At 33.4% G+C, this 144179-nt stretch overlaps 16 protein-coding genes, 1 long non-coding RNA gene and 1 pseudogene across 18 annotated transcripts; 13 read left to right on the forward strand and 5 right to left on the reverse strand.

The window, feature by feature from the left end:
• Window positions 1-16982: 16982 nt before the first annotated feature.
• On the forward strand, window positions 16983-20618 carry LOC112803252 (uncharacterized). Its single transcript, XM_025846762.1, has 4 exons — window positions 16983-17511; window positions 17690-18216; window positions 18576-19292; window positions 20559-20618. Exons 1-4 carry the CDS (start codon window positions 16983-16985, stop codon window positions 20616-20618), a joined length of 1833 nt encoding a protein of 610 aa, XP_025702547.1.
• Window positions 20619-30204: 9586 nt separating this feature from the next.
• LOC112800728 (uncharacterized) lies at window positions 30205-32072 on the reverse strand. The gene is made up of 2 exons (XR_003201495.3): window positions 31548-32072; window positions 30205-30391 (listed from the first exon to the last, which is right to left on the reverse strand). It is a non-coding gene; the product is annotated as an uncharacterized lncRNA (long non-coding RNA).
• LOC112800727 (putative glucose-6-phosphate 1-epimerase) lies at window positions 31581-35149 on the forward strand. 2 transcript variants are annotated; one of them, XM_025843107.3, is made up of 10 exons: window positions 31581-32499; window positions 32587-32712; window positions 32801-32914; window positions 32999-33050; window positions 33338-33475; window positions 33602-33700; window positions 33910-34007; window positions 34404-34511; window positions 34599-34680; window positions 34856-35149. In XM_025843107.3, exons 1-10 carry the CDS (start codon window positions 32447-32449, stop codon window positions 34919-34921), a joined length of 936 nt encoding a protein of 311 aa, XP_025698892.1. In that variant the 5' UTR covers window positions 31581-32446; the 3' UTR covers window positions 34922-35149. The 2 variants fall into 2 exon arrangements, with proteins under 2 accessions (XP_025698892.1, XP_025698891.1); XM_025843106.3 differs by having other exon boundaries at window positions 31998-32499; window positions 32581-32712.
• Window positions 35058-36769, reverse strand: LOC112800726 (pentatricopeptide repeat-containing protein At5g66520). Its single transcript, XM_025843105.3, has one exon. It carries the CDS (start codon window positions 36767-36769, stop codon window positions 35207-35209), a length of 1563 nt encoding a protein of 520 aa, XP_025698890.1. The 3' UTR covers window positions 35058-35206.
• Window positions 36770-37269: 500 nt separating this feature from the next.
• Window positions 37270-42278, reverse strand: LOC112800731 (syntaxin-112). The gene is made up of 8 exons (XM_025843110.3): window positions 42053-42278; window positions 41834-41961; window positions 41665-41736; window positions 40662-40721; window positions 40128-40222; window positions 39855-39924; window positions 39637-39750; window positions 37270-38425 (listed from the first exon to the last, which is right to left on the reverse strand). Exons 1-8 carry the CDS (start codon window positions 42087-42089, stop codon window positions 37502-37504), a joined length of 1500 nt encoding a protein of 499 aa, XP_025698895.2. The 5' UTR covers window positions 42090-42278; the 3' UTR covers window positions 37270-37501.
• Window positions 42279-42668: 390 nt separating this feature from the next.
• LOC112800729 (uncharacterized) lies at window positions 42669-44484 on the reverse strand. The gene is made up of 4 exons (XM_025843108.3): window positions 43645-44484; window positions 43440-43542; window positions 43173-43354; window positions 42669-43083 (listed from the first exon to the last, which is right to left on the reverse strand). The coding sequence occupies exons 1-4, from the start codon at window positions 44295-44297 to the stop codon at window positions 42810-42812; spliced, it is 1212 nt and encodes a 403-aa protein (XP_025698893.1). The 5' UTR covers window positions 44298-44484; the 3' UTR covers window positions 42669-42809.
• Window positions 44485-47821: 3337 nt separating this feature from the next.
• On the forward strand, window positions 47822-48505 carry LOC114927745 (uncharacterized). Its single transcript, XM_029298676.1, has one exon. It carries the CDS (start codon window positions 47822-47824, stop codon window positions 48503-48505), a length of 684 nt encoding a protein of 227 aa, XP_029154509.1.
• Window positions 48506-51164: 2659 nt separating this feature from the next.
• Window positions 51165-55795, forward strand: LOC112803253 (uncharacterized; annotated as a pseudogene).
• Window positions 55796-76295: 20500 nt separating this feature from the next.
• LOC112800732 (phenylcoumaran benzylic ether reductase Pyrc5) lies at window positions 76296-78184 on the forward strand. The gene is made up of 5 exons (XM_025843112.3): window positions 76296-76592; window positions 76712-76846; window positions 77192-77429; window positions 77523-77726; window positions 77832-78184. The coding sequence occupies exons 1-5, from the start codon at window positions 76410-76412 to the stop codon at window positions 77996-77998; spliced, it is 927 nt and encodes a 308-aa protein (XP_025698897.1). The 5' UTR covers window positions 76296-76409; the 3' UTR covers window positions 77999-78184.
• A 394-nt stretch (window positions 78185-78578) lies between these two features.
• Window positions 78579-80360, forward strand: LOC112800733 (phenylcoumaran benzylic ether reductase Pyrc5). The gene is made up of 6 exons (XM_029298245.2): window positions 78579-78627; window positions 78703-78896; window positions 78981-79115; window positions 79238-79475; window positions 79701-79904; window positions 79980-80360. The coding sequence occupies exons 1-6, from the start codon at window positions 78594-78596 to the stop codon at window positions 80144-80146; spliced, it is 972 nt and encodes a 323-aa protein (XP_029154078.1). The 5' UTR covers window positions 78579-78593; the 3' UTR covers window positions 80147-80360.
• Window positions 80361-87332: 6972 nt separating this feature from the next.
• Window positions 87333-88625, reverse strand: LOC140184808 (serine/threonine-protein phosphatase 7 long form homolog). Its single transcript, XM_072237987.1, has 2 exons — window positions 87919-88625; window positions 87333-87654 (listed from the first exon to the last, which is right to left on the reverse strand). The coding sequence occupies exons 1-2, from the start codon at window positions 88623-88625 to the stop codon at window positions 87333-87335; spliced, it is 1029 nt and encodes a 342-aa protein (XP_072094088.1).
• Window positions 88626-101660: 13035 nt separating this feature from the next.
• On the forward strand, window positions 101661-103235 carry LOC112800734 (isoflavone reductase). The gene is made up of 5 exons (XM_025843114.2): window positions 101661-101956; window positions 102033-102167; window positions 102258-102495; window positions 102582-102785; window positions 102870-103235. Exons 1-5 carry the CDS (start codon window positions 101741-101743, stop codon window positions 103031-103033), a joined length of 957 nt encoding a protein of 318 aa, XP_025698899.1. The 5' UTR covers window positions 101661-101740; the 3' UTR covers window positions 103034-103235.
• Window positions 103236-104900: 1665 nt separating this feature from the next.
• LOC112800735 (phenylcoumaran benzylic ether reductase Pyrc5-like) lies at window positions 104901-107836 on the forward strand. The gene is made up of 5 exons (XM_025843115.3): window positions 104901-105401; window positions 105483-105617; window positions 106852-107089; window positions 107217-107420; window positions 107523-107836. The coding sequence occupies exons 1-5, from the start codon at window positions 105219-105221 to the stop codon at window positions 107687-107689; spliced, it is 927 nt and encodes a 308-aa protein (XP_025698900.1). The 5' UTR covers window positions 104901-105218; the 3' UTR covers window positions 107690-107836.
• Window positions 107837-109186: 1350 nt separating this feature from the next.
• Window positions 109187-111576, forward strand: LOC114927746 (uncharacterized). Its single transcript, XM_072236516.1, has 2 exons — window positions 109187-110889; window positions 110965-111576. Exon 1 carries the CDS (start codon window positions 110024-110026, stop codon window positions 110843-110845), a length of 822 nt encoding a protein of 273 aa, XP_072092617.1. The 5' UTR covers window positions 109187-110023; the 3' UTR covers window positions 110846-110889; window positions 110965-111576.
• On the forward strand, window positions 110848-111600 carry LOC140184809 (uncharacterized). The gene is made up of 4 exons (XM_072237988.1): window positions 110848-110889; window positions 110965-110997; window positions 111129-111306; window positions 111401-111600. Exons 1-4 carry the CDS (start codon window positions 110848-110850, stop codon window positions 111598-111600), a joined length of 453 nt encoding a protein of 150 aa, XP_072094089.1.
• A 709-nt stretch (window positions 111601-112309) lies between these two features.
• On the forward strand, window positions 112310-113255 carry LOC112800736 (replication factor C subunit 3-like). Its single transcript, XM_029298640.2, has 4 exons — window positions 112310-112393; window positions 112489-112563; window positions 112662-112707; window positions 112799-113255. Exons 1-4 carry the CDS (start codon window positions 112352-112354, stop codon window positions 112858-112860), a joined length of 225 nt encoding a protein of 74 aa, XP_029154473.2. The 5' UTR covers window positions 112310-112351; the 3' UTR covers window positions 112861-113255.
• A 5375-nt stretch (window positions 113256-118630) lies between these two features.
• LOC140184810 (uncharacterized) lies at window positions 118631-119353 on the forward strand. The gene is made up of 2 exons (XM_072237989.1): window positions 118631-118930; window positions 119084-119353. The coding sequence occupies exons 1-2, from the start codon at window positions 118631-118633 to the stop codon at window positions 119351-119353; spliced, it is 570 nt and encodes a 189-aa protein (XP_072094090.1).
• Window positions 119354-133272: 13919 nt separating this feature from the next.
• Window positions 133273-135856, forward strand: LOC112803255 (protein FAR1-RELATED SEQUENCE 5-like). Its single transcript, XM_025846764.1, has 2 exons — window positions 133273-135687; window positions 135788-135856. The coding sequence occupies exons 1-2, from the start codon at window positions 133273-133275 to the stop codon at window positions 135854-135856; spliced, it is 2484 nt and encodes an 827-aa protein (XP_025702549.1).
• The last annotated feature ends 8323 nt before the right edge of the window (window positions 135857-144179 follow it).

Genomic DNA, 144179 nt, shown 5'->3' on the forward strand with positions numbered 1-144179 from the left:
ACAGGCCAGGCCAAGCCAGACTTTACTCTTAACAGGCCTGACCTGTCATACAGTTGATTGGCCTGAGCCTGGCCTGCAGCCTGTTATAGGCTCTTTATAAAATACTAGGCCTGACCTGTTATTCAGCCTGACTTGGCCTGAAACCTGTTAAAAGGCCTGATATTTTTTTTCAAAAATAAAAATATTATTTAAAAAAATTATTTTTTAATAAAAATAGTATTATGTAATATGTCATATATTTAATATTTATAAAAAATTTTAAACTTTTAACATATTTAAAATATACAAAAATATTTATAATAAAATATAATAAATTTAAAATATCTTATAACTTTATTAATAATAAATAATTATTTATATATTTAATTATATTTTAGCAGGCCTAGACAGGCCTGACAGACCTATAAGGCTAATTAGTAAACCTAAGCCTGGCTTATTAATGTATTAAGGCTTTTAAAAGAGCCTAAGTCTGTACCTATTTTATAACAGGTCAGGCCAAACACAGGCCAGGCTACAGGCCCCTGGCAGGCCGCCTGGCCTTTTTCCACCCCTAGCTGCAATTTTGTCGTCGGCGTAGAGATGAGGCACAAATTATGGCCCTGGTTTCACGCTCCTTGCAGCGTCTGCTGTCCTCCTCTTTCCGATTTACATGCTCATAATTCTAGCTCTTCGAAGCCGTGTTGTTTTGGGTGAAGTTGTGTTGTGATTTTTGTTAGGACTGATCAAAATCTATTTATTTGAAAATAAATAGATATAGCATTGTCATGTAATTGAGAAATTTAGATTCAGTGTATTAGTTTTCATGTGTAGTATTTATTAATAATGAGATAGATATTTATGATAGTGAGATTTTTGTTATTCAAATGGCTAATGAGTTAGAATTTTGTTGTGGAAATATGTTTTATCTATTTTGCTCAAATAGCAACTATATAAACTAATTAGGTAGTCACAAAAGACTTGGCAATCATAGTGTTAGTCTGGGTGGTATTATACCCTGAAAAATGTAGGCCATGTAATATTATCATTTAAAATTGGGGTTAATAGTCAAATTCGTCCCTAAAAGATCATTCATTCTTTAAATTAGTCCTCAAATAATTTTAGTCATATTAGTCCTTGAAAGATAAAACGTAAGTTAAATTGGTCCTTCTGTCAGTTGGATGATGACGTGTCACGTTAAATGCCATGTGGCATGATGACGTGGTAGGTTAATGCCATGTGTCACAAGATGATTGGATGACGTGTCAGGTCAGTAACACCTAGCACGCCATGTTCACTTGACATGTAAAAAAGTTATTTATAATCAAAATAGTTTTTAAAAGTCTAAACGTAAGTCATTTTAATCCTTAAAATTTTAAAAATTAATCAAATTAGTCCTTATATAATTTTTTTATTTTTTTTATAATATTAAATTTAAAATATTTTTTGATACTACTAATGTTAATAGAAATATAATTGACAAACAAAAATTAGTAATTGTATCTTTTCTTCTTAAAATTTTTTTCAATAGAACTATCTCTCTCATTTAATTCTTCTCAAAATTCCTCTTATTTTTTTCTATTCTAAAACATTTTTCTTACATTATTATATTTTGCTAGAATATATATATTTTGTTAACCTAAACAAAAGTATATGTTCAAAATCAAAATTTATATATGTTAACCTAAATAAAGTTATACTACTATTTTTTTTTGCTACATCTCTTTTTTCATTGCAGTATTACTTACATATAAGAGCCAATAGTAGTGATGAGTCAAAATTCAAGAAGATCCACAGATTTTGCTTTAATTCCAAATACAAAATATTAAAAATTTGTTGCTTAATTATTATTATTATTATTATTATTATTATTATTATTATTATTATTATTATTATTATTATTATTATTATGGTAAACAAATTGCTTCTTAAACGTAATATGCGTAGAGATCATAATAAAATTTTGTGTGTTTTATATGTTTGAGATAGATTATATAATTTTTTTATTTCACAAATCAATGAGATAAAATAAAATAGAAAACATTATACCTATGCATAGCACAGACTACTCTGCACTAGTACATTATATAAATAGATATGTTTCATATTAAAATAAAATTTCTTTTGTTTTAAATGAAATATTTAAAAAAACTATATTAGAATATTAAAATAAATATAGTAGCTATTTTAAATATTTTAGATTTTATTAAATAAATATAGTAGTTATTTTAAAAAAATTATATTAGAATATTAAGATTCCAAAAGTGATCGAACAAATCAATTTTTCAATTATTGAGTTTTATCGTATAAATTAAACAATAATAAAAATTATAATTTTAAAATATTTAAAAAATTTAAATTTTAAAATAATTACTATATTATTTAGTGAAATTTAAAATATTAAATTTTTAAATATATAATCAACAATAATTGATAAATTTATTTAAATAAAAAATCACTGTAAAAAGATTACAATTTAAAAATATAAAATTTTAAAATATAAATGACAAAATTTTATAAAAATTTAATTATTTTATGTAAAGAGAATTTTGTTTATTAAGATTTAAAAAATAATATTAAAATTAGTAGTATCAAAAAAATATTTTAAATTTAATATTATGAAAAAATAAAAAAATTATATAATGACTAATTTGATTAATTTTTAAAATTTTAAGATGAAAATGATTTACGTCTAGACTATTAGGAACTATTTTGATTATAAATAATTTTTTTACATATCAAGTGACATGTGGCGTGCTAGGTGTCACTGAACTGACATGTCATCCAATCATCTTGTGACATATGGCATTAACTTGTCACGTGGTACTTAACGTGACACATCATCATTCAACTGACAGAAGGACCAATTTGACTTATGTTTTATCTTTCAGGGACTAATATGACTAAAAAAATCATTTGAAAACTAATTTAAAGAATGAATGATCTTTTAGAAATGAATTTGACTATTAACCCTTTAAAATTGGTTGTAGTTGTTACAGTATATAGTGTGTACAATAATAGTAAATTTTTTTTCGCATTAGGATTTGATGGTATGTTCATGTTTATTGGTCGGGAGAGCTAAAGAAACAACGATTCATGCATTAATGAGTGTTTGAGTAATGATTTAAGACGATGGTATTAAGTATTAGCGACAGATTACGATCGATTAATTAGGTTAATGATTAAAGGTTTTGTTTATAAATTGATGTGAGTATGGTTAGTGATTAAGGATGTAGGATTTATTTTATTTTTCTTTTCTTAAAACTATTGAATTTTCTACTACTACTTTTTTCAAAAGTTATGCTTCTTCCATTACATGAGTATGTAGTTAGAATTATTTAAAAAAAAAAAACTCAAACATCTTATCAAGAGCCCGTTACACCAAAATCAAAATCTACACCATTCAAAAAAAAATAAAAAAACACACAAAAGACTATTATTAAATTAATTTTTTCACTGCATTAGCATTAGCATTAGAATGACTAAATTTTAATGATCTACATAAATAAAGTTCATTATTGTCACTCACTGCAAAACAAGTACTCTAAACTTTTGGATTTCGCTTTTGTATATACTGTCACCACATGCAATAAAATTTTAAAGAAAATGATGAAATCAAGACACACGTCCACTATAAGATGAAGACACAATTATTCAATAGGTGTTAAAAATTTTACCTTTAAGTACTATAGAATCTCCTTTTTAATTTTCTTTCTTAGCATGTGAGTTTTTATTTTTCATTTTTATTTCTAACAAAACCTTTATATTTTCTGTCATAATATTTTAATCTGACCGTCATTTTTAAAATTTCATTCACTTATAAATTTTGAAACCAATGATCTAAGTGTATAATGGACTATTGAGTTACAAAATGAACATCATAAATACTATCCAGAATAACCGTAGTAGAGATAATAAACATCTCAGATTATGAAACCATTCATCCCAAAAATTTAAATTGATTTTGAATTCACCAAGAATCAAACTCTTGATCTTTTGAATCTAAAGTTCTAATATTATGTCATGATACCACTTATCCCAAAAACTTCAACTGATGGGAAAAAATAACACTAATGATTATATCTCTAATACTCCCTAAACTTCTATTGTACACATTGTACAAATATTCCATTGATTTCCTATACTTTTTCTTAAGAATAACTCATTGGAAAACTATCAGATGTTCCGTTGTCCTTTATCGGAACACTGATGTTCTTTGTACGAATAGGTAACCCATATTTTTTTGTCTTCTAGTTAGTAAGCGAATGACCATATTAACCTTGATAAAGAAGTGTTTTTCCAAAAATGACAAGCTTAAAAAGAAAGATATTGGCTTGAGGTGAAAAATTTTCAGTGCTGAGTATTTAAGTTGGTGCCAGAGCTCAACTGTACTTGCAATCCCATTAAGGAGATGCTTATTTTCCGGTACATCTTTGGTGGTCCAGTGGTGCCAAATTGGAGAATATTGAGCCTGAAGCAAACGCTCTGTGTTTGGAAGGAGAGGAAAGGTGGTGGTGGTGGCGGTGTGGTGGTAGGAGAGAAAGGGATGGAGGAGTGCCACGTGGAACAGGTGTTGTGGAAGTGGAAGAGGTTGCGGTGGTAGTGAGGTGTTTCGATATGACGGACATTAGTTCCTTTGGAAAAGCTAATCATTTCATTGACTTGGTGCTGTTGTTTTTATCATCTTCTTCATTGATAGTGGCTATGTTTTTGGTGAATCAATGAAATTTTTAACAGGGGAACAGTGTCTTAGCTATGTTGTGCTAATAACCGTGCAATATTGACCATGATCTTACCTTACTAATTTTTTTTCTATACTTTCTATATCAATCACGTTCAACCTTCAATTTTAATATAACAAAAAATATATAATTTGACTTGCACAATTTAAATAGTAAATAAAGTTGAGTGTAAATTATTGTTTTTTAATATATATCTAACTTGATTTTATCCAACAATTAGTCAAGCTATGGTCATTTTTCATAATTTTCCACTTTTTCTTTGATTTAGGCATTGGTTTTAGTTTGAGAAGGAGGGTTTGATAAAGTTTGTTGGAGTTAAAAATAGCATTAAGCTTATTTAAAATTGTCGAGTGCCACCTATTTATTTTACAACTCTTTTGGTTTCTTTACAATTTTATGATAATACAAATTTAATTTCTAGGGTCACTATTTATTAGAGTTTTTTTTCCAAGCTTAATGCCCATTAATTATAATTATTAGGAGTTAGAACAAACCAGATTCTTTCCCCCTTGTAATTATTTTTTGCATGTTTTTTTTTAATTGTCTTATTAACATTTTCCAAGGAAAATAAAATTGGCAATGGGAGAAGGAATATATGCAGATGAACCGATGAACCGAGGCAGCCAATGTTAAAAGGGATGAATTGGTGGAGAGGGCAAGCCTTAGCCAGCTTTGTTTCTAGCTGGACAGAAAAAAAAATCTCCTAGGCATATGTACTGAGCAACTACTTAACCGGTTGCACATCCTTCATGAACTTTCTGTGTTTCAAGTCCACTGAAAGAAGCGTTCCATGTATCCGGACCGTTTAAATAATTTACATTATATCTTCATAGTTAAAATGGATGGAACATCAATGTTTCGCTAAAGTACAGCGGAACACCTGAACCGCTTCCTAACTCATTACTAGCAGTCCATCCTACACCTGACACTACTACAATTTTCCCCAATTCCATTACAACAAAATACTGGACAATGTGTATTTCTTGGGCTTCCAGCTCCTATTTCTCATAGATTTTTGTCAGCTTCCTCAATGGAACCATTTCTCACTTCCACATGGAACTTCTGAACCTTTTGAATTGGTAGCTTCAATTTTTCTATTATCTTGAGTAGTTAAGCCTTGTTAGTTGTAAGATAACTGTAGGCTCCATTTCTTTGGCTTCTATTTCCTTTAATACGGGCGCAAGGTCACCTTTGATCTCCTCCTCTTTCTCTTCGTCTCCCATAAAATTGATTTAGAAGTTTCGAAATTGACACGCATGTGCAGGTCCTCATTTCTCCTCGCAATGAAAACACAACCCCTTCCTTTGTCTCTCAGCTGATTATTCATTTGAAAGCTTTCTTACTCCGATAGGCTCATTACCCATTGACCTGTGATGGCTGGTTTCTGCAGTTTAGTGGGTTGTTATGGCTCCATTACTTGTTGTTTGAACATTATTGACTTAGAATTCAAAATTTAGTCTTGATCCACCTCCTTGAAAATTGAAATCCTCTCGAACTTTGCCTAACCTAGTTTGAGTCTCGATTGAATGACGATGACCTTCGAAAATTTAAATCTATCCTTCTTCCTCCCCCCACTATCACGCCAAGCCATGTTCCTATTCTCGATTGAGAGTGATCGAGTCATCATTTCTTGCAAGCATTCAAAAATAGAAACTAGCATTTTTGCCTCTTTCTTTAGCCCATTCATGAAGATACACATCAGTGTATCTATTCCCAAATTTCATTGGGTTCGTGCTGCTAACTTGAACTCCCGACGGTATTCAGACACAGTTCCATTTTGTCAAACCAAGTTAAGGCTTCTCCTTCTAGTGCTATTAGGACGATATTAAGCTTCTCCGCAATGGCAACTTGAATGACACGAAAACACCGCTCGATCTTTTATCAACTACCCCACTCACATCATTAGCTGAAAATTTTGGAACATCATATCCACGAGGTGTTGAAATCATGTTCTCTTTTATGCTCACTTGTCGTACACTCTAGGTTCATTCATTGTTGTATTTTGTTCCTGATTTTGATGCTCAATTGGCCCTTGGTTTAACGTTGAAAGGCAATTCTTATTATGTGTATCGGCAGCATGTGCTGGTGGAACATCTTTTGCATTTGTCTCATCATTTTCTGATTGGATTCAATTAGTTTTGCCTTGAATTCTGCTCTGAGTTCTGCAATATGTCTCTATCGCATCCATTCCGGTTTTCTTGGCTTTAAGGACAGATGTTATAGACACCATCCACAGAGCTCCCTAAATTAAGCTCTGATATACATTCAAGAAAAATGGGTTTCCATTTTTCAGCTAAGCAAGCAATTTCAAAATCCACAGAAGTCCCAACCATCTTGTAGTGTATGTCGGAGAGAATAAAAAAAATTTTGTGATCCCCATTTCATATTTGAACCAACATTTATTCCAAGAGTTGTTGAGTGAAGTTGAGAAAGAATTTGGACATGATCATCCCATAGGAGGTCTCATAATTCCTTGCAGTGAACATGTATTCCACCAACTCACATCTCCCTTGAGTTGAGATTGATGAAAATCTCATTACTCACATCTCCCTTGAGTTGAGATTGATGAAAATCTCATTCTCTGAGACTAATTAACATAGATTAGCATACATCATGTTATAATAGATTAGTATAGAGAATAGGAATGACAAATTCAAAGTGTGTGTACTATTTTTTTTAATTTTTTTTGTATAAACAAATGGACAATGAATTCAATCACTCAATTGTTTTTTGTTTATCTATCACGTCTTTCAATTCTCGAAACAATTAGCAGCCTATATATGCACATTTACTTGCATGAGAAAAACCAGATTTGGCTATTCTAATAAATTTCAAGCATGAGCAGAACACATCAAAGAAAAGAAAACTCTATTTTGGAAACAAGTGATCCTTCACCATTTCAACTTCATATAGCCAAATATACCATCAAACTTCAATATTTTAGAGGAAAAAATAGCAGATGACACCATTCACAACATAAGCGTCAAGCATACCATCTTATCCAATAAACATACCGGATTTTATCGAGTCATAGGGACTAAGATCTTTCATCACAATTCATCACAATTCAATTTCTTAAGGCCACATATATCATTACATTTCAAATTTGTTGGATAGAAAAATCCAGCTATATCATACATCACCACAATTTGATTTTGCAAAGTAATATAAGTCAAACATATTACTCTTCCACACATTTCATTCTTCTAGGCTCACAAGAATAATGAACATTATCCCACAATTCTACTATCAACCAATTATTACACAGCTTTTTTCAAAGGACAAAATTTTAATTTGATCCAATAGTAAGTGAACAAAAAAAAAAAATTTCATCACAAAAGAATTAAAATGAATCTGCAACTAAGTTGTCAAGCTATAAAAGTCCATCACAAATTGATAATGAACTCAATCACTTAATTATTTTCTGTTTATATATAACATCTTTCAATTCTTGAGCAGCAGCTTATATATGCAAAGTTATTTGTAGTGAGAAAAGCCAGATTTCACTTTTTAATGTTCTAATAAATCTCAAAACATGAACAATAACACATCAGAGAATGAAAACTCTATTTTGTAGCCAAGAGATCACTCACCACATTTCAACCACATTGGAGCCAAAAGATCCTTCATCATATTTCAGCGTCACAAGGTCAATTATACCATCAAACTTCAATATTCATGGGTCAAAAAAGCCAAATAACATCATTTTGCAACATAAGGGTCAAGCATATCATCATATCTGGTTTTTTGGGGTCATAGGGATCCTTATCACAATTTAATTTCACAGGGCCACACATCATTTTATCCGATTTTATTGGGTCACAGGGACTAAGATCCTTCATCACAATCCATAAGGCCACATATGCCATTACATTTCAATATGATTGGACAGAAAAAGCCAACTAAATAACCCTTCCACACTTTTCAGTTTCCTAGGATCATAAGCATCATGAACATTATCGAACAATTTTACCATCAACAAATCATTACACAACTTTTTCATGGGACAAAATCTTATTTGATCCACATAGCAAAAAAAATTCATCACAGAAGAATTGAAACAATTCTGCAACTGAGTTTGTCATGCTGTAAAAGCCAATCATATATCATTCTGCAACAAATTCTTTTCCCAAATGGCTCAAGCATACAAGGTGCAAGGTAGAATTGAAATAAATTCAAACTCTAGAGTCACGTCCAAATCATAAAGATGGAAGAGAAAATAGTGCATCCTAGAAATTTCAAATGGCAAAACTCAATTGCCCGTACTTTAGTAATGAAAATAGATGGGAAAATAAAGAAAAACTAACCTTTCCAAAACCAATTCATCCCCGAGATAATAAAAAAATAGCACCAATAATTAAAAGCAAATCTTTTTCATTTTGTGGACATGAATATATTCCATAAGAGCAACGAAAAATTTTGTAAAACACAAATTGACAATGAATTCAGTAGCTTAATTATTTTCTGCTTATCTATAATATTTTTCAACACAATAATTATCTAACATCTTTCAACTCTTGAGCAGCTTATATATGAAACGAAAAACCAGATTTAACTGTTAACTATTCTGATAAATTTCAAAGCATGAACAAGAACACATTTCAACCAAGATAAACACTATTTTGGAGCCAAGAAAGAAATCCTTCATCACATTTCAACCACATTGGAGCCAAGAAACCCTTCACCATATTTGAAGGTCATAGGGGTCAACTATACCATCAAGCTTCAAAATTCATGGGACAAAAAAAGCCAAATAACATCATTTTGCAACATATGGGTCAAGCATATCATATCCGATTTTCGGGTCATAGGGACTGAGATCCTTCACCACAATTCAATTTCATAAGGCCACACATCATTGTATCCGATTTTTTCATTCAATTTCATAGGACCACACATCATTGTATCCGATTTTCTAGAGTCATATCCGATTTTCGGGTCATAGGGACTATGATCCTTCATCACAATTCAATTTCATAGGACCACACATCATTGTATCTGATTTTTTAGAGTCATAGGGACTAAGATACTTTGCCACAATTCAATTTTGTAAGGCCACATATATATCATCTTATCCGATATTATCGGGTCATAGGGACTAAGATACTTTCCCACAATTCATAGGGTCGGATCATAGGGACTAAAACCCCTCATCAAAATTCATAGTTTCACAAATATTGTTACATATCAATAACATTGGACAGGAAAAGCCAAGTACATTACCCTTCCACACATTTCAGTTTTACCATAAAAATTATCGCACAATTTTACCATCAACAAATTATTACATAACTTTTCCAAGGGACAACATCTTATTTGATCCACTTAGTAAAAAAATTCATTGCAAAAGAATTGGAACAATTCTGTAACTAATTTGTCATGGTGTAAGTCAATCATATATCATACTGCAACAATTTTCTTTTTCCAAACGTCTCAAACATACATTGTGCAAGGTAGAATTGAAATAATTCAAATTCTAGAGTCACATCCAAATCATAAACATAGGAGAAAACAGAGCATCCCAGATCAAATGACAAAACTCAATTGTCCATAATTCAATAACAGAAAAATAGTTGAGAAAATAAAGAAAAAAACCAATTATTCCAAAACCAATTCATCCCCAAGATAATAAAAGAAGTAACATCATAATAAAAAAGCAAGCAAACCCTTTTTCTTTTCTTGGACTTGAATATATTCCATAACAGCAATAATTTGCAGAAAAAAAGCTTTCTTTATAATGAACTCCGACGTTAAGCATCAAAATGCAAAGATTTGAAAGAAAATAAAAAACTTCTCTATAAAGAGAACCAACAAAAGAAAAGAGGGGGATCCATCTCCATTACCGAAACGTTCAGATAATAAAATTTCTTCTTCCACCATTGTTGATCCATACATTCTTTAGAGCCCTAATCAAGCAGATTTTGCAAAAACCAATTCCCTCGTATTCATCCTTGAAATTTTGTTAAAATGAGCCTCCGAAATTCACTCACAGTGGTGCCTTGATCCCATTACTCCGTTTCCATTATTCAAAGAAATAACAGAGAAAGAAAGAACCCAGCAATTGAGAAAGAAGGGAAAATAAAAATAGTGCCACGCACAGAAAACTGAAGTTACGGAGAACAAAAACCGCTTATTGAGAAATCACAACCAACTTAGGAAGTGAAGTTGAGAAGAGAGATTCGCATTCTTATAGACCTTGTCAATGGCGGTGTTTTGCACTTTTTTTTTTCTTTTGTTGGTCAATTGGCTTATGCATTTAAGTTGGTCAATTGACTAATAACATTTAATTTTTGTTAGGTTTAATTATTTTGTCTTATAGTTTTATTAAATTTTTAATTAAATTTTTATATTTTTATTTTTTAATTATATTTTTATATTATTTTTAATTTAATAATTATATTTTTTTCATATTAAAAATATTAAAATTAACATAATATTTTTATTAAAATATATACGATTAAATATTTTATTAATTTTTTAATTATAAATATTTTTAAATTATAAAAAAATATTCAGTTAATTTTAATTTTTTTATATTAAAAAAATTTAATTACAAAATTAAAATATTATAAAAATCTAATTAATTAAAAAAAATATAAAGATCTAATTAAAAATTTAATAAAATTATAAAGATCAATAGAATAATTAAATTTTTTTATTATATTTTTTTATAATGATATGAAGTGGTGTTCTCTATGCTATTAATAAAGCATAGTTAAAAACTAATAAACAAAAATTATTAACATTTAATTTATTTAATTATTGCAAAAATAACAACCAATAACATATTAAAATAAATATATATTATAAAAATTTTAAAATATAATTATATATAAAGTATTATAAATAATAAAAAATATAAATAGTAAAAGTAATAACAGTATTTTTAATTTATTTTAAAAATAAAATAAATATTTTTATTTTATATTTAATCATCTAATAGAATTATTTTTTAAGTAGATAGATTTTTTTATTTATTGGTGTAAATATTTTTTATAGATGAACCATAAATTTATGAAATAAAATAATAGTGATAAGGATCTTATGTGTAATATATAAGTAGGTTGAATATTATGAAATTTAAATATTTTGTAACTTAAAATTTGTTATAATAATATTATTATTATGATACTATTAATATAGATATTTATGACATTTAATTGATATTTTATATTTTCATTGAATAATAATATGTAATAAATTAATTAATTATGAAAATTATGGTTTTAATTTTAATTTTTTAAAAAAAATTATTAAAAATTGATTGATTAATTTTTAAGTTTTGCTAAATAATCAAAATTGATGATATAATATTATGAGAAAAAAATATGACTTAAATTCAATATATTAAAAAGTTATATCAATTTTATATAATAAAAGTTGATAAATATATAGATTGTTGTGATTTGTTATGGTCAACATTAACACTTTATGATGAAAAGATAAATTTGCTGTTAGATAAATGTCTTATATAAAATTAAAATTTTAATTTTTTAAATTTTAAATTTTATTTTAAAAGATAAAATGTGATTTTTAGTATTTATTTTATGAATAAGATAAAAAAAATATGAAAAAAATTATTTAAAAATAAAATATCATACTTTATCTTTTAAGTGAAAATTCGAAATTTAAAAGATGTAAAAATTGCATACCACTGTGAAGGATAACAACAACCTCTTTCCTGTGAGCATTTTATAGTGGCATTAACATTCTTTTTCTCTACATTTGTCATTTGAATTTGATATTTTTCTGTTTCCTTTAAAAATTCATAAATAATAGATGTTTGTCTTTTTCTATTGCAGGTCAAAAGGCTTTTTTATATAAATAAATATGAAAAAATCTTTATTTATCAAAATGCGCACCAAACAAAATAGTTCCAAGAATATGCATAGCCATTTTTAAGGATGACGTCCGCAAGATGAGTTTGTACTCCATTTCAGCTTCAACTAACTACAAAATGAAGCAGACAGCAGCAAGAACCATTTCAGGTGTGGCGTTTACGAAATGGGGGTCCATCTAGTGGTTGGCGCCGGCTAATTGAGCTCATCAGGACAGCATCCACGAAATTATTGCCAATCCAGTGGTATTGGTGCCATTTGAACTTCAGCAGCTTTTATTATCAAATGTGTGTTTGGATTAGAGTTTACAAACGAGAATTTGTATAAAATTAATTTTACAAACTTGATTTTGATAAAAAAGTGAGTTGGTGTTAACGTGATTTATGTTTGATAATTTTGTATCAAAATGAATTATAATAAAATGAATGTTGTTTAAATTACATCATTCAAAATTAGGTTTAAACAAAAATTATTAAAATAAACATAAATTTATATCATTCTAAACTATATTATTTTAACATTCTTTGACTATAATTTCTTTTAAAAAGATTTTAATTTATGTGTTGAAATTTAATACGTTTTTGTTATAACAAGTATAATAACCCGTGCCATGCACGTGATAAGATTGAAATTATAATTTTAAGCTGTTGTGTTAAAATTAATTTCAATTATAATAATTCAATTAACAAAAAAAACTTGTATGCATTTATTTTCTTTTCTTAATATAATGTTAATTGTATTGACTATAAAATAGTTATTTAATCTACTTTTTTAATAAATCAGACATATATACTCAATATGACTATAAATAATCTAATAATACTTAAATTCACTAACAAAGTTTTATATGTTGGTTTACTGTGAAGTAAGAATATATCAAAATCAGCTCAAAATGAAGAACAAATTAGAAAGTTCTGCAATAAACAATAAATAATTTAAACCTATTAAACAACAATTCAACGTTATTCTTTGATGCCTGCAAAATATACCTGAAACAATACTGTATCAATATTAGTATATAAAATTATATGATTAATATAATTATAAAATTATTTATTAGGAGAATAAAATAATATGAATTCTTATGATAATTTTAATATTCTCAAGCTATTAATGTACAATAAGAATGCATTATCCATTAGCTCCTAAAATTGCTAAATTTTTTTAATTGATAGTAATAAATTTTAATAAATAAATAAATTCAAGTAAGACATTTTGTTATTACCATTTTATTATAGGCTCTCAAAAACTTCTCTATATACCACATTTATCGTGCAGTTATCTTCCAAGTGCCCATGATCTTGCAACAGCACTCGCACCCTTGATAACGCAACATACAAATGACTATGGGTGAAAATTGGCCTTGGAAGGTAAATTCCAACTTTCGATAGAGTTTGTCCCTAGGACTTATTTATTGTCATTACAAATGACATGATAATTGGGAATTGTCTTCTTTAAAACCTGACCAGATTTCATTATTTGGAATTAGATTCAGTCTTGGGATAAGAATAATACTTCCAGCTTTGTTACTGGTTATAATGTTCACAAATAGTATATAAATACGAATTTTTTTTAGTACCCTCATTATAAGTTTTGTCCTCAACTCTGCAGCAGAAATATTTAAATATTCACTACCAACAGTTTCATACACGATAAATGATGCATAGAATTCTTCATCAGCAACCTTCAAATTTAATGAATATCTATAAATAAAAAAATATATTATTGCGAATCTCATTTAATAAAAACTGGAATAAGGTTTATTTCACAAATAATACACACCTTAGAGTAAAATTCTGTGATTCAGCTTTGCACCTAGAACATTTGTAATCATCTCCTTCTTTTCTCCTAGCCAAAGAACAAACATTGCAATTCTTGTACCACCAAGACTTTTCCAGAGAAAAATCCTTCACTACTCCAATGGTCACACAAACTGTTTTCAGAAATTCAGTAGTTTAATCAATTAAACCAATGTCACCAAATGATTACACTCCATAAAAAAATATGGCATAAGAAAATTTTAGAATCTAATCAAGTTATATAAAAGCCTCTATAAGATCCCTAATCTCAGAAATTGGTTTGTACAGAGTTATTCAAAAAATCATCTTCCTCTAAATATGGAGCTCTTTTCTCAATACGTGCAACTGGTGTTGGTGTCCCTGTCTCAATAGCCATTATCCTTTATTCACACAAAATAAAATTTGCGTTAGAATGTTAAAGATGCAACCATACACAACTATACTTACAATATAACTGTAATTTTAATAAACCAACAAAAATTCTAATCTTTGTCTGAATTTTTTAACTTTTTTTCAAATCAGCATTGATCATCAACACAGAGTTATATGTTGTATTTGAGACTCTCATTTTTGCATACATTACACAAAGAATAATAACATTAGACCTTCAAAATGAAGACCACTTTACCAAATTATTTTCAAATGAGCCAAAACTAACAGTACATCAACAAAGGCAAAAACATAACGAAGAGGAGAACAAAAGTTTAAGACGAAGAAAGAAAAACCGAACGAATAGCTGTTCCGGAATGTCGAAAGGGCGCACGCGGAAACGGAGTGGTAAGACACAATAACAGCAGTTCTAGAACGGGGCGGCGATGACAAGCACACGCGACGGACTTCTTCTTAAAGTAATTGAATAGCCTGTATTATTATATATAGACTGTATTATTAAAAAAATAAAGCATATATATAAAAATATCGAAAAACTCAAGTAAGAATTTATTGGTTTTTATAGTTTCTATTACGCTTAATGAAAATTGAGCGATCTAAAAAGTAAATACTGAGTTGATTACTATATAATTTTGTTATTAAGGTAATTACTTATTATTAAGGTAATTTTTTATTATATAGACTTTAGTAAAATAAAAATAAATATGTAAATTACTTATTATTAAAGTAATTTTTTATTATATACAGTAATTACACATCATATATTAATTTTGTTAAAATTATATAATTTTGTCATATCATGATTAGAATTATTATCTTCTATCATAATTAGAGAAATCCTGGACAATGAATAAGAATATTATACCTGATATACACAGATTGAAATAGAAATATATGTATTGAAATTTAGAAATATAAATTCTATTATATCTTCCTAAACAAACCTAAACAACTCTACATTAATAGCCCGTGTCATATCGTGTTTTTCAAGACTTATATTTAGGAATATATAGAATTTTAATAATAATACACGGGTAATTGAAATAGTTTATATACACATTTTTTAAGTTATTATTATTATTATTATTATTATTATTATTATTATTATTATTATTATTATTGGATAATAAATAAGAATTAGAATTATATGAATATTTTTCAAATTAATATAATTAACATAACAAAAAATATTTAAAATCAATGTGCGTTATTAATATCATAAGATTTGATCATTTTATGATTAGAATCAAATATTCTTAGCTTATCATGATTAGACCAGTGCCATTATCATATCATTATCATATATTATTATTATTATTATTATTATTATTATTATTATTATTATTATTATTATTATTATTATTAAAATGATTAAAAGTAGTTTTAATTGATAATTGATACATAGTTTAATAATGCATTAAATATTGATTTGATATAATTCAGGGGCGCAGGTACATAGAAGAAAAGGGGGGCAATGGCCCCCCCAAAATTTTAGTTTCTATTTAAAAATAAAAAAATTTAGTCTAGTCCCCCCTTTCTTTATTTTCTAGCCCCCCCTCTCTTTTTGTTCTATCTTTTCCAAACCCCACTCCCTTTAATTCCTTAAAAAAAAACCCAGCCCAATAGCCTATTCCCTATCTCCTTTTTTTATTTCCCAACCCCTATCCCTTTTTTTAATTCTCAACGTACAATCATTCCCTAATCCCCATCCCCTTTTTTTATTTCCTAGCATACGAGTCTCTCCATCTTCCCCTTCCCGCATTGGCTTTCCAAAATTTCAGGTAACAACTTTTTCTATTCTTTTTCTTTTTTATCTTTTTAATCTTCTTATCTTTTATAATTTTACCTCTTTGACTTTTATTTTTTTTTGTTTTTTGCAGATTAAAAAAAAGATAGTAGTTTAACAAGTGATTTTTCACTCCTCTTTCTCAAAAAAGGTTCTATTTTTATTCTTTTTTATATATTTAGTTATTTACTTAATTAGTTAATTTATTATTATTTGTTAATTAAGTTTATGTTATTATATGTTAATTTGTATATTTAATTTTTTTATTAGTTAATTATTTAATTACAATTTTATATTATTTATACTAGGATGTTAGTATTATTGTTCTGAATTTTAATATTTTATTTTATATTGAAATATAATTTTTATATTTTATAAAGATTTAAACTGTAATTTACACTTTTCGCTAAATATATTTTTAATTATAGGAACTTATTTGGCCATTTGAATTATGAGTAAGTTCAAAACCATTGATACATTTTTTAAAAGAAAAGATCAAGAGAATGAAGATGCTTCTACTATTACTACTCCAATACTTGAGGGGTCATCAAATTTCATTACTTCAAGTTCTTCATTGAATAGCTCAAAGCGTCCACGACTTCTTCCAAATCAACTGGATATTTTTCGTTTGGAAAGAGATCCTGGAATGCGACCAATGATTTGGAAGTTTCCTCCAAATAAAAGAGATGAAATCCATCAGGCTTATATTAAAGTTGGGCCAAATCAACCAATTCTTGATAATTATCCATTTTCTGGTGATAAAAGTCATCGTCGCTTTCAAGCTTCATGGTTTAAATTGTTTTCATCTTGGTTAGAATATTCTATAGAAGATGATGCTATATATTGTTTTCCGTGCTTTCTTTTTGCTAAGGAACCTTCAATCAATACGGGTTCAAATGCTTTTATTGAGAATGGTTTCAGGAATTGGAAGAAAGTAAATAGTGGAAAAGAATGTGCTCTTTTGAATCACATTGGCAAAGGTCCTAACTCATTCCATCATAAGGCGCTGAAATCATGTGATGATTTGATGAAACAATCACAACATATTGACAGACTTCTTCATAAGCAAACATCAGAAGAGATTGAAAAGAATCGAATTCGACTAGGAGCATCTATAGATTGCATTAGATGGTTGACATTTCAAGGTTGTGCATACAGAGGACATGATGAAAGCCAAGTTAAAATTTTTGGGATCTTACAATGAAAGAGTGAAAAAGAATGTTTTGGAAAATGCTCCAAAAAATGCTAAGTATACTTCAAATGATGTCCAAAAAGAGATTCTACATATTCTTGCTACTAAGGTGAGAAATTCAATCAGAGAAGAGATTGGAGATGCCAAATTTTGTATTATTGTTGATGAAGCTAGAGATGAATCTAAAAAGGAGCAAATGGCCATTGTTTTGAGATTTGTTACTCTAGATGGTTTTGTTAAAGAGAGATTTTTTGATCTTGTGCACGTCACTGATACTTATGCAACAACTTTAAAGAAAGAATTGATTTCTGTCCTTTCTCATTATAATCTCCAAGTTGAAAATATTAGGGGTCAAGGGTATGATGGTGCTAGCAACATGCGGGGTGAGTGGAATGGTTTGCAAGCTTTGTTTCTTAAAGATTCTCCACAAGCATACTATGTGCATTGTTTTGCTCATAGGTTACAATTAGCATTGGTGGCAGCTTCAAGAGAGGTACTTCAAATTCATGAATTTTTTACTCAATTAAACTCTATTGTCACTATTGTTAGTGCTTCTTCAAAAAGACATGATCAATTACAAGAAGCTCAAGCAATTGAAAATGCAAACTTGGTTGCTCAAATGAATTAGAAACAGGCAAAGGTGCGAATCAAATAAGCACTTTACAAAGAGCTGGGGATACTCGATGGAGCTCTCACTTTAATTCTATTTGCAGTTTGGTAAAAATGTTTACTGCTACCAATATTGTTCTCAATAATATCATTGAAGACGGGACAACTTATGCACAAAGAGGTGAAGCTTATGGTGTTAGTAAAATATTATTGTCATTTGAATTTGTTTTCACTTTGCACTAGATGAAAGAGATTATGGGAATCACTAATGTTCTTTGCCAAGCACTGCAACAACAATCTCAAGATATTCTTAATGCAATGCATATTGTTTCTACATCAAAGTTACTTCTTCAACAATTAAGAGATGGTGGATGGTGTAATTTTCTTGCAAATGTTAAAGATTTTTGTGAAAAACATGAAATTGAAGTCCCTAATATGAGTGCACAATATGTTTTTGGAAGAGGTCGATCTCGTCAACCAAGTGTGACAGTTGAGCATCATTATCGAATAGATGTATTCTTGGCAACAATTGACTCTCAAATACAAGAGTTGAATAGTAGATTTAATGAGCAAACAATAGAGCTTTTGACTTTGAGTTGTGCTTTGGATCCTAAGGACAACTTCAAATCATTTAATATTGAAGAAATCAGCAAGTTAGCAGAGAAGTTTTATCCCCTTGACTTTCCTTCTAATGAGCTAAATATTTTGAAATCTCAGTTGCAACATTATCAGCATGATATACCAAATCATTTGAAAGGCATTGGTACACTTTTCGAATTGTGCAACAAGTTGCAAGAAACGGGAAAATCAAGAACTTATCACATGGTTGATAGATTAATACGTCTTGTTTTGACTCTACCAGTGTCTACAGCAACAACAGAAAGAGCTTTTTCAGCAATGAAAATTGTTAAGACAAGACTCCGAAGTAAAATGGCTGATGAATTTCTTGCAGCCAACTTGGTCATCTATATAGAAAAAGAATTAGCAGCTATTTTCGACACAAATTCAATTATAGATGATTTTGAAAATAGAAAAAAATGTCGAATAGCTTTTTCATGATACAAAACTGTAACTGGTAATTTTTATATATTATTGTCTTACTTTGATTGAGATTATATATATATATATATATATATATATATATATATATATATATATATTTTAATTTTATCAATAGAAATAGTAATATAAAATATAACACCGCCCCCCTAAATAGTTAGCCTAGCTCCGCCCTTGATATAATTATAATGAAGATATGTTCCTAAATTAATATAATTATGTATTATTCATTAAATATTAATTATAATATAATTATAATAAAGATATTTTTTATAAAATAATTTAGAATAGAGAAAACTGCATTCATTTTGGAGGAAAAACGAAATCATAGGGATCGATACCTCACTTTTATTAGTCGAAGAAAAACTCAGTTTTAGTATATTAAATAGATAGATAGATAGATAGATTTATTAGTATTCTTCTTTAGTACTTCTTTTATATTTAATTATATCTTTCTAATAAAATTTATATTATAAAATTAACAATAATAAATAAAATATATACTAATTTAAGAACATACAATAAAAAATATACAAAGTCAAATAAAAAAATATGTATTAATATAAATGATTAAAAAAATTTATATGAACAATAAATACTAAAAATTCTATTAAAAAATACAATAATATACATAAGTAAACATAAAAAAACTCTAAACAAAAATATTCATACTATTAACAAGAAAAATAAATAAAAAATTGATAAAAATTAAAAATTAACAAAGAGTACTAATAATAATATTTAAAAAATATTTGTTTGTAAAGCATAACCATAACAAGATCTAAAAATTCTGATGATTATTTTTTGTATCTTTTATTTATTGTAAATGAGATTGAATGGCAAAATTGGTAGAATGACAATTAACTTTTTAATTTATCAAGTGAACGCAAAAGTTACAATTTGTGGCTTCTCGTGAACGGGAGTTAAAACCCAGAATCAAGTTGGCGTTTTGACGTAAAAAGTTAACCAAACAAAAATTACAGCGTTCAAGAAGATTAAACGTTCTTCTTGTGCTTACAACGTGTTTACCAAACACACCCTTGGAAAAGTCACGATAACCTCATTTTGCGGATGCCACCATTGATTTAGGCCAATTCGTTGCTGGTGCCCTGAGTTGGACCAACTTGTGTGCACCAAGCCTGACTTGGTCCATTTAGTGCATGCCAGGTGCGAGGAGGGCAAGCTGCAATTTTACTGTTGCTGTCTGCTCCATTTCGTGGTGGATGAAGTTGAAATGGAATACAAACCCACTTCGCATGTGCTATCCTTGAAATGGCCATCCGTATTCTTGGAACTATTTTGCCTGGTGCGTATTTTGGTAAATAAAATTTTTTTCATATTTATTTATATAAAAAAGCCCAGGTCAAAAAGTGGTTATTATTGTGAAATAAATAAATAAAAAAGATATAAATACAAAATAGAGAAATATATATATATATATAGAGAGAGAGAGAGAGAGAGAGAGAGAGAGAGAGAGAGAGAGAGAGAGAGAGAGAGAGAGAGAGAGAGAGAGTAGTTATTGATTATTGTTGTTTGTGTGTATATGGCTTCAGATCATGCCCTATTTATACATGCATGAAGTGCTTGTTTTTCAACCTTCATTTAATGTGATTCTCTAGGTAACATGATCATTTTATCATGGAAACTGTTGAACCATTCAATGGACATCCATTTTTGTTCTTATCACAATACTCCCTCTTGGATGTCCATTTAGGATTATTACCTCATTAAAATCTTACTAAAGAAAACCCAATGAGAAAAACTTTAGTGAAGGAAAAAGAGTACAATATCCTTTGTGATGGGGACTGTCTCATTAAAAACCTTGTCAAGAAAAATTCAATGAAAAAAACTTGACTAAGGAAAAAAGAGTATAGTCTCTCCCTCTTGTTGACATCATTTAATGTCTCAAAATCGGTGCATCCCAATCTCATGTACCAATCTTTCAAAAGAGAATTTTGGGAGTGACTTTGTAAATAAATTTGCCAGATTATTACTTGAGCAGATCCATTGGACATCAATTGTCCCTTGGTTTTGAAGATCATGAGTGAAGAAAAATTTAGGAGAAATATGATTTGTTCTATCACCTTTGATGTATCCACCCTTAAGTTGAGCAATGCATGATGTTTTGTCTTCAAACAGGACATTTGGAGCTATTTTCTTATCAATTAGTCCACATGATGACAAAATATATTGGATCAAACTCCTGAGCCAAAAACACTTGCAACTTGCTTCATGTATCGCTAGTATTTCAGCATGATTAGAGGATGTTGCCACAATCGTCTGTTTTGTGGATCTCCATGATATAGCTGTACCACCATATGTGAACAGGTATCCTATTTGAGATCTCTCTTTGTGAGGATTAGACAAGTATCCTGCATTTGCATAGCCAACTAGTTGTGACTTGGATCCATAGGAATAAAACAATCCCATATCAACTGTTCCATGAAGATATTGAAAATTTTGTTTGATTCCATTCCAATGTCTTTTGATTGGAGAGGAACTATATCTTGCTAGTAAATTCACAACAAATGATATATCGGGTCTTGTATTATTAGCAAGATACATTAGCGCTCCAATGGCACTAAGATATGGTACTTTAGGACCAAGGATATCTTCATTTTCTTCCTTAGGACGGAATTGATCCTTTTCTACATCCAAAGATCTTATGATCATTGGGGTACTTAACAGATGTGACTTATCCATATAAAATCTCTTCAAGATCTTTTTCGTGTATGTTGTTTGATGAATAAAGGTCCCACTTTTTGTATGCTCGATCTGCAGGCCGAGACAAAATTTAGTCTTTCCAAGATCTTTCATCTCAAACTCTTCTTTTAGAGTTTTTATAATTGTTGGAATCTCTTCAAGAGTTTCAATGATATTTAAATCATCAACATACACAGCAATTATAATGAATCCAGAGCCAGATTTCTTTATGAAAATACATGGACAGATATTATCATTCTTGAATCCATTTTTGGCCAGATATTCAGTAAGACGATTATACCACATTCGCCCAGATTGCTTTAGACCATATAAAGATCTTTGCAATTTAACTGAGTATAACCCTTGTGAATATTCATTAAATGGTTTAGATATCTTTAATCCTTCAGGGACTTTCATATAGATATCATGATCTAATGATCTGTATAAATCAAGGTTCTGAAAACCGAACCGGTCATCGAACCGCTCTAGCTACTGGTTCACTGGTTTATAGGTTCAACCGGTTTGACCGTGGTTGAACCGAAAAAACTGTTTTATAATAAAATAAAAAAAATATAAATACATTCTGCAGAAAAATACCATCCAAGGTTCCTGTTCATGCATCTAAAACGGACATCACCAAACAGAGCCATATAAATCAATGGCACCAAACATCCAAAGAAGTTGTCTCTTGTCAAAATTTCATTTCATATTACAAGTTTACAACATATGCAGACAACAGATAAGCAAGTGATATGGAAACTCTATAATGGTTATTGAACATGCATGCTCTCATGAACACTAATCAACTAATCAACTATCAATGCCATCAATGCCGCAGGTGCTACTCCACACTGCACCATGGCTCCGATCTAGCAGCTTGCACTCAAAATTCTCAGTCTGCATAATAGTTATATGTATGATCAATAATACTAGCTACTAGTACCATCCACAATGAAACAAGTCTAGGAGTCAACAATTTTAATTCATATTAGCTAACACTTTTAGTCAACAGTTTAACGCCTTTAGTTTAATAGTCTATTTATTGATTCCAATGCAATATATATGATGAAAAATAATTTTTTGAGTCACAACAATAACCACTATTTCATTACATAGGATAATAGCATTAGTGTAAGATGTTGAAGACTCAAATTTCAACTACTCTTGATGATAATTGCTTGATTTAGCAGAATAATTTAGAAGTAGGAGAATGTGTATATATATAGTATACCTCACAAAGCTGGACAGCAGTTATGTCTCTAATTCCCTGTTGGTACCAAATCACAAATGCCAAGTAATTAGGGTTGCTGCTACTCTCATCTATCTTGAATGTTATGTTTTCATGTGGATAATTGCATGCACAAAGCAACAAACAACAAAATCCAGTTCAGTACACAAAGCAGGAACTATGGAATCAGTTCAATAATCAGTAATCAGTAATCAGTAAGCAGGAACTATGGAATCAGTCCAGTTCAGTAATCAGTAAACAACAATTATTCAGAGTTCATCATGTCACACTGCAGCAACTTCAGTTCACACTTCACAGAGCTTCACAACATTGGTAAGACCAATTATGAAGAGGACCATAAGGTCGTACCGCAGAGTGAAACCAGAGTTCTTCGCAGTTCCATTTCGCTGAAGATCAAGGAACCATTCGTACTTCTCTTGCGGCAAGATTCTGACATACAAATGCATAAAAACAGAAAGAAAAAAAATTATTTCTTATTCAACAAGAAAACAAGCAAATTCTTCAATAGAACTAATATAAACTGGCATCTGCAAAGAAACAACTAATTTATCATGAGTTTGGTTTTGTGTACAATAGTACAAAAACTCCGAACCAGAAGATTTTGAGATACTGAAATTGAAACCAAAATTTCAGTATACTTCTTACAATTGCGCCAATAAACACATTCAAAATGATCCGAAATTTATATAAATTTGTTACAAATAAACCTATAAGGAACCTAAAGAAAGATACAAAATTGTACAAGAAGATTCTTACCAAACTGAAAGTTGGATAATTAACAAGTAAATGATCCCAAAACTACACCCAAGATGAACTATCAGCACCTAATGCAGCATAAAATCACAATCCAGTTCAAAACAGATCCAATCACAAGAAATACACACTTCAAACAGGTAACCAACAATTCTACACCAAAAATCCACACGAATAGTTTGAACTTAATAGGATCAGATTATCAGATCAGATCTAATTTGATCTCAAATCAAACTACAGACGAAACAAATGCAAAGTTTTGACTCAAAACCAGAATTTATAATGGGGAAAATACTATCAAAGAAAATATATGGAAGCAAACACAGAGCATAAAAATTAAAAAATAGCAACAAATAATCATCCTAAATCCTAAAATCAATAAATCTATCAACAAAATTTCAAAAACAACAGATTCAAAAATTAAAAAACACTAAAACAGCAGCCTGGAAGGTTTAAAAATTAAACAGCAGATTCAAAAATTAAAAAACACAGAGAACAAAATTTATACCTAGGATTAGAAGCTGGAAGCCTGGAAAAAGCAGAGCTGGCCAGGACAGTGGCTGGCAAGAGGCAAGATAGTGGCTGACTGGGTGGAAGTGTGGAACAGAGCTGGCTCCGGCGGGAAGTATCTACGTGACGGAAAGTGGTGCTGGTGGTGGTTCTGATTTTCGAAGATCAAACAGAGCTGGAAGCGCGACAGAAAGTGGCTATGCAAACAGAGCTGGCTGATGTTGGCTGCACGGAATTTGCGACGGCGGCGGTGGCTGGACGGAAGTTGCGCCGGAAGCTTGAGGTCCAGCAGTCTAGGTGAGTGCTGCTTCGCGTTCCGCTTCTTCCCGTTAGTGGAGAGTGGAGAGTGGAGACTAGAGAGGAGAGGGGTGTTAGGGTTCACGTTCAGCAACAAAAAACGCAGCCATTTTTAACACATTTCAAAAACCGGCCGGGTCACGGTTCGGTTCGACCGACCGGTTCCCAGCCGGTTCGACGGTTCATTGTCGGTTTTTAAAGTTGGCGGTTTTGACTTCTATCCGAACCGTATATGGCAGCGGTTCATGGTTCGACCGGCCGGTTCAAACCGGTTTTCAGAACCTTGGTATAAATAGGCTGTTACCACATCCATTAAATGCATATGAAGTTTATGGTATGCAGATAAACTGACCAAATAATGTAATGTTATCGCATCCACTACAAGGGAATAGATTTCTTCATAATCTATACCGGGCCTTTGTGAAAACTCTTGTGCCACAAGCCGAGCTTTGTAGCGTACAACTTCATTTTTCTCATTTCATTTCCTCACAGATACCAATCAGTATCCAATAGGTTTTACATCTTCTGGTGTACGGACTACATGTTCAAAGACTTCACGTTTTGTATGTGAGTCTAACTCAGCCTTCATGACTTTTTTCCATTTTGACCAATCATTTCCTTATCGACAATCTTCGACTGATCTTGGCTCAAGATCCTTACTTTCATGCATGATATTTAATGTCATATTATATGCAAATATTTCATTGACAATTGTCTTATTTCGGTCCCATTTCTCTTTTGTAAAGACATAATTTATCGAGATATCGTCATTTTCACAATTTTCAAGTACATGAACGTCTTCTGGCATTAAAACTACATCAGAGTTTTGGACAACTGCAGGTGTCTCTACTATGTATTTTTCAACAGGAATAGTCTTTACCACTTTTCTTTTTCGAGAATTTTTGTCTTTGGAACCGATAGGCCTGCCACGCTTCTGGCATGAATTTGCTTCGGTGGCAATTTATCCGACTAGGACATCAACTTGAATCGGAGCATTTTCAGCCGGTATATAGGATTTAGTAATCCTTTCCGTATCTGAAAATGCATGAAGCAATTCATTTGCTATTCTTTGCAAATGTATAATCTTTTGAACTTCTAGTTCACATTGCCCTGATCGAGGATCTAAATGCATCAAGGATGATGTATTCCAATTAAGTTCCTTTTCAGGAAGCTTATTCTCTCACTTTAATGTTGGAAATTTTGATTCATCAAAATGACAATCTGCAAACCGGGCTTTAAATATATCTCCACTTCTCCAGTTTGTATCTCAAGATACCTCACTATAGAGGGAGAATCATATCCAATATATATCCCCAATTTTCTTTGGGATCCCATTTTGGTGTGAGAAGGTGGTATAATAGGAACATATATCGCACACCCAAATATTCTTAAATGGGAAACATTTGGCTGCTGGCCAAAAGCTAATTACATAGGAGAGAACTAATGGTAACTCGTTGGCCTCAAATGAATAAGTGATGCGGCATGTAAAATAGCATGCCCCCAAGCTGAAGTTGGGAGATTTGTTCTCATAAATAAGGGTCTAGCAATTAATTGGAGGCGTTCAATAAGTGATTCTGCTAACCCATTTTGTGTGTGAACATAAGCTACTGGATGTTCAACACTTATTCCATTAGCCATACAATAAGCATAAAAAACTTGGGAAGTAAATTCACCAGTATTATCAAGACGAATTGCTTTGATTGAATTTTCTGGAAACTGTGCTTTTAATCGAATAATTTGAGCAAGTAATCTTGCAAACGTCAGGTTGCAAGAACAATAAGCACACATGTGACCATCTCGAAGATGCGTCTATTAGGACCATAAAATATCTAAAAGATCCACATGGTAGATGAATAGATTCACATATAATGCCTTGAATCCTTTCTAGGAATTCAAGGGACTCAAATCCAATCTTTACTGGTGATGGCCTTAAAATTAACTTTCTCTGAGAACATGCAGCACAACAAAATTCACTAGATTTAAGAATCTTCTGGTTCTTTAGTGAATGTCCATGGGAGTTTTCAATAATTCTCCACATCATGGTTGTTCCCGGATGACCCAATCGGTCGTGCCAAATTATGAATTCATTTGGGCTTGTAAACTTCTGGTTCACAATGGCATGTGATTCAATTGCACTAATTATAGTATAATACAACCCAGATGAAAGTGGGTAACTTTTCTAATATAACCTTTTTATTTGAATCATGGTTTATGATATACAAATACTCATGATTTCCCTCATTCATTGTTTCAATATGATATCCATTTCGGCGAATATCTTTGAAACTCAATAAGTTCCTTAGAAACTTGGTAGATAATAGTGCATTATTTATTATGAATTTTGTTCCTCCAGGAAACAAAATTATAGCTCTTCCGGAGCCACCATTACATAAACAAAATCAAAAATCAATTCAAAAAATAGGTATTTAACTAATGCTATTTTTTCGTAATCAACTCAAAAACCATTATCTCAAAAAAAATTATCATATACTTAAACCTGTTTCATCAACTTTGAAAAACAAACAAAAAATTTAACTCGCTACCAATTTTGGCATATCAACTTCAGGCAGCGAGGCGCGGGCCGGCGAGGAAACGGAATGAAACCCACGGACGAACAACGTGGAGCAGAGCAGAGCAGACGGACGAACAGTACAGAGTAGACCAGAAGCGACGGAAGACCACCACTCGACGTACGCTTACATCGCCATAGACGACGACGCAGATGGACGATGACACCAACGAACGGAGGAGAAATGCGAAGAAGATGGAGTGCGTATTTGGCTTGGTGGGTAACAGGTTCACGATCGTGGTGGCGGACACATTGGCGGTTCACAGCGTCCTTGTGCACAAGTCCAACGAAGATAGAGAAAGTTAGGGCTGGCAAGGGATCTCTCATTTTGGGAACCAAGAGTTGTTTTGGTGTTTTAAAAAAATAGAGGTGTGTTTAATTAGTTATTCTAAACTAATTATGAGAATATTCGATTTTTTAACAGAATATTCTGTCATCTCAAATGGTTTTGTCACGATAGGGACTAAATTGAAAAAAAAAAAATTTAACATCTAGGGACCCAATTGAAAAGAAAGAAGTATAGGGACCTAATTGAAAATTCGGTGAAACTATAGGGACCTGCAAAGTAATTAAACCTTATCCTTAAAGACAAAATGGGAGTATATGCCGAGTAGTCTATCACGTTCCTATTCAAAACAAGCAACAACAAATCCGAGTATGACGCATTTTAGCCGGTCTACAGCTGGCCAAAGAAATGAACATTCAGCACCTTAAAGTCTACTGCGATTCATTATTGATCGTCCAACACGTAAATAGTAACTTTCAGGTAAGGGATCCCCTCTTAGAACAATATTTAAACATTGAAAAAAAGCTTGATTCAAACTTTACAATATTTTGAGCACTCATATAACTCGAGAAGATAACAATAAGCCGGATATTCTATCCAAATTAGCTACCTTTAGGACTTTAGATGCAACACCAACTTTATCACAACTAACGCTTGAGGAACTGAGCATATGTAGTATCCATGTTTTTGCTTTATCACATACAACAGATTGGAGAACACCCTACGTTGACTACTTGAGATCGGGAAAGATCCCAGCCTCAGAAGAAAATCCAAAGCTGTTCAAGAAAAGGGCAAGTCATTTCACCTTAATTGGAGATTACTTATAGAAGAGAGGATTCTCCAGGATATTGTTAAAATGCCTCAGAACCGATGAGTTTGACCTTGCAATGTCAAAAGTACACGTAGAAATTTGCGGAACATACATCGGAGGATGAAGTCTAGCCTCAAAGCTTCTACGAGCATGCTACTTTTGGCCCTCACTCAAAAGCAACTACATGAGAAAAGTACAACACTGTGACAATTGCCAGAAATGTGCACGAACAATTCATACTCTGCCGAGTTGTTGCATACGTCCGATATAGGATGGCCTTTTCAAAGGTGGGGGCTCGACACTCTTAGACCCTTTTCGGTATCCAGAGGTCAGGTAAAATTTTTACTAGTTGCCATTGATTACTTTACAAAATGGATAGAGGCGCAACCGCTAGCCAAAATAACCTCGAATAGGGTACGGTCTTTCATATGAAAATTTATCATATGTAGATATGGGTTACCACATGATATTGTCACTGACAATGGTAGGCAGTTCATTGATAAGAAGATAGCATCTTTCCTAAATAATCTAAATATTAAACATCATTTTTCCTCTATTGAGCACACACAAACTAATGGGCTTGTCGAGGCTGCTAGCAAAATCATTTTGCAGGCCTTATGAAAAAAGTTAGCAGATGCCAAAGGGCAATGGGCCAAGCTCATCCCTGAGATTTTGTGGAGCTATAACACCACACCACATTCAACAACAAAAGAAATACCTTTCCGACTAGTTTATGGAGCATAATTGTAATACCCTTACTATCAGAATATCACGCTTCTGGCTGTGCCATTCAGATAGTGAGAATATTACGACGACTTCCATATATTTAATAATAAGATATGAGTCTTTAACTAGGGGCATCCTGAAGAGGCGAAAGCAATATGCAAAAATCTACGTCAAATGTTTCTTTTGTTAAACAAATAGATGTTTTTTTTTATACTAAATGGATTATTCTTTTTGTACTACTTTTGGTCATGATGAATTCTTGTATCGACAGTGTTACAAATTGTATGGATAAGTTGAATGAATATCATGATTCCTTTCGTTGCATTTTAGCATGGTGACAAATTTATAGTTACTTATGTAGGATAAGCTTTTTTTATTTTTCATTCCCATGGTTTCTGATAAAGTAACATCTATTTAGTATGAAAAAGGAACATCCTGATGCTTGACAGAAGTAACATCCACTTAGATCTTTGAAAAAATAATTATGTACTTAACAGAAATTACTTGTATTTATTCTTTAATACAGAGATGATTCAATTGATAGTAAATACAAGTATCATAAAAGAAAGAAATTTTTTTGTCTTTATCCTAATGCTTGTTTAACAAAATTTAAAGAAAGAAAAAAAGATAAAAAAAAAACAACAACAGTATCTGGTTATTTGCTTTTTCAAGAGCAATTAAAGTATTTTGACAGTTTTTCTTTTACCCACTGTTTGCTTTATGCAGTTATTATACTTGAACTTTGGATTCCAGAGTCCACATACACAACATACTATTTGGTACTATTTAGTGATGAACTTATTAGACAACTATTACTTCCATGATTAAATTTATTATCTAGTGATCGGGGTGTATGCAACAAATGAATAGCCATCTATGCCTATTATATATTAACTATAAAAATGCTCATAAGTCACAACAATTGAATCAATAAGTACAATATGTGTTCAATTACATCAAAGTTAGTTTCCACCTAAAATGTTGATTCATTTCAAAGAATAATCCATTTAGTATAAAAAGAATCATCTATTTATTTAACAAAAGAAACATTTGATGTAGATTTTTGTATATTGCACTCAGCTCTTTAGGATGCCTCCTGCAAAGTGAAAGCAAAACAAAGCATTTATGATCAACGTGTACGCAATAGATTAATAGCCATCTATGTCTATTATATATTAACTATAAAAATATTCATAAGTCACAACAATTGAATCAATAAGTACAATATGGGTTCAATTACTTTAAAGTTAATTCCCTTCTTAAATGATGATTCCTTTTAAAAGAATCATTCATATAGTATAAAAAAGAAGCATCTATTTATTTAACAAAAGAAATATGTGATGTAAATTTTTGCATAAACATTCAAATTACATACAAAAAGAAAGATACTAAGCCATATAAAACCATCTTAGATTTTCTCCCCTACCTCAAAAATGGAAAGCCAAATCTTTGTCCTACTTTTAACATTCATATTTTCTTTACCATGTTTTTGCAGTCGGAGAATTTATAGTGGTGTAAACACTAACTTCAATGTTGTTGACTATGATGCTTTAGAAAATGGTCAAACCGATGATTCACAAGTATATATTTTTAATTTATATGTTAATATATAAATAATATTATTTGAACCTTTTGCTTCTTTCTTTTTTTTTTTAATTTCATTCTTGTTTTACTTTTTTTTTCCTTCTTATGATTCTAATTAAATGGCAATGTTTGAAGGCATTTTTGAAAGTATGGCAACAAGTGTGTGGAGCAACTCAAGAAACTCCAACACTTATTGTAAACTTAGTCCATTACTTGGCATGCTAACAACAAATCATCTCTATCACAATCACAGTTATAAGTTTAGCTTCGTATATCCTAAGCAGAAAAGGATTAATGTTGTTGCTGTGCTACCCAACCACAGATTAAGAAAACAATCACAAGAGTGAGTTTTTCTAGTTAAGAAAACTGATATCTCATAAGAATTTAAAAAATTAGATTCAATTTAAGGCAAGTTGAGGCTAAACTTACAAGAATAAGGGAATTCTAGGACAAATTCTAAGGCAATTAAATCAATAGTTAGAACATATATTATAATTCAGTCAAAATTATTCAATGTGACAAAGCATATTGATATTACTAAGCCTATAAATTCACATGACAAGCCCTATTACAAATATCTAGTAGCTCAAGCCAATGAACTAGTGTTTATACCAAAAAGGAACAACAAAGATTCATACGAGTAATAACATATTTTCATCTTGTCTTACCTTAATAACAAGTATTGTGTAGTCACCACACTCAACAAAGTGACACTTTTTTTAAAAGGAACAGCCAACACTGACATGCAGGGGAATTCGAGGTTGGAGAAGGGGACGTCTTACTGCGTTCGGCGGAGCAGAGCAGGGAGGCTTCAACGGCACTGCCAACACCGACATGCAGCAGCAGCAGCAGCCCGCCCTGGGTGAGAAGGAGAAACACCTTGTTCCTCGTACCTGGGTGGAACGACATCTCCGCGGCCGAAATTGGGAAAGCTCTGATTAACGCGCGAAGAAGCACGTCGAGGAGATGGGAGCGTCGCGGCGTCCGATGAAGGCGGAGGAGACGTTTACCCGATGATCCTTGTACTCTGACGCGGCCGTTGATGGTTTTCAAATTCTATTGCAAGTAGAGGATAGAGTTTGGTTAGGGTGACTTTTGTTTACCTGAGTGAATTTTGGGATGTTGCTGAAGTGAAGTGGGCTTAAGAGACCCAACCCAAGAGGAGTTGGCAGATATTTTGCTGAACCCCTCTTAGTTCCTACTTCCTAGCATTATTGTTAATATAAAATTTTTTAAAAATATATTTTTGAATAAATAAAATAAATCATAAATAATCTAGTATTTAATTTCGAGATATCTGGGTCCTGAGATTATTCATGTGGCACGCTAAATCTTGTCGCATCCCTTTGGAACATAAATGGTGGAGCCAAGAGGAAGAAGAGGCAATTGAGTAATAGGGGAATATCCGAATTTGCGCAGGCACAGATAACATTAACAAATAGCAACAACACAACAACCATAAGAAATTCAGCTGAAAATAATAATAATACGAAATATAAATAGTGATTGTCGAGTGACGAAGAATTGAAGTGATTCATTTGCCAGTTAGCGATAGCATCCATCATCCATGGCATTCTCCGTCAACACCATCACTTTTCCCAACATTAGTCGAGTCAACAGGTTAGATTACTCTAGCATACAATTTCGTTTCGTCCGTAATTTCTTAATTATCTCATAAAGTTTGGATTTTGGAATGTGTAGAAGCAGATACCCAGCGCCAGCAGGAATGGCATTCGCAACTATGAGCAACAAAACAATCACCTCTTCCGGAATTCAACTCACTGAAGGCCAAGGAAACTTGCCTAAACTTGTTCTTACTTCACCCTCTGGTAGGTACGTCATACATGTAACTCTTTCTAAATTCTGATCAACTTTTCTCTTCAGTTTCGCTTGAATCTGAATCTGAATCTGTTGGTTGCAGTGAGGCTGAGATATACTTGTATGGAGGGTGTGTTACCTCTTGGAAACTTCCCACTGGCAAAGACCTTCTTTTTGTTCGCCCAGATGCTGTTTTCAATAAGAAGAAACCAATCAGGTGTTCTATTCATACACCCCTCATGCAAAACCATATATAGTTTCGATTTTTCGCCGTATACTGATTAGTTTTCTGTTGGGGCAGTGGAGGCATCCCACATTGTTTTCCTCAGTTTGGTCCTGGCTCAATTCAGCAGGTATCACCCTCCAATCAACTCTGTTTTCTTGTACTCCATGTTATTCTGTATGAAAAGTAAGAAATGAGTGTGTTCTGAATGTTCCTATAGCACAGACTAGATGGGCTTTAGGAGTATACATGTATTCTGTTTTTTCTAAGATGATTTTCTTTAGATAGATGCAAAAAGTCTGATTGAATTACAGTGGTTCTGCACACTTCTTTGTGGTAAAATCATGAGTACTTTGTTGACTATACTGCTCTTCTATTCGATTGTATACTAAATTTGCTTGCTTGAGTTCTTGGCAGCATGGATTTGCACGGAATATGGATTGGACCGTTGCTGATTCTGAAAATGTGGAGGGAGATCCTGTTGTTACTCTGGAACTGAAGGATGATTCCTATAGTCGCGCTATGTGGGATTTCGGTTTCCATGCCTTATTCAAGGTCAAGGGCTTATTTTCTTTGACCACAGTTCTCTCCCCTTTGCAATGCTGCCGTACTGCTAGTACTCATTCTTGACATGTTTCATTACCTGCTTGATGATAAAATTTCGTGCTTCCTGTTTTGCAGGTCACACTTAATTCTAAGAGTCTTTCAACTGAGTTAAAAGTTAAAAATACAGACAACAAGCCATTTTCATTTACTACTGCCCTGCACACGTATTTTAGTGTAAGATTTTATATCTGTTCTTATATGTCATCATTATCATTTTGTATAGGATTTCCCTGAGTTATGAGTTCAAATTAAGTGTCCAATCCAATGAAAATTATGTTTCTTTCAATAATTAGTTTAATTAATTAGAATTCTTCTAATACAAGTTATTTTGACTCAATTTATTGCTTACAATTAGAAATAATCATTTTAGCATTGTGACACAGGCTTCTGTGAGTGGTGCATCCGTAAAGGGATTGAAAGGATGCAAAACACTGAACAAAGATCCAGATCCTAAAAATCCAGTGGAGGTTACAGAAGAAAGGTCTGTATGTTATTTTCTGTCTGTGAATTCTTATAAAAAATAAAACATAGTACTATTTGCTATGAGATTAGTATGAAACTACTGAAGTTGCTTTCCTTAGTCCAAAGGTTGGATAAAAATCTGCACTAGCTATTGAGTATCTTCAACTATCCTTACATGTGGGATATACAATGACATTCGTTTTTTACCTAAGGTCTACTTTTATTTCCCTTATTTTGCCTGAATTTAAACTAGAGTTCTGTTACATTGCATCCACTTAGTGGCCAATTTTCACCTTTTTCCTAATAGACATCAATATAACTTATTTAATACTAGAATTGCATTGAATAAGGACTAGTCAAATCTTAGCTTTGAGTTTGTAAGTTTGCAAAATAGACAATAATCTTTATAATGCAGGGATGTGGTCACTTTCCCGGGATTTGTAGATTGCATTTATCTTGGAGCTCCTGATGAGTTACAACTTGACAATGGCTTGGGTGATTTAATATCTGTCAAGAATACAAAGTGTGTAATTTGCAACTTCTATCATAATTTTATTATTTGGTTTTCCCAAGTCTCTTGCTTATGCTCCTTTGGCTCTTGCCCATGTAGTTGGTCAGATGCTGTGTTGTGGAATCCACATCTTCAAATGGAAGCGTGTTACAAAGATTTTGTTTGTGTTGAAAATGCTAAGGTAATGAATTACGCTTTTAAATAGGGTTCGATGGTTATTGAGTTTAAATGGACAATTGTTTTTGAACATATGCGTGAGCATCCTTCAGAAGTCGAGCATTCTGGTTACTGACTCTAGTTTTCAAGCCTCCCAGTTGACTCTTATAAATTTTAATTTTATGCTATCACTGTTTCAGATTGAAAGTGTCCAGCTAGAGCCAGAGCAAACTTGGACAGCTGTGCAGCATCTTAGCATTGCTTGAACCGCAACTGAGCTTCTATATTGTTAAAAATTTTTCGTCTTGATTTGTAAACAATACCTTATGTATTAATAATTTCCCGAGTTAATAAGAGTGTAACTGGTGGTGAGGAGTTTATGTAGTTTTGAGAGAGGTCATGTCTCAAAAAAGAAAAATCTCATTGCATCTGTAACATCTTTGTCATAAAAATAAAAGATAAGATAATTTTTCTTTCCACAAGATGGAAAACTACATTCTTCTCATTTTCATTACTTCCATTTTATTCTCCTCTAACTTCCTCCTAACGTATCATATCTGTTCCTCAATAATATCGGGCATGTTATATATCTCTTGTATATGTGGGTATGAGGATCCAATCCCAGCAAAGAACTCGTGTTCAACCCCATTTACTGTTATGCTGCTGTATCCTGGAAGATTCAGCAGTCCCCTATGTTTGATCTGGTTTCTTACTTTAACTGCTTGGTTCCATTCTCCGGCTGCAGCAAGAATGCTTGCCAGATGAACATAGCGGCCGCTATGATCAGGGTCCATCTCAATAAGAATTTTGCCAACCTCTTTTCCAAGCTCAATTTGTTTGTGCAGGTAGCAGGCATTGAGCAGTGCGCCCCATATTACAGCATTTGGCTTGAAGGGCATTGACTCTATGAACTCCTTTGCTTCTTTCAACAACCCTGCGCGACTGAGAAGGTCCACCATGCATCCATAGTGTTCCATAGAGTGTGCAATGTTGTAAGCAGTACTCATGCTATCAAACATGAACTTTCCTTCTTCAACAAGTCCTGCATGACTACATGCAGTCAAAATCGCAGTGAAAGTTATGGAAGTTGGCTTGATTCCCGCTTTCTGCATTTGGGTAAACCAGTCTAGGGATTCTCTACCCTTCCCATGGACTGCAAAGCCACCAATTATTGCTGTCCATGCATAGACACATTTATTCTCCAAGTTAGTAAACACTTGTAGGGCTCTTTCCATTTCACCACATTTTGCATACATGTCTATAAGAACAGAACCCAAAACTGGATCTATCTTTATTTCATTTATATTGATGTAGTTGTGAATCCACCTTCCTTGCTCCAATGAACCAAGGCCTGCACATGCTGAAAGCAAGCAACTCAGGGTTATCCGATCAGGTTTGATGCCGGCAACCAGCATTTGCTGAAAGAGAGACAGTGCTTCTTTGTGCATGCCTTTCCTAACAAAACCAACAATCATGGTTGTCCAAGTGATGACATTTTTCAGTGTCATGTCTTGAAACATCTTATGAGCCACGTCTAAGTTTCCACATTTTATGTACCCATCAATCATTGTATTCCACGAAACAATATCTCTAGTTGCAAGCTGGTTAAATAGGATGCGAGCCAATGCAATATAGCCTGAAGTCGCATACACACGAAGGAGGGAGTTTGTGGCGTAAACCTCAGATCCATAACCCCTTTTGAAAATTTGAGCATGGATTTGCTGGGTTTCTTCAAATGCTGAGAGTGCAGCACATGCTTTGAGAAGGAAAGGGAAAGTGTAGGCATTGTGAGGCACCGAGTGGTGAAGCAGTTTATGGTACAAAAGCAGAGCTTCTTCCGGGTCATCACTGTTCGAGTATGCCCTGATCATGGTGTTCCACATGACAATATTAGGTGAATTTATTCTGTCAAAGAGCATACGAGCACAGAACAAGTTGCCAAACTTTTGTGATGCATATGAAGCAAAGAGCCTGCTTGCTGTCATCTCATGCATCATGGTGCCATTTTTCAGTATTTGGCCATGAATCTGCTTCAGTTCTTTTAAGCTTGAACACCTCTCAAGCAGAACCTGGCTCTGCTCCACACTGGGTTGCATTAGCAGCATAGCCACCATTAACAATTAAGGAAGGGAATTGTCCTTCTAATATAAGTTGAAAGAAATTGTAGAAAAGGGAAGAATACATTCTAAATTTGTGGCTTTAAATTGCCAGCACCGCTTTGGGATAAGATCACAAGATATTTGTAGACCAAATAGAATATCCTGTTTAAGACGATATAAGTTAAAAAAATTTAGACTTCCTTCTGCTTCCATGTACCTAGTGTCGTTTATTGACCATTTGTTGAGACAATTCTTTTCATATTATTGAAAAAGGAAGATTTTCTTCACCGAAGTTTGTATATGGTAACTTATCTTAACATATTCATCCCGTTTTTAATCTCTTACAAAACACACTGCAAATAACAAAAGGAAAGAAGGTAGGTTCTACAAGGTGCTGTAGTAATAAGAATAATTGGCGTTTTGCAGGTTTAACTTGTAATTTCACCACAAAATTTAAGTTAGGGAAAAAGGTCACTGAAAGCGCAACAGAACATGTAAAAAGTGTAAACAGCAGATGCAATTAAAAGGTTCCAATTTCCAAAATTTGTCAATCAATTCTACTAGAGTACTAGTAATATGAAAATTTAATTCTCCAACAATCTGAATGAATTTAATTCTCCAACAATCTGAATGAATTAACAGAACCTATTCCCACAATTCTAGAAAAACCAAGCATTAGGAGGAAGTGGAAAGAGCTTTTTACAGTCTCAAAAACTCGAAACCTCTCTCCTCAAAAAATTACTCCAGTCAAGAAGTCAACATTGCTATGAAGCACACCAACAGCACAATCAACCCAACAGCACAAACCCAGCACCACCATTTATGGTTCTTCTTCTTCATCTGATTGGCATAGTAAAGACTATTAGTTCCACCATGGATGTAGTTACCAGCACTGGCCATATTATCTTCAATATTGTCCAATTTCTCCCCTTGTGTCTCAACCAGAATAGCCATATCAAGAAACACTTGGTGAAGCTTGTTCAAACTCCTCTGAATATCCATCACAGCCTCATGTCTAACCTGATTTCCCATGTCAGCATCTGTTTTCCCAGCCAAAAACTCAACTTTGAGACTCCCTGAGATCATCTTGTCCATGACCTCCTCACTCGGAACCTCGCCGGTCGCGCTGTAGTACCTTCTCTTCAAATCTTCCTTGTAATCAGACAGTATCTTGTCCCTCAAGGACTGAAACTCATTCATCATGTCCCTAAGCTTGACCCTCAAACCATTTGTGACAGAACTCCTTGTCCTATCAATTGGTGTACCCTCTTTATAGGACTCTGATAAAGTTCTATTGGCTATGTTGGATTGATCCAGGACCTCAAGCCTTGCCTTGATGATCTTGGCCTTGCGAAGCACCGCAACCATGTCAGATTCCATGCGGTCTCTTAGTCCACGGAGGACTTTTGCACTGTGTGTGGACTTTGCTTCTTCATTCAGTTGCTGAAGATCAAATAAGAGATTGGTGATCTCTTCCATTTCAACCTTGATTGCATCCACTTCTTGGAAGAACTGAGTGAGATTAGGGTCTTCTAGTTGTGTGGGGTTGAGTTGCCCTGCTTCAATATCACGTTCATTTTCAAGGTCCTTCATGACCTGTTTCTTCAGTTCAACATAACTTAAGAACGATTTCGTCATCAGATCATTCATCTTTGAAAAAAAATTCAAAACTCAGCACCTGAAAAAGAAAATCAAAACCTACAGAATTAATGTAATGATTTAAATGAAGAATGGAAACAAAACAATAACAACCAAATGAGAATATCTAAGAAAGAAAGCAAGAAACTTGAACGGCTCTAGGTTACAGAAAAGAAAATGAAGCATACCCTCTTGGACAGATTCAAGAAATGAGACAGTTTCTCAATGGATGAAAGTTCTTGTCATGAAGCAAATGCCCAAAGTGATCTAAGAAGAACAAAGATAACAAAATCAGAAATGAGAACCAACAGCCATTTTCAATGCGCAGAGAGCCAAGAATTAAGGAAATCGATCATCAAAAATCAAATCTTTAGCGCCATGCATGGAGAAATGCGGTCTCAGAAATAATTTTTACACAGCATGATGGTGTCTAACAAAGCCATGCACTTTGAAGAAGAAGAAGAAGAAGAAGATTGAACCTTTGATGAAGGGACGTGGCTATAAGACTTGAGTGACAATCTTGAATGCAATTTTCAAACTTTGAGTCTGTTTTCGTTAAACAAAAACAAACGCATGCATATATGTGAGTAAATTTTGAAATTAATTTGTAATTCTGAAACAAAAGTATCCGTTGCCCTACTATATAGTCTCCTCTTCATTCTTCACTCTTAACGTAACTGTTACAATTTCAACCGCCAAGCGGTCAATGCCGTTGATTTTTAAAAAAAAAAAACTATTTTCCCATCATGATCTAATTTTAAACTAGCGTTTTTGAAATTTTTCCAGATTTATATCCAATCATATGTTATTTAGAAAAAAAAAAATTATTTGCAAGAGAGTGAATATACTAAAATTACACTTAAAATTTATTTTACCTTATCAGATACTTTATATTTGCAATTACTTTAAAGAAAATAGAAAAATTAATTCTAGTAGAGAAAAAACATTCATAATTAAAATGGGTAAAATCAACGTTCGCTTGAAATAAACCACCGTATATGATCTTCGCCTTTAAATAATATATAGTCACATTTCATTAAATAAATTCAATGATACAAATATTATCTGCAGGGAGAAAAGTTCTTCCTTCTCAAGGATTTGCGAGTTTCTCCCTATTTTTCCCACTCCTAAAATGTTTCCTCCATTTTCTGAACTCTGATGAAACAACAACTTGCATGTTGCAATCATGTAAACAATGTTTGAAAAATAATATATGTATAAGCTGAACAAATTCTTTGTTTCTAAGTCTGTGATATTGTGCTTTGCTGGTTGACTTTTTCAGCCTCAAGCTTCCTTAACATTGATGAACTCAGCTTAACTTCACCCGAACCTCCAGAGACCAAATCTACAACTTCAATCTGCATATGATACATAGAAACAATTTCTAATATGTCATAGAAATGTTTTGACAAATTAGTTTCTTACTTTTTCTATGGTGAAAAAAATAAATAAACAGCTATACCTTCAACTGTGAAAGGCCTCTTTCAGCTCTTTTCCTGTTTACTGCTAATCCTCCAGGTACTGTCTCTTTGCTGTATGAGAACCAACATGAGTCAGGTATCAAAGAATTCACAAAATTATGCTACAATTATTAGAAACCTAAAAGATTTCACAAAATTATGATAGTAATGAACTTGCTCAAGTCTCTATCAGAGCAACACTCTAATGATCATGATCATCAAGATCAGAAAACAACAAATAAAACTGGCATAACACAAGCTTACAGATTACAAACCTTACAACCACAGCCTCCAAATCTGCATCCACGATAGAAGGCCCATAAGGATCTGTGATTGGTACAGCTTGCACTTCCAGTTCTGGCTTGATAGACTGCATGGTTTTGCATACCAATTTCAAATAAAAATTTATATAAGATTTTTTTTCTTTCAAATAAATCTTAAATGATATGCAACTGATGGATGGATGTAGATTAGGACATCAATAATTTTCTTTCCATCCACCCTCAGAAACTAATAATACAAAGACACACCACTTAAAATAAACATGCATATGTCAACAAAATAATATAATAAATTCATCCATCATTAAGAGAGTAAACTTTTCTTGGCTAATAATTATGTTCGTTTGTGTGTGTGTGTGTGTGTGTGTGTGTGTGTGTGTGTGTGTGTGTGTGTGAGAGAGAGAGAGAGAGAGAGAGAGAGAGAGAGAGAGAGAGAGAGAGAGAAGAAAAGTACATGAAATAGAGGAGATTATTTTTGATAAATTATGTGTAAGAAGTAAGAACATAAGGAAAACATTGCCTGTGTACCTTTATGAAAGTTTCAACATTGTGTATCCTTTCCTCAATAGGCTGTATCAGTTCAGCAAACTGCAAAGTAGAGAAGGATCATGTAAGGAAATTTCAAACCTAAAAGCAAAAGCAAAGCCTGAAGAGATGAGGGAAAGAGACTCTTTTGTGAGTAAAATCCATACACCAAAAATTTTAACTTGGTAATAAGGTGATCTGTCATCTTATAGTTGAAATTACCAGTTAACAAGCTCCATTATACAATGTTTAAATCAAGAGACAAAAAATTGAGGTACTTAACAGTTTAGTCAGTTGTAGCATGATACTCAGTTTCACTACTTTATATTTTGCACATTGACTACTGAAAATGAATATATTGTCTAGAATTTGAATTCAGACATACTCTTCTGATTAATCTGAGCAATCCGAAAATAATTTGACTCAGACACCAATAGTAAGCTACAAGAGTTCAGTGAGAGAAGACGACACCGAAAGAGGGGGAAAAAATAAAAATGAAAAAATCAAAGCCAAATTGTTTCTTTCTCGTTTTAGCACTCAAGTCTCAACTAATGAATGATCATGTCTTGGAGGCTCTTCAACCATGACTTTCTGCAACACAAACCATACCTGATTGAAATTGAAGACACAGCAGTGTGGAGCAGATAGAAAAAATTCACATTTTCAATAGAACTAAGGATAAAAATAATCCAACTTGCAACAAATCAGCCGATTCAAAAAAGTTAAATGTTACATAAACACATCCAAATCAATAACTGGTTGTACTGTAATACTAAAAATTAGTAATCCACAGCATGATGGGACCTGGGTGGGCTACACAGCTTAAACCATAAAATTGAAGCTGCAATTATACTACTGCGCAGGTACATGAAAAATCTAATTTTGGACATTGACATAAATAAACAAATAACTTTACTTTTCTCTTCTCAGCACAGAGAAGGAAGCTAATCAATTTTGAACGAGAGTAACATTATGATATACGTAAAATGAAAAAAAAAAGGCTAACCTGCTTCTTTGCGAGCATAGGTCCATCGCAAACTCCGATCACAATCCGGTGCCTTGCCAACTGTGCTGAAGCCTGCTAAAAAAGTTTCAACATTTCGCATTACATAGATATATAAACTGGAAATTTCTAAATGAGAGAGAGAGAGAGAGAGAGAGAGAGAGAGAGAGACGGTGAGGAAGAGGCGGTGGCCATCGTGCAATCGGTCAAAGGTGCCGCCGTTGACGACAGCTTGGTAGGTGTTGGGGGGAGAGAGGGTGGGAAGCAGCATGGGATCATCTTGAGCGGCCATTGGAAGAGCTTAAATTCAAAACAAGAAAATGCGAACACATTGAGGCACCATTTGCGCTGATTTCAAAACATAACTATTTCTAGTTCTAGTGTCACTTACCATCAGCCTCGCTTTTCTTCTGCTGCAGGTTCAACATAACAGCAGAGGCGTGCGATTCGAAAACAACGGTCCAGATCTTCCGGTTAGGTTGGTAATTCCTCAGGCCGTCAAAGGAGCTAGCACGGTGGTTGGTGAGAATACCGTACGGTGCAACTATTTGCGTGCCAATATTTAAAGGTGAGAATACCACACGCTTGATGGTTAGGACCTAAAGAAAATCAGATTCAACTACCGAAACGTGCGGGAGATTTTAGCCGCACAACAAGAATGTTCAGCTCACCTGTGGTCCCTCACTACAATTACACAATTATCCCCCAATTCTGCTTAGGAAAATGTCTCAATTCAACATTTTATCGTAAGATCATATTACTAATATTTTGCATCGGTTTAGGTGTGATTGTTTTGTAATTTGGTAATATATGTCAAGAAATCTAAGACATTTTAGCGATTCATTTATTCCTGCCAGTAAACTGACATTTAACAGCTGAGTTTAATGCCTTGCGTGGAGATGATGTTGATGTAAATGTGACTATGTTAGTACCTTTAACCAATATTCCAATTAATCAATTTGTTTCAAGTCTACCACCCAAGTTCTGCTATCAGTTTGCCATGTCTATTTTCTTCATCAATCATCAAAAGAATCGATCTATTTCTGAAATTTTGAATGTTGCATACATGTTCATATAGCCAAAGTAAATAAATTCCACTTGGGACTAACCAATAAGCAAATAATTTTACACTTGAAAGGTAGTGACTCTCAAGATATGGAAGTGGTCTTGTTGGCTGTTGCAAAACACTCCTTCAAGAAATCAGTAACCTCTGATAAATACAAGTCCGGAAAAGTCCTGTAATGATCCACATGAGGGGATGAACCGAAGTTGAAGGACCTTACCCTCCTTCCCATCCTCCTTTGCTCCTCAATGAACCCTTCTATTGATTGGTACGGAACCACTTTGTCAGCCGTACTATACAGGTATAGCTGAGGGCAAGGTTGCTGCTTCAACAGCACATTCACAACTCTTGTTAACCTCCTGTTTGGGGCACAAGACAAATTAGCTTACTATATAGTACACAACTACTAGAACAACAAGAAACATTGGCATCCAGAGAAGAGACTCACTGATTCACATCAGGCAATTTCAATAGAAATGAGAACAACTTCTCTAAAAGCGCCAAGACCAAGATCTCCATTCTTGAAGGTTCATTTTGTTGAATGTTTGATGCGTTAACTTCAGTCTCAGTGGCTTGGGTCGAAGAGCTGCGCTTCTTCAATATGGCAGCAGAAAAACCAGCAGCCCATACCTACAAGATCAATATACAATAGCTCACCATATTCAATTTAATTCAACAACAAAGCCAAGAACAATGAACTAACATATCAAGTTACCTGTGGATTAAAGGGTTCTCCTCCTCCAGAATCAACAATGCATCCTTTAATCTTATCCATCAGATCCTGTCTATCGAGCATTCTCGCAAGAATGGAACCATAACTGTAATAAAAAGAAAAAGAAACGAATTTACAAACAATTAGTAATGTAACCACCCACCAAGATTGAATCATGAGGGAATGGAATGGGATTGAACATACATACGTAAACCAACCAGTGTTGCTGAAAGTGTGAAACACCAAACAGCGTTGCCTCCCATCCTCTTCGTCACGTGACACCCACGTGATGAGCTCGTCCGCCAGCGCAGAGATTCGCCTCTCAAGTATCCTCCCAAGGTCGAAGGAGAGCAGCTCCCTCACATCAACCACGAACGTCATCGCGTGTACTCCACGCGCGTTGTACCACTCCACGTACCTCTTGAGGTGCTTCGTCTTCGCTCCCAGCCACCCCAACAACACCACCGTCGTAACCCTCCCTTCCGCCCCGCAAAATCCCATCTTTCCCCCAATTCTGTTCTCCGAAGCAGGGTTCCAAACGAACCCGCCACCATGAGAACGGGAGAGGAAGGGGCTGACATTATTTATAGGGTGAGAAAAGTTGAGGTTTTGGGAGGCGGTGAGGGAGGAGAAGAAGGTGAAGGGATTGGGACTGGGATTGGGATTGGGATTTGAAAAGGTGGGAAATTGAGAGGAGCAGATTATGGGTGTTGCGTTACGGTGGTAGCAATAACGAAAAGGGAGCGCGGGTTTTGATTTCGGCAGATGGAGAAGAGAATGTGAATGTGAATGTGAAGTGGTTTTCTGAAGAAGGTGGCGACCAAGAATTGATGGGTTCAGGATCCTCATATGAGCCTCCATTGCCGAATTAGAGGATAATGATATTGCTGTGCTGTTTCGGTTTCACTGTTTTGATCGAAATTCAATCGAATGTTGAAGCAACTTTATTTTCATCGTAAATGCGGACCATATTTCTCCATCCAAGGATGGATCATTACTCTGGTAGTATATGCTCCATGCTTATGCCCCAAACTAGGTGACATGAAAATCCGAATAGCAGGGATAATAAACATCTCATATCATAAAATCACTCATTCTAAATACTTAAGTTAATTTTGGAGTTTAACAAGAATCGAACCCTTGACCTTTCGGATCTAGAACTCTAATACCATGTTATGAACCCACTCATCCCAAAAGCGTAACCTGACAGGACAATGTAACACTAATGGTCATATCTCTAATACTTCATAAACCTCCATTGTACACATTGTACGCTTAAACCATTGGCTTCCTATACTTTTCCTTTCTGTAATTCTATATCTCTAAGATTCTAAGAATTTTGTGCGGAGGAGTGGTTGGTCCAGTAAGTTTTGTAATTTATAATTATTAATTAATTATTATTGATATTTTTAATAATGTAAGATTATTTATTTTTGTTTTGTAAATTAAGTGCGAGTCCAAAAACTAATATTTTATCTTTAAAAATACTGGTTTCTAGATTTAGTATTTTGTGTGTGTTCTGGAAACTAATATTTTATTTTTTAAGAGATCCAATTCGATCCGTATTAACCTTAAAATAACACAAAATGATTTTTATAGAAAAAAATACATTTCTTTCGATTTCTATCTATTTTCTCATTTTTTTTCATATTGGAGTGATGAATATGTTGTGCTGAATTATGTTACTATGGTGGTGCTTAACATCAATGTGAGACAGAATTTTCTGACATGCTAAGCTCACAAAACGGACCATGCGAATTGCATGTGAAGAAAAATAATAGGACAAATCGGATGGTCTGATTTGCGTGGAGAAAAATTCAAATTTTGGATATAGCAAATCGTCCGTTCTCTTTTTTTTTTATATATAATTCGTAAATCAATTCGGACGGTCCGAATTGAATAATTTAATATTTTTTTGAATTAGCTGGAACTATTCGAAGGGTTCAATTTGTGTAGAGATGTATATAAAATTGTGTAAGACATAAACAAGGCAGTAGGTAGAGTCGTCTTCTTCGTATTGTTCTTCTCTTTTCCACTTCTGGTTCTCTCTTTGGTGCTATGAGGTAAAAAAAAAGTTGATATTGAAATTTCTGTTTCTGTTTAGGTTGGTGAGAGGAATGGATGATAGACTTCTTTTAAAAGTGTATTATTTCGGTAAGATTTTGTTAGAAACATCCGAAGGAGTAAAATTTATTTGTGAAAATCCATTGGATGTTGTTATTTCCTTCACAATCTCATTTGAAGAGCTCAAATGTGTGATATATGAGAAGATAGATTGTGCAATGTCAAGGAAGATATCATGTATTTTATGCAGATATCACATTCCAGTATTTGGTGGATTTGTTCAATTTCAAACCAAATATATAACCGACGAAGCGAGTATGCAAGAGATGTTTTCAATGTAATTGAAAGTCGTGCCCAAATGTCGTTCATCGAACTGTACATTGAATTCGAACAATCTGAGGGCGACCGAAATATTGTACGGGAAGATTATAATAGTGACAGTGAGGAAGAGTTCGAAAGCAATTATGAAGTTGTTGATCCAAATGGAGATGAATATCAAGGTGATGGCACTATGGCTCCATATGTGACAGACGTGGCAAATACACTGGCAAATGAAGTGTCGTTCGAGGAGCCATCTTTCATACGAGTGTTGGATTTGGAAGCCATGCATGCTTCGGAGTTTCCAGATTATATAAGCGCCGGTACGTAATTGCCTATTTTTATAAGACGGATTAGTATTCTTTAATAATTTCTATTGATTGATGGACCAAATAGTTAAGTGACATGTGAAAATATATTTAATTAGCATTTGTTTATGTGTTGATATAGTTAAGTGTAGGAAAATAATATTTTTTGTTAGTTATTGATGGAGTAAATAGTTATGTGACATGTGAAAATATATTCAATTAGCATTTGTTTATGTGGTTATGTAGTTAAGTGTAGGATAATAAAAATTTTTGGTTAGTTATTGAGGTAGTTAAATATTAATTACTGTTTATTAATCAATATTTATTTATGTATTTATGTTTTTTTTTTTGTTAAGATTGAGATAATAACTTGTTCTAGAGTTTAATAATATCACCATAGATGTATTGAGTGATGATTTGCCTTTAATAACGGTTATTAAATTTTTGTTTGGCTACCGTCGTGGCAGAAGTCCCTCTTGTTGCAGATGGTGAATTTGCTGTGGGGATGGAATTCAGTTCCAGCGAAGCTGTTATTAGGGCGATGAAAGAGTATGCCATCTGAAGAAGTGTAGACTATCAGGTGTATGAGTCGGAGCCGTTAACATTTTATGCCAAGTGTACACAGTATGGGGAGGGGGTGTGATTGGCTTATCAGGGTTAGCATGATCAGCAGAAAGTACTATTGTGTTATTAGGAGGTATAATGGTAGTCACACCTGTACCAGAGCTACCATTTCTCAAGATCATTCGAAGTTGGATTCTAACATAATTGCAGAAGCAATAAAGACGTTGGTTGAGGCTGACCCCTCGTTAAAAGTAAAATCAGTTATTGCAGAAGTGCAATCGAAGTTCAATTACACCGTCAGTTATCGGAAAGCATAGTTGGCTAAGTAAAAGTCAGTAGAAAAAATATTTGGAGGTTGGGAAGCATCGTACGAAGCTTTGCCGATATGGTTTGAGGCCATGTGTCATAAGGAGCCATCAGCTATCATCCATTTTGAGACTATGCATGCATACCAAGGCGATGACTTGGTAAATGATATTCGGGTATTGCATCGGGTCTTTTGGAGTTATTACCCCTGCATTAGAGCATTCAGACATTGTAAGCCAGTTGTCCAGGTGGATGGGACTCACTTGTACGGAAAGTATAAGGGTTGTTTGTTAGTGGCAGTGTCACAGGATGTTAACAACAATATCGTCCCAATTGCATTTGCTATTGTAGAGGGAGAGACTTCTGATGCGTGTCACTTTTTTCTTAGTAACCTGCGACAACATGTTGTGACTCGGGATGGTGTGGGGCTCATATCCGACCGACACGAATCCATCAATGCAGCTGTGGCTCGCAGTAACGGAGCATGGTCGCCTCCCAGAGCTTTCCATATGTTTTGCATCAGGCATATAGAGTCGAATTTCTTGAGAAAATTCAAGGCAACGTACCTGTAAAAACTTGTCGTCAATATAGGTAACATTGAGTAATTCGAAGTTTGTTATCAACAGAGATACCTTCAATAAGTGTTTGTTAACCCATTTTCCCTTTTTTTTTGTTATTATGTAGGATATTCGAGGACGGTGCGCGAGTACGAAGTGCGTTACCAGCGGTTACGAGAACGGGGCGAGGCTTACACTAATTGGTTAAACCGAATCCCCCCGCGAACAGTATGCGTTAGCATTTGATGGTGGCTACCGATGGGCTCATATGACGACGAATTTAGTAGAATGCATCAACTCAGTCTTGAAGGGTGCACGCAATCTCCCCATCACTGCACTTGTCAAAGCAACATTCTACAGGCTTAATGAGTTGTTCACCCGAAAAAGATTCGAGGCGGAGGCTCGGATTAGTGCTGGTTATATTTTTTCTGAGCTTGTGACCTCAAAATTGCATGCAAACCAACTTGCATCAGGGAACATCCAGGTTAATTGCTTCGACAGGCAGAATGAGGTGTTTGAAGTGCGTGAGATGCCAAGTGGGTTAGAGTATGCCGTTGACCTTCGTCGGCACCAATGTGATTGTGGTGAGTTCCAGGTGGACCGAATTCCGTGCCGGCATGTGTTTGCATGTTATGCAAATCAAAGACTGGATTGGCAAGTGTATGTCCATGACGTGTATAAGATGGACCAAGTTCGATGGGTTTACCGAGCTAGGTTTAGGCCACTAGGGAACCCTACTACATGGCCTGCATACAACAGGCTGCGATTTGTACCAAATCCGTACCTCAGGCGCGTAACCAAAGGTCGCCCCAGGATGATGCGCTTCTTGAATGAGATGGACACGCGAATACTGCGTCGCCCACGGCGATATAGGCAATGTGGGGTCGAAGGACACAGCCGTAGTAGATATCGTCAGTCAGTTGGTGCAAGTGGCGGAGATAATGCTCGGTAAAGCTATATATATTATGCTATTTGAAACCTTGTAGCTTATATGAATCTACTCTAAGATTTGCGCGTCTTTAGAATTATATATTATGCTATTTGAACTGTGAATTTAGATTTATATATCAATCTACTCTATAGCAAATGTGAATTTAGATTTATATGTCAATCTAGTCTATTTCAAATGTAGCCATTTAGAATTATACTTCAAGCAACTATATGGCGATTGCAAGTTTAGAATTCACACATAGAAAAGTGAACTGATACATAACCCATATTAATTTGATAACTTTATACATAGTACTTGATATATAATTAAGTTAATTCATACATAGAAAAGTGAACCGATACATAGAAATGTAAATTACACAACATCTACTTTCTCATTGCCACTTTACATCTTTCACAAAACTCTTGCATTTCTTGGCGGCCTTTTTAAACACGGACAGAGTGAATCGATTAGCACTACGACGAGGCGGATCAACCCTGAGATTGTACCCTTTTCCTGTCTCATCTAGAGTGCGTCCTTCACCTAGATACAACTTAATTAGATAGACCATCTTAACATGAATATATATTAACATCAAACACAAACATATGATCATAGATACCACATATGAACATATTATAATCAAGTGACCAAACAAGAATATAATATGATCAACTCAACAGAGATACCACATATCAACATATTATAATCAAGTGACCAAACAAGTAAAGCAAAAATAGGACCTGCATCATCACCATCACCAGGTGGATCATTACGGGATTCTTCATCCTCGTCCATTTTCTCATCCTCTTCATCATCGTCGTCCTCGTCATCTGGTTCATCTACTAGGTACTCATCAGTCTCTTTCTCAAGTGTATTGGCATTTTCTTCAATCAGAGTCATTGAAACATGGTTAGGGTTTTGATTATTAAGAACTCCTCAACCACCGTCACTCCTACTAGAGTCACCAGATACCAACCCTCCAGAAGCACGTGACAAAGTGCGGAACCCAATCTTTGTGTCCAACGAATACCTACCTGCCATGATGTCAGCCTGATGGCTATATTGTGACTGCCATGCATCTATAGCCATGATGTCAGGTTGCTGGCCATACTGTGATTGGCCTGCATCTGCAGCCATGAACCCAAGCAACTGGCTAAAAGAACCACCATCTCCTAAGTCAAACTGTGGGACACTCCAATACTGTTGATGTATCGGGTATGATGAGGTAAATTGTGTTTGTGGTACATACTGGCTTGACCACTGAGGTTGTTCCTGTGGAGGTGGAGGCGGAGGTGGAGGTGGAGGTTGGGGTTCTTGTGGCTCCTGCTCCTCAGCCTCTTCATTCTCTTGAACCACATCGTCCATACCCTGATCACCCTCGACATTCTCTTGAGCCACAAGATCGGAGAAGTTCAAATGGTTGCCATATTTTGTACGGTACCAGTGCATGTAAGTATTTAGCGGATGCTGTGGACCATCAAGCTCAGTCAGAATGTGATTATACCTGTTTGTCCATTGCATCACCCAAAATAAATGACTCGTGGCTGTTGCCTAATTAAGATTCTTAGGACCAGTCAAGACTTCTCCGTGTGCGTTGTCTAGATTCCGTTCCTGATGAGAAACTCCCTGCATAAAGCCAAACTGTCGCCTATACCGATCGGTTGCATGCCACTCAATACATTCAAAAGATATCAACGGCACCGTAGCACTCCACACAACCGAGTGCATGTAGATGTCTGCAGGAATTATGTCCGGATCCACGCGATCCACAGCGTAAGCAACCCACACAAACTATGAAACATAAAACACACTGCTGATTACAATCGGAACAATATGGTGACACTGCAAACCCCAAAGCCAATTAATACTTTAATGAAATTATACCTGGCCTTACTGCATATCATCGAAAGCCTTCCTAAAGTGAGCAAGTTTCATATACCTAAAGCGTCGGTCTCCACGCTCCCATTTACGCCATCTAGTAACGCTTAATTCATTAACAGAACTGGATTCTAAATATGAAGATACGGAGTAAATGTAAGATAATGTTACCTGTTTGCAAGCGAAAAACTACGGGGTTCCCTAGGAGCTGGTGCTAGAAATGGCAGGCGCATCCAGGCCCAAACGAGCAGTAGTGTTAGCGACCCGTCGATCTCCTTACAGTTAAAACAAGATGCCCTGTATAACGCCCTGTACAGATATGCGAGGCAAGCCGATCCCTAACTGAACTATACGATACGGCCAAAATCACGAAGTAAAGGCAGAAACTTCCAGTGCACAGATGCCCCAGACTTGTCTCCTAACAATATCGTACCGATTAACAATATAATGTGGCACTTCACGTACCTCTGTATACTTTCTTCATCAGTCAACTGTAACTGTAACCTTTCTTTTAGATCCCGTAGCCACGTTAGCTTTATACCGCTTCCTCTACATTCTGACCTTCTCGGTGCAACTCCAAATTGGTGCAAACACTCCGCCTCTAAGGCTTCAACACTGCTGATAGTCATCCCTGTAACTGGAAGACCATTTGTCGGAAGACCAAGAATCATAGCCACATCTTCAAGTGTCACAGCACATTCACCAATCGAAGGTGAAAGGTATGTGTCTCTGGATGCCACCTTTCGACTAAAGCATTTATGAGTGCTTTCTGACATTGTACTATTCCAATCTGAGATACATGATAAAAACCAGTAAATCGTAAGTGCTCCTCCACCCTATCATCATACCGATCCGGAGGGACATGGTGATTACACGTCAACATCCGTAAACTCTACAAAAATAAAACACATTATATTATTATATTTTACAATATCTTAATTATTGATTTTAATCAGCAACATTAATCCAAAAATATATTTTTTAAACATGTATTTTTTACTAAAAATATTACAAAAAGTTCTAAACATGTTCCTTTCATTAATCTATCATATTAGTCTAACTCAAACATTACTATTGAATATATATATATATATATATATATATATAACTATTATTTAATTATAATTTCTTAAATTTCAATCAATTATAATAATAACAATAATAACAATAATAATAATAATAATAATAATACACGACTGCCCCTAAATTTAAACTACTAACAACCTATAATTAACTTTTTAATAATAATAATTATAATTCTAAATTAATAATAATGCACGATTGACCCTAAATTTAAACTACTAACAACCTATAATTAAATTTTTAATAATAATAATTATAATTATAAATAATAATAATAAGAATAATAATAATAATAATACACGACTTATCCTAAATTTAATTTAAACTATTAACAACCTATAATTAAATTTTTAATAATAATAATAATTATAATTCTAAATTTTTAATAATAATAATAATAATAATAATAATAATAATAATAATAATAATAATAATAATAATAATGTCACTGAACATATTTCCCAAATTGACCTAACAAGAACAATTATAATATAACTAAATATCTAACAACACCAAATAACACTACTAGAAAACTAGTTATTACAGACGGATATTTTTGACAGATTTTATCCCACGTAAATACAGAGGGAATTTCAGAAGAATTTTTTGTCGAAAAATAAAAAAAATGGATTAGCATAAATTACAGACGAAAAAGAGAATCCGTCGATAATTCCATCAGAAAAATTAATTTTTTTCATGAAAAATAGTTACAGACGGATTTTCCGTCTGTAATTAAATGGACAAAAAATTACATTTTATTAAATTATTACAGACAGATTGGACAAAAAATTACATTTTATTAAATTATTACAGACGAAAAATCCGTCTGTAATTTAAAAGTTTTCGTTAGAAAATATATTGAAATTAGGGTTGTTACTGATAACTCCTCCATTCAATCACGATCCTTCTACTTCTACACACTCATCTCCTCCAAATGCTCCGTCAGCGCCGCCTCTCAGCCTTGCAATGCCGTCGCACCGAACCTCCATTGTACTGAGCTTCTGTTGCACCGAAGCTCTGTTGCATACAGGGACCAGTGCGCACACCTCCTCATCCCTTCAACAAGTGCCGCCAGGCCGAGTTCTACCTTCCATGGAAGTGCGAGAATGAGCGTCACTCCTACGAGAAGTGCCAGTACGAGCTCCTCATGGAGCACATGTTTAGATGCAAAAGATCAAGGAACGAGCCTCCCTTAATCACTCTCAATCCAAGGGCGTCGCCTTTCCCGTCATCCCTAAAATTGCCAATGCCTGATTCATTCCAGGTTTCTGCTTCTCCCTGATCTAGGGTTTTCGGATTCATTCCTCATTCCTGATTGACTAATTGCTCTCGGTATTAATATTCTCGCGTTTGGATTTATTAGGGTTATGGGATTGTTCACGCTTTTACTTGATTATGAGGCGAGAGATTGATTATCTTCATCATTTTTTAATCTTTTGTTCAAAATTTTGGTAGCTTTCTTACAAGGTACTAAATTATTTATAGTTCCAGTTTTATACTATTTTGCACAGCTTGCTAGTATGTTACTATTGTTTTGTTGCTACTCCCCCCGCCCCTCCTTTTTTTCAATAAGAAATCTAATGACAATAAATGGTTTACAAAAGGTAGAAATTGGTGACTTGCTGGGTAGCTCGTATTGTAGTGTTGTGATTTGTGTAGTGGAGCATATAGGATTTAAGAAGTTATTGAAGGAGAACATGTGAATTGAGTGTGAAGAGTGAAAGAAGTATGGGTAATGTCTGTATGAAAAATGCTAAATTAATGATGATATATCTATATGAAAAATATTTGAAACGACCATATAGGGATGCCTTTTTGTTTTGGCCATATAGGGATGTCTTTTATGTTCAATTAATTGGAAGTATTAGAAAGTTGTGGACATCATAGAACTAAGTTATAATGTTGTGTTGATAGGAACACCTTCATGTGATTTATTTTTATTATTATTGTTTTATGGGGAAAATATTGTTGTGTTGATAGGGATACCTTCATGTGTTCTGTTTTCATTATTACTGTTTTATGGGGATAATATCAGCCGCTTCATTACTGTTGCATTGATGTTTTTGAACCTTTTCTTATGTATGCATGAATCTTCTTCCAATTTTAGGCTGTGGCAGGGTTAGCAGCTGACGGTAGGCAAATTGTTGCGAGGACCAAGTCTGAAGCAACTAACTATGACAGGTTTATTACATTATCCTGAAATATCACAACAAAGTCCACCCTGCCCTTTTATTTTTCATTTTTTCTAATGCATTCGTTTAAATGTATTGTCTATATTGACTAAGATTGGATTGTATGTGTTATTGCTGTTGAACACAAATGAACTAATTGGAAATTTAAATCACTGGAAAGTGACTAAGACTTGTTTTAATTTTGATTTCAACCAATTATCATTACTCTTTTTATTCTGCTATATTTTGCTTGACTTATTGTCAATGTGACAATGTAGGATTCCCTGAAACTAATCGGTAGGAATTTAAACTGTTGTCCAAATAACACAGTGATAATTTAGTTTATTTTATTGTTCTTGTTTCTCAAGCTTATAGTGATAGAATATAATCAAAAGCTAAAATCCTCATTCAAAAAGAAAGTTTTAGTGGACCATTAAAATTATTGGTTTATACCTTAAAACATTTGCCATTTCAAACATCTATGATCTAACACAATGCTGTTGGTGGCTCTGGATTGAAGTGAACCATATCATGCTTGGGGTTTTAGTACTAATGCATTTTCATGCTTTAGATTGAATGTCATGATTGAATCACTATGGGATAAGAGAATTAGTGTAGCAGTGTTGAATGGACTAGGTTTGAATGTGTTGGATTTGTATGATTATTGATGAGATAGAAATAGAAATGAATGGTGGGGTTGGTTGGTTTTTGTTGTTGTAGGGTGCACCTGAAAGGTGGAGATTGGTGAGGGCTCATGGTACTACTGTGGGACTTCCTACAGAGAATGACATGGACAACAGTGAAGTCGATTACTTTGTTTAAAATTAGATAAAATTGTGTAAAATTTAGTATGGTTGAACAATATACTGAGGATTATAGTTGATAATACATTTTGTTTATGTTCTGAATTATATTGACTTATTTGTTTATAATAATTTTCTTTTAGTTTTATAATACGATGAATTTGTTTTTTTTTTGAAATATTATAAATATTAGAATACAAATTAGATAAAAATTTGTATTAAATTTATATTTATTTTGTATGAAAATAAGTTTATTTTGTAATTAGAAAAATAAAAAAATTATATTTTACCTTACAGACGGATTTTCTATCTATAATCATGATTTTCCAAAGTTTAAATTACAGACGGAAAATTTGTCGGAAAATCCGTCTGAAAATCTGTCTGTAATTACAGACAAAAAATTCGTCTAAAAATCTGTCTGTAATTACAGATGGAAAATCCGTTTGAAAATCTGCCTGTAATTACAGACGAAAAATCCGTCTGAAAATCCGTTTGTAATTACAGACGGAAAATCCATCTGTAAGTTTGTCGCCTTCAGGAAATGGAGGGAGAATTTACAGAGGAAAAATTCGTCGGTAACTAGTAAAAATCCGTCGGTAATTTTCCGATGGAAAAAAATCCGTCGGTAAATAATTTCCGACGGGGCTTTTACAAAGGGATAAAATCCGTCGGTAATTTTGTCGGTAACCAAAAATCCGTCTGTAATAAAGACTAAATCTGTCTATATTTATCCATTTTCTAGTTGTGTAATTCTGAATTAATAATACCAATAATATTAATAATCATCATGATAATAACATTTATAACATTCTCAGTTTCCACGTTGAGCTAGTACTAACAGCAACAACAACTATTATAACTCTCATATAATAATAATAATAATAATAATAATAATAATAATAATAATAATAATAATAATAATAATAATAAAATTATTAACAGTAAAAATAATAATATCACTAATATGTTTTTAACTTGAACTATTAACAACAACAATTAAAACTAAATTTTTGACAATATTAATTATATTTTTCAAAAATAAAAAAATAATAAAAAAACTTACATAATCAGAATGGCTGAGATATCTTATAATATGAAGTTCAGGATGATTAACATCTTTAGATTTTTGTTTTCTTGACATTATAATTTTTTTTTTCAGCTACTTTGGGAAGAAGAAGAAGAACCAGACAAAGGAGAAGATGGGAGAATGTATTCTGGTGGGATGGAGAAGAAGCTAAGATCGGAGGGTGTGAATACATGCAGCAAATGCTTATGCTGGGTTAGGGGGCACCGTTGCGGGGAGCAACGTCGACGCGACACGTGGCGGGGGAGGGACAATTTGGACCCTCCGATCTGTTGCCACAATGCGGACTGTCCGATTTGCCATGGAGAGTTCGGACGGTCCGATTTCTCCTTACCTGATCCCACACGCTGGTAAAGCTTACACGCTTCCAATATCCCCGTCCTATCCCAATCCTTCCTCCATAATAAAAATAAAAAGCGCATGTGTATGTTATAGTAATTTTTCCATTTTTTTTACTAAATTTAACAAAAAATATTTACATAACACTTAATGTAGACACTAAGTCACTATTAAATGATAGGTTGGTGAATAAAAAATGGTCAAAAGTCAATTTGTCTTTTTATGAATAATAATCAGGAATCGATTTATTTTTGTATGAAAAATATTTAGAGTAGATTTGTTTTCTTATACAAATTTAAACCTTTAATTAACAAATTTTTTAAGATTGTTATTGTATTTTCGACAGTAACTTTTTTTCGCGCATATTTGTTTTTTGCGCGTTCTTTACTGTCATATTTATGTTATGGGATGACATTAAATATTTGAACACTTATAAAAATAAATAAAAATGGATTATTATGATTAATGTTTAAAATTTCTTCTATGAAATAAAACAATCATTTGTGCAAAGCAACAAAGTAGTAAATTAATATATTTAACATGTATTTTTCTAATTTCAAAAAAAAAACATAGATATTCATATATTATATTGATAAGGATAATAAAGAAGGAATATCTATCTTTAATAAGTTAACACCTAATGATAGCATAATATTGGTAACAACATGATCCTAAGACAAAAAAAAATCAAAACATTTGTTCCTAAACTAAAAATATTGTATGGGTGAGAGGTTTTAAACAACAAAACATATGTTCTTAAGTACTATAGCTAGTATCCATACTCAAATCTAAATTATTCGATATTAATTGGGTTAAGTATTGTTTTCATCCCTAAAGTTTGGGGTGAAAATCAACTTCGTCCCCAATTTTTTTTTTTGTTATTAAAATCATCCTCAACATTACAAAACGTTATAAAATTGTCCTTTTTTATTTTATTTTACCAAATTATCCTTATCAATTAATAAAAATAATATTAAAAATAAAAAAAATAAACCCCCCACCTGCACCCCGACTCCCTTATCTCTTCCCTTTCTTTTCTCCAACTACTGCCATTAACTTCCAACAACCCGTCTCTTCTTCTTCATCTTCTTTAGGTAGTAATGATTCATTAAGGAAGGAATGGGCCTAGAGAAGAAGTGATGGTAAAGGAGAACCAATGAACTTAACCCCTTAATTGCCCAAAAACTCAGTAACCATACAAATGAAACAAATAAAAAAGCCAAAATTGATTATCAACTAATTATCAAAACAAACAAACAAGAAGAAGAGAACATACTCCTCAATTGCTTGAAACTGCGATCGAGTTGTGCCTGACTGATCTGGAGCATCTCAGAGACCTGATCTCCGGCCACCGCAGCTTTGTCAAAGCTCTCTTTAATGGCTTCCACGATCTCCTTGAAGTCCTTATGCCGTACCACCATCTTTATCTCCATCATCTCTCCATACTTGCTCCTTGCATCATCCTCCTCCGCCGCCTTCTTCCCTGCCATCAGAGGCGGCGGCATCACCGGATCTCCCACCACCGACGATCCCCTCATGGAAGACCCCCTCACCGACGATCCAAAATTGGACTTGCTCCTCTCAGACCTCCACCACTGTACCAACACGACTACCATGGCCGCCACCGTCATCGTCGGAGCTGGTAGTGGTGCTGTAATGATCCCCCCCACTCAAAATGACACTTGTTCTCTGTGTTTGAAGAAATCATACTCCGATCTCTCATCATCATCCAACTGCTGACACTGAGAGTACCTAAAAAAGATGAAGAAGAAGAAGAGATGGGTTGTTGGAAGTTAATGGCAGTAGTTGGAGAGAAGAAAGGGAAGAGTAAGAGAGTGAGGGTGCAGGTGGAGGGGGGAAGGGTTTATTTTTATTTTTTAATATTATTTTTATTAATTGATAAGGGTAATTTGGTAAAATAAAATAAAAAAGGACGATTTTATAACGTTTTGTAACGTTGAGGATGATTTTAATAACAAAAAAAGGTTGGGGACGAATTTGATTTTCACACCAAACCTTAGGGATGAAAATAGTACTTAACCCATATTAATTCTTTTTAAGTGGCCTAAGATTTGGAGGCTTTAAACTTGGAGTAGGCACAAATTAAAAAAGCTTTGATGACTGTTTCTAAGTTTGCAACAATCATTATATCTGTTGATATTACACTATCTTTAATCGTTGAATTTTTGTAACAGTTATTGGTCCATTTGATGAGTTCGATAAATCATGAGGTCTCAGCTAGTTGATTTGAAAGATGAATGAGAGAACTGAGATAAATCATTCACAAATAACATAAGTTTTGGTTTAGTCGAGTATTTGAAATGTCATCATTTTTGGTGGATAAAAGAAGACAAACTAACTTCTAATCATTGTCTATAGGGGAATAAATCGACTTCTGACTATTGTCCATTCGCTAGCATGGCACTTAACGAAAATTTAGCATCTACATCAACAACATTAAATGCCACATAGATTTTTTCTGTTAAGTTTGGTAACAAAAAATGATAGAAGAATTGCTATGGCTCATGGCAAATAGAAACAGAGACTAAGACAGATCTTTTTTTTTTTTTTTTTACAGAAATCGCCTCATTTTATTTTATAATAAATAGAGACTGGATTTAATATTTACTCTTATTAAAGGCACAGGACACATTTGGAAAACACATAGTTGAGGCAAGTGCAAAAGCAGGACACCCCATGATTGCTTTGGTTAGGGGAGAGCAGTGTTTCTCACCCTCAAAAGTTATGGAGTCACTCTTGTTTATGTTTGTATCTTCCAATCACCTACTAGTACCATCACATTTTTTCTTTTACTCATTTGTATAGCTACTTCAAATTAAAGTCCAAACAGCATAGTAGTGTTAATATGTGATTACCGTGTAGGGTGATCTAAGTGATCATGCAAGCTTTGTTAAGGCAATCAAGCAAGTTGATGTTGTCATCTGCACTATGGGTATACATCAAATAAATGATTAACTGAACATCATAAACGCAATCAAAGAAGCTAGGATCACCAAGGTACCTAAATCATGTGATCTTGACTTTTAAAATGGAAAGAACATACATAATTTATTTCTTCTTCTTGTATTGTTAGAGGTTCCTCCCATCAGAATTTGGGTCGATATGGACCATTATGATGCAGTCCAATCGGCTGCAAGCTTTTACAAGAAGAAAGTGAAGATTGAGAGGGCCATGATAAACCCCATTTGTAGGGCTTATCTTATGCTTGATTTAGGGGATTTTATAACCTTTTACCCACATTTATTCAATGAAATAGCATGGTTTTATAACTTCTCCTTTAATTGTGCTTAAGAGTGAAAACATGCTTTTTAGGTCTTAAAATAGCTAAATCTAATTCTCCTTGATTCCATTAGATGCCTTGATATGTTTGTTAAGTGATTTAAGGTTTAGGAGGCAAAGATTGGATCAAGGGAATGAAGAAAGAAAGCATGAAAAGTTGGAGAACTCATGAAGAAATGAAAGAACCGGAAAGCTGTCAAGCCGACCTCTTCGCACTTAAATGACCATAACTTGAGCTACAGAGGTCCAAATGATGCAGTTCTAGTTGGGTTGGAAAGCTAACATCCGGGGCTTCGAAACGATATAAGATTTTCCATAGTTGCATCGCGCATAGGGGCGCGCACACGCACGGTGCGCGGACGCGCCGATGGTGGCACATGACCCACTTAATGCAACACGTGGCCAGCGAATTCTAAAGCCTTGTGGGCCCAATCCAACTCATTTCTGATGCTATTTAAGCCAAGGATTGAAGGAGGAATGAATATACTCTCATACTTTAGATGTTAGTTACCATTAGTCATAGTTTAGTTTTAGACGTAGTTTCTAGAGAGAGAAGCTCTCACTTCTCTCTAGAATTAGGATTAGGATTAGGATTAGTTCTTAGATCTAGGTTTTAATCTTTGCTTTCTTCTACTTCTACCTTTCAATTCTTTGTTGTTACATTCATCTTCCTCTATTCTTTTGTTGTAACTTCCTTTATGTTGTTCTTATGCTTTGATTGTAGATCCACTTTTGTTCCTTCCTTTCTCTTTCAATTCAATTCAAGGTAAATCATAATAATTGTGTTCCTTTTGATTTGTGTTGTTAATTCCTTTCAATAATTGTTGTTAGATTTTGTTCTTGTTGTTGATTTACTATGTTTTCCTTTTATGCCTTCCAAGTGTTTGATGAAATGCTTGGTTGGATTTTAGAGTAGGATTTTATACTCTTGGCTTGGAAAGGTAACTTAGGACCTCTTGAGTTACTAATGTCCAAGTGATTGATGATTGGGAGCCATTGACTCTAGTTCTCACTAATTGAATTAGTGGAGAGTTAGGACTTATGGACTAGGATTGATATAGCTCATTTGACTTTCATTTACTACTAGTTAGAGGATGATTTAATGAGATTAATCCTTGCCAATTCTCATATTGTGGTTAGTGATTAGGATAGAGATCCTTGACCACCAACCCTTGCCAAGACCTTTTTAGCCATTAGTTTACTTTCTTGCCATTTATCTTTCATGTTTCTTATCAAAACCCCAAAAAAATAACTCATAACCAATAGCAAGACACTTTATTGTAATTCCTAGGGAGAACGACCCGAGGTTTGAATACTTCAGTTTATAAAATTAGGGGTTTGTTACTTGTGACAAACAATCTTTTGTATGAAAGGATTTTTGATTGGTTTAGAAACTATACTTGCAATGAGACTTCAATAGTGAAATTCTATACCGTCAAAAATTCAATCATCAGGCCACCGAAACTGCAGGGATTCCTTATACATATGTCAGCTCTAATTGCTTTGCTGGATACTTCTTAACAATATTGTCACAGCATACAAAATGTCACGGCTCCTCCCAGGGATAGTATAGTCGTTCTTGGAGATGACCCAAGAACTTTGAATAATTCTCTACGTGAGACCCAAGAACTTTGAAAATTCTCTACTTGAGACCCCCTGCCAATGTTTTGACTTTCAACAAACTTGTGTCCGTGTGGTAGAGAAAAAGATTAACAAGATCTTTTACAAAATTTACGTTCCAGATGATCAAATTCTTAAGAGCATCCAGGGTGAGTAACAAGTAACAACAATAAATATAACCATTTCTTAAGTGTTAACACTCAGCTATGTAGTCACAAATTAATCTTTGATTATTTACGCTATGATGTGCAGAGAGTCACAGATTCTTTCGACTATGCTATGTGTACACTAAAATTAGCAACTAAAATCAGTCACTAGTATAAAATATATGTTAAAATTAGCTCACATGGCGGCGAAATGGGGTCGACGGTGGTGGTTTGAGATCCCGCGGCTGACCTAATAAGGATACGAGCCAATGATGGTGGTGAAAATAAGGGTACAATGGTCATAACATACTTTTTTTTGAATGAATGCAATCAAGATAATTTAATGGCATTGTGGAGGCAGCGGATAACAGATCCATTCAAAATTAATGAAATTAATGAGAAGGCTTATTTTGGGGGATTTGATGATTATTTAGAATGTGAATTAGAGAAGATTGTTACAGAGGTGTGCTTTGACAAAGGAAGTGGGCCAAACAATTGGAGATACGAGTTCACGGTGGGGATGAGACGTACGAGAAATTACAAAGGAGGGAGGCCCATAAAATGTGCAACAAAGCTCGACAAATATTGGGCCATCTAACTAAAGGGCCTATGGAAGAATGTGGGCTTGATGGACTGCAGGTTGGGTTCCACACGCATCAATAATGCGCTCTCCAAGGTCACGTGCGGTCCAGCGATTCAGGTGAAGATCCTTGCTGCAGCGGATCAGCGCGACCTGGGCTGGGTCAGGTGCGTTCAAGCAGATCCGGGTCGGGGAAGTAGCTGATTCATTTGAGCAGGGTAGCACTCTGCAAGCAAAGTGGCGCGGCTTATCCTTCAGCGAATGGATTGGAGAACCTAGCTATGCTTGGTACAGGTGAATTGTGTCCCTGTGCGTTGAGGAGAGGTGCGAAATGTCGGGCAAGCGGGGAAGTGGAGGAACGAAGCCATGCTCTGGTACTTTGCAACGGTGCAGTAGCAAGCACAGTGGCACGGGATATGACGGGAGATTTTGATGATGAACCAGAAGTGGAGGGGTTTGTCGGTGAAGCAAGCGACCGGGTTAATCATGAAGATCAACATATACTGGGTCAGGAAAATGTGAGCACCTTGGTAGAGATAGAAGGTGAAGAAGAAGGTGTGGGTAAGGACAATGAGATTGAACAGGTTATAAAGGGTACTGGATCTGAGACAGAAATTGAATGCGCAAAACCAGATGCTAGCCTGAGGGATACGCAGGAAGGACAGTTAGTGGAGAATAAGGAAACGTAGAAGTTAGCAGTGGAGTCAGGTGCGATTTTTATGACGATGAAGAAGATATTATGGCGATTCTACAAAGTCAAAATGAAGCTATGGCAGCAAAAAGAAAGATGAAAAAACAAAAGGATAAAGCTAGGATGAGCAGACCCAAACAACATAACAAGGTGTGTAGAAATTTTTTTAAATGATTTATAGTTGGTGGAATATTAGAGGCCTAGGAGGGTATGAAAAGTTGAGTATGGTGAAAGAGTTGAAGAAAAAGTACAGATTAAATATGCTAGGTTTGATTGAAACTAAGAGGGAGGTGGTTACTAAGTTTGATGTAGCAGGCTTGTGGGATTGTGATACGGTGGGTTGGAAATTTGTGGAATCAGTTGATGCTTCTAGCAGTTTATTATTAATGTGGGATAATTTATTGTTTAAATAATCGAACTGCTATAAAGGGGATGGTTGGCTGTGCATTGAAGGCTTGCTGACAAAAAATAATTTTAAATGTGCTTTCTGCTTGTTGTATGGTGCACATGTTCGGAGTAAGAAGTTGGTGATGTGGGAGGAATTAAGCTACATTGTGGTTTTATGTCAGGTTCCATTTTGTTTCATGGGAGACTTTAACGAGATAATACGGTTGGAGGAAAGGAAAGGAGCTGTTAGTTTACCGGCATCTGCAGATGATTTTAAGCAATGGGTACAAGATTTACAGCTAGTTGATTTACCGTTAATCGATCGAAAATTCACATGGTTTTGAGGTCGTTCTTGTAGCCGCATTGATAGATCTTGGTCAGTTTGGAGTGGCTTGAGGAGTTTCCAGATACTCGTTTGAAAGGAGGCCCTAGAGGCCTATCTGATCATGGCCCCTTGATATTAGAAGATTCTAGACTTTGGGCGGGTTCGAGACCTTTTCGTACTTTGGACTTCTGGTTTACACATGAAGGGTTTCTGAAGTTGGAAAAGGATGAGTGGAGGAACTTGGGAGATGATATGTTCACAAACAAGCTTAAGGATTTGACAGTACCACTAAGGATATGGCATAAGGATAATTTTAAGGACGTGGACAGCAGAATTAAGATATTTAAGGATGAGATTAAGAAGATTGATGATATGGTTAGTGCTGGTAGTTATGATGAAACAATGGAAGCTAGACAGAAGGCTCTGGTGACTTGCTGTGCAAAGTGATATGTCAGAAAAAAATTCATTGGAAGCAGATGTCCCGATCCCAACATGCTAGAGATATGGATAAGAACACTAGGTACTTCCATAACCTAGCATCGGCGAGAAGGAGGAACAACAGAATTGAGTCTCTAATTATTAATGGAAGATTGGTGTGGAATCAGGCCCGAATAAAGACTGCGATTACGGGTTTTTATAAAGAACTGTATAGGCAGGAGTATGCTCCTGTGATTGGGATCCGTGATGGGCTGGTTAAGCAGATTAATGATGAAGAGGCAGCAGTGCTAGAGGAAATGCCATCAACTGAGGAAGTACGAGAGGAAGTCTGGGATTGTGAGTCCAGTAAATCTCCAGGTAGTAATGGTTATAATATGAACTTCATAAAGAAATGTTGGGGTGAGCTTGGTCAGGAGTTTACTGCAGCTGTGTTGGGTTTTTTCCAGAATGCGAAGCTACCAACAGATGCTAATGTTGCTTAGGTGGCACTAGCTCCAAAATTTACGGGGGCCAAGAAAATCAAAGACCTAAGACCGATTAGTATGATTGGTTGTGTTTATAAGGTAATATCCAAAGTGCTGGTAAGAAGAATGCGGTTAGTGATGCCACACCTAGTAGGGGAAACTCAGTCTGCATTTGTAAAGGGCCGCAAAATACATGATGGTGCTCTCATTACTTGTGAGACGGTCCAATGGTTGAAGCTGAGAAAGAAGCAGGCGGCAATTGTTAAACTAGACTTTCAGAAAGCCTACGACAGAGTGAGGTGGAGCTTTGTGGATATAGTGCTGTAGAAGATGGGCTTTGGTCTTAGATGGAGGACTTGGGTGAAGGAATGTGTGACTACAGCGTCTATGTCAGTGTTGATCAATATGTCACCATCTAAGCCGTTCAAGATGGAGAGAGAACTCATACAAGGAGACCATCTTTCTCCTTTCCTGTTTGTTCTTGTCATTGACGTTCTGCACAGGATGGTGGGGGAGGCGGTAAGAAATGGACAAATTTCTCCACTGCTGGTGGGAAGGGACAATATAGAATTGTCGCATCTCCAATTTACAGATAACACAATCTTATTCTGTCCGCAGGAAACGGAGACGCTAGTGAATTATAATAGGCTCCTGCGTTGTTTTGAGCTAATGTCTGGCCTGAGCATCAATTTTGATAAGTCGAGCTTAATTCCAGTCAATTGTGAGAACGAATGGGTGATGAATATGTGTGGTTAGTTGGGATGTGCCGAGGCGGTATTACCTGTTAGATACTTAGAAATTTCTCTTGGCACTAATCCTCGGTTGGTGAAGACTTGGAAACCAATCCTAGATAAGGTGGAAGACAAGTGGTGTGGAAGACAACGTCCATCTCCAGCACACCTTTCTTCTGAGAGGTCTCAGAGTTCACAGAATTTCTGTTAGATGAATACAAATATTGATTGCTAGCAACCAATTCAATAAGCTCAATAGTCTCCTCAGGTGTCTTCTTCATGTGCAATAAACCACCTACAGAATTATCTAAGCACATCTTAGACATCTCACCCAAGCCTTCATAAAAGATATCTAGTTGGGTCCATTTGGAGAACATGTCCGGAAAACATTGCCTAGTCAGTAGCTTGTATCTCTCCCAAGTTTCATAAAGAGTCTCACCATCCTTCTGCCTGAAGGTCTGAACCTCCACCCTAAGCTTAGTCAGCTTCTTTGGTGGGAAAAATTTAATAAGAAACCCAGTAACAACCTTGTTCCAAGTATCCAAACTCTCTTTAGGTTGGAAATCAAGCCAAAGCTTTGCTCTATCCCTCAGAGCAAACGGGAAGAGCATGAGTTTGTGTACCTCTGGGTTCACTCCATTTGTCTTCACAGTATCACAAATTTGTAGGAAATTAGAAATAAATTGATTTGGGTTCTCTTGGGCAGACCATGATACTGACAGTTTTGTTGCACCAGAGTGACTAGTTGTGGCTTCAGCTCAAAGTTGTTTGCAGCTATAGGAGGAACCACAATGCTTTTTCCATAAAGATCTGTAGTAGGAGCAGTGTAAGAGCAAACACTCTCCTTTGTTGCTCATTTCCTTTCGGATTTGCCACATTGGCATTAGCAGCATCATTGGGATCTATAGTGGATTTTGCAGCCTTGTAAAGTCTTGTTTGTTGCAAACGTCGCCTGAAAGTTCTTTCAGATTCAGGATCAAAGTCTAAGAGATGTTCTTTGTCTCTATTCCTGTGCATAAACAAACAGAAGACAAGAAAAGATAAAACTCTCTACGTCAGAGTGTAGAGAATTCCCAGTGAGGTAATATGAACTAGGAAACACCAAACTTAATTTCAGAAACTAATAAAAATATTAGTGCTATTAAAATATTTTTTTTCGAAAATACTTTAACAAAATTTAAATAAAATTAAAATTAAAATGCCTAATCTAAACAATCAAACAACTAATAGTTGTTAATCACTATCAATCATCGGTAACAGTGCCAAAAACTTGGTGCAGAATTTATAACCACAAACTAACTGGCAAGTGCACCAGGTCGTACCAAGTAATACCTCAGGTGAGTGAGGGTCGATCCCACGAGGATTGATGGATCAAGTAACAATAATTGAGTGATTAGCTTAGTCAGACAAATAGAAAATAGTGTTTGAGTGTTCAATTGCATTAAATAGTAATTAAGAATATCAGAAAGCAAGCAGTAAATAAGTTGAGAAAACAATATGAAGAAGGCAGTTAAGACTTTAGAGTTATCTATTTTCTGGATTGACTTTCTTATTAATTTATTTTAATCATGCAAGATTTAATTCATGGCAAACTATATGTGACTATACCTTAATTTCTTAGACCTTTCTAGTCTCCTCTAACTTTCATCAATCGTCAATTCCTTGGTCAATTAATTCCAATTAGAGGGTGAAGATCAAATTCCAGTTTATATGCCACGAAAATCCTAATTATCCAAAAGTAAGAGGATTATATGTCACGTATCCCGTTAAGTCCAGATAATTAGAATTTAGGAGAAATTATTTTGAAGCTGTTGTTCAAGTAAAGAGCTTTTCCAAGTTATACAAGAACTCAATTAGAAAGAGGGTCATACTTCCGTTCCACCCAAATTCATGAGATAAAAAATGAAAACAATTCTTAAATTATAAATCAGTACATGAATTAAAATAGAAAAACAATAGAATCAATCTATACAAATAGACAGAGCTCATAACCTTAACAGCGGAGGGTTAGTTGCTCATGGTTTAGAGAGAAAATAAGGATTCAGGTAAAATGTGAAGTGCGGAATGAGATGTCATGCTCATTGGAATAGAATCATAATATCTTTTATATCTAATCCTAATTAATTTAAAATCTAATATCTTAAATTTAAATAATATCTTTTCCTTTTTTAAAATTTAAATTTAAATCAGAATTAATTGAATAATCCGCGTCTTGTAACGTGGAGACCACTTGGCTTCACTGGATCCGCGCCTAACTTGGCAGAGAGCTGCGCCTTACTTGAGTGCCAAAATGGGGCCCAGAAATCGCCCCTAGCATTTTTTGCATTTTCTGTACGTGGCGCATGTCACGCGTACGCGTAAGTCACACGTACGCGTCGATGGTCTTCTTCGCGTGTCACGCGTAAGCGTCAAGTACACGCACGCGTCGCTGTACAAAATCTCAAAATCACGCGCACACGTCAGGTATACGAACACGTCGCTCCTCGCTGATCATCTCCTTTAATCTTGTGCTCCTTCCATTTGTGCAAGCTTCCTCTCCATCAAATCTAGCCAAATGCTACCTAAAATGAACAGAATTGCACGAGACTCAAAGTAGCATCCATAGTGGCTAAAAAATAATTAATTCTTAATTAAACTCAACAATTTAAGTGCAAATTCACTAGGAAAATATAGGAAAGATGCTCACGCATCACAACACCAAACTTGAATTGTTGCTTGTCCTCAAGCAACCAAAATAAGTGCATGATTAAGATGTGAATTTGCATGAGAAGTGAGGGTTTAGTCATGCTCAAGTCTATTCTTAAAATGGGGTTTACTCATTGTAACTTTGAACAGTTTTGGCATCTCACTCTCCTTCGAATAAGAGGAATGTCAGTGTCATTCGGAATTGGAATCCGGATCATATTATGAATTCTCTGATCTTTATACTCCAGTTTATTTCTTGAACACAGCAAAATTTACTTTAATTTATTTTTTTTTGGTGCTTTACACCTTGAGCCTAGCTGTGACTTTAAATGTTTTGTCTCAAAGGTTACTTGACACAGAAACACCACAAGCACTTAACTGGGGAACTCTCTTTAAGTTCTGATTTTTCTTTCAGTTACTCCCAGATAGTGGTGCTCAAAGCCTTTGGCATACTCTGTTAAACGCACTTGCTCTCGAATCTAAGTGTTCTGTCTCAAGGATTATTTGACACAAAAAAACCACAAGCATATGACTAGGGAAACAACTCTTTGAGCTTTTAATCATGTCTAACCTCCCTAATCATTGATGCTCAGAGCCTTGGACCTTGCTTTTGTAGTTTTTTTTCTTTTGCTGTTTCTTTTGCTTCAAGGATTAAATTTTTATTTATTTCAGAGGAGTCATAATAATTCTCTAAATTCCTGTTCCTTATACATCAACATCCTTTAATTCAAATTCAAATATGCACCATTCATGTCATGCATTCAAAATCACAAATAATACCACCACATTTAAGTAAATAAGACTACTCTTAAAATTAAACTCAATTTCTCAAGCAATACATCACTTCTTTTCTTTTCTTTTTAATTCAAGCTCAGTGAGCAATACATGAGGAAAAATTAATTTTTTTTAACTAAAAGTACTAAAGATCATGCAAGCAATCAAAGCAACAGAAAATAGAAGACAACAAAATAAGAACGGAAGAAAAATAGAATGAAAGGAACTCAGCCACCTCAGTTATGCTGGTGGTCATCTCATTCCTTCATGAAGAACATTCATCTCCCTTTGGTGCTAAATAGAAAAGCCATTAGCGAAGCGTCAACACCAAACTTAAAGGTTTGTTTGTCCTCAAGCAAAGAAGAACTGAAAATAGAGAGGGAAATAAAAGTAATTAGTATGATAAAAGAAGAAAAAAGGGGAAAAAAATGAGAGAGAATTAGGATTTGGGAGGGAGAGAGAATGAAAACAGGGCGGCGCGCTGGGTAAGTGATGCGGCGCGATCGACGCATGCGCGTCAGGCACGTGCACGCATGGTTCGCATAAAGTTCAAGCGACGCATAAGCGTCTGGGATGCGTCCGCGTGCTTTCAGTTTGTGCACGCACAACTCTCGGGTTGATGCGCATGTGGGCTAGATAGACATACGACGCGTGCGCGTTAGATACGTGCACGCGTTGATGGGGACAAAATGAAAATGACGCGCACGCGTCAGGGACGCGTACGCATGATGGAGATTGTGCATTTAGCACAATTCCAACCCCAAGCCATCACAACTCGCTGGCTAAACACCTATTTACGCCGATTTCTAGGGTCACGCGTACGCGTCAGGGACGCTTACGCATGATCTGGCGAAAGCAAAAGTGACGCGCACGCGTCATGGACGTGTCCGTGTGGTGTTGCTTGTGCGCAAGGCACACTTCCAGCACCACTCCGGCCTATATCTCGGGTGAATTTTCTTCTTCTTCTGCTTTTTTTTTGGAGTGTTCGGTTTCTGTTCTCAAATAGCTGCATGATGAGAACACACATAAAATGAAGAAAAAATAGTGAAGACTCAATAAAAATCAAATAAATAAGAAAACTCCTACTACAAAAAATAACTAAGGATATGAAATTATCGGGTTGTCTCCCGATAAGCGCTTCTTTACCGTCACTAACTTGACGGTCAGCTCCTCTAAGGAGGAGGATCATAGGGGCTCAGCTCTTCACCCCTTACTTTGAACGTCTTTCCTGTGTCTCCATAGAGTAGTTCAATATGCTCCAAAGAGAGGATTCTATTTACTGTATAAGTCCACACTGGATTGCTAGTCAACACTACCTTCATTTCTGGGGAGAAACCTTCAGTGGGGATCTTCTTGTTTCTCCATTCCCTGGATATTTTCTTCTCTTTGGGAACCTCCTCCTTGGTGGATGATGCATTCCCGACACCAACCTTAGGTTTGATATTAGGGGGATTTTATTGATTGTCGCCAAAAGAGGTTTGAGCTGCAGATTCTGCTGTCCGTCATCAGGGGGTTCTTGAAGGTTTGGATCAATAAGCTCAGTCTGCATGCACCTCTCTTCTTCACCCACTGAATGTATATCTTTGAAGACATGAAAGACTAGTTGCTCATCATGCATTCTAAGCACTAATTCACCCACTTCTACATCAATCAGAGCTCTTCCAGTGGCTAGGAATGGTCTTCCTAGAACTATAGAGGCATTCTCATTCTCCCCTGTGTCAAGAATCACAAAATCTGCTGGGAGGAAGAACTTACCCACTTTGACCAAGATATTCTCCACTAATTCGTATGCAGTCTTCATAGATTTGTCTGCCATCTGTAATGCTATCCTTGTGGGTTGTGCCTCTTGGATTTGCAGCTTCTTCATCACAGACAAGGGCATTAAATTGATGCTTGCTCCCAGATCACATAACGCTTTCTCAAAGGTTGTGCTCCCAATGGTGCATAGAATTTGAAAGCTCCCTAGATCTGGCATCGTCCTTGGCAAGTTATTCTGAATTATGGCACTACATTCCTTAGTCAGGATCACTGTCTCATCTCTCTTTAAAGGCTTCTTCTTTGACAATAATTCCTTCAAGAATTTGACATAGAGAGGCAATTACTCCAAAACCTCAGCAAAAGGAATATTGATTTGCAACTTTTTGAAGACTTCTAAGAACTTTGAAAATTGCTTGTCCTTGGTCTTCTTTTGAAGTCTTTGAGGATATGGCATTTTAGGCTTGTACTCAAGAGCCTTTGGCAATGTAGGATAAATGTCAAGAGAGTCTGGAAATGGGTTGTCCGCATGCTTTGGAAGGACGTGCTCTACTTCTTCCTTCTTCTCCTTTGGAGCTTCTTTTTCAACTGGCTCCTCATTAACTTGTGCTTCCATACTTGCCACTTGTCCACTTATCAAGGTGATAGCCTTGCGTTCCTCTCTTGGATTTAGAATTGTGTTACCAGGAAGGCTATTAATGGTCCTCTTATCAATTTTATTAACTTTTGTGTCTAATTGACCCATCTGAATCTCCAAGTTTTGAATTGTATTTGTAGACCTCTCAGGTATTTGCTTGCTCAGTTGGCCCATTTGTACCTTCAAGTTTCTAATGGAGGCTCTGATTTCCTGCATAAAACTCCTCATCATCTACCAATTAGAATCTTGTTGGGATTGAGAATTTGCCTGCTGAGGTGGTTGTTGTTGATGAGACTGAAATTGGCAATTATTATGATTGTTCTATTGGAAACCACCTTGAGAATTATTGTTGAAATTCTGAGATCTCTGAGGTTGGTCCATCCACCCAAGATTGTATGTCTTAGAGTATGGATCATTATTGGGGTTTCTAGGACCACTCCTCATGTAATTTCCCTGTTCAGAAAAAGATTGAGCATAAACATAATTCTCATTTTGTACAAAATTACCTGTCATGTTTTGAGGTAGATTTTGGGTGTTAATAGCTGAGACTTGCATGACACCCATCTGTTGAGTAAGTAGACTTATATGCTGAGACATAAGCTTGTTTTGAGCAAGAATAGCATTAACAGTGTCCATCTCCAGCACACCTTTCTTCTGAGAGGTCTCAGAGTTCACAGAATTTCTGTTAGATGAATACAAATATTGATTGCTAGCAACCAATTCAATAAGCTCAATAGTCTCCTCAGGTGTCTTCTTCATGTGCAATGAACCACCTGCAGATTTATCTAAGCACATCTTGAACATCTCACCCAAGCCTTCATAAAAGATATCTAGTTGTGTCCATTTGGAGAACATATCCGGAGGATATTGCCTAGTCAGTAGCTTGTATCTCTCCCAAGCTTCATAAAGAGTCTCACTATCCTTCTGCCTGAAGGTCTGAACCTCCACCCTAAGCTTAGTAAGCTTCTTTGGTGGGAAAAATTTAGTAAGAAACTCAGTAACAACCTTGTTCCAAGTATCCAAACTCTCCTTAGATTGAGAATCTAGCCAAAGCTTTGCTCTATCCCTCAAAGCAAACGGGAAGAGCATGAGTTTGTATACCTCTGGGTTCACTCCATTTGTCTTCACAGTATCAAAAATTTGTAGGAAATTAGAAATAAATTGATTTGGGTCCTCTTGGGGCAGACCATGATACTAACAGTTTTGTTACACAGAGTGACTAGTTGTGGCTTCAGCTCAAAGTTGTTTGCAGCTATAGGAGGAACCACAATGCTTTTTCCATAAAGATCTGTAGTAGGAGCAGTGTAAGAGCCAAGCACTCTCATTTGTTACTTATTTCCATTCGGATTTGCCACATTGGCATTAGCAGCATCATTGGGATCCATAGTGGATTCTGCAGCCTTGTAAAGTCTTGTTTGTTGCAAACGTTGCCTGAAAGTTCTTTCAGGTTCAGGATCAAAGTCTAAGAGATGTTCTTTGTCTCTGTTCCTGCGCATAAACAAACAGAAGACAAGAAAAGATGGAACTCTCTATGTCAGAGTGTAGAGAATTCCCAGTGAGGTAACCTGAACTAGGAAACACCAAACTTAATTTCAAAAATTAATAAAAATATTAGTGCTATTAAAATAATTTTTTTCGAAAATACTTTAACAAAATTTAAATAAAATTAAAATTAAAACGCCTAATCTAAACAATCAAATAACTAATAATTGTTAACCACTATCAATCCCCGGCAACGGCGCCAAAAACTTGGTGCGGAATTTATAACCACAAACTAACCGGTAAGTGCACCGGGTCGTACCAAGTACTACCTCAGGTGAGTGAGGGTCGATCCCACGAGGATTGATGGATCAAGCAACAATAATTGAGTGATTAGCTTAATCAGACAAATAGAAAATAGTGTTTGAGTGTTCAATTGCATTAAATAGTAATTAAGAATATCAGAAAGCAAGCAGTAAATAAGTTGAGAAAACAATATGAAGAAGGCAGTTAAGGCTTCAGAGTTATCTATTTTCCGGATTGACTTTTCTTCTTAATTTATTTTAATCTTGCAAGATTTAATTCATGACAAACTATATGTGACTAGACCCTAATTCCTTAGACCTTTCTAGTCTCCTCTAACTTTCATCAATCACCAATTCCTTGGTCAATTAATTCCAATTAGAGGGTGAAGATCAAATTCCAGTTTATATGCCACAAAAATCCTAATTATCCAAAAATAAGAGGATTATATGTCACGTATCCCGTTAAGTCCAGATAATTAGAATTTAGGAGAAATTATTTTCAAGATGTTGTTCAAGTAAAGAGCTTTTCCAAGTTATACAAAAACTCAATTAGAAAGAGGGTCATACTTCCGTTCTACCCAAATTCATAAGATAAAGAACGAAAACAATTCTTAAATTATAAATCAGTACATGAATTAAAATAGAAAAACAATAGAATCAATCCATACAAATAGACAGAGCTCCTAACCTTAACAGCGGAAGTTTAGTTGCTCATGGTTCAGAGAGAAAATAAGGATTCAAGTAAATTGTGAAGTGCGGAATGAGATGTCCTCCTTATTGGAATAGAATCATAATATCTTTTATATCTAATCCTAATTAATTTAAAATCTAATATCTTAAATTAAAATAATATCTTTTCCTATTTTAAAATTTAAATTTAAATCAGAATTAATTGAATAATACACGCCTTGTAACGTAGGGACCACTTGGCTTCACTGGATCTGCGCCTAACTTGGCAGAGAGCTGCGCCTTACTTGAGTGCCAAAATGGGGCCCAGAAATCGCTCCCAGCATTTTCTGTATTTTTGCACGTGGCGCATGTCACGCGTATGCTTCAGTCACGCGTACGCATCCATGGTCTTCTTCGCGTGTCACGCGTACGCATCAGGTACGCGCACACGTCGCTGCACAAATCTCCAAATCACGCGCAGGCATCAGGTACACGCACACGTTGTTCCTTGCTGATCATCTCCCTTAATTCTTGTGCTCCTTCCATTTGTGCAAGCTTCCTCTCCATCAAATCCAACCAAATGCTACCTAAAATAAACAGAATTGCACGAGACTCAAAGTAGCATCTATAGTGGGTAAAAGATAATTAATTCTTGATTAAACTCAATAATTTAAATTCAAATTCACTAGAAAAAGATAGGAAAGATGCTCACGCATCAAAAACCTGAGCCTATGGAAAGCTAGATCTCTCAACAAAGCGGGTAAGTTGGTCCTAATAAAATCCGTTCTCAATAGTCTGCCGATTTACTACTTGAACTTGTATAAAATGCCAAAAGCGGTTGCAGAAAAGATAACTGGACTTCAGAGAAAGTTCTTATGGAGTAAAGAAGATGGGAATAATGGTATACCACTGGTGAAATGGGAGGTAGTTCAAGTTTCGAAAAAGCTAGGTGGCTTGGGGTGAGAGATGCTCTAATTAGAAATGCGTCGCTTCTGTTCAAGTGGTGGTGGCGCTTCTCAAAGGAGGACTGCCCGCTGTGGAAGAAGGTTGTATGCTCTTGTAATCAGTTGGACCCAACTGTAATGTTGTCAAACCAACCTTTGCCATCAAGAGGGGGTCCTTGGAAAGATATTTTCCAACTTAATATTAAGGAACGACAGGTAAGAGACATGATGATCAGTGGTTTGTCTTTGGAGATGGGAAACGGCAGGAGCACTCATTTTTGGGAGGATGCTTGGTTACAAGGTAGCTCTTTGAAAGATAGTTTTTCGAGACTCTTCTCTATTTCAAATCAACAAGGATTCGTAATAGGGGACTATGGGTTTTGGGATGGATTAGAGTGGGTATGGAACTTCTAGTGGAGGAGAGAACTATTCCAATGGGAGTTAGAGTTGCTCAATCAACTTCACGACCGGTTACGGGTTGTAAGATTATCGAGTGATAGAGAGGATTCAATTGTATGGAAATTTGACAAAAAATGTGTTTTTTCTACTAATTTTTTTGTGCAGGTGTTGCAGAAAGGGACTCTTTCAGAGAATATCACGAGTTACAGTTTCACTAGTTTGATTTGGAGAGGCTTGGTTCCTCCAAGAGTTGAACTATTTATACGGTTTGTTTTAGTAGGCAGGGTCAACACGAAGGAGAGGCTGAGTAGACTTGACATTATTAATCACAATGACAATATATGTGTATTGTGTAAAAAGGATATAGAATTTGTACATCATTTTTTTTGTCTCTGAGTTTACGTGGCAAGTGTGGTGTACTTGGTTGAAGTATGTTGATAGAGCATGGGCCATTTCGGGGACTGTTAAAGAGTTCTTCGAGAGTTGGACTGGAGTACCAAGCAAAAAGTCGGAGCAAAAGAAATGGTTAATAGACTTCTTTGCGGTTATTTGGAACATTTGGTTGGCGCAGAATAGCAGAGTATTTCAGAGCACAGAGACGAGTGTTGAAGGTGTAAAGATTATGTCATTTTCAAGTTATAAGGAATGGTGTGGGGTTGATTCATTTGGTTGTTGATGACAATGTCGGAGATGACAACGGATTATACTTTTTATTTGTGTTTATGTCTTGTTTTTATTGTGCTTAAATCCTTGCTGCTTTATTCTATTGTGTTGAGCTCCTTTTGTTCAAAAAGAAAAAAAAATACAAATATACATTGAAAATAATTAAATTACATATATATTTATATACAAATATATTGATAGCTGATTTTAATGACAAATTTTAGTATATGAATAACATTTTTGAATTAATTATGTTGGTTACTGTCATGTAAACTAGTGCTAAAGTTTTCAGTCTCATCACTAGATAATTCTAGAGTATTCTTAAACCAGCCTAATATAAGGTTCAAGCACCTTGCGGTGTGTGACTATTTTCCAAAGGGGAATGCTAGGAGGACAATGACTTTGTTGAACAATGTGAACAACCACCAATCAAATAAAAACACACTACACTTTCAAATTAAACTTCTAAATTTTAATATTAAAATAACCATCCATACACTAGTAAAATGAACATCCGATATATCTACTGTTTACATTGTTTAATATTTTCATTATTTACCTATACTTTTTCTTTTCCAAATTTTTTTCTTATTCTAGAAACGCATACTTTTCTCCCACACAGAGGTTGAAATTTGGGAAATTCTCATTCAATGGCTGGCCCTTCTTTTCATACATTGCATGCAAGATGCAAAGTGCTCTCTCTGGTCGATGGCAATGCTGATGCTTTAATTTGGGCCTTTACATTTCGTTTGTGACGAGAACATTGAAATTAGGATGGATGCTAGTGGCTATTATTTATAGTTTTAGTCAAATTTTATATCCTTGACTGTAACTCCAACCTGCCTGAAATTGTCAAACTATCAGAATATTTAAATTAACTACGGTTTATTCTTCTTCTTTTTTTTGGTGACAAACTACGGTTTATTCTGATTAGTAGAAAATATATCTGAACAGAAATATTCGCTATTTCATCACTTTTTCATCAATAAAATATAAAACTGACAAAATAAAATACACTACATCCGTATACTATTTCATGTAATATTAGAGAAATTAGAGGGTAACGACAGGAGCCATTTCAAGTATAATTAGAAATTTTAAATTATTAAGTTACTCAGCTTCTCTAGTAATATAATCCACTCTTATAGATCAGTTCCTACCTCTTCAAACATGCTTAATGGAAAACTTAGAGCAGATTAATTATTTTAATTTTAATATAATAAAAACTGGAAAACACTCTTATGTGATGTAATGTAATTATTTGATTTTTTTTATCAGATGAAGAAAATACAAGACAAAAAATAATAAAGATCAACGGATTAATTAAATGTGATGGAATCACAATCATAAAAATAAGATTGTTGTTGGTATGTGATAATGAAAGCAAAGCGTAAGATTCGTTGACCATTGACTTTTGAGTTCTGTTTCATACATTCATACTTGAGCTTCTCTAGATGATAGTGCCGCACCAGTCACTACAAAAACCATATATTGCATCTCTTTGCTCTGCACAAAAGCATAATCAAACTAACTGAGAGCCTATTTTGGTTTGAGATTTGTAGTTTATGTATCATGGCAACTAAGAGCAAAATCCTAGTGATTGGAGGCACAGGGTACATTGGAAAGCACATAGTTGTGGCAAGTGCAAAAGAAGGTCACCCCACTTTTGCTTTGGTGAGGGAGAGCAGTGTTTCTCACCCTGAAAAGTCAAAGCTCATTGAGAGCTTCAAGAGCCATGGAGTCACTCTTGTTTATGTTTGTATCATCCTTCAATCACCAGCCATCTCATTTCTTCTTTTATTTATTTGTGAAGCTACTACTACTTCAGTGTCCAAACTCCAAACTAATTGGCACTTAATAATTGCATACTGTAGGGCGATTTAAGTGATCATGAAAGCCTTGTTAAGGCGATCAAGCAAGTTGATGTTGTGATCTCCACTGTAGGAGGACCACAAATAGCTGATCAATTCAACATCATCAAGGCCATAAAAGAAGCCGGGAACATCAAGGTATACAAGCTATGTCAAAATATGAATAAATGACTATTTGTACCATGAAAAATGAAAACGGTGACATATGTACCCACATTAAATCGAAACTAAACTTGTACTCACGCAAAATGGTGTCCGTGTGACAAAAGTACCTGTCTTTGGAGGGTTGGAGTGTCACGTACGCTACTTTTGTCACACGGAGGAAATCTTGCGTGGGTACAAGTTTAGTTTCGATCTGGAATGGGTACATATTCCAGTGTTTTCATCTTTTATGGATACAAATGGTCATTTATTCGTCCAAGTATATTGATTAAAATTTAAAAATAAAATCAAGAAATGATACTGATTTTTAAATGTTACCAGAGGTTCCTGCCTTCAGAATTTGGGCTAGATGTGGATCGTCAGCATGCCATTGAGCCAGTGGTGGGCTTCTTTGGTGTAAAAGCGAAAATTCGGAGGGCGGTGGAAGCCGAAGGGATTCCTTACACTTATGTCAGTTCTAATGGTTTTGCTGGATACTTCTTGCCAACACTGTTCCAGCAAAATGTCACAGCTCCTCCCAGGGACAAAGTTGTCATTCTAGGAGATGGCAATGTCAAATGTATGATGTGTCACAATATCATTTCACATATTTTACAAACAATATTAATGGACATGCAACTGAAATAGTTTTGTTTTGGTATGTTTGTTTCAGCAATTACTGTGAAGGAGGAAGATGTTGCTACTTACACAATCAAATCAGTGGATGATCCAAGAACTTTGAACAAAATTCTGTACCTGAGGCCCCCTGCCAATACTTTAACTTTCAATGAGCTCGTTTCCTTGTGGGAGAAGAAGATTAACAAGACCCTTGAGAGAATTTACCTTTCAGAGGATCAAATTCTAAAGAGCGTTCAGGGTGAGTACTAAGTAATAAATCCTAGCAATAATTTGTCACAGATATTTGATTTATTTTATAGTGTGAATATATATCCTTTAATATTATTGTTGTTGTTGTTTGCAGAGACTCCTTTTCCGGGGAACTTGATGCTGGCATTAGGCCACTCAACTCTAGTAAAGGGAGATTCAGCAAACTTTGAGATTGAAGCTTCATTTGGGGTGGAGGCTTCTCAACTTTATCCAGAGGTGAAATACACCACGGTCGACGAATATCTGAATCAGTTTGTTTGAAATTTAAATGTGTAAACTCTGGCCAGAGTCAACAAGTCAATAACACTTATCACACTCACACACCATATTCTCTACTCTGTTATTGTATATTTGTATCTCATAGTCTTTATTTCGTTGTGTTTGCGTTGTTGTGTACTATTATTGTTCAGAAATCTTAATAATATAAGCATCGTATTCATATCAAAACTATAGCGTGTATCACTTTGTTTCTATGGCTGTTCATATTTTTGTACATTTTCTATTCTTGACTGTTTTACCTATATGCCACTGCTACTAAAATTTGTTATTAAAATGTTATTCTTTTTTAAACTATCCAACAAGTGAAATGCTAATCAGAAAATGTATTTAATTTTGTAATGATCGATATTTCAGATCAGACAGTTATTTTTAAATACAAAGTAGATAATCTAAATAAATCAGGTTATGCAATTCAGTTTAGTATGTTTATACTCTTACAGATCATCTCTTACGTCGTCAAACACTGCTTATTAAAAAGAGGGAAATTAAATATGCAATTCTTCAATTTATAAAGAACTACAAGACAATGAATCAAATGTCATGAATGACAACAAAACGTTTCATATGAACAATAATAATGTTTGTAGTTCGCATATCACAATCAAACCAACGTAAGATTCATTGAACATTGACATCCAATTGATAGAATCTCTTTCTTATGCTTGTTTTTTACTTGTGCGTTGTAGTTTCTGTTACCATGGCAGGAAAGAGCAAAGTCCTAGTGATTGGAGGCACAGGGCACCTTGGAAAATACATAGTGGAGGCAAGTTCAAAAGCAGGACACCCCACGTTTGCTTTGGTTAGGGAGAGCACTGTTTCTCACCCTCAAAAGTCTAATCTCATTGAGAGCTTCAAGAGCTATGGAGTCACTCTTGTTTATGTTTGTATCCTCCAATCACATATCAGTACTCATTTGTATAACTACTTAAAATTACAGTCTGTTAATATGTGATTTATTGTGTAGGGTGATCTAAGTGATCATGCAAGCCTTGTTAAGGCAATCAAGCAAGTTGATGTTGTCATCTGCACTGTAGGTCCATCACAAGTAGATGATCAACTGAACATCATAAAGGCAATAAAAGAAGCTGGCAACATTAAGGTGCATACACGCATTATCTCCAAATATATGTATTTTTGTTATGTAGCAAAAGGAAAATAGAAAGTGGTGTTATACTTTGAAACAGAAAAAACACATACATAATGTGTTTTTTGTATTATCAGAAGTTTCTCCCATCAGAATTTGGGGTGGATGCAGACCGGAATGAAGCGGTTGAGCCGGCGGCGAGCTTCTTTGAGAAAAAAGCTAAAATTCGAAGGACGATCGAAGCCGAAGGAATTCCTTATACTTATGTAATTTCCAATGGCTTTGCTAGATACTACTTAGCAACAATGTCACAGGAAAATGCCACAGCTCCTCCAAAGGATAGTATAGTCATTCTAGGAGATGGAAATGTCAAAGGTAATGACTCTGATTGATTTAGAGATAATACTCAATTTGGTCCTTAAACTTTACACTGCGTCCAGTAAAGTTAGAGGACTAAATAGAAGCAATTGAAATTCAAAGAATAAATTGAGGCTCACGTATAAGTTTAGAGACCAAATTGACTATTATCTCGATTGATTTATGATATCTGTAGTTTTGTATGCTGAATTATATTAAGTAAAGTTGAAATTGTTGTTTCAGCAATTTATGTGGAGGAGAAAGACATTGCAGCTTACACAATCAAAACAATAGATGACCCAAGAACCTTGAACAAATCTCTCTACCTAAGGCCCCCTGCCAATGTTTTGAGTTTCAACGAGCTTGTATCCTTGTGGGAGAACAAGATTAACAAGACCCTTCACAAAATTTACGTTCCAGAAGATCAAATCCTTAAGAGCATCCAAGGTGGGTAATTAACAGAAAATTAATTTATTCACAAAATCAAATCAACTTATAATAAGAATTATTTATGGTGTGCAGAGAGTTCTTTCCCTAGGAACATGATGTTGGCGGTATGCCACTCACTAATAGTAAAAGGAGATTGTGTAAACTTTGACATAGCGCCTTCGTTCGGGGTTGAGGCTTCTGAACTTTATCCAGAAGTGAAGTACACAACGGTCGACGAATATATGAATCAATTTCTCTGAAAATCTAAGTCTCTAATTAATAACAATAACAATAAGCATATCAGATGGACTAGTTCCTGCTCCTGCATGCAATTATAAATCTTAAGATTGAGTTAATCAGATGCACAGTTACTAGTTAACACTTTATTTTGTTGGATGATTGACTACCAATAATATAATGTATTTCTTTTGAATTATACACTTATTATTTAAAGTATTACTATATATTAGCTTTTTCCAATTGGCCACATAGAACCTTTACATATACAGAATAGAATAGTAAGCAAACCAACTTTGACAAGAGAGCAGCGAAATGTTTTGTTTATTATTCTGCAGAAACTCACACATATGCACCATGGGTTAGTCAATTTTGGTGTGAGCGGGCATCAATGCACGTATCAATTATTTGATGAGTAGATACGATGAGCTAGATAGATTAAGTTTGATGGAAGTAACGGATGCATGATCTTAAATAAAATGTAATATTTTGAGATTAATTTTGAAGTACTATCCACAACAAGGTTATGAATTATACTTAGGTAGTCACGTGTACACACCAAATCAATTACTATTTTAAAATATATATTTAAATATAAAATATATATTAAAAATAAATTAAACAACACATATTTATATACATATTTATACACGAATACATATTAACTACTAATGTAGCAATGATTTTTTGTGTATACATAATATTTTTTGTTATATTTTTTATCAGGTTTTTAAAAGTAACAAGCCATATTCAGCCAAATATTATATTTTTAATGTAAATAATAATAATAATAATAATAATAATAATAATAATAATAATAAAGAGATTGAAATCAATTTTTCTTACGTATTTTTTCCATTTTCTTAATCTTTTTACGCATCTACTATTATATTAGTTGATTACTTGATTATTGGTTTAAAAAAGTTAATTTTCTAGAAAAACCAAATTAATTAAATGTGTACCAGTGAGCGAGAGAGTAAATGTTGAAAAAAATGTACTTATTAGACGGCAAAGCAAAATAAACCAGGCACAAATTTAAATAGACTATATTGTACTAATAATACTGACAAGAATTTTGTATCTCATACCAAAGATAGAATCTCTCTTGATATCAATTTCATATATAATGAGTTTAAGTTATATTATTTTTTTTTAAAATACATAAATAGATCAAATAATATAAAATTTAAATATTTATAACTAAATTTTTTTATAATTATTATGATATTTTTAATATAAATATTTATTATATTTAATTAATACTTGATGTTTCAACTAAATAATAATAGAGTGAAATATATTTTTTGTTTTTAAAGTTTGACAAAAATTTTAAAAATATTAAGTTTTATTTTATTTTAATTTTATCTCAAAAATTTTTAATTTGCATAAAAAATACTCTTAGTGGCTAATTTTTCAAAAAATTTAACACTAATTCAACAATAATTTCATAAGAACAACTCTCAACACAAGCAACTCAAGCATAATTTTTCTACATTTTTGTTAGATTGGTCTTAAGTTTTTGAAAATTTAACTGTTGGAGATATGTTTGATGCAAATCCAAAATATTTTGAACAAAATTAAAACAAAATAAAATTTAAAAATATTTTAAAAATTTTTGACAAATTTTAAGAATAAAAATATATTTTACCTATAATGATAAATAATAAATTTAATTGATTAAAGAAGGTAAAATTATAAATTTTATTTTACTTAAAGATGATTATTTGATTATCATTTATTATTATGTTTTTAGAATTGTTGACATAATATTATTGATAAGAAGAATAATGCTACGAACTAAAATATTATAAATAATAAATAAAAATATATAATTAATAACATTCTTACTAATAAGAGAGTGCAAATCAAAAGTTTTACTCTATTTTATAAGAGTTTGTAGAATAATCCTAATTTTGACCTAACGTAATCAATGTAATTGAGTAAGAACATATTACATTTGTTTATAGAGATATGACACTGAGATAAAAATATAGAGATATAAAATTATGTTTGATAGAAGAGATATCTATATAAATAATGTGTTCAGTAACACTAAATTAGTATATTTTATGTCCATACCGATAAAAAGAATATGAAAATACTAACAATGAACATAATTTATTTTTTATTTTTTCTTTTATTATTCTTTGTTAATTTTTTTATAATTATATTTTTTATTATTATATTTTTCGTCTCAAATTTTTTAATAAAAAATGAAAATAAATTAAATTTTTATAATTTATTTTAATTTATCACTAAACAGGATAAAAAACACAAAATTTTGTGTCTTTATTCTTCTTATTTTTAGTGTCTTATTTTATTCTAGTCTAAAAAACAAACGTAACCTAAGGGTAGCAAACACTACTCTATCTAATTCTCGTAAAAACTTAACTAATTTAAACTATTCTATTTTTAACTAAGTAAATCTATATTTTTTTAGGCCAATTTTATAATATCTTCTGTTTGATGTCTAATTTATTTTGTATAATAACTTTTAAATATATAATTTTTTAATTTTTATATTTTTAAATTTAAAATTAATTATTTAACTTTTTTTAATAATTAGACAATAATTTTTAAGTATCATATATAACAAATACCTTTCTTTTAATACAACATAATAGACGTCAAGAGGCTTAAATATTGCTATGACTTTTGGTGTCGTTTTTGGTGCCTAATATATTGCTGCCGAAAACTTGTCAAAAAAATGTGGTAAACTCTGATATTGACAAGTGGATAAAGAAAATATAGTGTTTTTTATTTTTTGTGTTGTAATTTAGGTGGTATTTTTTAATAATGTAAAAATTTTGTATATTTTTTTATAAATACCACAAATCTGAGAGTTATATTTAGGATTTTTTTAATTTATAAATTTGAAAATTAAATTTGTATTTTAATATTAAAAATTTTTTAAACATATAAATCAAAAGGTCTTACTTGTTTTACATGAAAAAAAAATTATTTCACCTACAAATTTAAAGCTTTTTTTTCTTCTTGACTACAAATTGAACCATAAATTTTACATCCTAAATAAATATGAATCTTTAATTTGTGAATTTTAATTTAAAAAAAATTCATCTCTATATCTTAAAAAAAAATACTTTTTTTTATAGTTAGGCATAATATATCCTAGATATCTGTAATTAAAATATTAGCCAAAATATGGTGCAACATTGAAAATAATAATTTTCGAAAGGTTAAAAGTAAGGCTCAATTTTTTTGATATGGAAAACTTGTACGTATCTTCCCCAGATATGGAGTCATGGGTTTCATACCATTCTGTGGGGCAGCTTTATTGTTAGTGTCAAGTCCATGAACTTGGACCGTGCGACTTGTTTGAGTTTCAGATTTGGCTCAACAAATCGGTAGGTCCGATTTGGAGAGGATGGAATTTTAGATTTTCTGAAGGTGGTAATCGGATCCTGCGAGTTGCTAGTAGTGTGTGATTTTTTTATGAATTCGGTTTATGAAATCGGATGGTGCGATTTTATTATTTTATAATTTTTTTGAATGAAGTAAACCTAATCGCAGGGTCCGAGTTGTTGGTGACTTTAAATAAAAGTGTCTGAATGCTGGTGATGACCTACTCGCATCTTCTTCTCCTTCTTCAACGGTTCTTTCTTCTGGTTTTTTGTTTCTCTGTTTCTTCCTTACTTGGCATGATAGCTAAAAATCTAGTTCTCAAGTTTTTGATCTTGTTTATGTGATTGAGAGTAATGAGTGACAGAGTTTTATTGAAGATGTATTATTTTGGTCAGATTTTGTTACAAACATCTGAAGGAGTAACATTTGTTTGTGAAAATTCGTTAGATGTTGTGATTCCTTTCACAATCTCATGTGAAGAGTTCAAAGGTGTGATCTGTGAAAAAATTCATTCTGAGAGGGCAAGAAGAATAGCTTGTATTCTATATAGATATCCTATACAAGTGTTTGGTGGATTCGTCCAGTTTCAAACCAAATATGTAACGGACGAAGCGAGCATGCAAGAGATGTTTTCAATGTATATTGAAAATCGGAGTCAACTCGCGTTCATCGAGTTGTATGTTGAGTTTGAGCAATTTGAGGCCGACCAGAATATTCTACGGGAAGATTACAATAGTGACAGTGAAGAAGAGTTCGAAAGCATTGTAGTTGGTCTAAATGGAGATGAAGATCAAGGTGACGGACCTATGGCTTTCGGATGTGTCAGATGTGGCAAATGCACTGGCAAACAAAGTGCCGTTTGAGGAGCCATCATTCATGCGAATTTTGGATTTGGAAGCCATGCATGTTCCGGAGTTTCCGGATTATATCAGTGCAGGTACGTAATTCTCCGTATTTATAAAATGGATTAAAATTTTTTAATAATTTATCTTGATAGTTGGACCAACTAGCTAAGTAAAGTGTGAAAATATACTTGATTAGTATTTATTTTTGTTTACCTGTTTGTGTATTTAAGTTTAAGAAAGTAAAATTTTTAGGGAGTTATTGAATTAGTTGAATATAAATTAGAATTTATATATAAATTAGTAAATTAGTTAAATATCATTTAGTATTTATGAGTTAATTTAGCAAATTAAATAAATATAAATTAGTATTTATTAGTAACTTAGTAAATTAGATTAATATAAATTAGTATTTATTAGTAAAATAGTAAACTAGTAAATTAGTTAAATATAAATTAATATCTGTTAGTAAATTACTTGAAAATAAATACTCATTTGTTAGTAAATAAGTAAATTAGTTAAATATAAATAATTTGGATTTATATCATAATTGATGTAGTTAAAAATTGATTTACCTTTATTTTTGATGTTTAAATATTTGTGTATTAAATATTTTTTGTATGGCTGTCCTTGTGGCAGAAATTTTTTTTGTCGCAGATGGTGAATTTGCAGTTGGGATGGAATTCAGTTCGAGGGAAGCTGTTATTAAGGCGATAAAAGAGTATACTATACGAAGAAGCGTAGACTACCGGGTGTATGAGTCTGAGCCGTTGATATTTTATGCGAAGTGTACACAGTATGGGTCAGGGTGTGATTGGCTTATCCGGGTTAGCATGATCAGCCGGAAGTATTGTTGGGTTATAAGGAGGTATAATGGCAGTCACACATGTACCAGAGCCACAATTTCTCAGGATCATTTGAAGCTGGATTCGACCACAATTGCAGAAGCAATAAAGCCGTTGGTTGAGGCTGACCCCACCTTAAAGGTAAAATCGATTATAGCAGAGGTACAATCGAAGTTCAACTACACCGTTAGTTATTGGAAAGTATGGTTGGCAAAGCAAAAGGCAGTAGAAAAAATATTTGGAGGCTGAAAAGCATCGTACGAAGCCTTGCCTATATAGTTTGAGGCTATGTGTCATAAGGAGCCATCAGCTGTTGTTCATTTTGAGACTATGCCTGCATATCAAGGCGATGACTTGGTGACTGATATTTGGGTATTGCATCGGGTCTTTTGGAGTTATTACCCCTGTATTAGAGCATTCAGACATTGTAAGCCAGTTGTCCAGGTGGATGGGACTCACTTGTACGGAAAGTACAAGGATTGTCTACTAGTGGCAGTTTCACAAGATGGCAACAACAATATCGTCCCAATTGCATTTGCTATTGTGGAGTGAGAGACTTCTGATGCGTGGCACTTTTTCCTTAGTAACCTTCATCAGCATGTTGTCACTCGGGATGGTGTGGGACTGATATCCGACCGTCACGAATCCATAAATGCAGTTGTGGAAAGGAGTAATGGTGCTTGGTCACCTCCTAGAGCTTTTCATATGTTTTGCATCAGGCATATAGAGTCGAATTTTCTGAGAAAATTTAAGGCGCCGTACTTGCAGAAACTGGTCGTCAATATAGGTAACGCTCAGTAAATCTAATTAATTTACTAACAGAGTTACCTTCAATAAGTGTGTTTACCTCTTTTTTTTTCGTTTGTTTCTTTTTATCCTGCAGGATATTCGAGGACGGTGCGGGAGTATGAAGTACGTTACCAGCGTTTACGAGAATAGGGCGAGGCCTACACTAACTGGTTAAACCAAATCACCCGCGAACAGTACGTGTTGGCTTTTGATGGTGGATATCGATGGGGTCATATGACGACGAATCTAGTGGAATGCATCAATTCAGTATTGAAGGGTGCACGCAATCTCCCCGTTACTGCCCTTGTGAAAGCAACATTCTACAGGCTTAACGAGTTGTTCACCCGAAAAAGAGTGGAGGCGAAAGCCCGGATTAATGTTGGACATGTGTTTTCTGATGTCGTGACCTCGAAGTTGCATGCAAACCAACTTGCATCAGGAAACATACAGGTTAGTTGCTTTGACCGGCAGAATGAGGTCTTTGAGGTGTGTGAGATATCAAGTAGACTGGAGTTTGCAGTCGACTTACGTGGCCTTTGATGTGACTGTGGTGAGTTCCAGATGGACTCGATCCCCTGTCGACATGTGTTCGCATGTTGTGCCAACTAGCGACTGGATTGGCAGGTGTATGTGCATGATGTGTATAAGATAGACCAAGTTCGGCGAGTGTACCGAGCAAGGTTTAGGCCACTAGATAATCCTACTACATGGCCTGCTTACAACGGATCTCAGTTCATGCCGAATCCATTCCTGAGATGCGTGACAAAAGGTCGCCCCAGAATGAAGCGCTTCTTGAATGAGATGGACACGCGAATGTTATGTCGGCCTAGGCGATGTAGGCTATGTGGAGTTGAGGGACACAGCCGTAGCAGATGCCGTCAGTCAGGTGGTGCAAATGCCGGCAGAGATACTCAGTAGGTTCACATTCTAAGATGATATTATATATGTAGCATTATATAGTATGGCATGAGTTGTCCATTTGAGTTAACAAATTATGATATATGTAACATTGTATAAATATGACATGAATTCGCATACTGAGTTAACATGACCTGGTCTATGTAGCGTTATAAACTATGACAATCTAGTATTATTCTCCATCTGTAGCATTATATAATATGACATCAATTGTCCAAATGAGTTAATTTGATATGATATTCGTAGTAATATATTAAGATTTTTGAAACATTAATACATAGTCCAGATCGTTAATACATAAATAAGTTCATTAATACATAAATACTATGAATATAAAAAGTAATGTTACCATATTCCAGGTCATTAAGCCATAATGTCCAACACATATAAAGTACTCTAAATATAGTCCACATCATTAATACATAAATAAGTTTATTACACCATAACTTGCATCAGGAAACATACAGGTTAGTTGTCCAATGCATCACCCAAAATGAATGACTCGGTGCTGTGGTCCAGTTAAGATTCTTAGGACCAGTCAAGACTTCTCCATGCGCCTTGTCCAGATTCCATTTCTGATGAGGTACTTCCTGAACGAAACCGAACTGTCGCCTAATCCTATCGGTAGCATGCCACTCGATACATTCGAATGACACCAACGGCACTGTTGCGCTCCAAACAACCGACTGCATGTAGATTTCAGCAGGAATAATATTCGGATCCACGCGATCCACATCATAAGCAGCCCACACAAACAGAAAAAAATAAATGAAACTCATAATTACAACCCACATAACAGTTACAATCACAATGCTTCATCAGATTTACCTAAACCCTAAATCCGAAACTAATACATCTTTAATGAAAATAAATCTGGCCTTCCTGAATTTCATCAAAGGCCTTCCTAAAGTGACTTAGCGTCAGATATCTATATCGTCGGTCACCACGCTCCCAGTTATGCCACCTAATATGATATATTTATTTAGTGCAACTGAATTCTAAATATCAAGATACGGATACATTGTAACATAATATTACCTTTTTGCTAGTGGAAAATTGCGGGATTTCCTAGGAAGCGGGGATAGATAAGGCAGTCGGATCCAAGCCCATCCGAGCAAAAGTGTTAGTGGACTATCGATTTTCTTACAGTTAAAACGAGATGCCCTGCATAATGCCCTGTAGAGGTGTGCTAAGCATGCTGATCCCCAGCTGTACTGTCCTATACTGCCGAAATCACGAAGCAAGGGTAGAAACTTATAGTGCACACCTGTCCCAAATTTATCCCCAAACAAGATCGTCCTGATTAGCAACATAACGTGGCACTTCACATACCTCTGTATACTTATTTCATCAGTCAACTGAAAATTTTCTTTTAGATCACACAGCCACGTCAGTTTTATGCAGCATCCTCTACACTCCTCCTTACGCGGTGCAACTCCAAATTGATCCAAACATTCTGCCTCCAAGGCTTCGAAACTACTCATTGTCATCCCTGTGACTGGAAGACCATCCGTCGGAAGACCAAGAATTAGAGCCACATCTTCAAGATTCACGGCACATTCACCAACGAGAAGGTGAAACGTATATGTATCTGGGTGCCACCGTTCGATTAGAGCATTCACCAGTGCTTTCTGACATTGTACTACACCAATTTGAGATGCATGATAAAACCTAGTAACTCGTAAATGCTCTTCCACCCTATCGTTGTACCGATCCGGAGGAACTGGATGGTCACATGTCAACATTCTTAATTTCTATAAAAAACATAACAAATTATTAGTCAACTAATTAACTATTACTAACTTACTGCTAAGAGGCAAGAATTTTTTAACTACAGCAAGTCATTAACAAAATTTGCACAACTAACTCAACAACACATATTACTTGAAACCACACAACAGTCATAAATTATTTGACTAAATCAAAGTAAAACAAATATTTATAACTTCTAAAATTGAATTATTAATCCTTAAAATTTTTCAAAACTAACTATTAATAACATCAACTAATACATATATTCCTAATCAATTCTCAAGAATATTACAACATTAGAGATGCTGGTTATTTATTTATTTGCTATAGATCCCCAATTTTTCTAATATATAACATTATAATTTGTAATATTAATTATCTATTAACTATTACTTAAGTAAAATTAAACACATATTTCTAAATTTTAAAACATACTAGTAATCATTCTGATTATCTTCCTAAGTTTATTTTCTAATAACAATAATAATTAACTTCCTAACAATGATAATTATAATTAACAAAAATAAACTAACGTATTTTTAAAAATTAATACTAACCATTCAGTTTTTATTTCTACATTCAATTACTAACAACCACAATAATATTTAATTTTCTAACAATTATAACTAAAAATTTAAAAAAGATTTCAAAAAAATGTTGTATAAAAAAAATTAATAATAATCCGGTTTACATTTTATAATTTATTTTTTAAATATTAATATTCACTTCCTAACACTAATAAATATATTAAAAAATATTAAACAAATTAAAAAAATATACTGCATTTGTTTTACATAAATATAACATCATCCTATTTACATTTCCAGATTCAATGTCTAACAACAATAATAATAATTAAGACCCTAACAACAATAATTTTTAAAAAGAAATAATAAAAAAATTTTAGAAAAAAAATAAAAAAGTTGAAGAATAGTCCTAACTATTCTATGTATATTTCTAAGTTCAGATTCTAACAAGAACAAGAATAACTAAATTTCTAACAATAATATTTATAATTATAAAAATTAAAAAATTTTAAACAAACTTACATAATCAGAATGATTGAGATAATGTCTAATATGAAGCTCAGGGCGATTAACATCTTTAATTTTATGTTTCTTTGGCATTTTCTTTTTTTTCCCACCATGCACACCCACTACCAGCAGAGGAATGAAGAAGAAGAATGAAGTTTTGAGGTTGAGAGTGAATGCTGAAAGTGAGTTATCGGATGGTGAGAGTTCCTACTGCATGCACTATGTTGGTATTCAGGGCACCGTTTGGGGAGTGAGCTTTGTGTGACGCGCGTCCAGAGAGCCACAAAACGGACCATCCGTGTTGCGAAGTGGATGTCACACGGTCCGATTTCCTCATGTCCTGACACCACACCAATGTGCAGCCCCCTCCTTCCCATAACCGGGTGCAACACCAGCCAGCCTTCCATATACAAATTAAAAAGCGTTAAAAGTAATAAACGACGTTAACTCAAGTCGTTTTTCTGTACTCTCTAAAAGAAATAATATTTGATTATTTTCATAGCTCTCTGTTTCTTTTCTACTAAAACTTCTTCTATTTAAAAATCAGTTAACAGTACTATGAATGTTTCTTCTGCAAAATCTATAAAAAAATCAAAAGATTTTATTGCATTTTATTTTTGGATTATCTTATTTTTCATGGATAATCATTTACCCTTTTTTAACTTCAATTGATCACTCTTCTATATTCAAGTCAATTATTTCAGAAATAAACTAAGGAGGATGGTGTAAGGGGGGAGCCAAAGGACCTGAGGGATGCAACACATTGACAATGATACCGGCACGGAAGAGTCTAAAAATAAACGTGAGAATAACATGCAAGAGAACAGGAAGGCTTGGGACATGACAGTTGAATCTGGTACACTCAAGCAACACTATGAAAGTTGGACGAATGTTGCAGCAAGAAGAGGTGAGAGGAGGAGGTGGATGATTGGCTTCTTTACTGTTATCTGGACAGTTTGGCTAGAACGGAATGTAAAAATCTTCAGGAATCAAAGCTCACGTGTGGTGGATATTATTAGTAGATCCTTCTTGCTCTCCGATGAGTGGAGTGGTGGTGAACCCTATGGTTGTTGATGGCAATGTCGAAGATAACTAGGGGTTGTCATGACTAGAGTTGTCGGGTTATTCTTTATTATTTTATATGCTCCACCTTGTTGTGTTGAGCTTTTTCCTTAAAAAAAAATAAGAAAAAATTTAATGATATTTGTTACTGAATTTTTTCCTTATTTCATAACTTCATATCCAACATAAGGTTCTTATTTAATTTAAGAATATGCTATCTGATCAAGTTTCACAAATATTATTGTATTTTTAGTTTTGGGTTAGATTTGAGTAATATTTTGGATAGATTTGGTAGAATCTAAAATGGGTTAATAGTCAAATTTATCTTTGAAAAATAAGATATTCTTTAAATTTATTTTTAAAAGATTTTTTCAATCAAATTGGTCTTTCAAAGATTACGAATTAATTATATCTATCATTCAGTTACTCCATTCACAATTTTCGTCAACGATTGATGATATAAAATATTAACTGATAGCATACATGACACATAACACGTTTAATTAGACGTTGACCAACTATGTTTACAAAAATCTATCAATTTAATCATTAGGTCATATTAGGAATAAGATTTTTGTATTTAGAAAAAAATGACTAAATAAATTTTCATACACATATTTAGTCAATATCCAATTAGACATTTCATGTATTATATATGTTATCAATTAATGTTTTACAATATCAATTTTTGAAAAAAAATTGTTAACGGAGTGACTGGACGACAAATATGATTAATTTACAATTTTTGAATGACCAATTTGATTGAAAATATCTTTTAAGGATGAATTTGAAGAATGTCTTATCTTTTAGGTACTAATCCCAACCTAAAATTATATTTTATAACTAAAATATGAATGATGCTACATGTACAAGATTTTTTGGCAATTAAGTTCAACCATGTTGCCCAACTATAATAGAAAAGACTTTTAAAATGAAACGCGTGACACGCACTCCAGTGCTGCACTAGCGCACAATTCAAAGAGCTTGCACTACATGTACAAACCTTTCTATACTTTTGCAGCACACAAATTTCGAAGTATAACACACAAAATTTTAAAGTATAGCATACAAAAATTAAAATATAACACAAACTTATTGATATAACACACAAATTTTTGTACATAATACACAAACTTTTGAACTATAACACAAATTTTTGAAGGACAACACACAAATTTTTGCTACACCAAAATTATTTATATATTCTTTTATTGAGTTCTGTCACACCATACCACATTACATGTGTAAATAAAAAAAAGCAAAACAAAACACACCCCTTCATTTTCACAACACACAAGTAATCGAAACTAATAACTTAGTAACTCACACTAATTTGACACATATCATTAAACAAATTCTGGTTTATCACATCACACAAATATTTAAGCGTAGCACACATTTTTGTTCAGCATAGCACACAAATACACATATATAACACAAAAATCAAAATCATAGAATAACACTAATTTTTCAAATAACTCAATTAAAAAAATTACGATCATCATAAATAATTATAATCAAGACAAAAAACCAAAAATATATACAATAGCACATAAATATGGAGTATATAACAACAACACAAGTAATCGACGCTAATAATCTAGTAACTCGTACTAATTTGTCAGAAATTATTAAACAAATTCTGATTTATTAGAGCACACAGATATTTAAGCATAGCACACATTTTTAGTTCAATATAGCACACAAATTTACATATATAGCACATATATATAGGGATGGCAGCAGTACCCGTACCCGCGGATACCCGCCCCGCCCCTACCCGGTCGGGGCGGGTTTGAACCCGACCCGGAGCGGGGCGGGTCTGAATCATGACGGGTTGATGAGCGGGGCAGGGCGGGGTTGGGTTCAGGCTAAACCCACCCCGGAGTGCATATATATATATATATATATATATATATATATATTTATATAATTTTTTAGTGATTAGGTTCAGTTCTCACTGCCACTTAGTTTGTAACTCGATTAGGGATTTAGGGTTAGCAACCCCTTCCTCCTCAGCTCTTCTCCTCTCCAAGACCATAGCCTCGCCGCCTCGGTTCAGTTCAACCCAGTGCTTGCCGTCGAATCTGCTCTAGTTCCGCGTCTCCTTCAAGCCGCATGTGCTTGTCGCTCCTCCTCCGCTCAACTCGTCTCTGCCATCTTCGCAACTCGTCGAATCGTCTGATTCGTCTCAGCACCGCTCCTCCCTCCGCCACCTCCTCTCGACCCTCTCCTCTCGTGTCGTCCTCTCTTTGCTCTCTCCAGTCCTCGCATTCACAACCTTTGCCACCGCTATTGCCACCTACAACTCTGCCGTCTCCGCATACTTCCTGCTCCCGGAGTATTTCCCGGTTCTCAGGGTTTTTTCTCTGCCTTACTAGCTCACCGCACCCGCCCTGGCCCTCCTCCTCGTTTTCCAAACCGAGGCTTCATACGCAAGGTTGGTACTTAGATTTCAGATAATGGTGTGAAAGAAAAAATTATACTTTTCTGCTTCGTAATAGAATTGTTCACTCAAGTGAAAATTACTTGATTTATGATATTGTATCATTGGATTCTGTAGTTGATTTCATCAACTGGGATAAGTCTTTAGTTGTTGAATTTCAATTTTTGGAAAGCAATGCTACTATAATCGTAAAAAACAAGGGGAGAATAAGGAGGAGATTTCAGTGTTTCTGTGAAAAACACCATGATTATTTGGGTAGTTCCCTGAGTTTGTAACTAAGTTTGTAACTGAGTTTCCTGAGTTTTCTAGCCTTTCTTTTCTTTTTAAATGATTTGATATATTGAAACAGCTTGTTTGGGTTGAATCACAAACTGTTCTGTATGCTTTGTTAACAAAATATGCAGTTACTTGGAATAAAGCTTGAAAAATTGAATGTGTCTGTGAACAGCTTCTAGAGTTTGGTTTGATTGCCTTTTCACTAATTTGCTTCTTTTTTTCTTTTTAAATTTCTAGGAAAAGTACTTTTGTTTTTTCTCATGGAAATAATATCCAACAAACTAGTAAAATAACGAACTTTAATTTACAAGAGGAGCAAATACTCTAACTTAAAATTTTAGAATTTGTAATGTTGATAAGTTTTGTGGATTGAGGCGATCAAATTAGATTGAAGAATAATGTAACTGTTATCTTTAATGATAGTTTATTCTGGGACTTCAGGTAATCTTGTTAGCTAATATACATTTTTGACATATATTGCTGATTTGGTTGTAAGGAGGTATGATGGTGCACGTAGTTGTCAAAGTTTGTCTGACCTGTGTGCCTATTCTCTTCCATTCTTGTACTCTTATATATTTTGGACAAATTTATGTTGTTTCAAAAATAATGTAACTGTTATCTTTAATGATGGTTTATTCTGGGAGTGACTGCTGAAATTAGATGGTGTACACAGTATTGCAAATTTGATGATTAACTTGTAAATGCAAACTGTAATATGCTTTATTCTTCAATCTAATTTGGTCACTTGCTATTTGTAATGATTAGTTACACAGTTACCATAATTTGCTATTTGTAATATTGAATTTGTAATGTACCTATTATAGGATTTTAAAAGAAGTGAATGCATACATTTGGCTCGACTACTTTAATTGTGCATTCTGATTTGGTTTATTCTAATTTTGTAATTATGCATTTATGATATGATTTATGTTAATTTTATACCCTCATGTAGGTTTATTTTTATTGATATAGGTGTTTTCAAATTACTTCATGACTAGTAATGCTAGAGAAGACACACAAAGCAACAGTGTTGTTCCAAATGATAATGAAGTTGAAGTTCAAAGTAATACTAATTCAACTTCAGAAACTCCACAAGCAACGGATAATGTCTCAACTCCAGAAGGATCAACTCCTAATGAAGGTGACAATAAGACTCATGTTAAGAGTGCTTACTGGGAGTATTTTGATCGTTTGAAAGTTGAAGGAGAATGGAAGGCGAAATGAAAGTTTTGCAAGACTGTGCTTAGTGCAAATCCGAGAAATGGTACCAAGTCATTGCGGAACCATGTGGATCGATATTGTAAGAGAATAAAGGTGGCAAACTCTAGGCAATCATCAATTGTTGAATCATTGTCAAAATAATCACAAAAGCAAAAAGTGAATGAAGATGGTTTTGTGTTTGATCCTTCATTTACAAGAAAATGTGTCGCTGAAATGATTATTTTGTATGAGTATCCTATGAGTTGTGTGGACCACCATGGATTGAGGCGAGCTTTTGCTTCAATGCAACCAACTTTTAAAATGCCTAGTCGAAACACTATCAGAAAAGACATCTTGAAGATGTATGGGGACGAGAAGTGGAAGTTAACCATTCAACTAGATGAAAATGATAGTAGAGTTGCAATAACTAGTGATATGTGGACTTCCAACCAAGAAAAAGGATACATGGTTGTCACAGCTCACTATATTGATAGTTCGTGGAAGTTGCATATGCGCCTATTGAGGTACTTTAAACATTTTATAAACTTTTATACATTGTGTTGTTTTCATATGTTGAGCTAGGTTAATCTAAAAATGCATGCATATTTGTTAATCTTTTCAGCTTTTGTTATGTTCTTTGTCCCCATACAAGTGAAGTTCTCACTGAAACGTTGATGAAAATATTGTTAGAATGGAACATTGATAGAAAATTTTCCACTGTTACATTGGATAACTGTTCTACTAATGATGCTATGATAGATGGACTGTTGGGCCTTTAGATTCTTCATTCTTGATGTTGGGGGGTAAATTGTTACATATGCATTGCTGTGCTCATATATTGAATTTGATTGTGAAGGATGGCTTAAGTATTGTTAAGGAAAGTAAAGAAAAGATTCGTAGTAGTGTATTGTATTGGACTGCAATACAGAAAAGGACCGAAACTTTTGTGAGTTGGTGTGCTAAAACAGCGATCTCATTTACTAGGAAATTAGTTCTTGATTGCCCAACTAGATGGAACTCAACTTATTTGATGTTAGAAACTGCTTTGTTGTATAAATTTGTCTTTCCTAGGTTAAGGCAGAAGGAACCCCAATATAAAACTGTGCTAAATAACGAGGAATGGGAACTTGCGAACGAAATATGTGACAGATTGAAATTGTTTTATGATGTTACTCAACTGTTTTCTGGGTCTAAATTTCCGACTGCTAATTTTTATTTTACTTTGGTTTGTAAAATAAAAGTGTCATTGGATGAATGGGAAATTTCTACTAATCCGTTAATTGCTAATATGGCATCTAACATGAAGAAATTTGAAAAGTATTGGGATGAAATTCATGGCATTATGGGTGTTGCTGCTGTTTTAGACCCTAGGTACAAGATGGTTAGGGTTGAGTTTCAATTTGAAAAAATGTATCTAGATCCAACAGAATGCTCCAAGCAAGTTGATAGAATTCATCAGTTGTGTAATGAGTTGGTTAATGAATACACTCAAAAATTGAGTTCTGATGTGTCACATGTCGGTGTTGGTGTTGGTGTTGGTACAAAAGAACTTAATGAAAGTGGAAATGCAAGTTTATTTGGGGCTGATGATTAAATGGTGTATCTTAAAAGAAGAAAAATGACAAGGAGTTCATATGTAAATGTTGAGTTTGATCATTATCTTGAGGAGGAAATTCATCCTCCAAATGATCCTAACTTTAATGTTTTGAAATGGTGGAAGAACAATCAGATGAAATTTAAAGTTCTTGCAAAAATAGCTAAGGATATATATGCTATTTCGGTGTCCAATGTTGCCTCTGAATCTGCTTTTAGTACAAGTGGTCGTGTGATTTCTCCTCATCGTGCAAAGCTCAAACAAGACATAATTGAAGCTTTGATGTGTGGCCAAAGTTAGTTGTGGGCACCTTTGGGAAGTAAAGGTGATATATTGATTAATCTTCATTTATGTTAATTTTTTTTCATACTACCAATTAATTTGTTAATTGTTATCTCTTTTAATTTTCAGGTTTAAATCTTGATTTGCAAACTTTTAATGATGATGATGTTGAAAGTGATCAAGAATAAGGGTTGAAGATTATTTTATATCTAATATTGTAATTTCTTTATTATGGTGTTAAATTTGTAGTGATCTAATAATATTTTTTTTTAATTTCAAGTTATTTTAGCTAATGACATTATGAATTTTATGTTTGTATTTTAATTTATCTATGAATTTTAAATTTTTGTCTTAATTTATATATGAATAGGTAAAAATTAAAATATTTAATTTTTACAAGGGCGGGTACCCGCAGGGGCGAGTCGGGGTGGGGCGGGTTCGGGTTCTGCTATTTACTACTCGCGGGTAGTTATGGGGCAGGTAGTATATGCATAACAGGACGGCGGGGCGGGGTCGGGTAGGGCAAAAACCCGCCCCTACCCGCCCCACTGCCACCCCTATATATATTGAGTATAGAAAAATAACATAAAAGACATTTGTACCTTTTCAATTCACTCAATAAAGAAGATACATCTAATTCACAAAAAATAAGAAATTAAACAACAACAACAACAAGACGTGAAGAAGGAATGGTGGCAGCGGTAGCAATGACAACGATGGTGGTGGTGACGACAACGACGATGATGATGTTGAAGGAGAAGGAGGAGGAGGAGGAAGAGCGTGATTGAAGTTTAAATTTTAATAACTTAGTTAACTTGGTTAATAAAAACACTTGGACATCTAGCATTTTTGCTAAAATATATGCCTTAAGATGAAATCATTAATTAATGTTATATTTTTGAGTATTTACCCATTTTGTTCCTCGAAGAATTTCGGGTCAGACACTTTAGTCGCCAACTAAAATTAATTACTTGATTGGTTTCTAACAATTAATTCTGTCAATTACTTGGGTCCTTGATTCCGTCAACTCTAACGGAAGACAAAATGGTCCCTAACATTCATACTCTTCTTCTTCACCTTCACAGTCTTCTTTTTCATCATATCTCGCATTATCCTAACATTCATACTCTTCTTCTTCACCTTCACAGTCTTCTTTTTCATCTTTTCCTTCGTTCTCTTCAACTCCAAGATCAAGTCATGGTGTAACTGTCACGCGTGTCGCACCTACCTCAAATATGTCATAGACCACACGCTTCCTAAATCTCTGTGACTGGTACACCCACCTCTTCCACACTTCACCCACCAAAAGCATCTACCTCCATGTCCTTGATAATAGCATCACGTCCAACTCCGACAAATCCACCACATCCTCAAGACCAATTTCCACAACTACTCTAAGAGTACGCCTTTCTCCACTTTCTAACAAGTAATATAAATTGTTAGACATTAGGATATCATGAGAAGATTTTTCTTCGACATTATATGCAAATTCTCATTTGGAATGGACCCCGAGTGCTTCATTCCTTCTTTTCCAAAGTCCAAGTTGACAGATAGCTTCGAGCTCACATCCAAGCTATTGGTACAATGAGCAATGTCACCATTGTCGCTCATATGGAAACTGAAGCGATTACTGAACATTGGTTCGGAAAAGAAGTTGAAGAAAGCGATCGGAGTGGTGGACAATGTGGTCATGGAGATGATAGGGTAGAAGAGGAGGGAGATGGCAACGACGACGAGTCTTAACAAATCAGACTTGCTGTCTAAATTCATGGGATTCATCGAAGACGATAAGTACTTGAGAGACATAGTCATTAGTTTTCTTAGTATGAATTGGTTGAGAACAAATCGAAGATTTTTCTTCTTGTGAATATTAAAATTGTAGAGTATGCATTGTGTAGCTTGAAGTTACAATATTAAACTGTTAGTGTTATATGCGAGATATGATAGAAATTGGAGGAGAACAGTGTTATTTTCGAACAGAATAGATCAGAGACCATTTTGTCCCCTGTCAGAATTGTCAATGACTAGTTTGTCCTCCATTAGAGTTGACGGAGTAAAAGATCTAAGTGACTGACGGAGTTAATTGTTAGAGACCAATCGAATAATTAATTTTAGTTAGGGACTAAAGTGTCTGATCCGAAATTCTTTGGGACCAAAATAGATAAATACTCTATATTTTTATATTTTAATTAATATTTTTATTATATAGTATTATTTATAAAATAATTATTTTAGTATAAATACTATACAATGTTTATTGAATTTAATCTTTAAAGATAATAATCATTTATTACATAAAATTTGTAAAATTATACGCACTAATTATATATCAAGTTTATTCGATTTTATTTTAGATTAATTTACGATTGAATCAGATTTTGAAATAGACCTAATAAAATATCTGTTGACTATAAATCTATAACGTCAAGCCTATTTTATCTATGTTTCATCTATATCATGGTCCAATTTAATTCCATGTAATTTCTAATTTTACAAAAAAAAACTTTTTGTGTTTAATATTTTTTAAAAATTTTAAAAATATCTTTTACATTTAATTTGTATCTAACGTTTCAATCATATTTTAAAGCTTAACTCTACTAAAAGTAAAATTAAAACATATTTAAAATGTTAAGAATAAAAATAAAATATACTTAAACATTATTTAAAAATAAAATTAGAATATATTTAAAATATTAAGAATAAATTGAAATAATTCAAACATCAATAATATTTTTAAAATTTTTGAAAAAATTCAACAAAGAAAATATGCTTTATAAAAAAAAAAAAGAAAGAAAACGATCAAAGAAGATCCACCTAAAAATAAAGTAAACTAAAAAGGGGTGAAACTTAACAATGTGAATTCTAACTTCTTTTGAACAAAAAATTTTCATTCTCTTGGACTCACCTGCCAGTTTTCGGCAATTTCAATAGCCTTTTAGAAGAAGATATAATAGAATTGTCAATCACTTTTTACTTAATATATGTAAATTTTGACGTTTTGTAAAAAAAGATGTATGTATTTTTTTACATCATTTTTCTAGTAATGATCAAAATTGAATTTATATAAAATAAGTTTTAGCTCAAACACGAGTTCTTCCAAACATAAATGAAATAATTTTAGAAATATGAGACTCTAACTCTAAAGGAAACATTGAACATACTCAAAATTATACATAGATCACACTATAGATGAGATGTAACTTTTACTCTTCATTCTAGAAGACTGAAGGTTAGTAGATGGAATATTAGAATGTATGATTAGTAGTGAGTAGTATGCAAGAAACACAGTACTAATAAACCAATGAAATTACAAAACACTGAGTCTCACCTAGTTCAAAATTGTGTGTTCCATCTACTCAGTGTCACCTACTACCTAATGGCCTGAAAAAAAAAAAAAAAAACGAGAGAAGACTCGAAATATTTTGAAGAGGTAGCGACAAAAATATGCGCACAACCAAAGAAAATTCTTTCTTGACTTAGACTTCTCCACACACAAAAAACTTAGTATCCGGCATTTAGTTAATTTATGTCCAAATTATAATCAAAATAACATTATTTCATTAAAAAAATATTTCATACAAAAAAAATTGTGGGAGACAAAGTTTCTGTGAACTAAAAAGATCAATGTTTGAGTCTCTGTAGATAAAAATTAATAAATTTTTAAGTTATCATTTTCATGTCAAAGAGTTTAATTTTTTATTAATAATTAATTTTAATATTTATGATCTAAAATTTAAAAAATTTAATGTGTATAATTTTATATTTGATTAGGTGTTAAATCTATTGCACAAATAAAAATAATTACTTTTTATGTTTGTTATTTAAAAATAATATTTGTTCTATATATAAAAATATAATTAGATATTAGTATTAAAAAAATTATATTAATAGTTATAAAATTAACTCAAAATCAAATTTTGTAAAACAATGAAATCTTAATTCTAATTATTAATCATGATATTAGTATTCTCTCAAAATTATATATAATAAATATTTGAAGGAAGAAAAGTGAAAATATAGATTAGAAAAGATAAGTGATTAAAATTTAGAACTAAATAAAAAATAAAAAATATGCATATAATAATATTTTTTATGTGAATAATATCACTAGATTATTTTTTAATTATAAATTTAATGTATTTTTTATAATTTTATAAATTTATTTGAATTATAAGAGTTTATTAATTTTGAAAGAAAATATTTTATCTCAATTTTAATGAGAGAGTGTCATATAACATATTTAGGTTATTAAATTAGTAATATAATATAGTTATATTTAATTTTAATTTTAATATTCGTAGTTTAATTTTAATTATAATTAAAAAATGTTATGTTGTATATTTTAATTATTAAATTTTTAATTAAGTATTGATAATGATATAAAAGAGAAATGAAGTAGTGAAGGAATGAAAGAAATAAAAAAAATAGGAAAAGGATTAGAAATATTTGTAATTTAAAAGAAAATTAATTTTAATTATAATAAAAAATATATATAATATATTTTAATTATAAAATTAATAATATATAATAGATAATTCTCCTAATCTTTTGAATCACTACTTTTTATTTGATCGCATTTTGTCTGTAAAAGAAAAATATTGATTTCAAGAGATAAATTTTGAAGATATAAAACAAAACCAATGTAATTAAGATTTATCGTTCAATAACATGGATTACCACTTGCTAGATATATATTATAAGATATTTTGGAGACTAATTTGCTTTGAATAAAATGACAAATAAAATTTTAAAAATTTATACTTTAAATAAATTATAAGAGACCATTTAAAGAGAATATATTAATATCGACTATCTTAAAAAAAATTATTAATTTTTTTTTAAAGATTAATTTATCTAAAGAGTACATCTTGAGCACTTAACTCAATTATTTTTTTTGAATAGTAGAGAAGCGGCCTAGTCAGTCCTTGTCAGAGAAATAGAAAATAGTACATTGTTTTCTTCATGTGATGCATGAGATACTTCAGCAAAACAGTACTAAATCCAAAATTTCAATGGTTTTATTTTATTTTATTTTATTTCTAAATTTCATTTCTATATTTCCACACTAGTGACCAGTCAAGTTGGGAGTTGAAAATAGCTATCAGTGAAGTCTATAAGTAATGAGTAGAGTCCATTCATTGCTTTGCACAAATAACTACTTTGAATTCATCTAGCAAATATATCTTACTATTTTATTTTATTTGAATTTTATCCATGGCGGAGGAAACCAAGATTTTGGTCCTTGGACCAACCGGAGCCATTGGAAGGCACATAGTTTGGGCCAGTGTTAAAGCAGGTCACCCCACTTTTGCTTTGGTCAGGAAGAACGCTGTCGCTATTCCTAAACCTACCCTCATCACCGCCGCTAACCCCGAAAGTAAGGAACAACTTCTTGAGAGCTACCAGAAATCCGGCGTTACCCTGCTCGAGGTATAGAGATCAACTTTATCCTTCAGAGACGTGAGACTTCTAATATTTTTGTAACGTGTTGTCATGTTTCTTGCAGGGTGACATAAATGATCATGCAAGTTTGGTTAAGGCCATCAAGCAAGTTGATGTTGTGATCTGCGCAGCTGGTAGATTACTCATTGAGGATCAGGTGAAGATTATTGCAGCAATCAAGGAAGCTGGAAATGTAAAGGTGCATATACAGTTTCTCTAATTTTTGTTTCTTAATTTTTTCTGTCATGCTTTTTTCAGTTTTTTCTGAATTTGTTGCTCTTGTTTTCAGAAGTTCTTCCCATCAGAATTTGGGCTTGATGTGGACCGCCACGACGCATTAGAACCCGTTAGGGAAGTTTTCGAGGAGAAGGCGAAAATCCGAAGATTAGTTGAGGAGGCAGGAATCCCCTACACTTACCTCTGCTGTCACGCTTTCACGGGTTATTTCATGCGTAACTTGTCACAGCTTGATACCACAGTTCCTCCAAGGGATAAAGTATACATTCAAGGAGATGGAAATGTCAAAGGTAACAAACAATAACAAAGTAACATCCATTAACTAACCTAGTCTAAATAATGTAACTAATTATATGGTTAATTTGGGTTGTCTCAGGTGCTTATATTACCGAGGCAGATGTTGGTACCTATACAGTTAAGGCAGCAGCAGACTCAAGAACTTTGAACAAAGCCTTTCATATAAGGCTCCCTAAAAATTATTTGACTTTCAACGAGGTGGTTTCATTGTGGGAGAAAAAGATTGGCAAGACCCTTGAGAGGATTTACGTTCCTGAGGAAAAAGTTATTGAGCAAATCAAGGGTTAGTAATAATTAACTAGCACTAATATTCAAACTTTGTATGGTAGGATAATAAGATTAACCAATATTGAATATAATTTTGCAGTGTCATCTTTCCCAAATAACTACCTGTTGGCGTTGTACCATTCACAGCAGATAAGAGGTGATGCAGTGTATGAGATTGACCCTGCTAAAGATGTAGAAGCTTATGAACTTTACCCTGATGTGAAATACACCACTGTTGATGAATATTTGAATCAATTTGTCTAAACTATAAAGTCTGAGAATAATGTTTGTCAAACACTAGAGAGTACTCAGAGAAGGCTCAATAAGAGTGGAGGGACTTGGTCTTTCTACTAGCATTGTTGTTCTGCTTATTTTTTTTTAGTTCTTATCTTGTTCTTCAACATTATGTAACCTTATATCCAACAAATATTTTATAGATAAACAGCAACATGTGTGTTATTTTCAACGTACTCTCATTTATTTATCATTCTATTATGACTCATTGTTTTTTAATCTCATTAGCTGTTGCTGCTTGGTGAAGGAGGGGTCGTCATACATTTCAGAAATTATTTTAAAATTAAACCTGGACTTCATTGTCACTTTATTATTTTTTTACTATGAGTGTATTTAGTTTAGCGTTAGGACTTGGAGTTTTAAAAGCATTTTTAATTTCCTTGCAGACACGGATTCAGGAATATTGTCATGGGACAATGATATATATAATATTAAAAAATTATATAAAAAATTATATAATGTAAAATGTATTACAAAAATATACCAATAGAGAATATATTTTAAAATAAAAAAAATATGTATGTATTTTTTATTAACGAAGTGGTCGATTTTTCGTATCATAAAATTCATCGATAATAGAATCTGTCAAATTTTTCAGCAATTTTTTTAATATAATTAAAAGACAATTAGAAAGAAATTCATCTTTAATTTTGTTTCTGAATTATTATTTACAACATTCATAGCTGAAAAAGGTCTCTCAGTTATAGTAATTGAAACATAGAGAATTAATACCAAAGGAATAAAAAAGGACGTTCACAAGAAGAAAAAGAATCCACTTTATGAAATTTAAAAAATTTTATTTTATTTAAAAATATTAGTAATAATATCTTTTCAAATTTTTTTAATATTGTTACTTATTTTTTAGATATTAGAAATTATTGATATTTAAGTTAGATTAAATTTTTATTTATATTAAACTAAATACTAAATAAAATTTTTAAAAAATTAAATCATATTTAATAATTTATTACCGTTAATCTTTTTTTAAAAAAATTGAGGGACCGAGTACCTGTTTCCTTGAAAACTTTATTTTCTTATTTGGCTATTTTTTTCTCCTTTTAAAAGTAAACATAGTTCTGCAGTCTAACTTACATTTATTAAAAGCTAAAATTTTATGTTAAACTATTAATTGAAGAAATTTATGTCTTATCACCAATTCTACCTTTTATTATTTTTTATAATATTTTTTAATATTTTCTCCTACATATTATTTTTTGCAAAGTTTTTATTATCTTTTGTTTATAAAATAATTATTTAAATTTATATCATTTTAATAATTTTTATTTAAAAATAATTTTAAGTAATATAATTCAAATAATATTTAATTTATTATAATCTATTGTGATGTAAAAGTTATTGTTTTTAACCTTATGTTTTCAAGGATCTAATGTTTGCATAATAAGATATAAAAAATACATATGTAATTAGTTGTGTTGCGTATTATACACATTTAACATTTTAAATATGACACTCTTTAATATTGGTCTGATGCTTTAAAATAAATTTAAAAATAATATATATTATTATTTATTAAAATAAAAAATATTTTAAATATTTTATATAATTAAAATAAAATATTTAAAAAATTTATATTTTAATATTAATAAAATATTAAAATATTATTAAAATTTATCTAAAAATTATTTTATATTTTATATATATACATAGTTATATTTTATTAAACTTTAGAACTCGTATATTAATATGTCGTATTTCGTGTCCATACCAGATTTATGATAACACGATCGGTTTAAGATACTACAGTATTCAATTCAAATATTACATAATAAACGTTGTACTTGTTAGAAAAGTCGACTGGTATGGTTTGGACTCTGGACTTTTTTCCAATGTAAGGTTCCAGATATCGGTGATAAAAATAAACAAAAGATCTTACATACCAATCAGCATTTCCCACAAGTCCCAAGAATTTCTTATGCCAATGTTTGAGAAAACCATCAACCATTATGAGGTGATCGAATATAATTGGCAATGGCGTCACGTCACTTGGTAATACAAATCAACAAATTCATTATGCTGTAAGAACTTTATTAGCCTTTAATTTGTTGCCCCGTGTGGGGATTGGGAACTGGGAAAGCACAGCCATATAAATGGCCATCATCACTATCAAATTTCTATCATTTTGGCTGCATTCACCATGGCACAGAAAAGCAAAGTTTTAGTTGTGGGAGGCACTGGATACATCGGAAAATTCATAGTTAATGCAAGCGCAAAAGCCGGTCACCCCACGTTTGTTCTTGTCAGAGAGAACAGCCTCTCTCATCCTCACAAATCCAACCTTATTCAAAGCTTCAAGAGTTCCGGAGTCACCTTTCTATATGTTAGTACTATTATCATTTTCAAGCAAGTAAAGTAACTTCAAGTTTAATGGTTCTGATTTGTTTTGTTTCTGATTTTATAGGGTGATCTAAGTGATCATTCAAGTCTTGTTAAAGCATTGAAGCAAGTTGATGTTGTCATCTCTGCTGTAAGTGGAGCACAAACGGAAGACCAACTCAACATCATATCGGCAATAAAAGAAGCTGGAAACATCAAGGTTAGGTGCATTATATACGCATTGTAGTGGTACCCTACTACAATTTAAAAATTTTTTTAGTAGCGTATGATAATAATATTTATTTATCTTCATTAAATTATAAGATTTGACTTTATTTTTTAATTATCTTTTGATATTTAATAGTCAATTTAAGAATCATATTAGATATTTATTAGAAAGATCAATTTTCAATTATATTTAAATAAGATTGATATTTTTTTTTAAAATAAACTCAAAAGATATTATTTATCCTTTTTTAAAATTAATTTTAGTGTTTCCTGTAACAACTATATTAATTATTAAAAAAAATTTTAACTATAAATATTACTGAGAGTTAGCTTTTGATTGTATGAGAAGTAATTTTTAAATAATTATTTAGTGATATATATATATATATATATATAAGACATTTTGATTGTATTGTTAAAAAAATTTACTCAATTTTTTTAAAAATATGAAACCTAAAAAATAGAATTCTAAATTATATATTATTATTATTTAAATTACTATTTTAGTGTTTTAATTTATTATATATATTAAAGACTAATCATATTTTATAATAACAAAATATAATTATAAAAATAATTATGTTATATGTACATAAAAAATAACTATCTATATAGAATACATATTGTAATACAAAATACACATTAAAAATAAATTAAATAAATATATTTATACACAAATATATAATAATTAATGAATAATTTGATAGCTATTTTTGTACACATATAATATTTTTATTATAAAAATTATTAAATTTATCTATCTTGTGTCCTAAAGACACATATTAAAATTATAAATTGAGAATACTTTTATTAAAAATTAAAAAATTTAAGTTTTTAATGTACTTATTTTGTAATTATTTTAAATAAAAAAAATTTAGAACATTCCACTAATAATAAGCTTGTGATGTATTTTAAGACTTATGTTAGCTAAACCTAATTTATTATTATGTTATATATATTTTATTCCAGGATTAAAATTTTTTAGATTCATTAACCATGAACAATATTAATATAAGGTGAAAATTTAGGTGAAGTTGACTTCACGTAAAGTCAAGTTGATATCTGACAGTCGTTAGATGAAAATTTAGTCAAATCAATCAAATTATCTAATAGTTCAAAAGTATCAACTTCACATGAAGTCGACTACACCTGAGTTTCCACCTTAATATAACGGAGATGGTAAGGTCCATTCATTTTGCGTTTTTATTTTCCTTTTTTATTTTCAGAGGTTTTTGCCATCGGAATTTGGGCTGGATGTAGACCGTCATAACGCGGTTGAGCCAGCAGCTAGTGCTCTTGCGGGAAAAGCGAAAATCAGAAGGGCGATTGAAGCTGAAGGAATTCCCCATACTTATGTTGTTTCCAATGCCTTTGCTGGATACTTCTTAAGTACTCTTGGACAGCAAGGTGTCACAGCTCCTCCCAGAGATAAGGTAGCCATTTTGGGAGATGGAAATGTCAAAGGTAACACTAATGTTACTCATCACATTTATTTGTTGTCAAGAAATTATTTATCCAAAAAGTTTAAACCGGTAGAAAAAAGTACATGAATGATTATATATGTAATATTTACATTTTTTTGTTAGTTCAGGAGTTTATGTTGCGGAGGAGGATGTAGGGACTTATACCGTCAAAGCAGTGGATGATCCCAGAGCTTTGAACAAAATCTTGTACCAAAGACCCCCTGCTAATGTTTTGACATTCAACGAGATTGTTTCGCTGTGGGAGAACAAGATTGGCAAGACCCTTGAAAAAATATATATCCCTGAGGATCAAATTCTTAAGAACATCCAAGGTTAGTAAGAACCAACATCATTAAATCTCCTTGGTTTCATGCATTATATGATTATGATGTTGAAGTACATTCTTGTTCTTTTAACTTTGTACATTTGTACAGAGTCACCTTTTCCTGAGAGCCTTCTCTTGGCATTATCCCACTCTGCGCTGGTTAAGGGAGATTGCACAAACTTTGAGATTGAACCTTCTTTTGGCGTGGAAGCTTCTCAATTATACCCTGAAGTGAAATACACCACTGTCGACACCTACTTGAATCAGTTTGTTTGAAATCCATGGAGTGCATCATACCTATAAATTTAAATTACTCTACTCAGCGCAATAAAACTACTGTAGGGGCCTATCATGTGTTTTTCTTGTATGTTCTAATTATTTATAACAAAGTCATATCATAAATTGAGTGTTGTTCACGTCTGACGTCTCAGGATTCATTGTGCATTTAAATTTGTTAATTAGTGGCATTAAACCAAGACAAAAAGAAGAGCAATGTTATCGATCCAGACACCTTGAGCAAGAAAAGTAACATAGTTGATAAAAGCATAACTATTAACTAATCTAAGAAATAATGCTAGTCAAGTGAAATTCACTAGGCTAGTTTCTTGAAAACGCGAGTATTGTTGGACGTTGATAACCATGTTAAGAATTTTTTATTTTTATTTTTAGAGCAATGTCAGGGGCAGCAACATTTGTGATTGGTAACTATCAACTAGCCATCAATGATGATTTGATGGTGTGAGATTGGTGTGAAATTTCATCCAATAACTCATCTTTCTCTGCTGGTTACGTGATGGCCAAAATGCAATAAAATTGCTGACCTTCTAGACTTTTCCTTATTTTTATTTTCATCACCGAAGTTGGCAGCTCATGAACAACAACATCCGAAATTTCTCTACCCCGAAGCCAGAACCGAAAAAGGACAAAATAGCAACCCATGCATAAAGGATTAGAAGGAAGTAAGGAATCTCGGAGGAGCAATGAAATATCTGTACAGTATGTATAATAGGTTGTTTATTTGAGTTAATATGAGTTAAAAAATAAACATCTAAAATAATATATATTACTAATTTTTCAAACACAATACACTCATATTATTTAAAATAACTGGATATTAGAATAATAAACATCTGATATCTTATTGAATCGAACATCTCTAAATTTTTATTGTACACATTATACATATATTTTATTAGGTGCTTCGGAAAAACAAACCAAAAGTTTTTGTTCTATGTTGTTTGGCGTTGTGACTTGTGACACAAATAATTTTGCAATTATGATACGTCAAAATTATTACTAATACAAAATATATATTAAAATATAAAATATATATTAAAAATAAATTAAATTATATATATACTTATATAAAAATATATAATAAATAATTTAATAATTAATTTTAATATATAAATAATATTTTTATTAATTTTAAAAAGAGAATAAATAATAAATAAGAGAATGAATAATAAATAAGAATAAACACCTAAATTATCCTCAATCAATTCTAGATCAAACATTTTACTTGGACAGATTTTTATTCCAAAAAATTAATATGTTTGATAAGAGTAATTATGGTTTCAGATGTTTTGCTTTTGATATAAGTAATTTTTTAAAATTTTTAGATAATAAAAATTTGTATGATATGAAAACCTATCTTGAATGTTTTGCTGCAAATAAAATAAAACAAACTATGATTTACTGGATCCAAAAACAATTCTTACTATACAATACAAACAGTTTTGATATCCCGACACACTTGTTATTACCGTCACCAATAAGGTCACATTTCGAAACCATCGCGCTTCTATTCCCGATTCCCTTCTTCTTTATTGATACCCTTCTCTGTCATTGCCACTAACTTGTCTTCTTAGTTTCTTTCTCACTTTCTAACTATAAACACCATTCATTGTAGTGGTGACAGTGTTGTATTGAGAGGTTGACACTTTTTCTTTATTTTTTCAACCATGGATAATAACCGGTTTTCATCGCAGAAACACTCTACCAAGAGTGGTTATGAGCCGTCAGACACAGAGACAGAGTGGCAAGAGGTTCCGAGACATGAACGAGAAAGAAAGAACATTGCTTTGGATTCTGAAGATGCAAAAGCTTTCACTCTAATTGCCAAGAGTCCATTGGCACTACACAGGAGGCACCAATACAACCATTCCAAGTTCGAAACTGAAACCTCATCAGCCACCACAACAATAGCTTCTGTTCCAAGCCAACCTCGGAGAAGACAACACCATAGCAAGTCACCCTTTAAGCTTCGAGTAGCTGGCGATGATGATGGCGATGATACTGATGATCATGGTCCCCCACCATCACCCATAAGAGGTGTATGCTTATGACAAGCTTCTTAAATTTGTTTTGCTATCATAATATATTGTATTTATTACTCTTTCGTATTTGTGCAACATAGGTTTGAACACAAGGAGAAATATAAGCCCTTTGCCAAAACCAGATGTTGGGAGAACCGTGTCTCCTTACAGCAGAAAGCATCACGGTTCTTCAGGTCATGTTGAAGTGGAAAGAGTGGTTGATAAGTCAAACTATAAAAGATCAGTGACAGCACCAAGGTTGAGGGAACAGCAGAGAAGAACTACGTCTCCAATGGCCAGAGGCATGGTTCTCAATGCACCTTCAGTGGCAGAGATCAATGAAATCATAGCAGAGGTGAAACTATCCAATGACCCTAGCACTTTGGATGAGTCAATGACTTCCACCACTGAGTCTATTCAACCGGGTGATCTTTTCTTCTCACGAGAAAGCAGTGCCTTGCAAGGCAAGAAACCTTCGCTGTTGCCCCAAAAACTTCAACAATATGGATATTATAGTCCAAGTCCTGCAGGAACCGCCATGAGTCCCCACATTAGAGGTCTCCCTGCTTCTTCCGTTGAGGATGAAAGCAACGGAAATGGCATGAACATCCGAGGAATCGCCTCATCCGGTGTGTCTCGATCAAGTTCAGCTGTTACAAGCAGAAAAGGCGGTAGCAGTATGACGAGCGATGGTAGTGTGAAGACAACTGATAGCATGAGGAAATTCACAGCCAACAGGAAGAAGAGCCAGAAGGATGCATCATGGTTTGCTTGCATGAGGACAGGAAACTGCAGGACATCGATGAAATCGCCGGAGCGTAAAAGGCCAATTGAGACTTCTTTCATTGGCAGGGCTATTGTGGTGGAAAGCCTCCCACAATTCTGGGCTGATAAGCACCAACCTGCTTCACTTAATGGCTTCATTTGCAATAAACAAGAAGCTCAACTTCTCAAGGAACTAGTAAGTTTCCAGACACTCATAAATAGTTACTTTTCAGTTGCCTTTTTTTGTATAGTTTCTGACTTTGACACTACTTTGGATTTAAGGTGTCTCAGGGCTCTTGCCCTCATATTCTGCTCAAAGGACCCTCCGGTTCTGGGAAAAGAGAACTAGCAATGGCTCTTCTACGCGAAATATATGGTGATGCATGCTGCAATGTGAGTTTCTTCCCATAGTTTTCATTATATATATATTTGCATTCTTAAGCTGACCTTATCAGGCCCTTTTTGCAGATGTCCCATGAGTTAAGGAGCTTCCCTATTCAGGTAAAGATTTCTAAACACTTTAGCTATATAATCTGATGACCGATAAGTAAAAAGCAGTCTTGGTCCTTGTTCCAAAATGATGGAGTTTCAGTCCATTGCTATGTTCTGATGGCAATAAACTGCTTTAACAGGACAAGAGGCCTATCAAAGTATGTGTTTCAATAGCATCTAGTGCACATCACATGGAGCTCAATGTAAGCATGGAACCAAATGCTAAATATGCTTTGCTGGGATTAATCAAAGAAATTAGCAATATATATGCAATGACACCCGAAGTCAGTAATGTTAATTTCAAGCCTGATTATAAAGGTTTGTTGTCTGAATGCATGTATGTATGAAATCTTAAAAGGATTCATCCTTTAATGTGAGTGTAGCTAAAAAGGTTTGATTCTCTTGATTTCAGTAATACTTCTTTATGGCGTTGATAAAGCAGTGGAGAACATCCAGCACATGATTAAATGGATTATAGACCGGTATTCGGATATATGTAAACTAGTTCTCTGCTGTGAAGATGATGCAGCCATTGTTGAGCCTGTTAAAAACCGTTTTAAAATTATCAAAGTTGATGCACCTCAAACTCACCAAGTAAGCATTAAACAATGAAAAGATAGAAAAGTTAATCTTAGATTTGATTACTTATATGCATAGAAACTGTAGCAAGGTAGTGTGATAAGATGCATGATACACTCTGCTATATTTGCTGCAAAAGAACTAAACTTGAATCGAATTCAAACTATTATCTATCTACTTTTATGTTCTTTTAGTTTCTACAAGAATTTTTTGTTACTATTCCTTTCATGGAAATGGTTAAAATCTCCTTCCATTTATTTGTATTGAACAATCAAATTTAAAGAAGTAACTAACACAAACACAATGCCAGATTGCTGAAGTTCTTATTCATATAGCAAAGAGAGAGGAAATTGATGTATCCCTTAATTTTGCCGCAAAGATTGCCATAAAATCAAAGCAAACCCTGAGGAAAGCTATCATGGCACTCGAAGCTTGCAAGGCGCACAAGTAAGAACACCTAAAAGGAAAAGTATTTTTATCATCAGCATTTCTAATACATTTGTCTACAGAGACTAATTGGTGCCCCTGTGCTGTGTAGCTATCCATTTTCAGAAGAACAACCTATTCCAATTGGATGGGAGGACATGGTAATAGAAGTAGCTGCAGAGATTCTAGCTGATCCATCATTTTCACGGCAAGAAATTCTCTGCCTAACTTGCTTCCTGCTATATATATATATATATATATATATATATATATATATATCGTTGATTTCGAAGTTAACATTAATATATATATCATTTTCACTTTTATCAGCTTACTCTCAATAAGAGGAAAATTTCAAATGCTTCTCTTGGATTTTGTCCACCCCAAACTGATCCTGCAGGTAATTGAATCAGTGCATGTGTGATAAGAATCCATTCAATATATCAAAAATAGTATTTTCTTTTCTTAAATGGAAAATTTCGTTGGAATATGCAGAAATTGGTGGAAGAGCTGCTGAAAAGAATTGAGGTCAGCTTAAAAAGAGAAGTCTACTATTGGCATGCTTATTATGTGAGTTTCTCCTTCCATGACCATGCCATTTTCCTTTCTTTCTTTTAAATTAGTAACCAAATTAAAGACTATACATATGTATTGTATATGATTAACAGGAAAGAAGACTGCCACCCGGAACAACAGCTTTACTAAAGTTAGAAGGTAAAAGGATCAGATAACAACATTTCTAATCATTCTCTAACATTGATTTACCTGATAACAAATATTTCAGTAACATGGTGTTTGTGTGCAGAATTTGTGGCCAAGTTCATGAGCATATACAGAAAAAGCTGCGGTACTCAACAATATGTGTAGGTTAACATGGATGTCGTTCTGCTGGAATCACTCAGCATACAAGAACGGAAAGTGTTGTTGCTGAGATAAGACAGACAGAGACCCAGAGACACGAATATCAATTGAAATCAGTTTCTGCATCTTATGTAACACATACAATAATTCAACACTTATCATCGAGTATCGCGTTGTGCTATTAGCCTATTATGCAGGCGCAATATGTTCCAGTATATTGTTGATTACATATAATTAATTGAGTTAGCCGCCATGTGAAGCATCTGGTATATTATTAATTAATTAATTGATTAATGCAGCAAGTTCCCGATCGATATGCTCCATATATGAAATCCAAAAGGAATTGCATCGAGTCGTCCAGAATGTTTTAATGTTTTAAGGGAATGTCTTTGATGGAAAAAGAATAATTAAGAGTTTAAAAGACCATGTAAAAAGATTCTATATCAAGGGTTGGGATCACTGTTGTACAATAATTATTGGTAATGCTATTTTTAATCTAAAGTTAAATGTATTTGTAGATTGGTATAACATAATTTGGTTAGACCAATGATTTAATAATTGATTTTTTTTTGGATGAATTGGTTTACAATTTTTTTTGTTGGACTTTATCACATGGGCCATACCCATAACCCACACAAACATAGTTCATAGAATACACAACTCATTTTTTCTTTCTTAATTTATTGGTCAACATCATGAACATTGAACAATTTCATATTATTGCCTGTGTGATTTTCTGCTTCAGTTATTTTTTCTCTTATAAAATTTTTATTTTTTATGGTAAAATAAAATAAAAACTCGTACACATTTTTGTTTTCATATATTATTATTATTATTATTATTATTATTATTATTATTATTATTATTATTATTATTATTATTATTATTATCACTTTTTTTGTTAAAACAAAGCACATTTTTTTTCTATTGTTACATATCTTTTTTTTACTAATAAAAATTAATTTTTTTATTTTTTTACACTATTATTTAACTAAAATGAAATAAAATAACAGACTAAAATACACATTGATGCTCTATGCACGAGAAGTAAATGACTTTATTCTTTAACAAAATAAAAATATTAATATTATAATTAATAATTAATTAATTATTTATTATTTTACATATATAACACATTTAAAATAATAAGATAACACATAAAATATTTTTGGTACACACTAATATTATTAGGCCTACAACCTAATATTATTAGAGTCATTCTTGTTAGGTCTACAACCTATTATTATTATTATTATTATTATTATTATTATTATTATTATTATTATTATTAGAGTAATTACCTAAATCAGTTTTTGAGAATTTTTAAAATGGATATTTTATTTTTCAAGAAAAATTAATACACAGATCAATTCCTAAGATATTATTCCGGCAGACAAATCAATTCTCAATTCAGTTTTTGACAGAATAATTACCCAAATCAGTCCTCAAAAATTTTTAAAACGGACATTTTAGTCCTAAAAAAATTAATACACGGATCAATCTTTAACATTTTTTCTGTCAGACATAAAGTCCCATGCATGCCCATTTTACTTTTACTATCTGCCGACCTTTATTATTATTAACTTAACTTTGTGCATGTGGATCATGACATTATCATATTAATACACTTTTTTCATTAGAAACAAGTAAGATGAATAATGATAAATTTGGATCCTCTAAATTTTGAATTTTCATTTTAGAGAATAAAGTGTGATCTCTCACCATTTATTTCATAGGTGTGATCAAGAAAAAATATGAGAAAAAAATTATTTAAGGGTGAGAGATTACACTTTACCCTCTAAAGTTAAAATTCAAAAATTATTTAAGGGTGAGAGATCACACTTTACCCTCTAAAATTAAAATTCAAAATTTAGAAAATCCAAATTCAATAATGATGCTACGAAATCCAAATTAATAGGACATCTTTTAATATAAATATGTTTTTTAAAATAGGACATCTTTTAATTATATTAAATACAAAAATATCAAATAATTTTAACCTTAAATTTCTTGTAAAATAATTTCTAATAATTTTATTAAATAATAATAATAATAATAATAATAATATTATTATTATTATTATTATTATTATTGTTATTATTATTATTATTATTATTATTATTATTATTATTATTATTATTATTATTATTGAGTGACTATATATATATACTCATGATTAAATTTATCATTATTTTTATCCAAAACATACAAAAAATTATGATATATTATTATTGTGTAATTAATAATAATAATAATTTTATTTTGCATTGCTTTTTTTTGGATGAAAAATATTATGTTTAACGGAGAAAAACGTTGAAAATTGATTTGGATATTAATTTTTTTTTGGGGACTAAATTGTCTGCTTTTAAAATTTTTTTAGATTGATCTGGGTAATTATTCTGCCAAAAATAATAAACGGAGACTAATTTGTCTGCCGAAGTAAAACCTTAAAAATTAATCTGTGTATTAATTTTTTTAGAGAATAAAATATTTACTTTTAAAATTTTTAAAAATTAATTTGGATAATTACTCTTAAAATAATGATAATAACATTAACAATTATAATAATAAGAATAATAGTAATAATAATTTTAATAATAAAAATAATACTAATACTAATTATAACAATAATAATGATAATAGAGATATTATAATAATAACAATAACGATAATAATGATCCTAACGAAAACATTAATAGCAATAATAAGTGAAATAATAATTATAACAATAATAAGAAAGAACAGTATAATAGACAAAAAAATACCAGTATAAAAACGAAGGTTATTAGAAGAAAAATAATATTAATTATAACAATAAAATTAACTTATATTCAAATTTATTCTAATTACTACAATTTAATATTTACAAACCGATCCTTATATTTTTGGGTATCTTTATTTATTACCTGATCTTTCAAGGTGCGGATTATACTTCTTCTACTAAAAAAAAACTTCTTTATATATAGGTGAAGTCTCTGGTATGGATATATCAAAATATCTATACCTCTAGATCATACGTGTGTGAGTCTAATAAAAAACGCGTGTGTTCGTTTTTGATAACCTGTAAAATCAGTCATTTAAAAAAGTGCCACTGCAATAGCAGTGGGTCAGAAACTTTGTTCAGAAGTGATCTTGTGAGAACAGAAAGATTATTTGCTAATGTGATATTATTAATGGAATGTTGGGATAAAATTTTTTGGGCCATGGATTTCGTGGGCTTAACGAAATTTTGGCCAGATTGTTGGGCGTGAAGAATATAAGAGAAGAATTGTCTATGTTTTAAAACCCATAAGGAAAGGAGAAAAAATATAAAAAAAAAATAAGAGTGGAGTGAAGATCCAATAAGATTGAAAAACAGGCATAGTGCTACATTAAAAATATGTGAACATTAAAAAAATAAAAAAATTATTAATTATAAATTTTATGTTTCTTAAGTATTTCATAATGCATTGGTGTCATATTTAAATTTTAATATTTTTATTTATTTTATTGAAAATTGAATGGACTAGAAAGTCAAAAATCTAATTAAATATTTTTCATCAATTAAGAGAGGTAATATATACCATTATACATAACATTCTTATTATCAGTTAACAGAATTATTAAGAAATGTTAACATACAAATAAGAAGTATTTTCAGTTTCATATTATCTATTTATTCTCAATATATTATTCTTGTTCCGATAAAATTTATAAAAAAATAATTCTATTAATTATGCCCATTAACATTGTTATTACAATAACAAATATTTTCGTTATATTCAATCATAAAATTCATTAAATTTGTTGGTAACTCTTAAAGCCTATATTTATTTGAGTAATGCTATAAGATTTTTTATGAATTAAGTCTAACTAACCTAACAATAAAATAAAAAAAACGATATATAACTTATAATATATTTTTGTCGTACTAATTCATATAAATTTATCATCATACCGAAATAAACACCTAATTTCATTATATTACTTCAAAGATTCATTCAAAATGGATGGCATAAATACCATTCAACTATATTTTTTTTACAGCGAATTTTGCTTTCATGTTTACATAATCATCGCGTTGATTAAAAAATATCTCATTTACAATGAACATTATTTTATTTTAATATTGAATAATGGACCTTAGGAGTTATCAATAAATTTTATTTTATCTTATTATTTAATTTAGTTAGACTTAGTTTATAAAAAGACTTATAATATTACAAAAATAAATATAAATTTTAGGAGTTACCAATAAATTTAATGAACCTTATAATTAAAGAGAACAAAAATATTTGCTACTATAATAACAATGATAATGGGCATAATTAATAGAATTATTTTTTTATAAATTTTGTCGGAGCAAGAATAATATATTGAGAATAAATGGATAATACGAAATTAAAAATATTTCTTATTTTGCATGTTAACAGTTCTTAATAATTTTTAATAAAATAAATAAAAATATTAAAATTTAGATATGGCACCAATGCATTATAAAATACTTAAGAAATGTAAAATTTATAATTATTAAAAAAAAATTATTTTCTTAATGTTTACATATTTTCAATGTAGCACTATGCCACTGTTTTTTAATTTTATTGGATCTTCACGTCACTCTTATTTTTCTTTTTTCTTCCTATTTCATTAAAATATTTTTTCTCCTTTCCTTATGGGTTTTAAAACATAGGCAGTTCTCTTCCTATATTCTTCACCCCAACAAACTGGCCAAAATTTTCTTAAGCCCACGAAGTCCATGGCCCAAAAAATTTTATCTCTAAAATTCCATTAATAATAACACATTAACAAATAATCCTCCTGCCCTCACAAGACCACTTCTGAACAAAGTTTCTGACCCACTACTATTGCAGTGGCACTCTTTTAAAGGAGTGATTTTGCAGGTTATCGATAGCGAATACGCGTCTCTTATTGGACTCATACACGTATGATCCAGAGGTATAGATATTTTGATATATCCATACCAGAGACTTCACCTATATATATACTAGGAAAGTACCCGGACATGAATTAAAGAATCACATATAATAACTTAAGATCATATCCGAATATGAATGACGTAACATTAAACCAAATAATTTACATCACATTCCACGATAATTACATATTGCATCGATGCCATGAAAGAAAACAAAATCACAAAAAATCACCTTAAAACATTTTTCAAAACCTCCCTGTTACCTGAATGTATTAGCTATAGCAGATTGGCATACTTAGCTTAGTTAGCATTTATAATTGATAGTTAGTTACTAATTAGCATATTCAATTAGTCTAAGATATTTATCATGTAAGTTGTTATATAAAACAGGGTTTGCTAACTGATTCTGTTAGCTTCCATTTTATCCACATCACTTTCTCTCTCTATCAAAACAGATTTCAGAATCTTCTCTCTACCTTCCCTTTCTATTCTTCTTCACCATTCCAACTCTGCAACCCCCTTTTCCAGCTTCCGTTTTCACATGGTATCATTGCCGGAAGTAATCCCGGGCATCTTCCATATTCTAAGCTTCTTCATCTACCTCTAGATCCAACATCTTTCCCAGACTCACACAGTAGAGACTGATGAGAGCTGTTCATGAAATCTCTAGGGTTTCGGTAACAGTGTTCCGATCAGCGAGTTAGGGAATCATGTCTTGGAATTGCTTTCGTCTTCGTTCTTTCCCCTTCTTTTGCACTCATTCGACAGAATTCGTTCATTAATAGTGATCTGTTTTTTGTACCGAATCACTTCCAATCTTCATCTCTTGGATTCTCCTCACATTCTTGCTTTTTCTCTTCAATGGATTCCACTCACAGTGACGTCAGCTCCACTGCAGCTTCCAATGTCGATATTAACACTCTTTCGCAGCTTCTCCTCCAACTCACTCAACTGCAGAATCGCACGAGTCCAGGAATGGTGCATCCTCCTATTGATCAGAACAGTCCATACTTCTTGCACCCAGCTGAAAGTCCTGGTAATCCTTTAATTTCTCTCCGCCTCAATTCTCAAAATTACACCAATTGGTCCCGCTCGATTTCATTGGTGCTCGAGTCCAAGAACAAAATTCCCTTCATTGATGGCTCTCTCCCTCGACCGGAGGTTACCGATCCAATGTATGCGGCTTAGGGCCGTTGCAACACCTATGTCCTCTCTTGGCTACACTTATCTCTCTCACACGATATTCTTCAGAGTGTCATCTGGAGAAAGGTGGCTTCAGATCTGTGGAATGATTTAAAGAAATGCTATTACCAGGGAGATTTGTACCATGTCTCTGAACTGTATGAGGAGCTGTATAGTGCAAAACAAGGTGATCTTTCAATTACTTCCTATTTTACCAAGATGCAAGCAATTTGGGAAGAAATTGATAACTTCAGGCCAATTCCCATGTGTCTTACCTGCACTAGCAAGTGTATCTGTGGTTTGGAAGAAATGCGACGGTACCGCAATGAAGATTCATTGCAAGATTTCTGCGTGGCCTCAATGATCAATTTGCAACTGCCAAAACCCAAATTATGCTCTTGAAACCCCTCCCTGACATGGATTCTGTGTTTGCAATGCTAACCCAACAAGAACGCCAACTCAACCCTTCAATTGACACTCCAGATTCACAAATTCTATACGCTGCTAATTCTGGTTACAATTCCACCAGAGGCAGAGGCAGAGGTAGAGGGGGTGTGAATGGTAGAGGAAGAAGTTCAGGCAGGTCTCATAGCACAAAGCATTGCTCCTTTTGTGGCAGAACGGGACACATTGTTGATACATGCTTCAAGAAGCATGGCGTTCTCCCGCATTTGCAGAAACGTGGAAGCATCAATAACACTTTCACTGATGAGAATGACGAAATCAGTGCATTACCTTCAACTACTGTTAAAAATGGTGAGAATCCAAGTTATAGCTTGACCAATGATCAACGGATTGCTTTAATGTCCATCCTACAACAGTCAACCCAATCTAATCAAACTATCAACCAACTCACTACATCAACTGAGGCAAAAGACTTACAGATCACCAAAGGTACCCTTTTATTAGCTGCATCATTATCTGTCAATCAAAAATTTCTTAGATCAGATACTTGGGTAGTGGACACAGGTGCTACTGATCACGTTTGTTTTTCTCTAAATGCTTTTCAATCTTTCAAAAATATTGAACCTGTTACTGTGCACATGCCTGATGGCTCTATCGCTACTACTACCATTGCTGGTACAGTGATTTTTAATACAAATTTTTACTTAGAGAATGTTCTTTACATCCCTACTTTTAAATTCAATTTGGTGTCAGTTTCATGAGTTACAAAGGCATTGAACTGTCTATTTTTATTTTCACATACATGGTGCCAGATTTGGGATCGCCATCTATTGAAGATGATTGGCACAGCTAAAAGCAGCATGAGTTTATATGTACTGGGTCACTCAAATGATCAAACTGTAGCTCACTGCATTGCACAGCATTCATCACAAACACTACATCACACTTGTGAGAACACAGTCTCATCTACGCAACAGTCACAACTATGGCACAACAGACTAGGACACTTGAATAATTCAGCTTTGCAAACACTGCAAAAAGATTTTTCCTTCATCAAATGTAACAATAATGCTTTAGCTTGTGAACCTTGTCATTTTGCAAAACAGAAGAAAATTCCTTTTCCTATCAGTAGTTCAATAGCTGACTCGCCTTTCAATTTAATACATGTTGATATTTGGGCCCTCTATCAATTGTGTCTACCTCTGGTTTTAAGTACTTTCTTACTATCGTCGATGACAATAGCCGTTTTACTTGGATTAAGTTCATGAAAAATAAATCTGAGGTTTCATTAATTCTGCCCAACTTCATTAAAATGGTTGAAACCCAATTTTCAAAAACCGTCAAATGTGTCAGATCAGATAACGATCCGGAATTCAGCATGCATAATTTCTTTGCTTCTAAAGGAATTTTACAGCAAAAGTCTTGTGTGAAAACCCCTCAACAAAATGGGATAGCTGAGAGGAAGCACCAACACATTCTTATGGTGACTAGAACTCTACTTTTTCAATCAAATGTTCCAAAGATTTTTTGGGATCTAGCAGTGGCACACGCTGTGCATCTCATCAATAGAGTCCCTAGTCCCATTTTACAAAATCTTTTCCCCTTTCAAAAATTACATGGCAAATTACCTGATCTAAACCACATCAAAGTTTTTGGTTGTCTTGCCTTTGCATCCACTTTAACTCAAAATAGGAAGAAGTTAGATGCACGAGCTCAAAAATGTTATTTTCTCGGATATAAAGAAGGGATCAAAGGATTTTTTCTCTATGATCTAAAAACAAGGCAAACTTTTCTTTCTAGAAATGTCATATTTTATGAGTTTGAGTTTCCATTCAAAACCAACCCTGCCTCTTCAGATGTCAACTCTGCTGCTGTCACAACCACATCACATGTCCCATGGATAGACCCTTTTGCATATCATGATCATCTTTCGTTTTACCAACATGTGCATTCAACTCCAATTCTGCATCAGCATCAACCGACTTCCGTCACTGACTCTATTTCTCATAACACTGCAAGCTCAATTCCTAATGCACAAGCCTCATCCTTGTCTCATTCACATACTCACATGGACACTCATGCCTCACCCTGCACCTCTTAGGAAGTCTAGTAGGACTAGGCGAACACCAGCATATCTAAATGACTTTCACTGTGCAAATAATACCACTGCTCAACAAGTTATGCCAATTTCAAAATGCAAATATCCAATTTTAGATTCAATGTCTTACTCTTTTCTGTCCACTAACCAATTGAATTTTTCTCTTGCTGTTTCCACACATAATGAGCCAAAAACCTATGAAGAAGCCATCCAAAAAGACTGTTGGAAAGATGCCATTAATGCAGAACTTCTAGCACTTGAGCAAACTAAAACTTGGACTCTCACCTCTTTACCACCAGGGAAGAAAACTATTGGCTGCCGTTGGGTGTTCAAAGTCAAATTCAATCCTGATGGATCAGTAGAGAGGCACAAAGCACACCTGGTTGCAAAGGGCTATACACAACGATATGGTTTAGACTACATGGACACTTTCAGTCCAGTGGTTAAGATCACTACTGTGCGATTGGTACTTGCTCTCACTGCAATCAAGGGTTGGCACTGCCACCAATTGGACGTAAACACCGCATTCCTTCATGGTGAGTTGAAGGAAACAGTATATATGAAGCCTCCCCCGGGATTACCACTCTCCTCTCCCGATTTGGTTTGCAAACTTGACAAGTCCCTCTATGGACTCAAGCAAGCTAGTAGGCAGCGGAATCTTAAGCTTTGCTCTGTTCTTCGTGCTCACGGGTACCAACAATCGAAGAATGATTATTCTTTGTTCACAAAACACAAATTCGAGACCTCCTTCACTGTGATACTTGCTTATGTTGATGATCTCGTCCTTGCTGGAAATGATCTCGCTGAGATTCAATCCATCAAGACCATCCTTGATCACCAATTCAAGATTAAGGACTTAGGAAATTTGAAATATTTTCTTGGCTTTGAAGTTGCAAGAACTGCCAAAGGAATTGCTCTTTATCAGAGGATGTATGCTCTAGATCTCTTGGATGAGTGTGGCCTATTAGGCATAAGACCAGCGAGCACGCCAATGGATTATAGTCTCAAGCTTTCTAAGGACTCAGGAACGCTACTCTCTGACGTATCACAATACCGCAGATTGGTTGGCAGATTAGTGTACCTCACTAACACGCGTCCAGATATCAGTTTTGCAGTGGGTAAACTTAGTGAATTTCTCAGCAAACCATCTAATATTCACCTCCAAGCAGCATATCGTGTCCTTCGCTATATCAAAACAGCTCCGGCCTCGGGGCTATTCTTTGCAGCAGATTCTGAGCTTCGCATTTCTGGCTTTGCTGACTCAGATTGGGCACAATGCCCCGACACGCGACGCTCCATTACTGGTTTTTATTTCTTCTTGGGCTCTTCACTCATTTCATGGAAGAGTAAGAAGCAATCTACTGTTTCCAGATCATCTTCTGAGGCTGAATATAGGTCACTAGATGTGGCCACCTGTGAGGCTCAATGGCTCAACTACTTGTTGAAGGACCTCCGCATAGATCACAAACTCCCAATCTCCCTGTACTGTGATAGTCAATCAGCCAGGCATATTGCGGCTAACCCTGTATTCCACGAACGCACCAAACATATCGATATCGACTGTCACGTTATTCGAGATAAGCTTCTCAGCGGCCTGCTTCATCTCCTACCAATCACCACTACAGATCAAGTGGCGGACCTATTCACCAAACCTCTATCCCCTGCTCCTTTTGATTCTTGTGTGTCCAAGCTTGGCATGCTTGATTTTCATCAACCAAGCACGGCCAGCTTGAGGGGGCATGTTACCTGAATGTATTAGCTATAGCAGATTGGCATACTTAGCTTAGTTAGCATTTATAATTGATAGTTAGTTACTAGTTAGCATATTCAATTAGTCTAAGATATTTATCATGTAAGTTGTTATATAAAGCAGGGTTTGCTAACTGATTCTGTTAGCTTCCATTTTATCCACATCACTTTCTCTCTCTACTAAAACAGATTTCAGAATCTTCTCTCTACCTTCCCTTTCTATTCTTCTTCACCATTCCAACTCTGCAACCCCCTTTTCCAGCTTCTGTTTTCACACTCCCTAAATATAACATTTATAATATTGATTTTGTATGTGCAAGAAAAATTAGTTTTACTTAGTTGGACTGATAGACAATTGCTTTGGATAATTCAAATTCCTAAATCTTTAGCCAGCCATAAGTTTTGATTCAACTGTTTATGTTCAAATATAAACCCTTCAAACATAATTTAGATTTTAACAAATACAGATCAAATATTCAATTTTCTCTTTTTGTGACCACCTTCCATATAAACCTAATTAAAAATAAAAAATTACAAAATATCAAAGCAATCAACAACACAATCTCCAATCAAATTATTAATATAGTAGACCTACTTTTATATTGATGGTCTTCTTTCATTCTAAATGCATTAGTTTGCATCTCAATCAATTTTTTTACATGGTTGTACGAAACACGTGTTCATTTTCTAGTATATTTATAAAATAAACGTTATATTTTATATAACACTACCACAAAAACGGTATTTAGCCACCAAATTTTAACTACGAACACTAAATCGTGATAAAAATAAATGAGCGTGTCTTCTATTTATCACGAAACATTACGACAGTGGCTAAAATTTAATCTTTTACTACAAACAATATTTTTTGTAGCTGTATTTCTTGCTTACACTAACGTACCATGGCTATTCTGTCTTCAATAAATTAATTTTTTAAATAAATTTATTAATGTATAGTATCATTTTTTTAATATTCTAACATTAACACATATTTATGAAATTAAATCTAAAAATATAAAAAAATGAATTTAGATAAAATAAAAAATTATAAAAATAAAGATAATATTCTAATATTTGAGTTAATTATAAAGATAAAATTTATTTAACTAAAATAATATAATTTGAATAGATAATAAAAAGTTCAATAATTTGTAAATATAAATTTTTTTTAGTTTTTATTAAAAATAAATTATTTATCATTTTTTGAATTTAAAAAAATGAGAATAAGTTAAAAAAAATTAATCTTTATTTATATGGTTTAGTTTAGTACATACTATATATTTTTGTGAGTACTGTACTCTTATTATATGTATAATTATCTTTTTAAAAATTATTTTGTGAAATTATGAATCAAATTTTTTATTTTTACTATTATTTAATTGGTATATTCCATTAATTAATTATTTTACAATTATTTTTAGTTATAAAAAATTAATACTAATTAATTTATGAGTCACTTGTATAAAAGTTTGAAATTTTATTAAGTAACAAAGAAATTAATTTATAAAATTTCTTATAACAATTTTATCTGATAATTAATTTGTCTAATGTAATAAAATTTTAGTAACTAATTTAGTAATTAAAATTTATTAAACATTAAAATTTTCAGGTAAAAATATTTACAAAATTTACTTAATGTATAACTCTTATTATATTGTTTCATGTATAATAGGTAAATAATTAAATAATAGTATATTGTTTAAATCATCAACTATCAACTGCATGAAATGAGAGATTGTGATGGTCATATATTTATTAAAGTAGTTTTTCGGTTATTTATTGTTATTGTAATAAAAATTAAAAATAAAAATATTACAAAATCAAAATTTAAATTTAAATTTTTTATTATATTTGATCATTAAAAAATAAATAAATAACTATTGTATTAAAAATAAAATAATTTAAGGTATATTTAGTAGATAATAAACAGTAGGATGAAAGAAATATTCTTAAGATTAAAGAAAGTTAAAAGACAATTTAAACAACATTGGTCAAGCTGAATTTTTAAAATTTAAAATTTTAATATGCGCTTAACTTCTGAAGTAGTTTTTGGCGGAAAGTTAAAATAATCACGGACAAATTTTAATATAACTTCCCATCATTCACGTTGTTTTTTAACTCCTACTTTTCTGCAGCACCTTAAAAGCACTCTCTTTAACCACACTATATGAACCCTATCATATGACAGGGTATCCTCCAAACTCAAAATACCAATTTTTTCTTTGTTATTTGTTAGTTTTTTTAGTAGATTTTTTCGTGAAGCAAAAACATAATAATTCAGAAGAGACCCTTTTAGCAGAACTACGATAACACAGAATATCAACAACAATGAAGAATTTGCAGAAGGTTTGGGTGAAATAAGTCTCAACCAACTGTACCTACCAGAAAAGATTATAATGATCCTTTAGTTGTGAATGTCAAAGGTATATGAAATTTCAATTTTTTTTACGTGATTTTTTGAATTCTAATATTTAGTTTATTTTTTTTATTCAATTTTATATTCATTGCAGACACTTCTATGGGAGAAATTACAACTGTCAAAAGGACGACAATTCAAGTTTGGCATTTGAAAATGGATGAAAAAGACATTATGGAACTTGATGGGCATGGACAAAATCGAGATAATGACGTAAATTTATTGATACAATTTCTGGGTGTAATGGCTCGTAGAGCAACGCTGTAAATTGGAATTTTGGAAAGGTCTTTGGTGTTGAAAATGTATGATGTGTGATAAATTTAGAGAAACTGGGTGAAACTTTAGAGAAAAAGCTATGGATATGACAACTCTGTACAAATTTTTGTTATCAAAATACAGTGATAAAGTGCCTAATTTATCCAGTGATATGTTAGACATTTAATTGATATATTTAATAAGTAATAGTTGAAATTTTAAATATATTTAATCTAGAAGGGATTAGAATTTATTTTATTTATGTTAAATTTTTTTAATTTCTTATTATATATAAGTTTAGACTATTATTATTATTATTATTATTATTATTATTATTATTATACTGAATTCTTATTAGTATTTTTTTATGGAAAAATTGTTAGATATTATATATTTAAAAAGTTTGATTTTTGTTATTAATGTAATATATATAAATATAATTTTAATTTAATAAAATTATTCAATTAGAGCAAATTAGTACAAATTAGTCCTGAATTGTATGTGAAAAAGATAGTGAGTTAGCCACAAAAATAGTGTGATTAAATAATCCAACATTAGCCACACAAAAAATGTGGCTGAAAAATCCGGCCTGCACAAATTAACTACGGATGAAGTGTAGTAGAATTATACTTTTTTATTTAATTATTTTAATTTAGCCACGGCATTATGCGTGGACAATGATATACAAATTGTGACTCTTTGAAGGTCTTCACGATGTTTAAAATTGTGGCTAATAACGCTAAAATCGTGGCAAATTAAAAATGCAACCCCCGATTAGCCACAAATATTCTTTCGTGGCCAATGTATAGTTGCTACGGTTATCTTAGAGTTTAGCCACAATTTTTTTCGTGGCTAAACCCCTTATTTCTTGTAGTGTAATTATTCAGTGGCCAATTTATTACTCTGTTCTGTATAGAAATAATTGATACAAAAATACCATAATAATAATAATAATTTATAGTTACACCAATATCACTAAAATGTCTAAATAATTAAATACAGAGAGAAGCATCAACCAATACTTAAGAATTGAGTATTTTCATCAAAGCATATAATCCCTTTCGAACATATAATTCCATCATAATAAATGAATTATTATGGAGAAGGATCGAAGGAGGTGATGAAATTGTGAGCGAGAAAGAAATTTGTGTGAAAGCAAGAGAGAAAAGTGACCGAGTTTGGATTAAATTTTAACATAATATATAAGAGGTTATTTTTGTAACTTTATATTTATGAATATTAAACGGATACCCATAGAACAAATATTTTTATTCCGTCTCCGTCCCGTTTATTACACTGGGCATCAGTACCCCCTCTCCGCCACCCACGGGCCGCGGAAAAAAATGCTCTCGAAATCTGCTCCACGGCGGATAAATCTCTGTGGATATTCACCTCGGCGGAATGAGGCAAGGGATAAATCTCTGAGGCAAGGGAGTTGAAAGAGGCGTCGGAATGGGAGAGGTTCTGCAGAGTGGACAAGTAGGGTGAAGCCTCAGCCATGGATCTATGCACTTGATATGGAATTGGTGGCCACAATCAGGTAACACCCTAAGCATATCACTACCCTTGTAATCTGCAAGGCATATAGAACAACATGCACAAGTTGAATCATTCTTCTTCAGTTTTTTTGCTTCAGAGTACAACAACTTTGGATAACTCACAAGTGATTCTTCATCTATTCCAACTTCAAGCGCATTCTGTCTCCTATTAGGAGCTGCAGGAGGGAGTCGTTGCTGATGGTGTCTGTTGCAGAAGTAAAAGGTTAGGGTGATGGTGGTGATAAAAAAGACGATCCCAATGTAGATTCCTATGCCATAGACATAGCCGGTGATGTTGCTGGATCCAACGTACACCCCACTTGTTGTGTTGCTCATTTCTTGGAATTGAATCAGCAGTGATGATTGGTGTCATGGTGGAAGAAAGCCATGAAATTGATGAAGCAATTGCTGTATGTTTTATATATTTGCCACTTGTATGTTGTAGCATTACCATATTATATACATTAACAAGAAGAAAACCAAACAAAAAATTACAAAAATGTTATGCAAATATTTTATGTTTGAGATGTTATGTTGAATATTATATCATTTATTGTTAAATAATATAACGTGAGTCAGCACAATAATGTTAAACATTTATAGGGATAAATACATGTGTATTTTACTGTAAATACTTATATTATATGAAGATATTTTATATTTCACGTGAATATATTGATAACTGAACATTTTTATATTATAACTTGATTAAATATTAAAATATTTAATAATTTTTTATTATTAATTTTATGCGAGTACGTGATCATTTTATTTTATATATTTTGATGTTGATTATTATAATTCAGTAGTGTTAAAGATAAACACATTTTATAATTTATAATTATTAATTAATTATTATTAATATTTTAATAGTATAAAATTATATTTAATAAAATAGTATTATATATTTTTTTATAATTAAATATTAACTAAATTTTAATAAAAATACTGATTTCTCAAACTTTTTCATTATGATTACCTCTTCGCACTAAGGCTATGTTTGGTTGGAAGGAAAGAAATAGAGAGGAAGGAAATAGAAAGGAAAGAAAGGAAAGGAAAGAAATTGAGTGGATTGTTATTTTCTTTAGATGTGTTTGGATGAAGGGAAAATATGAAGGAAAGAAATGTTATAAAAAGATAATTTTATTCTTATAATATAAATGATATCAAAAAAAGTAAAGGGGTAATATTGGAAGTAGAGAGAGAGATTTAATTTTCTCTCCATTTTCTCTCCATTGTTGGAGGGAAAAAAAATTGGTGGGTCCCACCAATATTTTTTCATCCATTTTCCTTCCTCTCCCATTTATCTCCTCAACCAAACAAGGGAAAATAACTATTTTCCTTCCTATTTCTTTCCATCCATTTTCCTTCCTCCCATTTTCACCTCAAACAAACACACCATAAATTTGTGCAGATCAACTATTTTTTGAATCATATAATCTTGTATCTTACTATGTCTTTATAGAGATATTAATTAAAGCCAGATTTTTTTAATTAAAAAATTAAAATAAAAATTTATAAGTATTTATTTTTATACGAAGTTGATGTGACTAAATAATTATTAAAAAATTAATATATCTTTATAATTATTTTATTAAAAAACTAAATAACTCTTTTTTATTGACATGACTAAAATATTTTTTACAATAAAAAATTAAGATTAAATAATATTAATCTAATAACTTTAAAAATGAACAAAATTTAAAACCAAAAAACAAAGCAAATTAAATTCCTAATTATTCATATCACCTCTTAAGTAAATATAAAAAGAATATGTCATTTGAATTATAATTTATTGACAAATAAATCTATGTTCGTGAAAAACAAATCCATATTCTTGTATAAATTAGTTCGTTATTTAAAATTTTGCAAATATTTTTTAATTAATATCAGTTAATTTTTATAAAAAGATTATTTATTTTAAATTTTAAACCATAATCATAAACTATATTAATCTTACCTATTAAATTATAAATTTTAAATTTTTAAAAAAATAAAATTAAACAAATTAACTAATATTAATTAAGTAAAATATATATATTTTTTATATTTTTTCATACTTTCGTTATTGTTGCCAATGGGGGCGAGTATACCTACGCTGCTTCTGTATGTTATAAAATATTATTAAACGTTCTTCAATAAGAAAAGATTTTGCTGCACGCCATTATAAAATGCATGTGTGTGACATAATCTTTGTGTGTTGTTATATTATATATGTTCGCTATGTACTTAACTATGGTACTTATCATTTCCATATTATAATTTATATATACCCAATAACTTGGCAATTGCCCTATTTATAATATTAGTCTCCCTGTTCCACTCTAATAAGCACATATACTCTCTCATGATTTTTTTGGTGACTATACTCTTTCATGATTTGATGAGCTAATAAGATGTTTGTTTATAAAATCACTATTTTTTATATGAAAAAATATAAGTAATTAACAATATTTTTAAATAATATATAAATAATATAAATTAATAAAATAAAAAAAACAATTTTAAATTTAATTAATATTATTAAATTAAAGTATAATATATTTTTATTTAATTAGTAATTATTTATATTATTTAAAATAATTATTATTTACGTAGTATTTTTTTATATTTTTTGTTAAAGGCTCTTATCCCAATAGAAAAAAAAAAGGTCATCACTGAAGATAAGGAGAAGGGATGGGATGCATGTGTGAAGGGTCACGCCAGAAGCATGGAGAGAAGATATATTAATACCGAGAGCAACACACAATATGTGACTATGAATAAGTAACTGCTCAATCCGCATCATTAGCCCACTTAATTCTTATCTTATCCTTTCCTTTTATCCGCGGCCTAATTACATGAATAATACTCACATAAAATTGATTAAACTATTTTTTAAGTAAAAATAAATTTAAAATGTTAATAATAATATGTTAAGCAAATTAACTAAACATGTTAAATTCTTTGTTTTCAACTATAAATAATATTTAAAATATTAATAGTAATACGTTAAGAAATTTATCTATACATGTTAACAATTATAAACTTTGCATGATTTTTAACCATTTTTCTGTAAATAATCATTTTTAGTTTATTTTATTCTATCAATATATTGATTCCTTTTATCTCTTGCCTTTATTATTATTTATTATTAGTTTAAAATTTGAGCTACGTTGGTGTCAAATATTGATCTATTTTAAATATTTATTGATATTTATTCATAACATTAATATTTATTATTTCTAATTTTAAAAAAATTGTAATAAAAATTTATTGTACATTGTATAAAATTATTTTAATTTTTTGTTTATAAATGCTAAAATATTTATTATTTTTCTAGCTCATATTAACAGATTTTATTTAAATATAAAAGCTATTATGTTTATATTTTTAAATGAATATTATTACACTACTGTTATCGTTATATAATCCAAAAAATTAAAATTTTAATAAAAATAGTTGATATTCAAATCACACAAACAAATACTAAGTGACACTTATTTATATTATTAGACCCTTAGCGGCTTAATTTATTTTATTGTATTTATGTATAGTTTAATTATAAGAAGATTAATATATATATATATATATATATTTTTTGAAAGAATTAATTTACTTAATATACAGAAAAATTAAGTGATTAATCTTTTTTATTATATTGATGTTTAATTCGATTAATAATTTTTTCAAGTGGTAACCTTTAAAACACATTTTTAACTAAATTTTAAAAAATAGATAAATGAACTATTATAAAGGTAAAATTAACTATTCAAAAAAATTTTTTAGTATGTTTCTAGCCACTGGTGTATGTTGTTTCATAAATCTATTTTATTTTTTTAATCTATGTGCAAAAAAACTTATACATGAATAATAAAAAATTTTGACGTTGTATAAATTGAGTGGTTAATATTTTTTTATTATATTAATGTTATTAATGTTTAATTAATTACAAATTAAAAAATAAGTATATGAAATTTAGAATGGTTACTGTTAATTTATATGTTTAATGTTTTTTTTCAAATGGTAATTTTTAAAACACATTTTAACTAATTAAAAAAATAAGTAAGTAAATATATTTGTTGTTATTATTAGACCATACTTATTCAATATTTAGATCATTTATTTCAATTTATATAATATCCCAAGTTAATCTTTAATATATATAAAATATATCTAACTAATATGTATATAAATATTATATTATAATTTATAAGTATAACTTGAATAACTAAGGTTAGCACTTAGAGCTCTAAATATATGTTTATAGAAAATAAATACTATTATGTACTCTAATATATTATGTATCATTTTAAAAGAGGTTAATATTTTAATTAAAAAATAATAATTATATTAATTAAAACACAAAACACGTGAAAAAATATTCGTACACTAAATACTTTTGATACATGATAAAAATATAGTTATTATTAATTAATAAATATTTAAAGTATTTTTAATTAATCAAACAAAAGAATTTTGTATAATTATTCTTAAAAAAATATTAATGTCAAAATAGTATTTATTATAAAAGATATACACATAGTTAGAATAACTAACAAAATTAATCACTTAATATATTTGTTTTAGATATCTATTATTAATAAATTCATAAATATATCTTAATTGTTATTGTAATATGTCATTCATCACCAAATAAATTTAGACTGAGATATGATTGATGTAAAGACTAAACTCCCCAGTTTGTCGTTTTATAAATTTATTGTTCACTCCATCATATAGTTTTTTCCATTTGTTCGATTAATGCTAGGATTTAGTCGGGAGCGATAGACAAACAATGATTTTTCCTATCTTCTTATATGTGGAATTGAATAAGTTTGTTTGATCTAAAATTTTTTAAATTTTTAGAAAACATTATTTTCTGTAGAACCTACAAATATTAAGATACTAAAAAGTTGGTTTCTAATTCAGTTGACTTTAGTATAAATGAATTAGATCTAAGACTTACATGAATCAGCTTTTTGTGAACGTGCATCTCTCGTTGATTATTTGTCACTGGCTCATATTTAGTGATTACTAAAATTACTATTTACTTTTAGTTTTCTAGAATCAATAATTGTGTTGCTTTTTTTTCCTTCTGGATTTTTATACCACTGATAGCACCTTTCTTCAAAAAGAATTTGTTCATGCTTTGCTAGTCCATCAAATTATTCTTGATAGGAATCATTTAAGGACATTAATGATAGGCAATATGTTGAGTTGGTAAGGTGGTTAGTGTTATGCGTTCTGTTTAGTCAGTTAGGGAGTTAGTGAACCAGTTAGTTAAGAATCTGTTAGAGTTAAGCTTCTAAAAACAAGTGGGGTTAGCTGCATGTTAGTTGGGTATTAAGTTTCCATAAACTTCTAGATCCACCCATTGTTACAGCTATAAAAGCAAAAGCACTGACTCACTATACGATTTTGATTTTTCAATTCACACAATGCAGTATCACATTTCAGATCCAACTTTATCAAATTTTTCTTTCTTCAACCTCTCTTATCTTCAAATCTTCTTCTTCGTATAACCACTTATACAGATTCTGATACCATTGATCTCCACTACTTTCTAGGAGTTCAAGAAGCAAAAATAAAAGGGTGAGTTATAGCCTGCACCGGTCCAATTGAGGAGATTGATGCACCTGTCACCTCTGACACAAGTATTTGCTTTGGTGGCAGGTCTTTTTGTTTTTTACAACATTGCCTATATAGTTTTGCATATAGTGTTATGACCCCTCTATTTAGACAAGTTTGCATTTAAACCCCCACTCCATGAATGGGCTGTTGACTCACCGTTTTAGCCCAGTTGGTAGAGCGAGGAGATGAAGAGCGACTGAGAAGCCCTAAATTTTTGGCAATTTTTGGTTACAGAGTATTCGCTGTGATGTCCGTGAACGCCATTTCTGCGCAGGACTGCATGGAGGAAGAATCCGCGGCGGACGAGTGTTATCGGCCGTTGTCTGCCGAAGAAAAGGGAGGCGATGGTACCGATGCCTTTGGTCCAGGCGGCGACGAATTCGGTGACGAAGTTGATGATGGGGAATTAGGGGTAAAGTCGGATGCAGAGGAGAATTTTGGGGATAGCTTCTTTGACAACTGGGAAGAGAGAGCACTGGACGGCGTAGCAGAGTTGCGGTGTGTAAATTTCAAGGAAATAACTGCAAAGGAGAGTATGATGTGTCATTTTCCGGATCGATCGGTGGCATTCTTGTTTTATAGTTTGTATGCAAAGATGAATGGTTTCGCTGTGAGGAAGAATAAGATTCGGCGAAATGTGAGGAATGAGATTACTCAACAAGAATTTGTATGTTTCCGGCAAGGGTTTAAAGGAATGGGGTCCGTTAACTACGGCATGCGACACAAGCATGAGCCAAAGGCGGAGACCAGATGCGGTTGTGAGGCAGAGATGCGCGTCCACGTGCACTCCGAAAGTGGTAGATGGATAATATCATACTTTCAGGACTTTCACAACCACGAGATGCTGGACGATAGACTGACTTTCATGCTACCGGGCCATAGGAAAATGGATGCAGCCGCCCTGGAACAAATGAACATGATGCTTAGAGTTGGGATTAAAACCCCACAGATTTATTCATCTTTTGTGCAGACTGCCGGGGGATTCCAAAACCTTCCGTTTCTAAAGAGGGACATGTATAACCAGATAGGGAAGCAACGGAGGATCATTGGCGGGGATGCGACGGCTTGCCTTAAGTTCCTGGAGTCAACGGCGCAGGCTAATCCTGGAATGTTTGTGCGTTATTTGGCGGACAAGGATGGTCGTTTGGTGCACCTGTTTTGGTCGGATAATTGCAGTCAGCTGGATTATGATTTGTTTGGGGATGTGGTGGCATTTGATGCGACATATCGGAAGAATAAGTATATGTGTCCACTGGTTGTGTTTTCTGGAGTGAATCACCATAACCAAATGATTGTGTTTGCCGCTGTGCTAGTTGCAAATGAGAATGAGCAGACTTACACATGGTTGCTGCAACAGTTCCTGGACGCCATGGAGAGCAAAGCACCTGGGTGTGTGATAACAGATGGGCATGGAGCGATGAAAAAGGCAATCGAAGCGGTGTTTCCTGAGGCCTATCACCGTTTGTGTGCGTGGCATCTGCTGAGGAATTCCACTTCTAACCTAAGCAACCCCAGATTTACTTCTAAATTTAAGAAATGCATGTTGTTCGATTATGAAGTGTGGGAGTTTGAAGATCATTGGCATTATATGGTGGATGCGCTTGGCCTGTCTGATAATCAATGGGTTTCTGACCTTTACTCTAGGAGAAGGATGTGGGCAACTGCACATATAAGGGGCAACTTCTTTGGGGGTTTTCGTACAACGTCAAGGTGTGAAGGATTGCACTCAATGCTGGGTAAATTTGTGCAGTCTCGCCATAATTTGAGGGACTTTGTTGAGCAGTTTATGCGTTGCATATCCCAAATGAGGTCCAGGGAAGCACACTCTGATCTGTTATCCGTGGTTGGGGAACCAGTTCTACAGAGTCCATTTCATGATTTGGAGAGGTCAGCAGCAAAGAAGCTGACCAGGGCAATTTTCTTCAACTTCAGGCCCATGTTTTTCCGCGCTTGCACACCGAAGGTACGAACACACACATGGACCCAGACTTCTGATACATTCACTTTGTGTAGGTCAGCTAATGTGCGTAGGGAGTGGCAAGTGTGTCACTATAGTGACAGTAACAGTTTCAAGTGCTCTTGCTTGCGAATGGAGTCCCTTGGTATACCGTGTGATCACATTGTAGCAGTGCTGGTACATTTGGAGATGACTGACATACCAGATAGTCTTGTTCTAGATCGTTGGTCCAAGAGTGCTCGCTCGAAAGTAAGGGCCTTTGTGGAGAAAGGTCCGTTTTGCTGGGATTCAACGATCACCTGCCGCAATTGGATGTTGAATGATTTATGTAGGGAAATGTCTGTTCTTGCGTGTCGTAACGAAGCTGAATTTGCGGACATGACGGATAAAGTTCTTCATAAGATAGCGCGGCTGAAAGAGATTGAGGATTCTGGTGATGCAGTTGGTCTGAATGAAGTTGGGGAGGCTTCAACACTAGAGGGCTGTGTGAGGGATCCACAGCTGGTGCGGTGTCAAAAGAGGCAAAGAAAAGAAACGGTGAAGGGGGTGAAGAGGTGCGGTCTTTGTCGCCAGAGAGAGCATAATCAAGTATCATGCCACTTAAATCCCAACAGCAGAATGAATACACAAGAGGGTGCATCATACTTTGGCGGTGAAGGTGAAGGTGAGACTGGCACAATGGAGGACTCGTCTGAGGAGGAGGAGGTAACAGTTTGTCAACAAATTTGTTTAGTCGTACTTTTCATTTAATGTATTGACCATTCATGGATTCGTAGTTCATGGCTAACTGAATGTATCGTTGTAGCTGCCGACATGGGACGATGCAGCGGACCTTGCCCTCGACGAGGGCTATGATTCACAGGGCAGAATTTAGTTACCATTCGTGTGGTAAGTGCGCTCACAGCTCAATCCAGTGGGAATGCGGGTCTTCATATTAGGCAAAGGTTAGGTGATGCAGCAGGTATTTTTGTTTCGTAGAAGATCATGCTTGATGTTGTATGTTTGGACAAACAATGGTTAGCTATAGAAAACTCTGTTTTGGACTGTTATACTTTCAAATCGACCATATTCAGGCCGCTATATGACATTATCTTGTAACGCGCTATATTGAGATTGGAAACTGCACTAACGTATCCATGGTGCTCTGTGAATTGCAATTGAAAATTAGTGTAGGGCATCCATGGTGCCGTGTGAATTTAGATTATAAAGTAATCTAGAGCATCCATGGTGCTGTTTGAGAGTGTCGGAGGCACGATTAACTTTAGTAACAGAAGCTAAAGAACACTGATATTTTTAAAAGTACCTAGTTAAACGTCATAAGATTCTATGATTTACAAAAAGTTAATTCTAGCAGTTGTAAGATGGTCAGAACACAAAGTTTTTGCCAAATCACAAAAGGCAATCCAAAATAAGATGGTCAGCTTGGGCATCAACCCAGTTGGATTCATTCGAAGTCAACAAATTGGACCAGCAGCTCCACGTCCGGGTTGGTCCTAGAGATCTCAAACACGGCCAGCTTCTCGTCAGTTATGTTGCACTTGCGCAAGAAATCCGCCCACCCTCCGCTGATGGTGCCACAATTGGGCCAACCCCCCATATCTGCTGTAGGAGGCCCGGACGGAAATATTCCCTGCACGTAGAGTGACCATCACATCATCGCCGATGTCATCTCCAAAGTGCGGCACATTTGGCTGGGCAAACCAAAAACGACAAGGAGATGTAGTTAAAGGCATGGGTAACATGAATGCATTGTGCATGATATTCAACCAGAATGAAACGGCAACTATTGATGATGGCATTATGAACAGTTAGCATGCAATTGGGTGCTTGTTGACTTAGGGCTGGAAGTGAGCCGAGCTGAGCCGAGCTAGACAAAGCTCAAGCTCGGCTCACAAGAATTGAGCTTGACTCACGGCTCGGCTCATTAACAATCGAGCCTATTTCTTAAGCTCAAGCTCAGCTCACGAAAAGCTCACGAGCTGGCTCAAGCTCACGAGCTGGCTCAAATAACTGGAACATAATCTATAGTTCTATATAAAAAATTATAATTTTAATATAACAAAATAAAAAACAATGCATCCATATATTTAACAAACTTAAAACATTACATCTTATAGCTATCAGCTATCAAGTTTTGAATATTTATTTGACAACTTAAATTGGTAATGTAATCTCCACAGAGCTATCTTCAACCTTAGACTTGTTTCTTAGGCCATAAAAAACTCGAAGCCAATCTCCTCCACAAATTAAAGCTTCAACTGTAGTCGGACTTAGTGAGGATCGAAATGTATCAATTACCCTTCCACCAGCACTAAAAGTTGACTCTGAATCCACAGTTGAGATTGGAATAGTAAGAACATCAGCTGCCATTCTAGATAATATCCTATATTTTCCACGATTTACCTTCCACCATTCTAAAGCACTGAAGCTAGTTGCATCATGTTCTCTTTGAAAGTATTTTGGTTCATCCAAGTAAGTCTCTAATTCAGATTTTAAAGCTGGAACTGCTTCTTCATCCTTTACAAAATTTATCATTATTAACCACCCAGTTTGTGAGGAGTTTGAACATTGCATTGTAGAGTTGATACTACTTTCGCCACTTGCACTCAGTGAAGTTGATCCTTCTTGCTTGTTGGATAGAATGACATACTCTTGATACATTTCTGTCATAATTTGATGCACCAATGTCATATTTCTTGTAGCTTCTTGCCCATATATCTGTTGAAATCACATTTTAAGACCTGTCAATTTGCATCTGGGATCCAAAACAGTAGCAACATCCATGAGAAGGTTACATTCACTCTAATATTTATCAAACTTCAGTTTCATTTTGGCAGCCATTTCCTTGATGAAAAAAGGTCCACTATTAACAGCTTCATCCAAAATTAATTTAATGCGAAATACCTCAGCAAGATAAAGGTTGGCAGTAGGATATTCACTTCCAGATATGATATTGGTTGCACAATTGATCACTTGTAGAACTTCAGCTATTTTTTCAACTTTATCCCATTCTTCATGGTCAGGAAGATATCTATAATTTGGCTCACGATCTTGGAATCGAGGGAAGACTTCCTTAAAGTGCAATGCTGTAGATATCATTTGATAATTTGAATTCCATCGTGTAGGACAGTCAAGAATCAATTTTCTCCCAGGAAGTTGCAATTGTTGAACATTCTCGGAGAATGTACGCAACCTTGCCTCAGACTAATTGATAAACTTCACACTCTCACGTATATTTTCAATTGTTCCTGCTATTTCCCCCAATCCATCTTGAACAAGTAAGTTTAAGATGTGTGCACAACATCACACATGAAATAACTTTCTTCCACAAAGCAATTTTTATGCCTTGAAATCATGTCCTTCAATGTCCTTAAGTATGAGTCATTATAGGATGCATTATCTACAGATATAGAATAAATCTTTGATTCGATACCCCATTCAATAAGACATTTGAAAATGGCATCTGCAATATCAACACCACGTCGAGGTGGAGGAACATGAACAAAACTAAGAACTCGTTTTTGCAGTATCCAATTTGTATCAACGTAATGACCTGTGATAACCATATACTCAATTTTCTGGTTCTGTGATTTTCACAAATCAGTAGTTAAACTGATTTTACTTACAACTTTTAAACTTGCCTTTAACTTCTTCTTTTCAGCTTCATATACTTTGAGACAATCACTTTTCAGCGTTTTTCTATCAATCTTCTCATAAGCTGTATTATTGCACTTCATCATCAATGAAAAACCAAATTCTTCAACAATGCTGAATGAATGCTCGTGCATCATTAACCAATGTGTAGTTGCTTCTCTTTGTCTTGCATGATCATACTTTCCACCAGGAGTTACTAACATAGGACCAATGACATTTGGATGCTCTGCTGTATCGCTTTGAGGGAAGTTTAATTCTTTTGCAATGAACACATTGATTCTTCACAACCCCATTAGAAAATTTCACTTCTTTAAAATGTTGCGAGACAAAGGAGGTTTTCTTCCTTTTATTTATGTGAATAACACCCTCATCTTCATTGTCTTCTACCTCTTCATCTTCTCCGCTTTGATTTTCTCCTTCATTGTTGTCTAATGCTTCTGCTTCAAGTTCCACTTGTATTTCTGGTGATGATATTCCATCAATAGGAAGAAGTAGTTCTTCATTTTGTATATTATTTGCGTTTTCATTTGAAGCAAACACTAACAATTGATTTTCAAGTTCAGAAATTTCCATGATACTGTCAGTAGAAAAATAAATGTGTTGAACAATCAATAAAAAAGAACTCTAAAGATTAAAAAAATCAACAAAAAGAGAAAAACAAAAATTGAAAGAACATAAAAAATATAACTTACTTGATAATTGATTCCCAGAAAAAGAAAGATCAGACTTCAAAGTAATCGAATTTTTCAAAGTAGATCGATGAACAAACCAATTTGCTATTTGAGAGAATGAAGTAAATCACCAATTTATTGCAAGTCACGAGATTTTCTTTTGGGAAAAACTCTTCCTATTCCTCTCTAGTTCTCTCTGTTCATTATCATTAACCAATGACCATTGTGATTTGTGATTTGTGAATATAAAGGTGCTACCGCCACACTATTTCATGATTTTTATCCCTTTAGGTTTCTTTGTCTTTTGGTTTCTAATTTATTAAAATTCTAAATGAGTAGACCGTATAATTAATTATATTTTCTATTCCCTAAAAATAGAAACTAGAAACTTGATAAAAATTCATTTTGGGAACTCACAATTTTTTTGTATTGACAAATGAATAAATCAAAATATATATGTAAAATTATATATTATTACTTTAATGTGTATATATAATATTAAAATATAGATTAAATATATAAAATATATCTTATATGTGTATTAATATATATATAATCGAGCTAGCTCACGAGCTAATGAGCTAAGCTTATCCAAACTCAAGTTCAGCTCATTTAATTTATGAGCTCAATTCCAAACTCAAGCTCGGCTCACCAGCTCACGAGCTCAGCTTATCGAGCTATTAACGAGTCGAGCTCGAGCTAGCTCATGAGCTGGCTTGACTCACTTCCAGCCCTACTTGTTGTTTACATAAACATAGGAATTTAAGAACAACATACAAGGCGTTACCAACAAATTTGTCTTTAATTAATTTGAAGTCAACAACTGCTCCACCAGATAGCCAACCATTAACAATTAAGCAACATCACAAGACACAAGATGTGGACCACGTACAAGGGCACATAGGCCAACAAAATAAGGAGCAGCAAAAGAACAAAACTTAATGTGGATCGCCCAGGCCGCCATATTACTTTCGATAGAGGGAACAGTAGGGGAACAAAATAGATAATGTGGACCCCAAATACTGGCTACGTAAAAGGTGTATATATAGTGCAGAGGGAAAGGCATTACCAGGAAGTGGACGCCCAACAGCCTTTTTATGATCTGCATGATGAAGAAGGGGTGCTCAGAACGAAATGTCTGCTCCACCTCAGTTGCAGTCGCACTCCTGGGGATATTGATGCAGCCTGTTCGAGGCTGGGGCTTTTGAGGAGCGTGTGGACGGTTCCTATGCACCTGGGGGGTGTAATGTTGTCGGATTCACCACCGGACGTAGCATACGTCCTCTCCACACCAGGTGACTCAAAGATGTGAACACTGAAGTCGTCTCTGCCCTTGTGCTTGAAGAGCAGAATGTTAGTAGGTTGTAGCTTGTATTCATGATAAAACCTTTGCCATCCCCTCCCGAGAGTGACCTCTTTCCACCCCCTGGGGCTTCATGCAATCTTGTAAGTACGGTTCGACCCGTCGGCGACTGTGATGTAGATTTCGTTGCTTGCTTTGGGGAGGAGACCATTTGGTAACGGTAGATGTTGTAGATAGGGGCATATGAAGAGACAGCGTAAGAGATATAACAAAATGCTGATAGTCGAGTAAGAAATAATGGAAAGAACAGATGAGGAAGCTTTAACCTACCATCGGTCGCGATGGCTCTCTTGCCACTTTGAGAACCCTAACGACATCACCTTTTGCGTATTCTGCGGCCATTTTTTCGTCCAGGCAGCAACGGAGAGGAAGGGGATATTCTGAGAAGCACAAGATAGAAAACCACCAACACACTTGATAGCGTAGGAATCAAGTGGATATGAGCAGTCAATCCTATCTAATTAATTAAATAATGTAGTCAGAGTTTCACTCAAGTCTTCTTCCAGAAGGCAAAAGGTTTCGTGCGTGATGGGTCAGATTCGAATGTATTGTTTTTTGTGGTTTTGTTAAGCTAGACTTTCAATTTAAAAAAAAAATTGTTGCTGGCCCAGGCTCTATTAAAAGGCCTGCACCTTTCGGTTCGCACAAAAAAACTTATCCACCCATATATTATGGCCATGTAGGGGGATCTGAGTAAGAAGCGGGTATTGGGCTAACGTTTTTTACGTTGCCCCGGCCCAGCAAAGCGTAAATCATGCCGAACCTAGCCCAACAACGATAATTAATTTCACAAAATCATCAGTTATAAGTTCACCCATCGAAAAAAAAACAGCTATTTTAAAACAATTCCCCATTAACAACTTTGGGTTCATGTGATAAGTTCTAAAATAATAAGTCATGAAGAATAAAATAACAACGAAACAAGAGTTTTCAGCCTAAGATGGGAATCAAGACAAATTTAAGAAAACATATGAAATAGTGAAGAGTTTCGCCGTGTATTGGTTGCTTGCGTCAATTCCGGCACACTGAACCAAACTTCCCAATCCACCCTCCTTGTTCGTTAAAGGGCGAGAGCAGTAGGCCAAGGACAGTCTGCATCCTTATGAATTTGTCATTCAGCTGTGAAATAAGGAATTGGTTCATAAATTTGAGAGACCGGCAATGGAGCTGAGATAATTGGAATAAACAAGTAAATATATTTAACCTATTGCAGGATCTTTCTCTGGAATCCCTCTCCCATGGCCATCCAGTTTAAAACACATGCGGCAGAAACATGACTGCACAGGAAGAATTTATATTAGGCATGAGCATGAAGACTCTTTGGTTAATGTGAAGTGCATGTATCTTTCGAAACTCACCAGGGTTGGCATGAAGCAAGGCCATCTAGCTCTTCTATGTCGAAACACATGACTCCCCTGGCCCTCTTGCGGAAATAGGCAGGGTATGCATGGGTGGATATCATCCTGGATAGTTCATCTCCCTGCCTTGCAAAGTGAATGTCATTTCCAAGTATATATAGACAACCATGATTATAAGCAATGTGCATGGACAAAAATTACCAAGTTCCGTATGATGATCTTCCTCGTGGTGCTCTCCTCATCCCCAATGCATGCATCAAAGTGATACAGCTTCATGTCATTAAACGCCACCACCATCAGATACCAGTGGCCTGAGATGTCTTTGACTGGGATGTAAGCCTATAAAAGGGAGCAGGTAATATACGCGAAATTATCTTAGGGGTTTCCTATGTTTTCAACGCAAGGAATAGTAACAGAGCAACTCACGTAGGCCAGATTGTGGGAGGGCTTCATCCAGGTGTCCTTATAAGTCCTAACCATTTCTGCCATTAGCTTTGCCTCCAGAACATCATTCTTAAAAAAAGAAAACAAAGTGGGGAAAATGTAAGTTCTAATTACATAAGAAGTTGTTAGTGGCCACAATGTGAGTTAAGTGAGATGTACCGCGAATGAGGGGGGCAGGCACCAAACAATTGGCCCATCCGGAGTCTGACTCCCCAGAGTGAGTCTCATGGCCAGAGCATCGAAAATGATATCGTCGGGCATTTCTCCAGGGCGGAGTGTCAGGATTTCTTTTCTCCTGACGACGACGTCCCCCAACTTTACTAGCTCCTCCTTGCACAAAATTCGCGATTAACAGGGGCACATAACCAATTCCAGGGTGAAGGCAAAACAACAATTAAAGGGCTTACATTGGGTCTGCCTGAAGGTCAAAAGCATATGTGGCGACCTTAATTTGGAACTCGCTCAGTGTTGTGTCTGGTGGTTTCACAGTGTTTAGCTGGCTTCCGAATAGCTTCAGCGAGTTTGCTGGCAGGACCTTTTGCGCCAGAGCAGGTAGTCCAATGGCGCGATTTGGGGCCAGTCCCTTCCCATTCTGGATCCCCCCTGCCACGCTGGACTTAGAGCTGTTCCCAACGGTGCCCTTTCACGGGAAGAAGGGATGTGATATCCAAACGCTTTTCCTCTGAATCTTGGTGGGGCGACCAATCAACGGGGAAGGTGGCGGGTCTTGCACGACTGAGTTGTCGGAGATATTGCCACCCCGGATGGAAGGAGGATGGTCCTGTTGAGATGGGAAATGGAGGCCACTACCTGAGATAAGGGGGGTAACTGCAGTACGTCTTGAATGCGACGCTGGTTCTGTTTGAGAGGAGGAGCCCTCCCCTACAACGTGCGTCAGTTAAGTGTTATTGTTTGGGCCAGGACGCCAAGGAAGTGGGCCACAAATGTTGCAGCAAAAAAAAATTGCTTGTATGTTGTGGTCAAACTCCCATAGACATAATAAAAGGGAAGTTCTATGGTGAAATTGATTTTGATGGTTAAGGGTGGCATAAGTTTAACCAACAAATAAAATATTGACATATGATAAGAAAGTTAAATCTAAAATCAAAATTATTTTCTGTTTCTCTTATAATTTTTTATGATTATTTTGACCAAAATAATTTCTTATAATTATTTTCATAATTATAAAAAAATAATATGTAAAAATGACCAAACTAATAACAAGAGGGAGAATATTATTTTGGTGTTAGTTTTTTGAAATGACAAACAAATGAATTATAAAAAATTATTTTTTAGAAATAAAAATAATTAAAAATAACTTTTGGTGTTAATTTTAGAAATTATTAAAAATGATAATAATAAAAACAATTAAAAAATAAAAATATTTATAAAAGATCATTTTAGTAAAAATAATTATAAAAATATTTGTTTAAAAATAAAAATAACAAGAAAATAATAATTAAAAATATAATTATAAAATTATTTTGGTGTTATTTTTTTTAATTATAAAAGTAATTATAACAAATTCTTTTGATATAAATAATTATAAAAAATTATACGAGAGAGAATCATTTTGATTTTAGATTTCATTTTCTTGCCATATATCAATATTTTACTTCTTTGTCAAACTTATACCATTTTTAGTCACCAAAATCAATGCCATCATAGAACTTTCCATAATAAAACCATAGATCATGAACTAAAATT

Source organism: Arachis hypogaea, chromosome 5 (assembly GCF_003086295.3).
Source record: "Arachis hypogaea cultivar Tifrunner chromosome 5, arahy.Tifrunner.gnm2.J5K5, whole genome shotgun sequence".
In the NCBI taxonomy this organism is placed as follows: Eukaryota; Viridiplantae; Streptophyta; class Magnoliopsida; order Fabales; family Fabaceae; genus Arachis; species Arachis hypogaea.

Excerpts from the sequence above, each read along its gene's own strand:
- LOC112803252 (XM_025846762.1), top strand. The coding sequence starts at position 16,983 with ATGAGTAAGTTCAAAACCATTGATACATTTTTTAAAAGAAAAGATCAA. Across the intron at positions 18,217-18,575 it reads TGGTGGCAGCTTCAAGAGAG|ATGAAAGAGATTATGGGAAT; the intron begins GTACTTCAAATT and ends ACTTTGCACTAG. Across the intron at positions 19,293-20,558 it reads AATTTCTTGCAGCCAACTTG|GTGCGAGGAGGGCAAGCTGC; the intron begins GTCATCTATATA and ends AGTGCATGCCAG.
- LOC112800727 (XM_025843106.3), top strand. The coding sequence starts at position 32,447 with ATGGCATTCTCCGTCAACACCATCACTTTTCCCAACATTAGTCGAGTC. Across the intron at positions 34,008-34,403 it reads GTGGAGGTTACAGAAGAAAG|GGATGTGGTCACTTTCCCGG; the intron begins GTCTGTATGTTA and ends TTTATAATGCAG. Across the intron at positions 34,681-34,855 it reads TTTGTGTTGAAAATGCTAAG|ATTGAAAGTGTCCAGCTAGA; the intron begins GTAATGAATTAC and ends TCACTGTTTCAG.
- LOC112800726 (XM_025843105.3), bottom strand. The coding sequence starts at position 36,769 with ATGGTGGCTATGCTGCTAATGCAACCCAGTGTGGAGCAGAGCCAGGTT.
- LOC112800731 (XM_025843110.3), bottom strand. The coding sequence starts at position 42,089 with ATGTTGAACCTGCAGCAGAAGAAAAGCGAGGCTGATG. Across the intron at positions 41,737-41,833 it reads GCCACCGCCTCTTCCTCACC|GCTTCAGCACAGTTGGCAAG; the intron begins GTCTCTCTCTCT and ends CTTTTTTAGCAG. Across the intron at positions 39,925-40,127 it reads TTGGAGGCTGTGGTTGTAAG|CAAAGAGACAGTACCTGGAG; the intron begins GTTTGTAATCTG and ends GTTCTCATACAG.
- LOC112800729 (XM_025843108.3), bottom strand. The coding sequence starts at position 44,297 with ATGGAGGCTCATATGAGGATCCTGAACCCATCAATTCTTGGTCGCCAC. Across the intron at positions 43,543-43,644 it reads AGCAACACTGGTTGGTTTAC|TTATGGTTCCATTCTTGCGA; the intron begins GTATGTATGTTC and ends TTTTTATTACAG. Across the intron at positions 43,084-43,172 it reads AAATTGCCTGATGTGAATCA|GAGGTTAACAAGAGTTGTGA; the intron begins GTGAGTCTCTTC and ends TGCCCCAAACAG.
- LOC114927745 (XM_029298676.1), top strand. The coding sequence starts at position 47,822 with ATGACGACGAATTTAGTAGAATGCATCAACTCAGTCTTGAAGGGTGCA.
- LOC112800732 (XM_025843112.3), top strand. The coding sequence starts at position 76,410 with ATGGCAACTAAGAGCAAAATCCTAGTGATTGGAGGCACAGGGTACATT. Across the intron at positions 76,847-77,191 it reads AAGAAGCCGGGAACATCAAG|AGGTTCCTGCCTTCAGAATT; the intron begins GTATACAAGCTA and ends AAATGTTACCAG. Across the intron at positions 77,727-77,831 it reads AATTCTAAAGAGCGTTCAGG|AGACTCCTTTTCCGGGGAAC; the intron begins GTGAGTACTAAG and ends TGTTGTTTGCAG.
- LOC112800733 (XM_029298245.2), top strand. The coding sequence starts at position 78,594 with ATGTTTGTAGTTCGCATATCACAATCAAACCAAC. Across the intron at positions 79,116-79,237 it reads AAGAAGCTGGCAACATTAAG|AAGTTTCTCCCATCAGAATT; the intron begins GTGCATACACGC and ends TTGTATTATCAG. Across the intron at positions 79,905-79,979 it reads AATCCTTAAGAGCATCCAAG|AGAGTTCTTTCCCTAGGAAC; the intron begins GTGGGTAATTAA and ends TATGGTGTGCAG.
- LOC140184808 (XM_072237987.1), bottom strand. The coding sequence starts at position 88,625 with ATGTTGACATGTGACCATCCAGTTCCTCCGGATCGGTACAACGATAGG. Across the intron at positions 87,655-87,918 it reads AATTTTCCACTAGCAAAAAG|TTTCATTTATTTTTTTCTGT; the intron begins GTAATATTATGT and ends TGTAATTATGAG.
- LOC112800734 (XM_025843114.2), top strand. The coding sequence starts at position 101,741 with ATGGCGGAGGAAACCAAGATTTTGGTCCTTGGACCAACCGGAGCCATT. Across the intron at positions 101,957-102,032 it reads CCGGCGTTACCCTGCTCGAG|GGTGACATAAATGATCATGC; the intron begins GTATAGAGATCA and ends TGTTTCTTGCAG. Across the intron at positions 102,786-102,869 it reads AGTTATTGAGCAAATCAAGG|TGTCATCTTTCCCAAATAAC; the intron begins GTTAGTAATAAT and ends ATAATTTTGCAG.
- LOC112800735 (XM_025843115.3), top strand. The coding sequence starts at position 105,219 with ATGGCACAGAAAAGCAAAGTTTTAGTTGTGGGAGGCACTGGATACATC. Across the intron at positions 105,402-105,482 it reads CCGGAGTCACCTTTCTATAT|GGTGATCTAAGTGATCATTC; the intron begins GTTAGTACTATT and ends CTGATTTTATAG. Across the intron at positions 107,421-107,522 it reads AATTCTTAAGAACATCCAAG|AGTCACCTTTTCCTGAGAGC; the intron begins GTTAGTAAGAAC and ends ACATTTGTACAG.
- LOC114927746 (XM_072236516.1), top strand. The coding sequence starts at position 110,024 with ATGGCCAGAGGCATGGTTCTCAATGCACCTTCAGTGGCAGAGATCAAT.
- LOC140184809 (XM_072237988.1), top strand. The coding sequence starts at position 110,848 with ATGGCTCTTCTACGCGAAATATATGGTGATGCATGCTGCAAT. Across the intron at positions 110,998-111,128 it reads TAAGGAGCTTCCCTATTCAG|GACAAGAGGCCTATCAAAGT; the intron begins GTAAAGATTTCT and ends CTGCTTTAACAG. Across the intron at positions 111,307-111,400 it reads TTTCAAGCCTGATTATAAAG|TAATACTTCTTTATGGCGTT; the intron begins GTTTGTTGTCTG and ends TCTTGATTTCAG.
- LOC112800736 (XM_029298640.2), top strand. The coding sequence starts at position 112,352 with ATGCTTCTCTTGGATTTTGTCCACCCCAAACTGATCCTGCAG. Across the intron at positions 112,564-112,661 it reads ACTATTGGCATGCTTATTAT|GAAAGAAGACTGCCACCCGG; the intron begins GTGAGTTTCTCC and ends TATGATTAACAG. Across the intron at positions 112,708-112,798 it reads AGCTTTACTAAAGTTAGAAG|AATTTGTGGCCAAGTTCATG; the intron begins GTAAAAGGATCA and ends GTTTGTGTGCAG.
- LOC140184810 (XM_072237989.1), top strand. The coding sequence starts at position 118,631 with ATGGATTCCACTCACAGTGACGTCAGCTCCACTGCAGCTTCCAATGTC. Across the intron at positions 118,931-119,083 it reads GCTCTCTCCCTCGACCGGAG|GGAGATTTGTACCATGTCTC; the intron begins GTTACCGATCCA and ends TGCTATTACCAG.
- LOC112803255 (XM_025846764.1), top strand. The coding sequence starts at position 133,273 with ATGTCCGTGAACGCCATTTCTGCGCAGGACTGCATGGAGGAAGAATCC. Across the intron at positions 135,688-135,787 it reads ACTCGTCTGAGGAGGAGGAG|CTGCCGACATGGGACGATGC; the intron begins GTAACAGTTTGT and ends GTATCGTTGTAG.